This window comes from Triticum urartu, chromosome 3A (genome assembly GCF_056163025.1).
Source record: "Triticum urartu cultivar PI428250 chromosome 3A, HENAU_Tu73, whole genome shotgun sequence".
NCBI classification, from domain to species: Eukaryota; Viridiplantae; Streptophyta; class Magnoliopsida; order Poales; family Poaceae; genus Triticum; species Triticum urartu.
The window spans coordinates 25,211,170-25,349,917 of NC_141875.1; the positions used below are offsets into that span (position 1 = coordinate 25,211,170).

The 138,748-nt window shown below is 46.7% G+C and overlaps 5 protein-coding genes and 6 pseudogenes across 6 annotated transcripts; 10 read left to right on the top strand and 1 right to left on the bottom strand.

Annotated features, from left to right (window-relative positions):
• Positions 1-6,320: 6,320 nt before the first annotated feature.
• Positions 6,321-12,037, top strand: LOC125528497 (uncharacterized; annotated as a pseudogene). The gene is made up of 4 exons (XR_015618019.1): positions 6,321-7,395; positions 10,225-10,260; positions 10,587-11,645; positions 11,741-12,037. The product of XR_015618019.1 is annotated as an uncharacterized LOC125528497 (transcript).
• A 5,235-nt stretch (positions 12,038-17,272) lies between these two features.
• Positions 17,273-19,561, top strand: LOC147978053 (uncharacterized; annotated as a pseudogene).
• Positions 19,562-22,052: 2,491 nt separating this feature from the next.
• LOC147978054 (uncharacterized) lies at positions 22,053-28,329 on the bottom strand (annotated as a pseudogene).
• LOC147978055 (uncharacterized) lies at positions 25,696-26,631 on the top strand. Its single transcript, XM_087514628.1, has 2 exons — positions 25,696-25,800; positions 26,260-26,631. The coding sequence occupies exons 1-2, from the start codon at positions 25,696-25,698 to the stop codon at positions 26,629-26,631; spliced, it is 477 nt and encodes a 158-aa protein (XP_087370754.1).
• Positions 28,330-36,364: 8,035 nt separating the features above from the next.
• On the top strand, positions 36,365-39,609 carry LOC147978056 (LEAF RUST 10 DISEASE-RESISTANCE LOCUS RECEPTOR-LIKE PROTEIN KINASE-like 2.5). Its single transcript, XM_087546107.1, has 4 exons — positions 36,365-36,626; positions 37,645-37,680; positions 37,989-39,054; positions 39,149-39,609. Exons 1-4 carry the CDS (start codon positions 36,371-36,373, stop codon positions 39,252-39,254), a joined length of 1,464 nt encoding a protein of 487 aa, XP_087402233.1. The 5' UTR covers positions 36,365-36,370; the 3' UTR covers positions 39,255-39,609.
• A 6,060-nt stretch (positions 39,610-45,669) lies between these two features.
• Positions 45,670-46,551, top strand: LOC147978057 (LEAF RUST 10 DISEASE-RESISTANCE LOCUS RECEPTOR-LIKE PROTEIN KINASE-like 2.5; annotated as a pseudogene).
• Positions 46,552-47,594: 1,043 nt separating this feature from the next.
• LOC147978058 (uncharacterized) lies at positions 47,595-49,130 on the top strand. The gene is made up of 2 exons (XM_087546108.1): positions 47,595-48,375; positions 48,450-49,130. The coding sequence occupies exons 1-2, from the start codon at positions 47,602-47,604 to the stop codon at positions 49,128-49,130; spliced, it is 1,455 nt and encodes a 484-aa protein (XP_087402234.1). The 5' UTR covers positions 47,595-47,601.
• Positions 49,131-49,819: 689 nt separating this feature from the next.
• Positions 49,820-51,235, top strand: LOC147978059 (uncharacterized). The gene has a single exon (XM_087546109.1). It carries the CDS (start codon positions 49,820-49,822, stop codon positions 50,702-50,704), a length of 885 nt encoding a protein of 294 aa, XP_087402235.1. The 3' UTR covers positions 50,705-51,235.
• Positions 51,236-59,975: 8,740 nt separating this feature from the next.
• LOC147978060 (LEAF RUST 10 DISEASE-RESISTANCE LOCUS RECEPTOR-LIKE PROTEIN KINASE-like 1.2) lies at positions 59,976-62,668 on the top strand (annotated as a pseudogene).
• On the top strand, positions 62,382-65,194 carry LOC147978061 (LEAF RUST 10 DISEASE-RESISTANCE LOCUS RECEPTOR-LIKE PROTEIN KINASE-like 1.2; annotated as a pseudogene).
• A 505-nt stretch (positions 65,195-65,699) lies between these two features.
• On the top strand, positions 65,700-67,520 carry LOC125542546 (LEAF RUST 10 DISEASE-RESISTANCE LOCUS RECEPTOR-LIKE PROTEIN KINASE-like 2.5). The gene is made up of 3 exons (XM_087546111.1): positions 65,700-65,724; positions 65,980-67,045; positions 67,139-67,520. The coding sequence occupies exons 1-3, from the start codon at positions 65,709-65,711 to the stop codon at positions 67,242-67,244; spliced, it is 1,188 nt and encodes a 395-aa protein (XP_087402237.1). The 5' UTR covers positions 65,700-65,708; the 3' UTR covers positions 67,245-67,520.
• Positions 67,521-138,748: the final 71,228 nt, after the last annotated feature.

The following is a 138,748-nucleotide window of genomic DNA, read 5'->3' on the forward strand; positions in this document are numbered from 1 at the left end:
GCGGAACACTGGACCCTGTAATAGGGAAGTGCATTTGGACGAACGATCAAATGGACATACCAGTCAGTAAGCTTAAGCAGTATATCGAAGCAGCACAGGAAGGGACGTTCTTTCCAGACAGAGAGAACGACGAGCTCACAATGGCCCTCGGGAATCCCGAGCACCCTGGACGGACACGAGGCACGCCGGGCTCCATTCCGTGGAAGGTTGGGTTTCCGGACGCAGGCGGTTACAAATCCCATGAGAGGAGGAAAAAAGTGCAGCAGACCCAAATACAAGTGCTGCAAGCAAGGGTAGACGCGATAGAGGAACGAGAAGCAAATCGCAGCAAACGTACTGCCGAAGCCTCCCCCGAAGCTACCCCGCCATCTCAGCGCAGAAGCAGCGTGGCTTCGACCGAGCTGCTTCAGCTGGAGCATGCCTTGACGGCTCCTGCCAGCTATCCCATGGATGCTATAACGGAGTCTCAAAATTGCCACCTTATGACGCAATGGATGAATTTGAAGGTCAAGGCGGCTGTTGGCTCTGTTTATCCTACTGAACCCGGCGCAACTTTTCACTGTCGGCCGATTCCAGAAGGATATGCTAGGGTGATGGTGGATGAGATAACGGAGGGATTTGAGGACCTCCAGCTTGACCATCCTACCGGTGAAGGGGAGACTCGGCTGGGGTCTGCTTTGAAGACTCCATGCCTATGGCGGAAGGAGCTCATCAACCTTCCGAACTGGACGCCACCGCCTCCTCCTCCTCCTCCGGCGAGTCAGGGCACTCCGCCTCCACCGCCTCCTCCTCCGGCGAGTGACGATCAGGGCCCTCGGCCGGCTCCTTCTCCGGCGCGTGGCGGCACTCCGCCTCCTTCTCCGCCTGTGCCGACGCGCCCGAGCAGCCAGCCTCCTCCTTCTCCGCCTCGTCAGCAAGGGCGGAAGAGACCTGCTGCCGCTCCAGCTGCTCCGGCGCGTCGTAGTCCTTCTCCTCCGCCGCTTAAGCAAGTAAAGAAGACAACCGCTCCGTCTGCTCGGTCGGCGTCTAGCAGTACAACCAGAGGCGGGAGGACATACAGATTCGGTCCTTCTCTGAAGACTCCAGAGAAGTTACCATATGAGAGGACCCTGGAGGAGAACGCCGAGATCGCGCGAGAAGAAGTGAGGAACTTCTTTGAAGGGGTGAAAGCAAAGAAACATCCACCTCCGGAGGAGAAGGTAGATCGGGTGAAAGTGAAGCGCACTCTGGCTGCCCTGACAAAACCACCGAAGTCTGATCCGCCGAAAGGAAACTATGACCGCATTATTGGAAAGGAATTTGCCGAAGTGGAGCGGTCGGGAAGTACTGTCAGTGATCAAAGGCTGAAAGAACGACGAGCTAGGAAACAAATTGCCCAGCTCGGCGAACAAGCGAAGCAATCGTGCCCCCCGCTCAAGGTGCCTAGCCACAACGTCGATAATGATCCGAGGATGGTGCCCGGTTATAGCAATCTTGCAGATTACCTGCCCGACGAAGTACATTATGAACCCATGGAGGTGCAAATACAAAGATACGAGTACGGGAAGCCTCTCGTCAAATATGAAAGATCTCTATCAACGATGATGCGAAGATTGCATGATTGGTACTTGAAAATCTGCAGAGACTCTGGGGGGAGGAGTACTTTGTATGTGAAAGTTAAAAAGGAGCATGACCTCGTTGGAATTGATCTGTTGCCTGTTCCATTTGAGGAGTTCTATCAGTTTTTCAATCAATTGGCCCTCGATAAAACAACGGTCGCCTGCTACTGTCTGTAAGTAGTACTACTTCTGTCATTAAGCTTCTCTATATAGCTTAGCTCTTTCATTGCATGTATTTATAATCATCCTCACTATATTATGCAGATTGAAGATCGCCGAATTGAAGAAAAGACAAGTCGGTGATATTGGGTTCATTAACACATATCTCATAGATGCAACTCAGGTTAAACTTCATGCCGCAGCTACCGAGGCCAACTTGCTACGATCGTTCGTAATAAATCAAAACAAAGATATAATACTCTTTCCTTACAACTTCAGGTGAGTGTTACTGTCTTGTGCGTATTCGGTTTCCCTTATATATTAGTCAAGGTTATAGTAATGTAATTCATGAGTTATGCATGTGTGTGCAGTTTCCACTATATTCTCCTAGAGATTAAGCTTGAGCAGGGAGTAGTAACCGTTTTGGACTCTAAACGAAAAGATCCCAAGGAGTATGCGGACATGACTGAAATCCTCAAAAAGTAAGTTAAATCGATCATTATCCACCATATCAGCAACTTTGTTCATTTCCTGATATCAAGTAATTGTTTTCTTTGTCCGGCAGGGTTTGGAGAAAATTCACCAAAACAGTTCCGGGACTGCCGAAGGAGCTGGAATTTAGACACCCGAAAGTAAGTACTATAGTAGCATGTTCCGCGCATCTCCTAGTGATTCAAGCGCTAGTTTCATCAATACCATTTAGCATTCTTGCTTATCAGTTTGATTGACCTCTATTTCTTGTAAAGTGGTTGTGGCAGGAACAAGGGAATGATTTCTGTGGATACTACATCTGCGAGTCCATCCGCCACACGGCCTGTGAGCGGGGCGGGTACTCTAACGAACAATATGAAGTACGTAAATAACAAAATTCACAATTTTATTTTATTACCATCATTTGTGTTGAGTTTCATTCATTTATATATATATGTATTGACCCCCTTCTTCAAATTAGATGTTTCGGAAGCGGGATGAACTCCTAGCACCAGCTCGCATGCGAGCAATTCAAGAGGAATTGGCGGCATTCTTTCTTGACCACGTGATCCCTGAAGACGAAGAATTCTATGTGGACCCTGAGTCCGTATGATTATATTTGTAAGAGATAATTATTGTATATATGTAGCCGGTAGTGTCAGATAGATATACGAGAACTTGTTGTTCGACCAATCTCTCGGAGAAGGAGAGGTGGTCGATATCACTTCTCTCTGTATATATGCATATATGTTCATGACGATCTTCTGTTTCCTTCGTTTGCTTACTAGCTAGCTAGCGTGTCTAGTCCTCTCTATATACGTATGTATAGTACGTAGCGTCGACCAAGCACGGACATAACAGAGGACACTTCTCTCTATTAATTATAACTAGCTAACACAATATATGAAACACCTACATTAACCCCCCAAAACCCCCAACCCCCCCCTTTCAAAAAAAAACAAAAATTCCAGCCACAGAAGTGCTGACGCGTGGATGCCTATTGGTCCCGGTTGGTGCCACCAACCGGGACCAAAGGGTCTCCTGACTGGGCTCTGCGCACTGCCCACGTTGAGGGCCTTTAGTCCCGGTTCTGGATTGAACCGGGACTAAAGGGGGGAGGTATTAGTACCGACACTTTAGTCCCGGTTCCGGAACCGGGACTAAAGGCCCTTACGAACCGGGACTATAGGCCCTTTTTCTACCAGTGTCAGGTCGCCTCGTTGGCCAGCGCCCCTCCCGCCACTTTCAAAGCAGCCGGTCTATGTCTTCACTGTTGCAAATACTGTAGCAAAAGGGAGGGGAAAGGCCTAGCTTTGACCCCACAGAGTTCTCTTCCTGGCGCCGCTGTTGGCGGCACAGCGACCTTGCCACTAGGCTATTGCCTAGTCCTCACTACTGAGCCGAGACTTGTTCCCTAGGTGTCTTACTGAGCTCGTTACAGAACCTGTCAAAGTCTTTGTTTCTTTCATCGAGTAGTTTTAAATAGCCGGCTATAGCTTCGCTATAGCCTGCTATAGCCTTTTCAGCAGGGTGCCGCTAAATGACCACCTTCATAAATAGCCCGTTTTAGCCCGCTATAACTGATTTGGAAGCTCGTCGCTATTTTCCATGGCCTGTTATTTAAAATATTGGTTTTTTTAGAAGAGTCAAAGTCTTTTGGTCCTCCCAGGACATGTGGACTCAGTAGCATTGCCCATAGAATAGAGGCTACGTAAACCATTCATTCTTCAGCTAGTGTTCTTCACTGTTAGGTCAGTCTCCCCACAGCCTTCACCGAGACAAATTCCAAATCTTACTGGTGTTGCGATGCACGGCCGATTCTTGATCCTGGTCTGGGCCTGGTGTTTACCGCTGATGCTTGCGGTCATGGTGGCTGAGGAGCAGCAAGGGGAACGCTGCTCGACCAAGTGCGGCAGCGTCACCATCTCCGACCCATTCTGGCTCAGTGATTGGCAGACGGGAAGATTCTGTGGTTCGCCTGGGTCGCCGGACTTCGAGCTTACATGCTATAACGGCAGCTATCCACTTCTTCCGAGCTCTGTGCCCGGTAGCCCCGGCTTTGCAATCATTGACATCTCCTAAGGAGAACGCTTCTTGCGCGTCGTTGATCTACGCAAGCTGCAACTATTACACGACCCGCCCAACATCTTCAACAGCTGCTTGCCGATCTGGAACACCTCTGCCAAACCGGGTCGCCCCTTTAAGATCCACAAAGTTCCTTCCTAGCACGAGCTACATGGTACCCACTATCTACACCGTTGGTTTGCTTTGAGATTTGTGTGGTGAAGACACATCAGGAGCGGTGCAGCAGTGTACTCCCTCTGTTTTTTTTACTCTGCATATTAGAGTTGACTGAAGTCAAACTTCGTAAAGTTTGATCAAGTTTATAGAAAACAATATAGACATTTATCATAATAAGTATATATAATGTGAAAGTACATTCAATAATAAATCTAATATTGTTAATTTGTTATTGTATATATCAATATTTTTATTTATAAGCTTGGTCAAAGTTTTAAAGCTTGACTTTGATCAAAGCTAATATGCGAACTAAATAAAAACGGAGGAAGTAATTAGTAGGTGCGGTCATGTCCTTCTGAAAAGTAACCTCAAGCAGGCATAGGCCTGCAAGCTACTCCATGCAGCTCAGCCGGAGGTGGAGTATGAAGCTGCTCGAGTCAGCCCCACACATTTACTTCTGTACTGTCTTTTCAACCGCCCGACATGCATGCTGAAAAAAGATATTAGAATCATCATGCAGTGCATTTCATTGGACAGCACTGTCGTAGTTGCGTGGTGGATTCATTCTACCCATGGGTTTGGTCAACGAAAGATGTAAAGTTTGCTGTTAAACATAACAAGATTTTCTGCCCGCAAAAAAATATAACTAGACGTACCACTGTTCATATGAGGCATGTACTGTTGTGCATGCATGTGAATGTGTGACTGTTTGTAAGGAGAGAGAGAGCGTGTAGAGAGAGAGGCTAGAGAGCTGTGTTGTGCAGTCATGTGAGAAAGATCGAGGAAAAAGAGAGCGCCCTTTGATAAACTACAGCCTCTCGCATTAAAATATCTGACATGCATGGCGGGTCCTACGTGCTGTCAATCGTGCAACCTATGCCTGAGAGATTCCAAAAGAGGGAGATATAACCCATCATGTCAGGTGCAGTTCGCTAGTAGGCTCGCGCCAGAGGATTAAGAACTGAGCGCCTGACGTCTGCTGCTGTTTTTTTACACTGCTGCACACATCCACATGAATGAGAAACCAGAAAGAATGGCTGAGATAGTGGGTACCACGTAGGCGGAGCTAAAAAACCGTTCTCTTTAAGATCTCCCCCGTCAACCTGGAACTAATCTTGTACAACTGCACGGAGAAGGCCGCAGCGGCGGCACGCCGGGGAAAAGAACTGGTGTAGGCAAAGATGATGAGGTGCGTGAACACGAGCAACACGTTTGTTCGCGCGGGAGTGCCATAGGATCCCACCGGGAACTACTCCGGCTATGCTTTGGTGGGCTGCGTTCCAATCGTCTTGCCGGTGATGGGCTCTCCGGCTGGCGAAACGAACACGAGCCACTATGAGCTGCTCGTCAGCGATGGCTTCCTATTGACATGGAATGAACCTCCTTCCCCTGCACGTAAGTTCACCCCGTCAATTCATTTTTTAATCAAGTTCGGCTAGCCGCAGTACCTGATTTACTGGATTTCCCTAATCAAACCAAGCAATCAATCATGTTAGTACTTAGTGCTCTCAGTAGGTTCAGAACAAAGTCTTCTGACAGATGTGCTAGCAATCAATTCCATGCATTTGCTATTTCTAAGTTAGCTAATTAAGAAGTTACGTTCTTCTACCCTGGCCAAGTTGCACAACGCAGTGGCTAATGTTAGAATAAATAAAAAGGCGTGATTTGTGCATATAGAAATGTGCAAGGTTAGGTTAGAGGGTATTTTTTGTGTGTGTTAGTTACTGTTTATTTTTGTGTTGGATACCGTTAATTACATGCCAAGTATGAAGGCTGAACTGAGATTAGAATCTACTCTTAGCTTTCTAGCAGACAAGAGCACAAAGTAGCCAGAACCGAAATAATCGCGGTTCCAGTCACATCACGGGCTCACGGAGGTCATTGTCATGGCTTACCCCGTCAAAGCTGTTATACACTTATACTAGAAGCCATGGCTTACCAGTCAAGACTCCAGAGGTCAATTGGGGATTTTCGTGGAGGATGATCGCTTGGCCCAATTTTTCCAGTCAAATCTTTCGGCCAATCCCTTGCCGTCCGCATATATGGTTCAAGCTTCAACCACGCTGTTCTCTTTTATGTGTAGTCTGTGTCCCCATATCCCACGACCACCGCACCTATCGTGTGACCCCCTCCAGTGCTCACTGCAATCTTTCCTCTTTCCATATACCTTCTGCTCCGATGTCTCTGAGCTGCTGGTTCTGGTTCCTTGCCTTCGCCTCGGTTTGGTGGCTGCTACTGATGCTCGTGGCGGCCGAGGAGCAGCAAGGGTATGCCTGCTCGGCCATGTGCGGCAACTTCACCATCTCCCGCCCATTCTGGCTCACTGATTGGGACACAGGAAGATTATGTGGTTCGCCTGGACCGCAGGGCTTCGAGCTTACATGCTATAACAGCACATATCCACTTCTACCGAGCTCTGTGCCCAACAACGCCGGCTTTGCAATCATGGACATATCCTATGAGGAACGCAGCTTGCGCGTCGTTGATCTACGCACGCTGCAACTATTACACGACCCGCCCAACATCTTCAACAGCTGCTTGCCGATGTGGAACACCTCTGCCAAACTGGGCCGCCCGTTTAAGATCTCCCCCGTCAACCTGGAACTCATCTTGTACAACTGCACGGAGAAGGCCGCCGCGGCGGCACGCCTGGATAAAGAACTGGTGCAGGCGAAGACGATGAGGTGCGTGAACACAAGCAACACGTTTGTTCAAGCGGGGGTGCCATACGACCCCACCGGGACCTACTCCGGTTATGCTTTGGAGGGCTGCGTTCCAACCGTCTTACCGGTGCTGCGCTTGCCGTCCGGCGAGACGAACGCGAGCCACTACGAGCGGCTCATCCAAAGTGGCTTCCTCCTGAAATGGGAATTGCCCCCTCCTCTCCCTGCACCTGCACCTAGGAATGAACCACCTTCCCCTCCAGGTAAGTTCACCCCGTCAATTCATCTTTTAATCATGTTTTTCTTTTTTGGATCTTTTAATCATGTTATTACTACTTACTACTCACCGACCGAGGATAAGGCTTAAATTGATCGCATGGCGGATGTTGGCCGCAACCGGCCAGCGCGAGACTTGTCCATAGCCTACACTAGCCAAATGGACATGTGCTGACATTCTTGTTTTCAGTTAAATTTTCTCCGGATCACATAGTATTAGCCTTGCGCAGTTACATCTGTCCGGTAAACCTGTGGGCTTGTCTCCTTTCTCCCTCTAAGGCATAGTACTTAGCCCTCTCAGTACTTGTAGCGTTAGAAAATCATTAACAAATTGAACTGGGGTACGGTTCGGAGTTCAGAATAAAAGTCTTTTGACAGAACTTCTGCCTAGTCTCACTGAACTCTGGGCTCCACAAGTCTGCACCACGCAATATTGGCATCCTGGACTATAGCTGGCCAAATGGGCCATGCCAGCTGGGCCGGCCCGTTAGCACGCATGCACGGCACAACACGAGCTAAACGGGCCAAGCCCGGCACGCGGCACACCAGGGGCCGTATCTGGGCCTGGAGGCTGGGCACGCGCGCTGGTACGGCACGGCGCAATTAGCTTTATTTATTTATTTCCATATTTTTTAAATATTTATAGGCTATATAAAACAGCTCAAATAGGAAAAAATAGCCGAAATACAACCCATCAAGCCAAAACTACACGGGCCAAGCTCAGTTGCGTGAGCTTGTAACCCAAGTGGGGGCATTAAAGTGATATGGACACTGTTGTAGTGTTGCGGGCCTGGTTTGGGTGTACTACTGTTGGCCCGCCCGTTCCAAGTTGCCTAGTGAACTACTTGGGGCCTATGCGAAAGTTGGGCCTCACGGTCCATAATATGGCAGGCACAACGTGAGGCTGGCTTAACAGAGCAGCAACAACATCCTGCTTTCAAAAAAAAAAAAACCGTGCCTGGCGTGCCAATGGGAACTGCATGCCCCCAGTCTGCAACATTTCCATCGTGCCGGTTTATTGGGTTTCCGTCCGATTATGTCTCGATCATGAGGCAAGGATTATTGCTTGAAGTGGATAGTGTCGTCAGACGATTGCCCCAAATGCGTAGCCAGCAGTTGCTCCGATGGCGTGCACTCCATAAGGTACAGGGAGTCCAGAAAAAAAAAAACTCTGCAAATTGATCGAATTCCATTCCCTAGTCAATTCTTACACTTTTGAACATGCAAATAAACTATGGCATTTGTGTGAAAAAGTTGAAGTGCTGAAACGGTGGTAGTGAGGAGTGAGGACACAACACATCGCACCATTGGGTTCTGCCGAACTATGTCCTTTCGACAAATCATTCTTCAACCAGTCAAGTCTCTGGCCTCAGTCTCCCATCCCACCACCTCTATCTATTTGTTGCTATTCCAAATTTCCTGCCTCCAAATTCACATAGTACCTGTTGAACACACAGAATTAGACAACATGCTGCTAGTTGAAAACCTGAAGTGCATCTAATAGACCCGAAAGAAGCAGTGCACACCTTGCTTCAAAAAATGTATTGGACTGTACTGACACTCTGACAATGACAACGCTCCGTGCCTCGAGTTACTTGCTCTAAACATAACAATGCATTACTTGCTCTAAACATAACAATGCATTTTACGGTGGGAATAAGTTTCGCAATAAAACTGTGGAACACCGCACCAACTAAATATGGATCGAGACATTTGGATGTTGACTCTCTCTAGTGGGTATGGACAAGTCAATGCGTCCACTGAACCAGTGAAAGTAGTTGGGCTAGCACCGCGTATATTATCTTCTCCCTTCAATAGTATCTCTTCAAATCACTCAGTTCGCATGTATCCAACATCATTGTTTTCCATTTTTGGTCGTTCGTTCCGCATTTCCCTCCATTTATTTATCTTGGTATCATCCACGCAATTTCTCCCTCTTCATATCCCCTCCTCCTACTATGAATTATTCAGTTCAGGTTTTGGTTCATCCTCTTGCAAAAAAATTATCCTCCTCGTCATAGACCATTGTCTCACCGAAACCATTGACTGAAATTCTCCTCGTGTAATGTTCCCATGTCTCAGGCCATGCTGTTCTTCTTCCTCGTATTGTCTCTAGGATGCTGGCACCGGTGTTCACGACGGCAGACGGTGAGTGCTCGCCCGAGCCATGCGGCAACTTGACCATATCCTCCCCGTTTTGGATCGCGAGGTCCTGGGGAGAATAGGTGCGCGCACTTCAGTTTGCAGGTCCACTGCAGCACCGACGGCGTCCCCTACCTCGGGTACTACAACCGCGGATACAGGCTCCAGATCCACGAGATCTTCTACATCAACCACTCCCTGCTTGTCTCTGAAATCGACAAGCTCATATATCTTGCCAGAAGACATTGCTTTTTCTTCGTTTTTGGCACACTAGATCATGCTGGTACAGAGGTCATTTCCAGAATAAATTAACAGAGCACGCATGTTCCCACTAATTGTGCGCTATGCAGACTGATACCGTCCACTGTTTGCAATGTCAAAGAAACACATGTTTTTTTGTCGAATATGTATGGCTATTAAATCTACACATGCCTATAACTTTTTTGTTGTCAAACCTGTATTTGAGCGACATGGTAGCTCAATCAAAAGAAACTCACATATGAAGTCCATTCTATTGTTATTCACTATCTTTCATTGTATTTTTTTTGTATATATGATTGGCAGAATATTTAAGATTAATATATGATACTTGTCTTTTTCTTTTGGAAAAAACAACCAATGTGGTCCTATTGGACGACACTGCTTTTACTCATAAATGTTATGTTATATTCCAGGTAGTGAGAGGAGAGCGAAGAAGATTATACTAATAGGTATGCTAAATTTTTTGCCATCTTTTCATATACATATATAATGATTTAAATATTAGCCAATTACTATTTGCGATTTTCTATGACAAAATAGGAATTTCAAAATTTATCATGTCTGTGATCACGGAAAATTGAAATAAAAATCTGGGTCAAGCAACTCTAAGCTTGTGCATATTAACATGACTTATTAATTTATGGCAGTTAGCTTGTTGCTACTTTTACCACCATGTACTCTTCTAGAAAGATAAACGTGAACTACTGATGGTCTTGAAATAATGGTATTATAACTTCTGGTTTGCAAAAGGAAATAACATCTGCTTCCATCTCAGGTATAACATCAGCAGCTGCAACCTTTCTCTTTGCATGTCTTTATGTGCTCATATGGCATAGAAATGGGAAAGGACTATGGTTTTTCCTTTGCAAGACTAGCAGTAAAACTGAAAAAAAATACGAGGCCATGATAGTGTCATATGGATCCCTAGCTCCAAAAAGATACATGTACTCAGAGGTAATGAAGATAACGTCTTCTCGCAACAATCAGCTTGGAAAAGGTGGTTACGGTGTGGTTTTCAAAGGAAAACTACATGATGGTCGTCTGGTTGCAGTGAAATTCTTGCATGACTGCAAAGGAAATGGAGATGAGTTTGTGAATGAGGTTATGAGCATTGGCAGGACCTCTCATGTTAATGTTGTTAGCTTATTTGGGTTTTGTTTGGAGGGATCAGAGCTCTTATATATGAGTACATGCCCAATGGTTCCTTGGATAAGTACATTTACTCAGGGAGCCCCAAAGAAATTTTAGGATGGGAGAGGCTCTATGCGATAGCAATCGGGATTGCTCGTGGCCTCGAATACTTGCACTATAGCTGTAATACACGTATCATCCATTTCGACATCAAACCCCAAAATATACTTCTAGACAGGGATTTTAGCCCAAAGATTGCTGATTTTGGTCTAGCTAAATTGTGTCATACAAAGGAGAGCAAGCTTTCAATGACAGGAGCTAGAGGAACAATTGGATTCATTGCACCAGAAGTTCACTCTCGAACCTTCGGGGTGGTTTCAACAAAGTCAGATGTTTATAGTTATGGAATGATGCTGCTAGAGATGGTTGGAGGGAGGAGAAATGTAAGATTAATTGCTGCAAAATCCAGTGAAAAGTATTTCCCTGATTGGATCTATGACCACTTTGCGCAAGATGATGGATTAGAAGCATGTGAAGTCACCAATGAAATAGAGGAGATTGCGAGAAAGATGATCTTAATTGGCTTGTGGTGTATACAAGTAATACCCTTGCATCGTCCTACTATAACAAAGGTTTTAGAAATGTTTGAGAGAAGCTTAGATGATTTGGATATGCCGCCGAAGCAGAACTTCTGTGAACTACTGTAAGATATTTTCCGATATTTTTGTTCGTTTGTTTCTCTTTGTTTCATTATTATTTTTGCAACAACCTGACTTAAGTGATCATCTCTCATTCCAGTGAAAGTTCAGCTCACAATATGGATGTACAAAGTGGAAGTTCTACAAGATCGGAGGAGACAAGCCTCGCGAATTCCAAAATCCTGCAACAACTGTGAACTCTTTGAGCAGATAAGCCTTTTGAATCAAAAAAACCTACATTGACTCCCAACACTATGAGAAGGTGGCATGTAGTACAGTACATTCAGAAATTAAGCAAGCACGACGAATTTCGGCTTTGTAGTATAACACATTCCATGTATTCATGACCTTCGTCCTAAGTTACCGACCATGGAAGGAATACAAATTGGTGTGACGAGTTTTGTGTCCCAAGTTCCAACTGCTAGAAGGCATTGGATCTTATGCCAGAGGCAGACAGGTACCGAGACCTTGTTGACTGCAAATTTCCCCCAAAACTCAATAATCGCAATCTAGGTAGAAAGCAGAATTTCAGAATTCCCAACAATTTTAGGTGTATGTGCATCTAAATAAACTCAATAAATGCGATCTGAGCATTGGATGTAGGCTCTAACTACAGCCCCTAAAATCGTAGAATCCATCTGAATATTGTGACACACACGTGCCAATTAGCAGCAAGCAAATTAATCGTGTACACGGGAGGAGGATGGAGCATACTTACTTGCTCCTTCTCAGTAGGTGAGTGGTGACACTCTCCCTCCGGTGGCGAGCCGCGGCCCTTCTCGGCCTCTCAGGCAACACGGCTTCCGCGGCCCCTCATTTGCCGCCATTGCCACCGCCGATGCCGAGCGGGTCCGTGGGGTTGGACCAGACTAGCGGTCGGGCGGCGGGACGCCATGACCAGAGGCTAGTCTCTTCTCTGCTGGGATCACCAGTCAGGACGGCAGCCGCACGCTGTGGATGGGCCGGGGAATTGGGGGCACTACCGGACAGCCAGCGGCGGTGCGACCCCAATCCCCCACACTGATCAACGTTGGGCGATAGGCCTTCTCTTGCCTGAGTCTATGCAGGCCCAAACAAAGAAGACAGGCTTCTGCTTACCCCGAGTGGCAGGCCGGGTGCAACCTTGGCAGCCCATTTTGTTTGCTTTCCTCGTCGATCGATTGTGACGGAGATGCGCGCTCACCCCGTTGCCACTCCAAACTCCAAAGTAGGGATAAAAATAGAGCGGAAACGGACGGAACTGAGTGCTATCATATTTGTTATCATATTTTTTTGCAAAAGCGGAAACGAATACAGAAACCCCGGAAATGAATACGAAAACAGATACTACCGAAAACGGATACGGAGCGAGTACAAAGCGGATACGGAAACAGAAATAGACATTGATCGGAACTTAAAAACCCCTTGAATCATAGAGAAATACACACAAAAACAAACAAATTTAATGAGTTGTTAACATGGCTACAAAATAATATCATTATGTTAGCAACTTAGCATAGTATTATACAAGTACCGGACAATTGCGTATAGGGTCAAGCTGAGTACATATGTAGTAGTAAAAGTTGGGCCTTAGATCCATTCTACTAATTGTGTCATTGTGTTCTCTTTGATGGTTGAGCTACAAAGCAGCTATAGGTCTATAGTAAAAACAGAAATTCCATATTCACGGAAACAGAAAGTTCCATTTCCATGCATATTCCACCGGAAAACACCGTTTCGTTTTTGTTTTTGTTTCCGCATAAAAAATTCCATTTTACTTCCGTTTTGCAAATTTCCGTTTCCATTTTCATATTTCCTCTCCGTTTCCATTTTTCTTCCGAAAAAATAAAAAGTTTCCACTCCATTTTCATCCTTACTCCAAGGTCCAAATCCTCTGATGCCATCACGTAAAGCATGGCCCTGACCAGGACGCACGCACGAAATAACTCAATTTCGGAAAGAAAGTGGAAGGCAAGTCCAAGAAATAAAGTGGCAGCGTGACACCATCTTAGTGTAAGAAGTACTAGCCCCACTCTTATTATGAGAAAAGGTCTTGTGAAAACTGGCTTATGTGAAAACTTCGAAAACAATGTACAAATATATGTTTCAAAGAATTTCAAGAGGACTATTATTGGAATATTGTAGTTTTTTAAACATGTCAAATTTGAATTTAAACACAAATTCATTCAAAAAATGATGCATCATAGCTATCCGGAGGCTGGGTATGTGCTCATTGTGTTTATCTCCACTTTTTTTTTTAGAAAAGGAGGATGTACCCCCGGCCTCTACATCTGGACGATGCATGCAGTCATTTCATTAATTATTTACAAAGACTATACAAAGGTGATACATCAATAAGCCAGAAGCCATCATCTTGGCAACGTTGTTGCTACTCCTATCCCCTTGATGAAGGTGTGCCGAATGTCCGGGCCTAATACCAAACAGACATCGCACTAAAGCCTAACATCTAATGCCGGGTGTCCCGTCCAGGACACTACCTGGATTGGGTCCCACACCGGTCCGACACACTCCCAGTGAGCACCGCACGCTGCAAGGGCCGTCACCTCGATCTTCCATCAGTCCATCCTCAGAGCAGAACTGATGCACCGACCTTGTTAGGCCTCTCTGCCATCAACGCCGCCATGACACCGGACAACTTCCTCCTCATGTGCGAGTCCATCTCCGCGCATCACGCGCTGAGTCTTCACTGCGCCATGCCGCCGAGACCCACCGTTGACGATACGGTTGATGCCACACCACTCCACCTACATGCCATCTCGCGTCGACTCCGAACTACCAGCAACTCCACCACCCTGAGCAGTCCCCAGCCGATGCCTTCAGGAAGGAACACGACGCAAAAAGTGTCATCGTCTCCCAAACAGAGGAACAGAGGCTTTCGCCTGCGCTCATGGCAGAGGTGGGGAGCATAGGATCCACACCGAAGACTCCAGGAAGGGAATCGGCGCCGAGGACGTCGACTTTGGTGCGGCCGCCACGCTGGCCTAGAGTTTCCCCTGGATCCATGCCCACTCGCCACATCCGTCCAGGCATTATTGACGTCAACCGTAGTCTCTACCGTAGCCCGCACGAATCGGAGTAGATTGAGTCGGAGACGACGCCTCCCATGGAACTCCGGTCGGCCATCGAGGAGTCGCCGTAGCGCCGCCACCTCCACGTCACGCACGCAGCCGTAGAAGGCCCCCCATCTGCACCCGCGGGTGCCGCCTGCCAGGCAGGCCGCATCGCGCTCCACCGATCGAGGCCGCCGCCCCGAGATTCGATCTGCCAGCCGCCGTCGCCATGAGAGCCAGATCCCCATGCCTGCGTCCGCGCACCGCACGCGCTCCCGCGCACCGTACGCACATGCCGCGCAGCCCCAACGCAAGCTCGCCACGGCGACCACGCGCTCCCACGGCGGATACCCCGCAATGCCCGAGCATCGTTAGAGGGAGAACCGGAGTGCCCCGCTGCCGCCACCGCTGCGCGGGCTTTGCCCGGCGGCGCCTGCTGGCGGCGGCGAGGGGAGGGAGATCTGGCGAGGAGGGAGCTCGCCCGGCGGCTAGGGTTCCGCCCGGGTCACCCGCGAGGTGGGCGACACGGGGGACGAGGGGAGGGAGGCGAGGAGATAACTCCAAGTTGTACAACGTCCTTCTGGGAAGGGGGTTAGATGGTGGTGAAAACACCCCTGTCCTTCAAAATGGGAGAGAATTTCACTTCCCGGCCTCTACACCAACTAGGGATGCATACAGCCATTTTTTTGCGAGAAAACTTTCAATCTATTTATCTTCTATCATGGCAGTACAACGAACACTAGAAATAATAGAAATTACATCCAGATCCGTAGACCACCTAGCGGCGACTACAATCACTGAAGCGAGCCGAAGGCGCGCCGCCGTCATCACCCCTCCCTCGCCGGAGTCGGGCACAACTTGTTGTAGTAGACAGTCGGGAAGTCATCGTGCTAAGGCCCCGTAGGACCTATGCACCAGAACAGCAACCGTCACTGATAAAGAATAACGTAGATCGAAAGGATCCAACCTAAAGACACACGAACATAGATGAACCATAACCATATCCGAGCAAATCCACCGAGGATAGATCCGCCGGAGACACACCTCCACACGGCCACCAATGATGCTAGACGCACCACGGAACGGGCACTAGACGGGGAGACCTTTATTCCATCTTCAGGGAGCCGTCACGGTCTCATCTTCCTGAGTAGGACACAAACGCTAACAAATCTTGAAGGAACGACTAACAACGGAGCCCTCCCACCAGCCCTTGCCAGGATCCACCGCGCCCCCATGACCCTAGGGCCACCGGAGACGAGGCGGAGCTGCGGCGGAGCCGGCGAGAGGCACGGACCCTAGCTTTTCTTGGAGGAGGAGGCGGTGGCTGGAAGATGCAGGTGTTGCCCACCAGGCTTGTTTTCGTAAGGACTTGTTTGTTTTTCCATTTTAGTACGAGTACCAAGATAAATATGATCCTCAGAATTTTTTTAAATGAGTATCAAGATGCTTCATTGTGAGTTAAAAATTCCATCATTTCTCGAAAAACAACCTAGCCTCTCTCATGATGTTATCAAATACAATTATATGCAAAGATGTAAAATTGCGAAAAACTGTAGCATTTCTCTCGTCCCAAATCTCCAAAAACACATGCATAAGAAGTGAAACGAAGGCCTTGTTTGGTCGCATATTGGGGTTGACCGATACAGCCCACCTAGTGTGGACGTCGTTCAAAAGTTGCCAATATCTAGGGTCGGGGTCCTCTCAGTCAAGCCGACCAAATATAGCTTCCGTGGACCCTCAATCGCCGACCAAACGATCGACGATGCCGACCTGGTCCAAAGAGGTGGAGGGTAGTGAGTCTTCTCCGCTGCCGCCTGATGACTTTATCTATAAAGTCAGGAGCATGCATTTTCTCTAAAAAAAAGTGAGTCTTTCTCGGGTTACGATGGCAAACCACACGCTGCAGCCGCGCCGGCACGACGGGGGGTGTCCATGGGGAATGAGGGCATTACGGGTTGGCCTAACGCCAATTCATGCCAATCAACATCCATAGGCTTTGGCCGAAGGCCTCGCCAAGCCCCCCGCAAGCTTGGACTGATTTTGTAGACGACCGATCGAACCAAATCAGAGCAACATGATAGTCCCGGTTTACTTCTTCATACACACAAACACACAGACATGGGGTGTGCGTTCTTCCGGCTTCCGCGCAATGTATCCCCCGTTGGTACACGAACCTTTCCGTCCTAGCAACAACATGCTTATTCGTGCTGCTAGCCGTGGTGAACTGCGCCCAAGTGGTGCAGGAACGTCAGTATGTCACCCTCTAGTACCCATTTGGTATCGGCGGCCTACAGCCACATTATACCCGTGCCCGACAGCTTACGGCATGGCATCCGAGACTGAGACAATTCATGATCTTGTCTTGCAATAATTTCGACATAGCTGAAAAGTCCTGCACCCGCTTGATCTGCAGCCACTCATAGATTTGTCCAATGTCTTCCCTTGCCCAGTCAATTGGGTACTCGGGAATTTGTATTCGTATGTGTGGACGTGCGTTGACTGGCAAAGACTCCATTGCTCCATTTATGGTTCACTCTGCAGAACAGTACCGTCTTACTTGTGTACCTCCCCACCGCCCCTGATAGTCTTATACTCCGATGGCTCCAGCCTGCTGGTTCTTAGCCATCGTCTGGGTTTGGTGGCTGCCACTGATTCTAGCGGCTGAGGAGCAGCAACGAGAGGGCTGCTCGCGCTCGGCCAAGACATGCGGCAACCTGACCATCTCCGACCCATTCTGGCTCACTAACATGGAGACGGGAGGTCACTTGCTCTAGCAACGTTCCAGTTCTACGGAGCTCTACACCCATGGCCCTCGGCTTTGAAGTAATCAACATCTCTTACAAGGAATGCAGCTTGCGAGTCGCTGATGGAGGCAAGCTGTACTTACTGGAGGCCTACAACAGCTGCCCAAGAGAGGTGTGGAACACCTCCGTCAAAGTGGGCATGTCGTTTAGGATCGACCCCAGCAACCTGAACCTCATCTTGTACTATTGCACCGAAGAGGCTGCGGCAGCGAGCGGCCACAGCACGTCGTGATAGAGAGCTTGTGCAGACGAGGATGAAGTGCAGGAACAACAGCAAGGTGCTTGTCCGCACAGGAGTGCGTTACGACGAGGCGAGCGACTACGGCGGCTACGCTATGCAAGGTTGCATCACTGATGTCTTGTCGGTGCTGGGCACGTCCTCCGGTGAGGCGAACGCGAGCGACTACGAGCAGCTCATCAACTATGGATTCCTCTTGACATGGCCACATGGGATGGAACTCCTCACCCTACACCAGCACGTAAGTTCATGCGTCAGATCATCTTTTATTCAAGTACGTAGTTAGGTTTTCACTAATAGAACCAAGCAATCAATCATATTACTCAGTGACCGAGGATAAGACCGGGCCGCGCTGCAGTTCCTTCTTCCTGCTGCAGACATTCTTATATTTAGAAATATATAACATGACTTTATATTAAGAAGTAAAAATATTACGTAGCAGAGATTGCTTAAATGAAATGATATTCAGAAATTACTTTTAGAGGTCAAAACTGTTTCATATAATTCTAAAATTTGTTGGTATAGTTTGGGGAGATTTGTTGTGTATATATATATTGAATAAAAATCTTTGGTAGCGAAAAATGTTTGATATAATCACAGAAATTTGATGGCTTCCTTTAGAGGTCAAAACTGTTTCATATAATTCTAAAATTTGTTGGTATAGTTTGGGGAGATTTGTTGTGTATATATATATTGAATAAAAATATTTGGTAGCGAAAAATGTTTGATATAATCACAGAAATTTGATGGCTTCCTGCAGCAGCTGTTTGTTAGTGATAAGGTCACTCATCAACCAAACAAACAATTATTATTTATTGCGTTTATTGGATTTAGAACCCTGAACCTCTTAGTTGAAAGTTTATGCACCTAACTAGTTCACCAACCTGTCTGAACTAATGAAAAGAGCTAGGCAATCAACATATACACTTCAACGCTCCCTCTTACGTGTGAGACGAAAAGTCAACACGTGGATAGACTCAGAAGTATAGCTCAAGAGGCCTATACGTGGCCACTCGCGGGGGAGGGGGTGGGGGGCAGCAATTATTGGATAAATTGCAAAGCCGGGATTTGAACTCAAGACCTTAGCTCTGATACCATGTTAAGCTCCATGCACTAGCCAACACAATCAAATATCCAAACTATGGGAGATTGCCGGACATCATACTCCAACACTCCCCCTCACGTCTATGCTCAGGAGAGAGCGTCAGACATTATACTCCCCCCCCCCCTCCCCGACATCTTTGCTCCATTGGGGTCTATGACATGGGCAACGGAAGAGGGGGCAGGCCGCAATTATTATTTATTGTGTTTATTGGGTTTCGAATTCTGAACCTCATGATTGCAAGTTTATGCCGCTACCCAGACTAGACAATCCACATATACACTTCAATAATTTTATCTCATAAACTTATTTATGGCTTGATAGCAGCATCTTCGATGGATAAATTCTATGAGTTTTTTTTTGAAAGGGATAAATTCTATGAGTTAGTTCTAACGATCAGCATCTTCTTTCTCACCCCTTCTCTTTGCTTTGAAATGTTGATCTGATTATCCACGGTGATAGCTCAACCACGACTAAGTACTTAGAAGAATTTAGCATACAAGAAACTTGTAATACCAATTCTTCAAAGCAAAATGCTGACAGAAATATATAACATGGATGCGTACCAAGGCACTGCTCTGCAAGCACAAATAATCCATCGTATCTTTAATCCATAATCGGCAGTCACATCTCATTGGTCTCAATAATGGTCTAAGACTTGTCCCTTGATTCCACTGAACTATTGTTTTTTCTTCTGAAAAAACATCTCTCAAGTCTCAACCAGTCAATTCCGTCGGGAGAGTGGTTCTTCTACACCCACTCTCGGTGCACCCACGGTGCACCCACGCAGAAAAACATATTAAAACATTTCAAAAAAAATCTGAAACTTTATGGAAATGATCATCAACAAATGTTATGGGGGCTTGCAAAATTTGGTGGTCAAATAACATTCGATGAGCTCTCTACAAAAAAGACAAAATCACTGAAAATTAGTCAAAATGTACGTGCACTGGTGGAGCAGATTTTGCAATTTTGTCTTTTTTGTAGAGCACTTCTCGAATGTTATTTGACCATCAAACTTTGCAAGCCCTCATAACATTTGTTGATGATCATTTCCACGAAGTTTCAGATTTTTTTGAAATGTTTTGATATTTTTTTTTGCGTGGGTGCACCGTGGGTGCACCGAGAGTAGGTGTAGCCACTACTTTCCCTTCCGTCGGACTCTACTTGCCTTCCGTCCTCCCTGTATTTGTCTTAGCATACATCGTCCACACAATTCAATCACCATATCTTATCTTCTACCATGACAATGTATGTTTTCCCGGCAATTCAATTACCATATCTATCTCCTATCCTTCCGATGTGCCCAACTAGCTTGCCATTATCGCTGTTCCAAATTTCCTGCCATTATCCACGGAATTGACTGATATTTTGTGGATTATAAAAGAAAATAAAATTTCAAGAAAGACTGACGTGAGTTAGATTCCACGCAAAACAGCGAAGTTTCCAACAAGTAACGAATTCCCCTTTTCACACAGTCAAAGTTTAGTCGACCGGCAGCATACAGTCACATCGCATCGCACTCCCCTTTGGCTGAGAGACTCTTATACCTCCCTTTCGTTCTGCTGGACGATTTTTTTTTCTCTTCCGAAAGTTCCATCTTCTCGCTGCTTGCTGAATTATCAGCAGCCGTCAAAGTCCTTCATTTCCCCATTTATTTGTATTGGTATATCATATTATTATGATCTACACAATTCATCACCAGATCTCAGATATCTCCAAACAACTTGTTGCTGCCGTTGTGTGCATGTTTCGTTTGCATCGCGACCATTATACCAGCCGTGCAAGCAGAAGAAGTCTGCCAACCTGCGCGATGTGGCAACCTGACAATCTCATCTCTATTCGGACTCGTCTCTGGGTCAGAGCAGAACAGGTGATCTGGAGCATTTTGCAATTAAAAGTCATTTGTAAAGCAAGCATTTTGCGAGGAAATTGGTAGCTTCATCTGGAGCCGCTCATAACTCTTTCCTGGGTCTTCCCTTGCCCAGTCAACTTGCATGCTCTGGGAATTCACATGTTATTAACCGTACAACGACCGCCAAGGACTCCATTGCCCCCGTATAGCGTCATTTATTCTTGGCTGTAGTATTCTCCCCACTGCCGAGCCGCCCGGTGAGAATAATATCATCAACGTAAACAAGCAAGTAGGCGGTGGATGTACCGTGTTGGAGGATGAAGAGTAAGGAATCACTCTTGGATGCCCGAAACCCCAAGGAGAGGAGAAATGCCTGAAAGCGAAGAAACCAAGTGCATGGTGCTTGCTTGAGTCCATAGAGAGACTTGCGGAGAAGGCAAACGTGGTCCGGTTTGGAGCTATCCACAAATCCAGACGGTTGGCTGCAATACGCTGTTTCACTGAGGTCACCATGAAGAAAAGCATTTTTGACGTCAAGCTGGTGGATAGGCCAGGAGCGAGAAGTGGCAATGCTGAGAACCACGCGAATAGTAGCCGGCTTGACCACGGGACTGAATGTTTCACCAAATCCACGCCCTCTTGTTGTGTGAATCCACGAACAACCCACCGAGCTTTGTAACGAGCAAGAGATCCATCGGTGTTGAATTTATGCCGGAAAATCCATTTGCCCGTGACAATGTTAACACCTGCAGGTTTAGGCACCAACGACCAAGTGAAGTTGTTCATTAAAGCATGATATTCGTCTAGCATTGCTTGATGCCAATTGGGATCTTTGAGGGCGGACTTGTATGTAGGGGGGATGGGAGAAATAGTGGACGAAGAGGCATCAGCAAGGAAGAGCCGCTTGGGCATGAGGTAACCTGATTTTGCACGTGTAGACATTTTGTGTGCATTGTGGGGTGGCTGAACCGGAATGGCGTGGGGAGGCAGGCGTGGCGCACGGGGAGTGGTTGGAGCGGAAGACGAGGATGATCCGGTGGGGACAGGTGCAGGAGAAGCGGAGGGTCCAGCGATGGCAGGCGGGGGATCCGAGGCAGATTCGGCTGTTGGCTGGTGGGTGGGAACGGATCGCGAGGTGGATGTGGGGACCGGCTCACCGAGCGAGGGGGAGGGGACGCGGGCGTGCACGTGGCGGAGCGGGGAGTGGATGGGGTGGTGGGAGGGTACCGGCCAGGAAAGGACGGGGGGTGGGGCGCGTCCAAGGTAGTTTGGGGCGTAGGATCCAAGAGATCCGGTGGGTGGGAGGGGGGTTTTGCATGGGGATTTTCTATGGACGTGGGGGTGGTGTGCCATGGCTGTGGGGGTGTGTAGGGAAAAATGTGCTCGTCGAACATGACATGGCGAGACACAATGACGCGGCGCGTAGCGAGATCATAGCACCTGTAGCCTTTGTGCTCAAGTGGATAGCCGAGGAAAAGGCAGCGTGTGGACCATGGAGCAAGCTTATGGTCTGTCGTGGCATATAGGTTGGGGAAGCACAAACAACCAAATACACGAAGATGCGTATAGTCGGGGTGTGCGCCGTGGAGGAGAAAATAAGGTGTGTGAGGTGCAATGGCACGAGAGGGACGGCGGTTGAGTAAGTACGTGGCGGTGTGAAGTGCCTCGACCCAAAATGGTGGAGTGAGGTTTGCTTGGAGTAAGAGTGTGTGAATGACGTCGTTCGTAGTCCGGATGAGGCGTTCGGCTTTGCCATTTTGGGGGGAGGTGTGCGGGCAAGAGAAGTGATACACGATGCCATTATTGGAGAAGAAGGAACGGAGGGAGGAGTTAATAAACTCGCCGCCGTTGTCGCATTGCATGCTTTTGATGACGACGCGATATTGGGTATGAATGAACGTAAAGAAACGTTGGAGAATGGTCGATGTCTCGGACTTGTGGCGCATAGGGAAGGACCAGGAATAATGCGTCTAATCATCCAACACTATGAGATAATATTGAAAACCAGAGAAACTTACAACGGGGAGGTCCACAAATCACAATGAATTAAATCAAACGGAGCACAAGTTTTGCTAGAAGAGGAAGGAAAAGGGAGGCGAGGTTGACGCCCTAGTTGACAGGCACTACACAAGGAGTGCGGCTGTTTATTACATGAGCTAAGAAAGTCACGAGACAGTGTAGACATGGTGTGTGCGCCGGGGTGTCCGAGACGGCGGTGCCAGAGCTCCGATGAAGTGGTGAAGAAGGTGGCCGCCGGGGCTGGATTATTGCCGATGAAGGGGTAGAGATCGCCGGTGCTAGCGGAGATCATGAGAACCCTCCGAGTGCGAAGATCCTTCACAAGAAAACCACACGGATAAAATTCAATTGAGCAAGAGTTGTCCTTGGTAAATTTGCGCACAGAAATAAGGCTGGTAACGACATTTGGTGAGACAAGAATATCAGTGAGGCGAAAGTCATAGGGAGGAAGGGTAGTGGAACCAGTGGCGGTGACGGGGAGGGAGTGCCCATTGCCAACAAGAATGCTACGAGGAACATGCTTTAAAGAAGAACTAGACAGGGCGAGGTTACCTTCATTTCCTGTCACATGTGAAGAGGCACCGCTGTCAAGGTACCACTCATTGTCGGAGGTGTTGGGGAAGCCAGAGTTGCTGTAGGCAGCGTTAAGCATGGCAAGATGCTCCCATGATGGTGGCTGGGGCGGGTAGGACGGCGGAGGCGGTGCAGGCTGGTACATCGGGTAGGCGTGCGCATGGGAGCCGGGGCGCGGCCCAAGCACGCCGGCGGCGTTCGGGGGCACCCAACCAGGACGGGGCGAGGGGAGCGCCATGCCGTAGGGCGCAAAATACCCGGTGAACGGCGAGAACTGGAGCCGGGGTCCAGATCTGCGGCCCGAGTGGTCGCCCTTGCCACGCCCACGGCCGCGGCCACGTCCGCGGCCACGGTCACCACCATCAGATGAGCGATTGCCACGTCCACGACCAGGGGCGGGCTGCTGTTGGGGAAGAGTGCCCTGGGCACAGTCGTTGGTGCGGTCCCCGCCGGAGCCACGAGCACCACCGCCGGAGCCACTGCTCTGGCCGCGGTCACCGCCGGGGAGCGCAAACGCCGAAGCGCTCTCCTCAGCGGCGCGCTGCGCCTGGGACTCCTCGGCCAGGATGACCCGGGAGAGGACGGTGTCGAAGGGAAGCTCCTAGTCTCCGAGGACGACACGGATGGTGTTGAGGCGCTTGTCGAGGCCGTGGAGGAACTGGGTGCGAAGATCGACCTCGGTGACGGCATGCTTGATGTCGGCGAGGCTGTCAGTGAGGAGTTTCATGCGCCGCGCGTACTCAGCGACGGGAAGATCACCCTGCTTGAGGTTGCGATACTGCCGGTTGAGAATCATGAACCGGGTAGCACGATTGGTGAGGAAGAAATCCTTAATCATGTGCCAGAGCGCGTAGGTGTTTGTGGCGCCGACGACGTGATCCACCATGGAGTCGGAAAGCGTGGCGTAGATCCAGAGGACGACGTGAGCATCGAGCTCGAGGTAGGCGGCATCAGCGTTGGGGGAGGAGGATGCTCGATGAGGAACTTGACGCCGTGGCGGATAAGGACCATGAGGAAGAAGGACTTCCATTTGTGGTAGTTGTGATCCGCAGGGTTGAGAAGAAACTTGATGTGGTTAGAGATGTGATCTTGATAGATGGAGAGGCGGGGGGCAGAGGGTGGCGGCGCCGTAGGGGTGGAGGAGAAGAGGGGCGCAAAGTGGGATCCAGCAGGGGCGGAGGTGCTGCTGAAGAGAGAAGGTGTGGTGCCGAAGACGAATGGCGGAGAAGTAGTGGAGGAGGAGGCCGAGGCAGTGGTGGCGGCGGGCGCCGTGGAGGAGAGGGAGCCCGGCGAGGTGACAGAGTCCATGGCGGCGGCGGACGGGGAGGAGTCGGTGCCGGCCATGGAGGAGACCTGGAAGCAGCTGATACCAAGTTGGAAACTATATTTCCTTGATTGATGCAATGATTACAGAGTACATGGTTTATGAAGGGAAAGTGGAGCACCGGTCGCCCTACATTGTAGGCACGCAGGCCAGGCGAGGTGAGGTCCTACAATCCCGGACATAATACAACAAAGTACAACGGTACAATATACACAAGCTATACACAGATTCTAACATGGGCGACCGGGAGGCCCCAGATCCCATCGGCCGGACCTCCCCCACTCCTCCTCCTCCCTCGCCGCCGCACAAGGGCGGGGCCAGGCGAAGCCAGGCCGTCGCCGGCGGCGGCGGGGACTCGGGTCCTCTCGCTCGGGTGGGGCTGGCACGGGACAACGCCCCCGGGACGGAGCGTGGTGGGCGGGCCGGTCGCCACGGCGGGTGGTGGCGGCGCATCGGCGACCTCGCTTCCCCGCGGCAGGAGGTCTCGCGATCTGGTGCGTCGCGGCCGCCAAGGACGGCGGTGGCGTGACCAGATCGATTCGCGGCGGCGAGGCCGGATCTATGCTCATGCGTGGGCCTTGATCGCTGGTCTGCCGTCGGCACGGTGGTGGGTGCGACTCGTTGGCAGCTGGGCAGATCTGCGGGATTCTACCCTTGTCTGGTCCTTGACAGTGCGGGCAACTCTGGAGGAAACCCTAGATCTCCTTGGGATCGAACGATGGCGGCGCTTTTGCGTCGTAGTCCCTCTTTAGGGAATTGTTTTGGAGTTTGCTTCGGTTGAAGGGACCAGCGACGTCGGCGACGCACGTCTGGTGGAGCAACTGCCGATGAAAATCGCGCCGACTACGGTCGTGGCAGACAATGGCGGCGTCTTAGATGTCGTTCCTTTGTCGAGGCATCGTCATTGCAGTCTGCGTCATCAGGCTCGGGATGCTCCGGGGGAAACCCTAGATCTGGGTCTTCCGGATCGGACGATGATGGCGTTTTATCGCTTTCCCTCCTAGGGGCATCGTTTTGGAGTCAGTGTTGGCTGGGGGGATGGTGGAGCGGTGCTTCATCTCACACATTGATGGCAGCGGATTTCGGCGGCATGGCACTGTGGAGGCTCGGCGTCCGATGCACGGAGATGGACTCGCGCAGGAGGAGGTTGCTGTCCGGCGTCATGGTGATGTCGATGGCAGAGTGGCCAAACAAGGTAGAAGCATCAATATGATCTGAAGACGGACCGGTGGAAGATGGCGGCGACGATACACGAGTGCGTCTGACCAGATTGTGCCCCAGACCCGGTATGTCGCTCGGCTGGGGCTTCCGAATGAGTTTCGGCTTCCGGCTTTTGATGTTAGGCTTAGGTGAGTGGTTTGGGTAGTGGCCCAACTAGCACCCCTTCATCATTTTGGATAGGAGTAGTGGCATATGTTGCTAAGATGGTGGATTCAGATACATTATTGTAATACTTTGTAAGGTCCTTGAGAATAATCAATAAAGTGGCCGTATGCATCTTCCAGATGCAGGGCAGGGTTATCCTCCTTTTCTAAAAAAATATATTCTCCCCACAGCCCATGACCACCGGTTTTCAACTGGCTTCCCTTCTTCTTGTTGCTGCAACAAACTTCAAGGCTTTATTCTCTGATGCCTAGCGGCTGCTGGTTGTTAGTCTTCGTTTGGGTTTGGTGGCTGCAACTGGTGCTTGTGGTGGCTGAGGACTGAGGAGCAGCAAGGAGATATCTGCTCGGCAAAGATGTGCGGCGACCTCACCATCTTCCACCCATTCTGGCTCACTGACCTGGAGATGGGAAGATCGTGTGGTTCCTCGGATTTTGGGGTCAGTTGTGTAAACGAAAGCACTACAATTCTCAAGACCTCTGGATTCACCGGATCTACTGGCTTTGCAATCATGGACATCTCCTACAAGAAACACAGTTTGCGTGTCGTTGATGTATACAAAGAGGAAAACCTTAAAGTCTCCACCAGCTGTCGTTTTGCCAGATGGAACATCTCTGTCAAATTGGCATCCCCGTTTAGGTGAACCCAGCCAACTGAACCTCATCTTCTACAACTGCACGAAAGAGGCGGTGTTGGAATTTTGCTAGTAGGCCTTTGGCCCAAAGCCAGCTAAAATTCTAAAATTCTCTTGGCCCATTCGTGCACACATGTGAGTGGAGTGAGTGAGGCTAAAGTTTAGTCCCATCCCGAAAGTTGAGAAAGAGTTGCACCTCCTTATAAGGTGAGCTCTTCTACCACTTGTATGAGCATGAGAGGAGGAGACCTACACGCGCGCTCCTCCTCCTCGCCACGCCACGCCTCGCCTCGTCACGCCGCGCCGCGCCGCGGGTTGCGGGATTGAGCCGAGCCGAGGACGGAGTAGCGGACGTGTTAATTACTGAACCGTTTCGTATAGTCAGGTAGACGTCTACCCTAGCCGCCGCCGCTTCATATGGTTTCTCACCACCGTTCCAGATCATTGCACCGCCAAACAAGTCTTCTCCATCCCTCCTTTCGACGTGCACTGGGAGAAGGGACAGCAGGCCTCCGGAACCCCGCCTCTCGTGATCCTATATGGGAGAGGGGCGATCAGGTTTTTGGGGAGCGCACTCGCGCGACTGCTGGCAGCGACGACTTCGCGAACGACAACTTCTTCCCCGACCTCGGCAACCTCATCCTCGACGACATGGGCGACAACGTCAACGCCGGCGGTGCTGCTCCTGCTGCACCGTATGCTAGTTCGCATGATTAGTTTCATCTCTGCTATTGTTGTCATGATCTGTTTCCTATTTATTCTGATTAAATCTCGTAGTAATTTGCTCATTTTTTCAACAATCCAAAAACATGATTATAGGCAATTTACTCCGAGTGGTTTTGCTGCGCATCTGAAGCCGTCTGCCTTTAAGGGGGCGCAATATAAGAGGTGGCACACGAGAGCAGTCTACTGGTTTCAGACCATGGGCTGCTATGACGCCACCAAGGGCAAGCCTGAGGGCGATCTTAATCCAGAACAGCTGGAAGCTTTCGAGAAGATCGATACCCTCTTTAAAGGCGCTCTTCTGAGTGTTCTTGATGACTCCATTGTGGATTCGTATATGTCGTTTGACAACGGTAAGGACATGTGGGCTGCGCTCGAGGCCAAGTTTGGTGCCTCGGACGCCAGCAGCGAGTTGTACGTCATGGGGCAATTCTATGACTACAAGATGACTGATGAGCGCCCTGTTGTACAACAGGCTCATGAGATACAGTCGCTCGCAAAAGAAGTTGAGTACTTCAAGTGTGTGTTGCCGGACAAATTTGTTGCCGGAGGCATCATTGCCAAGCTTCCACCTTCGTGGAACAATTTTGCTACTTCCCTGAAACACAAGAGACGGGAGTTTTCCGTTGCGGATCTCATTGGTACTCTTGATGTTGAAGAGAAGGCGAGAGCAAAGGACACACATACTCGAGTTGCTGAGGGAGGTTCTAGTGCCCACATGGTACAGAAGAAGAGCTCCCAGCCCAACAAGTTCAAAAACAATAAGAACAAAACTCAGGGCAAAGGCAAGTTTGATACAAAGAACAAGCCATCACATTCTACCAACTTTAAGAAGAATTCTCATAAGAAGGGAAAAGGGACTTTGCCATGTCTGCGGTGATCCTAATCACTGGGCTCCGAAGTGTCCTAACCGCTTTGAGGAGCACGAACATGAGAAGAGCGGCAAGTCCGCTAATGTTGTCATCGGTGATATTGATATGAAGGAATCAGGGTACGGTATTTTTCCTACCATCCTTTCAGTATTTCAATCTCCTGATTGGTTAATTGACACCGGTGCCAATGTACATGTTTGTGCTAACGCCTCCATGTTTTCTTCTTACCAGGCAACATGGACTTCACCGGTGCTGATGGGGAACCGGTCACATGCCATCGTTCGAGGTGTTGGTACGGTCGATCTGAAGGTTACTTTGGGGAAGACTGTGCGTCCGAAGAACGTTCATCATGTGCCGTCCATCAATAAAAATCTCGTTAGCGGTTCCCGTTTATGTCGAGATGGTTTTAAGTTGGTTTTTGAATCCAATAAAGTTGTAATTTCTAAGTATGGACAATTTGTTGGAAAAGGCTATGAGAGCGGAGGCTTGTGCCGCCTATCTTTGTCAGATATTTGCACTAAAGTTATTAATAATGTTTGCCACAACAATGAGTCTGATATTTGGCATTCACGACTTTGTCACATTAACTTTGGTTGCATGATGCGACTAGCCAATATGAATTTAATTCTGAAAATCTCTACTGTCAAAGGCTCTAAGTGCCAAGTATGTGTGCAAGCTAAGAAACCTCGCAAGTCCCATAAGACTGCAGAGGCAAGAGACTTGGCGCCGCTAGAGCTTATACATTCTGATCTTTGTGAGATGAATGGCGTGTTGACAAAAGGTGGAAGGAGATACTTCATGACGTTGATTGATGACTCCACTAGATATTGTTATGTGTATCTCCTGAAATCAAAAGATGAGCCTTTAACTTTCTTCAAAAACTATAAAGCTGAGGCAGAGAACCAACTTGATCGAAAAATTAAACGGCTTAGGTCCGATCGTGGTGGAGAGTATTTTTCCAATGAATTTGATCTGTTTTGTGCGAAATATGGTATACTCCATGAGAGGACGCCTCCCTACTCACCTCAGTCAAATGGGGTAGTCGAAAGAAAGAACCAAACTCTAACTGATATGGTTAACACCATGTTAGACACATCGGGTCTTTCCAAGAAATGGTGGGGGGAGGCGCTAATGACTGCGTGTCATGTCCTAAACCAAGTTCCCACAAAGCATAAGACCATGACTCCGTTTGAGGAATGGGAAAGGAAAAGATTGAAACTCTCTTACCTACGTACTTGGGGTTGTTTGGCGAAAGTCAATATACCAATTCCCAAGAAGTGCAAGCTTGGACCAAAAACTGTGGATTGTGTTCTTCTGGGCTATGCTTTTCATAGCATCGGCTATAGATTTTTGATAAGAAAATCCGAGGTATCCGACATGCATGTTGGTACAATTATGGAGTCGAATGATGCAACTTTCTTTGAGGACATATTTCCTATGAAGGATATGTCGAGTTCATCAAATCAGGAGATACCTACTCCATCTAGTGAGGAATTCACTGTAATTCCTGCACCCACCATTGCGATGTAACACGTTGAGAATCCTGTTGAGGGTGACAATGGAACTCCTATGAGGAGTAAGAGAAAGAGGACTGCAAAGTCCTTTGGTGATGATTTCATTGTGTACCTCGTGGATGACACACCCAGGACTATTTCAGAAGCCTATGCATCTCCTGATGCTGACTACTGGAAGGAAGCTGTACGTAGCGAGATGGATTCCATCTTAGCTAACGGTACCTGGAAGATCACTGACCGTCCTTATGGGTGCAAACCTGTAGGATGTAAGTGGGTGTTCAAGAAGAAACTTAGACCTGATGGTACGATTGAAAAGTACAAGGCACGGCTTGTGGCCAAGGGTTATACCCAGAAAGAAGGTGAAGACTTCTTTGACACTTACTCACTCGTGGCTAGACTGACCACAATTCGGGTGCTACTATCACTGGCTGCCTCACATGGTCTTCTCGTTCATCAAATGGACGTTAAGACAGCTTTCCTCAATGGAGAGTTGAAGGAGGAAATTTACATGGATCAGCCAGATGGTTTTGTAGTACCTGGTCAGGAAGGAAATGTGTGCAAGTTATTAAAGTCTTTATATGGCCTTAAACAAGTTCCTAAGGAGTGGCATGAGAAGTTCGAAAGAACATTAACTGCTGCCGGCTTTGTAGTAAACGATGGTGACAAGTGCGTGTACTATCGCTATGGTGGGGGCGAAAGAGTTATTCTTTGTCTGTATGTCGACGACATACTGATCTTTGGAACCAAACTTGATTTATTCAAGGAGGTTAAGGATTTCTTATCTCGCTGTTTTGAGATGAACGATCTAGGAGTAGCTAATGTTATCTTAAACATCAAGCTGTTGAGAGATGAGAATGGTGGGATCACACTACTTCAGTCTCACTATGTGAAAAAGGTCTTGAGTCGTTTTGGGTATAGCGACTGCACGCCTTCTCGAACTCCATATGATGCTAGTGTGTTGCTTCGAAAGAACCGACGGATTGCTAGAGATCAATTGAGGTATTCTCAGATTATTGGCTCGCTTATGTATTTGGCGAGTGCCACGAAGCCTGACATCTGTTTTGCTGTGAGCAAGTTGAGTCGAATTGTGTCCAAACCGGGAGATGATCATTAGCATGCGCTTGAAAGAGTTATGCGCTATTTGAAAGGCACCGCGAGCTATGGGATTCACTACACCGGGTATCCAAGGGTACTGGAGGGTTATAGTGACTCAAACTGGATATATGATACTGATGAGATTAAGGCCACAAGTGGTTATGATTTCACACTTGGTGGTGGCGCTGTTTCCTGGAAGTCTTGCAAGCAGACCATCGTAACGAGGTCAACTATGAAAGCAGAACTCACAGCATTAGACACTGCCACTGTTGAAGCAGAGTGGCTTTATGAACTCTTGATGGACTTACCTATGGTTGAAAAACCAATACCCCCTATCCTGATGAACTGTGATAATCAAACTGTGATCGTCAAAATAAACAGTTCAAAGGACAAAACAAAGTCCTCAAGACATGTGAAGAGGAGACTGAAATCTGTCAGAAAATTTAGAAACTTCGGAGTTATTACGTTGGATTATATCCAAACGTCGAAAAATTTGGTAGATCCCTTCACAAAGGGTCTATCACGTAATGTGATAGATAATGCATCGATGGAGATGGGTCTGAGACCCACCGCATGAGTTGTTCATAGTGGTAACCCACTCTATGTGATCGGAGATCCCGTGAAGTAGAAGTGGGAGACAAGTTGTTGGTCAGCTAGAAGAAGAGTATCCCTATATTACCTATCCCACTCCATGAAGATGCAATACACTCCTGATCTGCATGGCAGGTTGATACTTATCTTAATGTGTTTCAAGTGGCTTATTCGGGTAAGCAGAGATGTTGTCCTGTAGAACATCTTCTGAGGAACACACCTATATGAATTTGACTGTTAACGTCGCAGTCTGTGAGAATTGGGTGTTCTCTAATAAATTCATGAAAAGGCCCTGGAGTATGATGTATACGCTCCACCCGTGGGGAAGCCTTGCGGCAGCCCGGTATCGGTCAAGAATTTGCGTGAAACTAGTCTTGCAGAAAACTTGTAGTTCAAGGCATAGTCCACTATTCAAGCTGTGATCTAGTGTAGCATAAATCTCTAAGTGGAAATTCAACTTCACAGTCTCCACTAAGCACCGGTATATAAACAATGTTTTGGAACTAAATGATGAGATGTGCCAATGAGACTTTGTGGGGGATTGTTGAAATTTTGCTAGCAGGCCTTTGGCCCAAAGCCCAACTAAAATTCTGAAATTCTCTTGGCCCATTCATGCACAAATGTGAGTGGAGTGAGTGAGGCTAAAGTTTAGTTCCACCCCGTAAGTTAAGAGAGAGTTGCACCTCTTCATAAGGTGAGCTCTTCTACCACTTGTATGAGCATGAGAAGAGGAGACCTACACGCGCGCTCCTCCTCTTCGCTCGCCTCGCCACGCCATGCCTCGTCATGACGCGCCGCGCCGCGCCGCGGGTTGCGGGATTGAGCCGAGCCGAGGACAGAGTAGCGGACGCGTTAATTACTGAACCGTTTCCGATTTTTTTGGATTGTGACGATTCGGACGTGGGGTTTACTCCCACGACCTACCCGGCCCGCACTATATAGTCAGGCAGACGTCTACCCTAGCCGCCGCTGCTTCGTATGGTTTCTCACCACCGTTCCAGATCATTGCGCCGCCAAGCAAGTCTTCTCCATCCCTTCTTTTGGCGTGCACCGGGAGAAGGGACAGCAGACCTCCGGAACCCCGTCTCTCGTGATCCTATACGGGAGAGGGGCGATCAGGTTTTTGGGGAGCGCACTCGTGCGACTGCTGGCAGCGACGACTTCGCGAACGACGACTTCTTCCCCGACATCGGCAACCTCATCCTCGACGACATGGGCGACAACGTCAATGCCGGCGGTGCTGCTCCTGCTGCACCATATGTGATTATATCCTTCCTTTTCGTTATCGTGGTAGAATTCATGTTTCTAATATGTGTCCTTCATGTGATCTGTTCGTCTGCTATGCTAGTCCGCATGATTAGTTTAATCTCTACTACTGTAGTCATGATTTATTTTTTAATTATTCGGATTAAATCTTATAGTAACTTGTTCATATTTTCAACAGGCAGTACGTCCAGACAAGGTGGAGATGAGATGCTTGGACGCGAGCAACGCATTTGTTCACGCAGGAGTGCCTTACGACGCGACCAGGAACTACGCTGGCTACGCTTTGAAGGGCTGCGATGCTATTTGTCGTGCTGGTGCTGGGCTCGTCGGATTCAGTGCCTAATTAAATTGCTGGATTTGCCGCATGATCGAATCAAGCAATCAACCATGTTTACCAGCTACTAGTACTCACTAACCGAGGATAAGGCTGAAGTTGATCGTGTGGTGGATGTTCGCCGTAGCCGGCCAGCCGTGGGGCAACTTGGCTACTAGCTGATACTCCATGGCATCTCCGCATCAGGGAATATATCTTCGCAGCATGGTGGCATGCATATTGGCCTTGCGATAATTAGTGTTGTCCTTCCGATCTTCCAGACACTGTTACTAGTCAAGTAGACCCAACTAACTCAACCATGGTCGAGAAAGCGTGCATTAACCGGCACTGATTGACACGATGAGCCTTATTGATACCGGGGATGGAATTTGCGTGTGTTGCCCAGCCACAAAGCAGTCAAATGTTCCTGCAAACACGATTTGCTCACTAACACCCCCCCCCCCCCCCCCCCCTCATGTACATGTGCGGCTTCATGGACTTGGTGCCAAAAAATTGTCCACCAAAGTCCTGCTCGATATTCCCATGGCTTGGGCGTTGCCTCTTCCTATCCTTCGTCATCATCTCCATGATGCCGACACCATTGCTTGCCGCGGCCTGCGAACGTGAGCATCTCAGCCCCGTTCGTTGTCGTTTCGGGTTCTGAGGAGAACAGGTGCGCCCAACTCGGGTTCTAGGTCCACTGCTCTGACGGAGTCCCGTACCTCGGCTACTACGTACGAGCCCGAGCACGGGCTACAGATTCTGGACATCTTCTACATCAACGGTTCCTTGCTAGTCTCTGATGTCCACAAACTAAGAAGCTTCAATCTCTCTTAGGGCCAGTTCTCTTGGGCGATTCTATCAGAATCGCTCCCCTCCCCAGCTTCTCCCATAATCACCACTTCATATGTTTTTTACAATCCTAGCTAATTAGACCTTAACTAGATAGGATTGTAAAAAATAATATGAAGTGGCGATTCTGGGAGAAGCTGGGGAGGGGGGCGATTCTGGGAAAATCACCAAAAAGAACTGGCCCTTAGTCTCTTACGAGAAAGGCTGCCATGTCCCAGAGGCCAACATGGCCACCAAAATCGGGCATCCGTTTTCAATAAGCCCCCTGAATCAGAACCTCGTCTTCTACAACTGCACCACGGCGCGGGTGGCCCGAGCAGGGCTGGTGGACACCGTGGACCAGAACAACACGTTTGTCCGCGCGGTATGACGTTATAACGCGCCGGGCGTGATAGACGGCAGCTACGCTTTAGAGGGATGGAGCGACACCACTGTGTCGGTGCTGGGGGCGTCTGTAGAGGTGAACGCCAGCGACTACGAGGAACTCATCATCGATAGCTTTCTTCTGACATGGCAGCCGCCGAGTGCCGGTAGTGATAAGCTCACTCACCCTGGTCAGTCGTGAAATACTTCTTAGCAGCAAATAGGCGCTGGGCAGTACATAAATGCCCACGATTGGACGCTTCGACGCGACAATTTTGACCACTTAGATGATCAAAATCGTCTGTCATAGGCGTATAATCCTGAGTTTCAAACAAGCTGGAGCATAGTTGAAGATTTGATTAGGAATGACAATTACATTACAAATGACTAGTGAGATATGGATTCCTCTAACGAAAAGATGAGAGATGTGAGCCCTGTCACAGTCTGTCTTTGCGAGTGGCAATATGGCACCGTATGTGCACCGTCCTGGATTGGGCAGGCACTGGCATTGGGGACTGCCCCACCTGTGTCTCTAGCAGCGGCCAGTGCCGGTAGAGTAACGCGACCTCGGAGTTCACGTGCCTCTGCCCCGATGGCATGCTGCGGTCACATATGCCAGTAAGCCTCCAAATTAATTTTCATTATCATAATAGATTCTAGGACATGGAAATATAATGAAAATGTGATAGTTATCTTCAAAGATCAATAATACACCTGGTCACGCTTTAGTCCATGGGGAGCAGTCACATCGCGTCACCCCCTGTGGCTGAGAGACTCTTATACCTCATTTTCGTTCGGCTGGACAATTTACTCTTTTGAAAACTCCATCTGCTGCTGAATAATCAACCTGCTGATTTACACAAGAATTTTGCTCACTTAGATGATCGAAATCGCCTGACGCTCAAGTCCCTTGTTTCAACCAAGCAGGAGTATGACCCTCAAGTCCCCAGTTCACCAGTCTGTGCTTTCGAGGATAAGATAAGGCTATGTCGAAGATGTGCCACGAAGGAAGTTTATCAGTTTGTGCTTTCTGTTCACTGGCCGATTCACGCATGTACTATCATGCCCGACACGTTATAACGCCCTGCCGCGCGGACAAACACTACGAGGAACTCATCAGCGATGGCTTCCTCCTGACATGGCAGCCGCCAAGTGCCGGTAGTGGTAAGCTCACTCACTCTCGCCACTCGTCAAATACTTAGCAGCAAATAGGCGACGGGCAGTACTACCACCATACTGGTGCATAAGTCATCTTACGAAAATCAAATAATTTTAGAACACTTAGACGCGGTGCATTAACTCTCATCTTGTTTCTTGACATGAATAAAGGAATCAACCAATAAGTCTGGTCATAGTGGGAGTAACTTAGCAAGTAACATAGCGCATTCCAAGACAAGTTTGCTTATGTGGCATCTAGTTAATGAGGAGAGATGTGTTTGGAGTAACATAATATATTACTGTAACATAACGCAAATCAAAGCAAAATGAGTCTATAATGTAATAAATGCAATCATCTATGATACTACTTGCACTATGAAGGTAGTAACAAAGACTAGTGTCATATGCATGACACTAGTCTAAGTTACTCCCCACTATGAGCAGCCTAAGACACGTGTAACGTATATGTTTTTAATGATTTGAGTACCTATAGCATGGCGTGCAGTGGTCAGTTCATTGCATGCAATGATATTGATTAGCAAATAAATATTAAGGTTTCTCGTTGTTTCCCCCGCCTTGGTCACGATACATAACATAAGATAAGGTAGTACATAAAATCGCCTGATGCTCAAGTCCCCAGTTTCAACCAAGCTGGAGTATCACTTGAAAACATCGTTTGAAATGATATACATTTAAAATGATAAGTGATAAATAAATTCCTGCAAAGAAGAGAAGTGAGAGATGCCAGATCTGTCGCCGTCTGTCATTGCTAGTGGCAAAATGGCACGATCCTTCCGATCTGTGCACTCCACACACAAATATTCGACCAATCAAGATTTTGAAGTCATGAGAAAGTAGAAGATAATGATACTTTGACCGTGGAAGGTCCAGCAATTGTTAGGCCATGTTTGACCGTGGAAGGTCCAGGAATTGTTGACCGACTCCTTATTACCCTCTCACAACTCATTTAGTTTGCAAGAGCAAGCACCCCGCAAAAAAAAATGGTTTGCAAGAGCAAGCAGATGGATCAGTTTCAAGTCTCTGTAGCTGCCTTGTTCTGCTCAGCCATGCTTCTGCTCACTCTCCTCTGTGGCACCACCATAAGCTCCGAAAAGACCACAACACCGTCGTTAGCCTCAACGTCCTGCGAGCCGGCGGCGTGCGGTGGCCTCCGCATCGCGTACCTGTTCTGGCTCGGCGGCACACACCCGCCGGAGTGCACCTACCGGGCCTTTCGGGTCACCTGCGACACCACTGGTAAGGCTTTCCTTGAAAACTAAGTACCGGATCCTGGATATCTCCTACGAGGAAAGATCATTCCGGGTCACCAACGACATCGAGCTCTCAAACGGCACCTGCGACATCGAGCTCCGAGTGAATGCCTCCTCCGTTTGCTTTATATATAAAGCGGGGCAAAAGCCTTTTTCGGTGAATGCCTCCTCCGACCTTGGCCTTGTGCCATTCAGCATCAGTCCCACCAACCAGGAGCTCTTCTTCCTCCACGACTGCACCGACCTGCAGGCGCGGCCGCCGTTGCCTATGTGGGCGACAGTGAACTGGAAGAATGATGGAACCAATATGTCAACCACATTCAACACATTTGCGTAGCTCGCCGGAGGGTTTAAGCCCGAGAACAAATGGGCACTGGGGCAGGGAACTGCACGGTGTCGCTGATGTCAGTGCTGGGGTTAGGTACCCCGGGGCGGCCGGGGCAAACCACCAGCGGCTGATGAAGGGTGGGTTTCTTCTTAATTACACGGCCAGCGACTGTGCAGCATGCGAGGAGAGCAGTAGACGTTGCCGGATTAGCACCGACTACGATATCTCCGAGTGCCACTGTGCCAACGTTGTGTAAGATCAGCTGTGGTGAGCTTCACATGTATCATAGTCGTTACTCGTATCATAGTGGTTTATAGCGAAAGAGAACACATCATGTGTCTAACTGCTATTTACTTCCTCCGTGCCAAAATAACTGACGTGGTTTTAGTTCAAATACACTATGAGAACTGTTTTGTACGATTTCAACATAATGCATGTCACTGGTCTAGTTTTGTACCGTAAGTACTCTTCGGTTTTGGTGCAGTGAGGATCATGCTGGTATAACGGACATTTGCAGAAAATAACAAAGCACTCACACGTTCCTGCTTGAATGTTGCAATGTTCTTTTAATATTGAATATCGATATGTAATGATTATCACTTCTTTTCGACAAAAGACCAACGTAGTACTATTGGGTGACACTGTTTTTATACATAAATGTTATGTTATATTCCAGGTAGCAAGAAGCGATGGCACAAGATTATGCTAATAGGTATGCTAATTTTTGGCCATTTATATATCAGTAGCTCCCTAATAGTGATTATCTATAATAAATAGGAACTTGAAAAGTTATCTGTCTATAGTCATTGAAAATTGATTGTAAAAAAAACTTGAAACAAGCAGCTCTAAGCTTGTGCATAATAACGAGACCGGTCAATTTATGGTATTTAGCTTGTTGCTACTTTTGCCACCATGTACTCTTGCAGAAAGAGATATGTAAACTATTGATGGCCTAGAAATCATTATGACTGTATTATAACTTCGGGTTTACAGAAGAAATAACATATGCTTCCATCTCAGGTATGACATCAGCAGCTGCAACCTTTCTCTTTGCATGTCTTTATGCGCTGATATGGTATAGAAAGGGGAAGAGGTTATGGTTTCTCCTTTCCGAGACGACTAAAAGCAACACTGAAAAGAATTACGAGGCCATGATAGCGTCCTATGGATCCCTAGCTCCGAAAAGATACATGTACTCAGAGATAATGAAGATAATGTCTTCTCACGATGACCAGCTTGGAAAAGGAGGTTTTGGTGTCGTTTTCAAAGGAAGACTACACGATGGTCGTCTGGTTGCTGTTAAATTCTTGCATGACTGCAAAGGAAAAGGGGATGAGTTTGTGAATGAAGTTATGAGCATTGGAAGGACCTCTCATGTTAATGTTGTTAGTCTATTTGGGTTTTGTTTGGAGGGATCAAAACATGCTCTTATATATGAGTACATGCCCAACGGTTCCTTGGATAAGTACATTTATTCAGAGAAGCCCAAAGAAATTTTAGGATGGGAGAGGCTCTATGCGATAGCAATCGGGATTGCTTGTGGCCTCGAATACTTGCATCATAGTTGTAATACACGTATCGTCCATTTTGATATCAAGCCCCAAAATATCCTTCTAGACAAAGATTTTAGCCCGAAGATTGCTGATTTTGGTCTAGCTAAATTGTGTCATACAAAGGAGAGCAAGCTTTCAATGACTGGAGCTAGAGGAACAATTGGATTTATCGCTCCAGAAGTTCACTATCGGACCTTCGGGGTGGTTTCAACAAAGTCGGATGTTTATAGTTATGGAATGATGCTGCTGGAGATGGTTGGAGGTAGGAGAAACGTAAAATCAATTGTTGCAAAATCCAGTGAAAAGTATTTTCCAGATTGGATTTATGACCACTTTGCGCAAGATGAGGGATTACAAGCATGTGAAGTTACAAGAGAAATTGAGGAGATCGCGAGAAAGATGATCATAATAGGTTTGTGGTGCATACAAGTGTTACCTATGTATCGACCTACTATAACAGAAGTTCTAGAAATGTTTGAGAGAAGGTTAGATGATCTGGACATGCCGCCGAAGCAGAACTTCTGTGAACTACTGTAAGATATTTCTCCCATATCTTTATTCCTTCGTTTTCCTAGGTGATTAGTTTCTGCAATAATAACTTGACTACCCGCTTATGTCTCATTACAGTGAAAGCTCAGCTCAGAATTTGGATGTAAAAAGTTCATGTTCTACCAAACCTGAAGAGATCAGCCTTGTGAATTCAAAAATCCTACAACAATCGCCAACTCTTTGAGCAGATAGGCCTTGTGAATCAAAGAACCTACGTTCATCTCCAACACTGTGAGAAGTTGGCCTGTACTACTGTACATTCAGAAATTGAATTCGGCATTGTACTTATAGTAGGATATATTCCATATATGCATGACCTAGAGTCAAGAGCAGCCGCATGATAGCATCCTAAGTTACCAACCACGGAAGGAATACAATTTATTCTGATGACTTTTGTGTTACAACTGCTAAAAGGCATCGGATGTAGAAATCTACCAAGACCTTTTTGGCTGTAAATTTCCCCCAAAACTTAATACTCGCGATTTGGGCTCAAACTACAGCCCCAAAATTTCAATATTCCGATGTATATCCATCTAAACATTGTTACAATATAAGTCAATTCATACTTTCATAGCAAGCAGATTAATCATTGAAGAGGAAGGCACATACTTACTTGGTCCTCTCCGTAGATTGTAAATAGCGCCGTGCTTTTTCTTGAAGTGCACACAACCTATCCGGCTACTACCTCCCAACTCTGCGACCGTATTCCTCTCTCCATCTGCCGGCGAGCTGTGGGTTTGCGCCGCTTCTCAGGCAACATCGCTTCAATGGCCCCTAGTTTGCCGCCGTAGCCACCTTTGATGCTGAGTGGGTCAGTGGGGGTGGGCTAGGCTAGCGGTTGGTTGCCGATTCACCCGTGGCGGTCGCCGACTCGCCGCTCACACAATAGGAGACGTCGGGGTGAAAGGGCAGGCTCTTCACGGCGCGGGTCATGACAGCAGTCGCACGCCGCAGCTGCGCCGACAAGCGGATGAGCACAGCCAGGATGACGCGAGGAATCAATAGGGGGCACATACCGCCGGCCAGTGGCGGTGCAAGTTCCTGTAGCCCAAACCAACTCATCGGACGAAGGTAGAAATGGTGAGTGATTTCTGACAGCGACATGGCAAGTTGCGTACGACTCAGGAAGCAACCAGGTGGCACAGTCTGTTTTCGCAGCTCAATTCTACCTTTTCCTTTATTGTTTTTTGGGAGATCATTTTCCTCTCTAATTTTGATAATTTTTCCTTTCAAAAAGAAATGTTCAACGGCCAAAACTCTTGTCTGCAGATGCACAAATTCATGCCATAAAACTTGATGCAAAGTAACGATAGTAGAATCATGAGATGGATAACGATACTAGAATCATGTCAAGATATGAAATAAACATCTACAAGTATGTTGCCCTCTATAACCCTCCTTCAAAATAGATAATAGTGGTTTTATCATCCTGTCCAGCTTGAGACGACGGGATACCAATTTCATCCGTGACAACAAGGTCCAACCAATGGAAGTTGGGACAACTGTACAAAGACAACTCGTCCAACAAGTTAACAATGCAAGTTTACTGCTACATGTCTGGCTAGAAAAAACAAGATCACAAATTTGTCACCCCCGTCATGAAGTGGTGTTCTAGTTACCATATTTGCGATGGGTCTTCCAAAGGCGAGTCACCTTGTACTCTAACAACTGAAGCCTAGATCAAAGATCAGACTCAATTGGTAATCCTCCACTTCACGAGAGAAGCCTCCACTCATCAGTAAAATGGGAGGGACCGTGATCCACTGATCTAGATGTTATTATGGGCAGACCATTGACATGACTACAGACAATAGTGCTTGAGCCTCATCGACGCATCAGCACTACACGACCACTCATGTCTGATGGAGCCAACTAGTTGACCGCTTCACAAGGAGGGAACGGTGCCACAAGAAGTTATGATGGGTTGTCTTCCGCCCTAAACTGCCGCCACGTTATCGGGAAGATCATCACACCACACATCTAGTTGTCTCCACCAGAGCTCGAGTCAGCAATGGCTAGGGCAGCAATCATCTCCGTCCAGACACTTAACAAAATTCCATCATAACACGCCATAGTGCAAACATGTCGAGCCGGACATGCGATCCAGCATCGAGGTAGCAGTTGCCACCACACCTCCTTGCCAGGGACCTCGTCGGCCTGCAACGCCAACTTGTCCGTGTGTTGGAATCCGCCATGACTATCTAGAAACCAAGGTCTCCATCATTGTCATAACCACATAGGCTTGGCCCTTTTGTGCATCGACAACAACAAGAGGAGGAGACAACTATCTGTGGCCTGGATTGCTACACGAGTCACCCTAGAGCAATGCGGCCATTCAAGGCCGTTAGGTGGTGTTTAATTAGATGGCTGCGCGATAAACCAAATGTCCCCGAAACTCTCCAGTTTTGATTTAAGTCAATCGTAACCAAGTTGCGCACCCACCTACCAAATTTCCATTCTCGATCTCGCAACGCAACACAAGCATCACATAGAGCAAGGCGCTAGCCAAAAATGCTAGGCATACATACATATTTTTTACGTATTGAGGTCACGTGCTGACTTTTCATGTTTTTACTCGTCTAATTAATCGTCCTCTCCTATTTAACTCCCCGCCCCCCGCCCCTCCAATTTAATTGGGTGTCCTAGTTGCTAGTATGTAAAATTTGCATAACTTTCCTGTAGGTGTATCATTACTTTGGCGGTAGCTAACCAACTGTCGAGACCCGGGGTCTATGCACGTAGATCTAGCATGTAACAGACCATAAGTGCACGCGACTCACGCACGGAAACAACAACAATGGCTGCTGCCTTACCTAGGCCGGTTCGTTTGAATCTTTTGGTTGAAACTTATATGCATCGTTTGCTCTTTTCTTTCTGTTGTTGTATGCTGGATGTGGTGCTTTATAATATAAAGCGGGGGGAACTCCTTTTTCTTAAACCTATATGCATTTCGAATAATGGTTCTTAAAATAACACTCATATTTGTACGAGAAAGAACCCACATTGCCCTTGGAGGACTAGTCAGGATACACATTGTATGGCCCACAACCATACGAGGACTTCTAACTTTGAGCATGAGAAGTTTTCTTCCCGAGTTGGTGGTTATCACCCTGTGGGGTAAAAAAACATTTACATGATTTTTAACAATAAGCTTCCTTAGTACCTAGATTTTCTTCTCTAGAGGTCCATTCTCGCACTTAGTTCCAATGTAACGAGGAAATACTTCATCATGTTGATTCTTGAACAATTTATGGTTATAGTCGACTCATCAGTAGCAAAATAATATTTGCAATCATAACCAAATAGTAGTGTGGGATCAACATCCTTCCATCTTCTGAGCACCTATGTGGTCTTGGGATATTGCTCTAAGTTTCCAATAGGTACCATCAGCGTTGATGTTCCTCATAAAGTCAATCCCTTCCTTGGTCATAGGGTTCTTGTTCAGGATTTGTTTCTTGAGAACATCACAGAGGGTTTGATGTCTTTTAATACTTTTGAATATTTCTGTCTCAAGCAAATTCTTCAACCTGACATTCTTATTCACAACATTTCTGCAGGTTCCTTTGGGTGGTGGTGGTGTGTGTGTGTGGGGGGGGGGGGGGGGGGGGGGGAGGGGGGGGGGTTAGTAACCACAGTAGCATTTGAAGAACTTGGGATACCAATATCATAAGAATTTGGTGGTTCAGACGATGATTTTTGAACAGTTTATAGTTATAGTTATAGTCACTCGTCAGTGGCAAAATAATATTTGCAATCATAACCATAAACATCCTTCCATCTTCCAAGCACCCATGTGGTCTTGGGATATTACTCAAGTTTCCAATAGGTACCATCAACCTTGATTTTCCTCGTATAGCCAATCCCTTCCTCCGTAGGCTTCCTTTCTAGGATTTGTTTTTTGAGAACATCACGGAGGGTTTGATGTCTTCTAGTGCTTTTGAACATTTCTGCTCAAGGAAAAATTTCAACCTGACATTCTTATTCGCGAAATTTGTGCTTTCCTTGGATGAGGGGTTAGTAACCAGAGTAGCATTTGAAGAACTTGAGATAGTAATATCAGAAGCATTTGGTGATTCACACAATGAATTAGCATTCAAGTTCAACGCACTTTGAGCACAGAGGAACAAATTTATCTTGAGAGACACTAATTTGCCGAGCGAGAAAGGAGTGATTCTCAATCCTTAAATCATCAGGAGGCAGTATCATATTTTCGAGATCTTGCTTTCTTTTGAGGAATTCAAAATCAAGCTTCTCATGATCAAATTAAAAGAGCCTCATGACGAGAGAAGAGTTCTTCAAACTTTGATAGTAGAAGCTTATGTTTGTTAGTCAAGGTTTGTTTTTTTGGACCATATAACAATGTCGCCCGTTTCAAAAGCAACAGGCATGGGATATGTGAGTCAGTGCGATTTGCAGGACGGTGAACTGGTGCAGCAGTGCAGGGCTGCAGGCCACATTTTTTTTGAACACTTCTTTTCAATTGCACAATTCAGCGCGTCTCGGAGTCAGTGTATGAAAGGGTAATATTAGATGGCCAATGGGAGTAATTTAGTGAGGAAGCTTGACGTTTGAGAAAGTCGTTATCTAAAGTGCTGACCAACGTTTCCAATCTGACAGTGGAGTCAGACAAAACAATGAAAGAAAACTGTCCTACATGTGATGTGTGTCCCCTTTCGTGGCTCTCGGCAAAACCAGTTGCTGTCGCTGGCATCTTCTTAGGACTGGCCAGTCGTATAATCTTCACGCCATGCCTGTCTATCCCCGTTGAAAAAGAAAGTAAAGGGACACAAGCCTTTCGTTTGGAAGGTCATACCCGCGCGTCGACCTCCAAAGAGGCAGAGGGAGCGCGTAGGTTTAGGGTTAGTCACTGTCTTCCTCTTGTGAGGCGAGCCCCCGCTCTCTAGGGTTTCCCCGCCGCCGCCGCCGGCTCCCCCGCGCGGAGCCGCCGCCGCGGCGGCCGGAGCCCGCCGGAGCCGCCAGCCCCCTCCTCCCCCCGTTCCCCTTCTCCTCCCCCCCTGTACCCCCGCGCCGCCTCCCCGAGCGAGGCGGCCGGGGGCCCTACCTCCGCGCGCCTCCAGCTCCTTCCCGCGCGCATCCCTCCTCCCGCCGCCGTCAGCCTGCGCCGCCGGCCCTCGGCCGCGTGATGCTGGCAGCGGTGGGCTTGCCCTTCCCCGCACGCGGTCCTCCCCTGCTCGGGCGGTGATGGCCGGCGGCGGTGCGCTTCGGCCGGTGGCGATCCGGTGTCCTGGTGTGGAGGCCGGCGGTGCTCGCCTTGATGGTGCCGCCTCTTGGCGGCGGGGTGGTCTGGTGGTGCTGGCCGGCCGGGGGCGCGTCCCCGGCCCAGATCTGGGCCCGTAGGGTTCCTTCTAGGCCCTTGCGGGTCGGCTCCGGCGCGACCGCGACGCTCTTTGTATGGGGAGGCTGGGGAGCGGCTTGGACTGGGACAATGACGCCGGCGGTGTACCAGCTGCTGCGGGGAGGCGGGAGCTGTCCGGGCCTTTGAGGGCCCGGCCGGGCCTATGGGGCCACGGGCCCGGTAGGCTCCTGCCATGGCGTCCGGTCGGCTACCATCGTGGACGGTGGAGGTGGGGCCCTCCCGTATGCCGATGGTGCTGTTGCCCTAGTCCCGGTTCCTCTTCTCCGTTGTGTAGACCATCTTCGCGGTGCTGTGGTGAGACAGCGTGGGAAGCTTCGTGTTCGTGTTGGCGCAGGGTGGTGGTCGGTCTGGTGGCGAGCTCCGGAGTGCCTGAGGTAGAGGCTGGGATCCGGAGAAATCTTTGCTGGCTTGGCCGACACCGACGCGGTGGCGCCTGAGGGTGCCGCCGGACCTTCTTGGCGGGCGTCGGGGCTACCCTTCCTCTCTCCTCGCCGTGTACCGGGGGAAACCCTTGGCAGCAGCGTCGTCATCGTCGCGTCCCTTCTTGAAGGTGTTGTTGGGTACCTGCACTTCGAAGTCTCGGAGCTTGGTGGGTGATCTCCGGTGGACGCAGCGGTCATGAGGCTTCGTCGTTTTTGTCGATCCGCCGTTATCGGCATTTGTTTCTTTTCTTTTTTCTCTTTCCTTTCTTTTGGGCGTGTTTGTGCTGCTTCCGCCCCAGCCCCTATCGTGGGTTGTATCGGTTGGTTGCTTTGTAATACAAAGCGGAGGAAACCCTTTTTCGTCGAAAAAGAAAGTAAAATAAACTGCGTACCTAAATAAAATGTGTAGCCTAAGAAAAATCTTCATAAAATATGCTCGCTAAAAAGGTCTGAATAAAATGTGTGACCTCAAGGCTTGAACTGGAATTCTCCCTTGCAAACAAAGAGATTTACACGCAATTTCTAAAAAACCGACTCGCCTGCCAAATGCCAAGTGTGAAGGTTGTTCTAAGATTAGAATCTAGCTAGATAGAAGACAAGAGCACAAAGATTGCTCGAACAGAAATGATCAGGCTAAGCATCTTGGTTCCGGTCACATCATGAGGCCATGGAGGTCATCGTCATGGCTTACCCCGTCAAAGGGGAACCCTGCAATTTTTATAAGTCGTGGCTTACCAGTCAAAGGGGTCACTTGGACGATGATCCTTTGCCCCAGTTTTCCAGTCAAATTTGAACCGCTCACTCTGTCGTCCGTCCCCATATATCCTTCGTTCTTAGACCACCGTATTATCTCATACCTGTAGGCTGTAGCCAATCCCCCTTTGCTGTTTCACTGCGATATTTTCAAATCTTCAGCTCATATGGTTCCGAGCTGCTGGTTCTTCTGGGCGTTGTGGCTACCACTGATGCTCTCCGTCGCTGCGGCCGAGGAACAAGTGGAATCCTGCTCGGCCAAGAAGTGCGGCAACACCACCATCTCCGACCCATTCTGGCTCACTGACTGGGAGACCGCAAGATCATGTGGTTCCCCAGACTTCGAGGTCAATTGCCATAACGGCACTTCTCCCGTTCTACTGAGCCCTATACGCATCGGCCTCGATTTTGAAATCATCAATATTTCTTACGAGGGGCGCATCTTGCGCGTGGTTGATAGAGACAAGCTGAACTTGCTGCAAGCCTCCAACAGCTGCCAAGTAGCCATGTGGAACACCTCCGTCAAAGTGGATCTCCCCGTTCAGATTCTCCCCCGTTAACCTGAACCTCATGCTGTACAATTGCACGGAGGAGGCGGCGGCCGCGGCACGTCGTCAGGGCAGCGAGCTGGTGCGGACGAGGATGAGAGCGGGGTGTTCGTCCGCGTGGCGGGGCGCTAGGATGGGCCTAGCGGGTACGGCAGGTATGCTGTGCAAGGCTTCGTGGCTGCTGCTGTACCGGTGATTGGGCGTGGCTCGTCGTCGGGCTGGGCGGCGAACGCGAGCGACTACGAGCGGCTCATCAACAATGGCTTCTTCATGACGTGGGATCCAACCCCTACACGTAAGTTCACCCGTCAAATCCTGTCTTTAATCCACTTCCTGGCTAGCTATCTGACCAAGCTATCAATAATGGCACTCACTTATTGAGGATAAACGTTAGGCTGGTCGTAATGGCAAGTACCATAGACTAGTATCATGTAGTATACTACATCCATAATGCATAGTATCATAAATGATTTCATTTATTGTCATGCATAACACATAGTAGCATAACATTTAATATGATATGGTATCATAATATGATACTCAACCCTCTTTTTTTTCATTTAATTCTATGTCACCTATGATATTCCCATTACAACCAGCCTTAGCCGCAGCGGGCCCGGCCAGCGCGACAACTCCACCTTCCTCTTCGGCCAGGACGTAGTGCGCCCACTTGACCATAGCCTGGCTAGCATATGCTTGTTTTAGCTTGATTTTCTCCGGTTCATTGCATCTATCTTTGGTTCATTAGTGTCATGCGATTGGTCTTTCGTTGGTTTAGGGCATCTCTAGCATTGCCCCCAACAGGCCCTCCCCAAGCGATTTTGCTGCGCCGGCGTAAAAAAAAGGCCCTAGTCGCGCTTCCAGAAGCCCGTTTTTCGCCGGCTCGGGCCAAAACTGGTGCCGGCGGACCCAGGCCGAACCCAGCGCTCTGGGGGCGCTTGGGGAGCCGGCACAAACGAAAAAGGCGTGTGGGCCCACCCTGGAGGTGACCCGAGGGCCTTTTTCCGCCGTTTCTTGACGCTTTTCTCTCGCATATCTCCCGCTCGCTCGCCTTCCTCCAGCCATTCTCTCCCTTTCTCCCGCCAAACCCCCTCCCGCTCGCCTTCCAGTCGCCGCCATGCCGTCGAAGAAGTACGCCATGCCGCGCGCGGCGGCAACCGCGACTGGCGCCGTAGCCCAGCTGAAGCAGAGGAAGTCGAGGGCGCCGCCATCGAAGCCACTGGGCCTGTTGAACGCCGAGTGGAGGGTGGAAGTTCAGTGGCGCGAAGCAGTCACCGCCGACAGGCGGAACAGGGCCATAGCCAAGAAGGCCCGCGACAACGCGGCGCGCGCGGCGGCGTCTTCCTCATCGGTCGACCAGGCGGGGATGAATCCACCCGTCGTCAGCCACGCCCAGTACGCGCCCTGGGGACAGCAAGGCGTCGGATCTCCATGGGGTTCGTCGTCGCCCGACTACGCCGACGACGACGCGCACGGTGGGTTCAACCCAAACGTGACCTTTCCTCATGGTCACCCCGCTACGCGCACGCCCTCGCCCGCCTTCGTCGGCGTGCAGTACCCTCCAACAACTACTCGCCGCCCGCCGCCTACGCGTCCACGCCAACGCCCCATCTCTACCGTGGACCGCTGCACTTCTCGCACCTCGGCGACGCCGACGACACGGGAGCCGACATGGACGACATCATCGTGATAGGATCGACCGCGGCCGCCGCGTCTCCCGGGTTCGACACCCAGGACGAGGTAGTGGATCTCAGCGGCGACATGGAGGCCGAGCTCGGCTACGTCTACGGCGAGGACGCGCAGGAACCCGAGGAGGAGGAGGAGGACGAGGAGGAGGAGGAGGAGCCAGCTCCTGTTCCGACGAAGGGGCGCCAGAAGAAGAGGAAGCGGGCGGCTAGGTCAGGCGAACCGCACATCAAGTGGACGTCCAAGGAGGAGGAATACCTCGCCGAAGCATGGAAAGTCGTCTGCCTCGACCCGACCACCGGCGCGAACCAGAGCTTGGAGACGTACTGGGACCGCATCAAGGCCGAGTTCGACGAGCTTCCGCTTGTTGACCCCTACTTCAAAGGCGTCTACATGCAGCGCGGCTCCAAGGCGATGGCGAACCATTGGGGGCGTATCCAGTTGGCGTGCAACAAATGGCATGGAATCGTCGAGGAGGTCGCGGCTCGCCCGGAGAGCGGCGCCAACGTTGAGGATCAGGTACGCACGCCGTTCGCCCGCATATCTTCGTCGTCTACGCCCGCCGCCCGCCAACTGTTTGTCCCTCCACGCAGCTGCTGCGTATGTTCGCCATGTATCGGGGCGACAACCAAGACGCCGACTTCAAGCACCTCCACGTCTACAAGCGCATTGACAAGTGCGAGAAGTGGGCGGAAGTCCGACGTGCCCTCGACAAGGCCAAAGAGACATACAAGCCGGACACGACGACTCCGTGCGCGTCAGAGGGGCGGCCGGACGGCCACAAATTGGCAAAGAAGGGGAAAAATGCCGACGCGGCAACCGCGCGAGTGCAGGAGTCCATCGAGCATTGCCTCGCCAACGCCCAGACCCGGGCCGTCCTACGCGAAGAGAAGACCGAGGCGCGGTGGTCGTCGCTAATGAAGAACAACGCCATCAAGCTCGACCTGCTCCGGACGAACGTCGCCGCGAAGAAGAGGAACACCGACATGGCTTTTCTGATGGGCGGGGCGGACATGCTCCAGAGCAACGACGAGAAGCTCAAGGCGTGGTACCTGGTGCAGCGCGGCCTCATCCTGAGTGAGCTGCCGACGGCAACGCCGATGACGCCGACGACGCTCACGACAACACGGACGCCAAGCCCGAAGGACACCTCTACATCGCCGCCCAGCAGTGCCGAAGTCGCGCCGACACAGCCCAGCACCGAAGCAGCTCCGGCACCGCCGAGCCCGCGCACGCCGACTACGCCAACGCCTGGAGCCGACCCCGCCGAGTGAATCATTGCACACATGAACTTGCGGCAGCGGCGCTCTATTTTTTGTAACGCCAGACTACGTCCGATCGCCGGATTTGCGGCGTCTTTTTGAGAGCGGGAACGACCAAGTTTAAATTTCCCGCATCCTGGCGCCGGCGCATGGGGGCGTGACTGGGAGCTAGATCGCCCCCAGGGACCGAACTAGCGCCGGCACGCCCCCAGGCCGCTCTATTTAGGCGCCCTGGAGGGCCGAATGGCTGGAGATGCCCTGCCATCCTTTCCATCATCTTCCGTAGGTCCCGTATGCATTTCGCTTATCTGTTATCTCCTTATCTGGGGCTCATGTTTCAACGTGCGGCTAGATGCATGAATGCATGGTTGTGTTGGGTTACCGGTTACGGTCTGGTAAATGTGTACCGTCTTGGCTTCCAAGGCAGAGTACTCCCGCCTCTGTTATTGCTGCTAGTTTCTGAGCTGGGTGGGGTGTAGTAGAAGACGCCTGGTCGTGGTAAGCTCAATCGTCAAATTATTTCTGTTGTCATCAAGCTTATTTTTGGATTTGAGAAGAGCTTCTTCATTTATCAACCTCTATAAGCTACTTCATAGCTTTAGAAATCAGTCATCATCTTGGATTTTTGGAAGTATGCACCAGATCGAGAGCTCACGGCATCTCAGATGGGGACTATTCACATCCTTCCATGAGTTGCATATATGTCCATCCGAAAAGTCCTCTCGAAAGGTTTTTCCAAGGAAATTGTCTGCTTGATCCTGGGTCTTCCCTTGCCCAGTCAATGGTATACTCTGGGAATTCACATGTTAGACGTACAACTACTGCCAAAGGACTCCACTGCTCCACCATATATGATTCCACTGTATTCCCCCTTGTTTCTCCCCACATCCCATGATCAACGATTCATCTTGCTTCCCTTTCGTTTTGTTGCTGCAATAAATTTCAAGGCTTATTCGCCGATGACTACGAGCTGCTGGTTCTTAGTCTTCATCAGGGTTTGTTGGCTGCCACTGGTGCTTGTGGCGGCCAAAGAGCAGCAAGGATATGGCTGCACAGCGGAGAGGTGCGGCAACCTCACCATCTCCTCCCCACTCTGGCTTTCCGACTTGGAGACGGGGAGACCATGCGGTCCCAGGGACTTCGAGGTCGCTTGCTCGAACAACACTCCAGTTCTCCGGAGCTCTCAATCCACTACATTTGCAATCATGAACATCTCCTATGAGGAACGCAGTTTGCATGTCGTTGATCTACACAAAGAGGAAGACTTCAACTGCCATTTTCCGAGATGGAACACCTCTGGCGAACTGGGACTCCCGTTTAAGGTCAGCCCTACTAACATGAACCTCATCTTCTACAACTTCACCAAAACGGCAACACATCTGCAAAGGGCGCTGGTGGAGATGAGTTGTGGGAATGGGAGCAATGCATTTGTTCACGCGGGAGTACCTTACGACCCAACCAGGGTCTACGGCGGCTATGCCTTGGAGGGCTGTGATGCTATCATCATGCCGGTGCTGGGCTCGTTGAGCGAGGCGAATGCGAGCGAGTACAAGAAGCTCATCAGCGACGGTTTCCTCTTGACATGAGCTTCACTCCCTCTCCCTGCACCTGCACGTAAGTTTACCCACGAAATCATCTTTTAATCAAATTTGTAATAAGCTTACTCGACAAATCCTTTTGACATGGGACGAGTAGTGGATGCCTGGTAATCATCAAACTTATTTATTGATTTGAGAAGAGCGTCTTTAATGACCAACTTTTCTTAGCTTTAGAAATCAGTCATCAAACGTGGACCAAAAGTGGGCTACAATTTAATTGCACCAGCCGGGTCTTGAACTCAAGACCTTTTGGCTTTGATATCATGTAGAAGTGCATGCTCTAGCCAATGTAACCAAAAGACCAATCTGATGAAAGAGATTAGGCAGCACATTATGCGTCAACACCTCTGATACTCTTAGAAAAAGGACACGGATTTAGGTGCATTTTGTTGTTACGAGTTTGGGATCAGGGATGAGCTTCTCTCTTTGATCATGTGTCTTTGAGTTTCCACGGAACATGTGTTCTTGATTTATTGTACTTTGGTGCAATGTACCGATGGGTGTAATTATCCTGCCTAAAAAAATCACGGCATACAAATAGATAAGATAAGAAAAAAAGAGTACAAACCTCGACCATCACTGCGCGGGAGCTCAAGGCATCCAAGTTCCATGTATCTGAAAAGTCCTGACAGTGTACAATTTTCCGTGGAAATTTTGTCCCAGGTCTTCCCTTGTCCGGTCAATTGGGATATACTTTTTCGACATACGAGGACTGCCAAAGGAAGGACTCTATTGCCCACCATATATCATTCATCCTTAGCGACAGTATTTTCTCTTGTATCTCTCCACAGCCCATGCATGATCAATTCAGCTTGCCCGCCTTGTCTTTGTTATTGACACAAATTACGAGTCCTGCATTCCGATGGCTCCTACCTGCTACTGAGGCTTCTCGGAGCTGAAGAGCAGCAGGGGGAAGACTGCTCGGGCTCGGCCATGAGGTGCGGTAACCTCACCATCGCTGGCCCATTCTGGCTCGCTGACACCAGGGCGGGAAGATCGTGTGGTATCTTGGACATGGAGGCCACTTGTGATTGTTATAATACCAACAGTGCATTTCTACAGAGCTCTGTACCCTTCAGCCCTGTCGTTGCAATCAAAGGAGTATATCTTACGTACCATGAAGGCAATCAGAAACTAATGGAAGCTCCCATCACCAGCCCTGGGAGCATAAGGCGTGCATAAGTTGGACATGTCTGAATGTCTTGACAGTTGATACTCGGGGAATTCGCAAGTCGAATTTGACTTCATTGCCCGTCATTATGCCATTCATTATTAGTCACGCTATTATATCTTGTATCTGCCCACAGATCACAGCCCATGCATGATCACAGTATACACAAGAGTAATGCTACACATACATAAATATACGAGGGTTTTACAGACAGATGAGTTTTGATTGGAGATTAAGTGGGGCAAGGGCCCACCCCTCTTAAAATCAGAGGAGGGGGGGCTACTTATACAAGACTTATGTACTTATGTTCGGATGGCTCCCACCTGCTGGTTTCCATTGTTGTCTGTACTCAGCACAGCACACACACCCGGTCCATCTTTAGTCCAGTCCGTAGCCACATCGTAGTGCACCTTCTCATTATTCAAAGACTTGTCCGTGGGGTTCTGATGAACCAATTATATTCTTTTGAAAAATCATTGCTCAACCACTCAATTTTTCAGACTCTGGCTGTCTACCATCTCCATCTATTTGCCTTTGCCTTTTCAAAAATTATCTCCCGCACAAATGATCGCCAGATCTATCTCCAACAGTTCCAATGTCCACAACCAGCATGTTGTCGTTACTGTTCCAAATTTCTTGCCTCAAAATCACATGCCTGTTGAACACACAAAATCAGACAACATGCTGCTGGATGAAAACCTGAAGTGCTCCACTTGCGCTTCAAAAAATGTTTGGGACCCTGCGTTAACGTTCTTTGCTCTAAACATACTTGCTCTAAACATAACAACGCATTCTATGGTGGGAATATAAAACTTTGGAACACTGCGCCAACTAAATATGGATTGAAACATTTGGATGTGGATTCTCTCTAGTGGGTATGGAAAAGTAAATGGGTCCTTCCATATCACTTGTATTATCTTCTATCGAAAAATGTTTTCTCCCCGCTTTACATATAAAGCACCGAACGACAAGACACACGATACAAACTCACACCATCACCGCACACGACACACACACCCAAGGCAAGATACAAAGGTGCCGGGCACCGTCACACCATCCCAAACTACTACCAAGCCTCTACATATGCGCGATGACGAAGTGCTTGGAGCCACCGGAGACCCCCAATCCTCCGAGGGGAGGTGAGACGGAACTAGGACTCCAAGATGGTGCCTCCAAGAAGGGAACGACCATAGGTAGCCGCCACCATCTGATCCCAAAGATCGGATTTTCACCCGGAGCAACTCGAAGGAGAAAGGCCACCGCGACAGAGCCTATAAGAAGGATACGATGTCCATGAACGCCGTCGCCGTCAGCCAATACAAGATTGGGCAGGTCCACTCCCTCGATGCAACCTAGCTCCACCAGTGACCACCCACCCGCGTGGCCATGGCCGCTTGCCCGCACCCGAGGCACAAGTCCCGCCCACGAACGTCATGCCTCCCGCCGCCAGGGCCACTGCCCTGTATCCATACACCCCCAAGACCGACCAAAGTGATCGGCTTTGGGCCAAAGGACGCACCCGACCGAACGAACTGCGACATACGTCCCACCCCGAACAACGTCGGAGCTACGTCAACCCACACTAGGCCAAGGAGCGGGGGAGGAGGGGAGCAGACACATCTGGGCCAGCATACCCCTGTGTCAGCGACGGGTGGCCCGAGCTCGTCGGCGCCTTCACATCCCTCCAGTGTGCCTCCCCATCGGATACCTCCTGTATCGCCCCACCTCGGCGGCAACCACAGCTCCACGCGAGGCCACCAACATACACCCGCCCGCCGGCAAGGAGAGATCCTAAGGGCCGCCTGATGAAGCTATGTACCTAGGGTAGGGTCATGGACATGTCCGACATACCCTCCCCAAGGACATCTTTGCAAAGAATCAGAAGCAGTCGAAGAGAAACCATCGTCCACTCGACCATGAAGATGCGCTCACTCGACCCCCTTGAAGACACTCGACCACCAGAAGATGAGAAACTCTCCACTCTGCAACGGTCAAGACTTAAACCATAGCTTTATGGGCATTTATAACACTTTACTGCAGGCGTTACTAGTAACGCCCCTCCTTTATGAACATTGAACCCTGTGTAACGGAGGGGAGCTGGGGTCCTGGCGCACTCTATATAAGCCACCCTCCTCCTCTGGGACAAGGGTTCGCACTTTTGTAAACACACACTCATATAATTCAGTCGACCGCCTCAGGGCACCGAGACGTAGGGCTGATACTTCCTCCGAGAAGGGCATGAACTCGTAAAACTCGTGCGTACAACTCCTCCATAGCTAGGATCTTGCCTCCTCATACTTACCCCCCATTCTACTGTCAGTCTTAGATCCACGACAGTTGGCGCCCACCTTGGGGCAGGTGTCTTAGCGACTTATTGGAGAAGTTGCAATTTTTCCGATCCCCTTCATCATGGTTCCAGGCAGAGGTTTGGCCGACGGCCGCGAGATTCGTCTCGGCACGCTCGTGTTTGTCGCCGACGACTCCGCTTGGCTCCAGGAGGCACCACTCGACGCTGACGCGCTCCCCGCCCGCGGGGCGGTGCACTTTCGCGCGTGCGTCCGCGGTGTCCTCCTGTGGCAACCATCGACCCAGTACCAGTCGACTCCAGCAGCTTTCCCCCTCCCTGCGACCCGCCGGAGCAAGCGCACCGGTCGGTCGAGACTTCAGCGGTGGGTGAAGCATGCGGTGGCCCGTCAATGGGCCACCCCTCAAGTCGCGGCGATCGAGCCCGACGAATCTCTCTACGGCCTGTTCGATCTGTCGATTGGCTCCGTAGAGACCGCATCCGAGTGCGGCAGCAGTGACTCGGCGGTGGAAGTCCTAATGGTCAATGGACCACGCAGTCCTCCTGGCTTCAATCGTGAAGACGGAGGTGACGGGAACGGCGATCCGTCGCGCGTTCATGAGGAGTACCACCCCGAACCTCTCTCCTCGCAGCAGAGGGAAGAACTTCGTCGCCGGAACATGGATGCCCTGCACACTCCTATAGTTGGAGAAACCCCTGAGGCCCAGGCCTTGGAGCAGGCGCGCTTGGCCAATCTGGCTGAGCGCACTCGACTGGAGAACCTCCAGCGCGCACTCGACGATCGCGCTCGACAACGTGCTCCTGAATCCAGTCGGCGCCAACTTTTTCCACCTCCAACTCAGGTATACCGAACCCCGATCCAGAATCTAGCTGCTGCTGCCCGAATAGCGGAGTCGATCCAACCCTCCTAGTCAGAAGCTGGTCGAGGTCTGGTGCAGATCCGAGCCTTGCTTCGGGCGGCGGGAGAGCAGAATATAGTTGTATCTCAGTCGCGGGATAGGATCCACAGCAGATCCATGATGGCAGACACAGTTCAGTCGGCCCATAGCCGAAGATCGCCTCCGAGGCGTGAGGGACGTGGGGATCGACGAGATCAGTACAGAAACCGAGAGCAATATGATCGCCGAGTCGATCATGATGATTGTCGTCGAGTGCCCACGCCTCCCTCGTGGAGCGGGTCGTACGCGCCTCGGCAGCATGAAGACAGACGTCCTCACAGTGTTGGGCGAGGTATTCCAATCGACCCCAGGGAGCCAGGCTTTGATGCGAGATCTATTCTCGTGCAGGCTTGGTCGACAGAAACAGAGCTCACCGGGAGGGCCATGATGGAGGTCCACAAACCAGCAACAGGGTGAATGTCTCTGGTCCAGAGTGCTTTAGCAGAGCTATCAGAGCTGCGGTGATTCCCCCAACTTCAGGTTGGCGTCTGGAGTTAGTAAGTTCACCGGGGAGTCCAAGCCTGACACTTGGCTTGAAGACTACCGAGTGGCTGTCCAGATTGGTGGCGGTAATGATGAAGTAGCCATGAAAGACCTTCCTCTGATGTTAGAGGGCTCGGCTAGAGCGTGGCTGAATCAGTTAGCACCCGGCAACATCTATACTTGGGAAGATCTCGCCCGAGTGTTTGTCAGAACATTCGACGGCACGTGCAAACGGGCGGCAGGTTTGATAGAGTTGCAGTGTTGTGTTTAGAAACCGAATGAAACTTTGAGGAATTATATCCAGAGATGGATCACCCTACACCACACAGTAGAAGATGTGTCAGATCATCAGGCAATTTGTGCCTTTAAGGAAGGCGTCAGGTATTGAGAGTTGAACATGAAATTCGGCCGGACAGGGAATATGACTCTGGCTCGGATGATGGAAATTGCCACCAAGTATGCCAATGGTGAAGAAGAAGAGCGGCTCCGGAGCGGCAAGAACAAAGCAGTCGCCCGCGAAGCTGGAGGAGGAAACTCTGGTCGGAAACAGAAGCGCAAGGCCGAGCCAGCAGCGCCGGTTGAAGCCTTGGCTGTGGTTCAAGGAAAGTTCAAGGGGAAGCCCAAAGGGCCGTGGAACCCCAAGAAAGTAAAAGATCAAGATGGAAATGACGTGTTGGATCTGCCGTGCCATATCCACACCAACAAAGATGAAGAAGGTAATTTCATTTACCCGAAGCACACCACTCGGCAGTTTCGGCTCCTAATCCAGCAGTTTCGAGAAAAACAACCCAAGGAAAAAGAGAAGGAGACAGACAAGGCTGAGGATGAGGAAGAGGATGACGATGGTTATCCCCACGTGAATTCCACTCTAATGATTTTTGCTGATGTCAAGAGCAAAAGTCGATTGAAAGTTATCAACAGGGAAGTGAACATGGTCGCTCCGGCGACACCCAGTTACTTGAAGTGGTCACAGACTGCCATTACATTCGACCAGTCTGATCATCCAGCGCACATCGCCACCCCTGGGAGGCAAGCACTGGTGGTCGACCCAGTGGTCGAAGGCACTCGACTGACAAAGGTCCTGATGGACGGTGGCAGTGGTCTGAACATACTGTATGCAGAAACGTTGAAAGGAATGGGCATTCCGATGTCCAGGCTCAGTGAAAGCCATATGAGTTTTCATGGGGTCATTCCAGGCAAGAAGGCAACATCCCTCGGTCAGATTGCACTCGACGTGGTTTTCGGTGATTCCAAAAATTACCGCAAAGAAAAGTTGACCTTTGAAGTTGTGGATTTCCAGAGTGCTTATCATGCAATTCTACGCAGGCTAGCTTATGCACGATTTATGGCTCGACCATGTTACGTGTACCTCAAACTGAAGATGCCAGGTCACAGAGGAGTGATTACTATCTCTGGTAATCGGAAGAAGGCAGAAGAGTGCTTCCAGAAGGGCTCAAAGATCGCCGATGCCGAGATGGCCGTAGTAGAATTGCAAGAATACCAGAAAAATGCAGATCCGAGTGACTTGCTGCGAGCCAAGAAGCCAGCCACAGATTCAGTATTCCGGTCGTCTGGTGAAACAACGTCAATTCATATTCACCCGACAGATCCCAGTGCTGCTCCGACTCACATTTCAACCTCACTCGACTCCAAATAGGAAGAAGCGCTTATCCAGTTCCTCCGTGAGAACTGGGACATCTTTGCATGGAAGCTTTCTGACATGCCGGGTGTTCCCAGGGAACTGGCTGAGCATCGTTTGTGAGTCGACCCGAAGGTGAAGCCAGACAAAGAACATCTTCGACGGTCCGCCGTCCAGAAAAGAAAGGCAATCGGGGAAGAGGTGGCTCGGCTTTTGGCAGCTGAGTTTATCCGAGAGATTTACCACTCCGAGTGGTTAGCCAATGTTGTCATGGTCCCAAAGAAAGATGACTCACTTCGCATGTGCATCGATTTCAAGCATATCAATCGGGCCTGCCCGAAAGATCACTTTCCTCTCCCTCGCATCGACTAGATAGTCAACTCGACTGCAGGGTGCGAGCGTTTGTCCTTTTTGGACGCCTACTCCGGGTACCACTAGATCTGTCTGTATGGACCCGACGAAATAAAGACAGCGTTTATCACCCTGTTTGGGTGCTTCTGTTATGTCACAATGCCATTCGGTTTGAAAAACGCTGGAGCCACATTCATGCGGATGATTCCAAAGTGCCTGCTCACTCAGATCAGTCGGAATGTGGAAGCATACATGGATGACATTATGGTCAAGTTACGTAAAGGTTCCGACCTACTGACTGACCTTGATGAAACCTTTGCCAACCTCAGAAGGTATGATATCAAGCTCAATCCATCAAAGTGCATGTTTGGAGTTTCAAGCGGAAAGTTACTCGGTTTTCTTGTTTCCGAACGAGGAATCGATGCTAACCCAGAGAAAGTAGGCGCTATACTCCGAATGAAGTGCCCTGTGCGTGTGCACGATGTCCATAATCTTACTGGTTGCTTGGCCGCCCTAAGTCGATTCATTTCTCGCCTCGGTGAAAAGGCGCTGTCTCTTTACCGACTGATGAAGAAATCAGACAAGTTCGAGTGGACCCCAGAAGCTGATCCAGCGTTTGCAGAGCTAAAAGCCCTGCTTCCCACCCAGCCGGTGCTTGCTACTCCAATCAGCAAAGAGCCTCTACTGCTTTATATAGCAGCCACTGGGCAAGTCGTCAGTACAGTACTTACGGTCGAGCGGGAAGAAGAAGGAAAAGCTTATAAGGTTCAACGCCCAGTTTATTATATTTCTGAAGTCTTGACCCCGTCAGAGCAGAGATATCCTCATTATCAGAAGCTTGTCTATGGGATTTACATGACCACGAAGAAGGTTGCACACTATTTCTCAGATCACTCTGTTACAGTCGTCAGCGACGCTCCATTGTCAGAGATTCTGCACAACAGAGATGCAACTGGTCGTGTGGCCAAATGGGCGATTGAACTCCTTCCCCTAGATATCAAGTTTGAGGCAAAGAAAGCTGTCAAGTCCCAAGCAATAGCAGATTCCCTCGCCGAGTGGATCGAACAGCAACTGCCGACTCAAGTTCACTCCGAACACTGGACCATGTTCTTTGATGGATCCAAGATGCTGAACGGTTCTGGTGCTGGAGTAGTTCTGGTATCCCCCCGAGGAGACATGCTCAGATATGTCCTCCAGATTCACTTTGATTCCTCCAACAACGAAGCAGAATATGAAGCATTCCTGTATGGGTTGCGCATGGCCATTTCACTCGGCGTCCGTCGCCTCATGGTCTATGGCGACTCAGATTTGGTAGTTAATCAAGTGATGAAGGAGTGGGACGTCAGAAGCCCAGCCATGACTGGTTACTGCAACGCAGTGAGAAAGCTCGAGAAGAAGTTTGAGGGATTAGAACTCCACCACAAACCCCGACTGAAAAATCAAGCAGCCGATGATTTGGCAAAGATAGGTTCCAAGAGAGAAGCCATTCCCAGCAATGTATTTTTGGAGCATATCCACTCGCCGACTGTTTAGGAAGATCCTTTTACTGTAGAGCCCCCGCAACCTAAGAGCGCCACAGATCCAACTGAAGTCGAGGTCCCAGCCGTGGTTGACCTGATCATGGAGGTGATGGCCATTACTCCCGACTGGACGGTGTCCTACATTGCGTACATCCTCAGGAAAGAACTCTCAGAGGATGAAGAAGAGGCTCGACAGATCGTCCGTCGATCCAAGGCCTTTACTGTGATAAGAGGGCAGCTATTCAGGGAAAACGTGACTGGAGTCGGTCAGAAATGCATAAAACCAGAAGAAGGTCGAATGATCCTCAATGACATCCACTCAGGGACCTGTGGTCATCATGCGTCCTCCCGGGCCATCGTGGCTAAAGCATACCGAGCTGGATTCTATTGGTCACGAGCAAATGAAATGGCGAAAGATATAGTCGACAGATGTGAAGGCTGCCAGTTTTACTCCGACATGTCCCACAAGCCAGCGTCTGCTCTGAAGACCATCCCCCTCATCTGGCCCTTTGTTGTTTGGGGACTGGATATGGTTGGACCACTGAGAACTGACAGGAGCGGCTTCACTCATGTGCCCGTTGCAGTCGACAAGTTTACCAAATGGATCGAAGCTAAACCTATCAAGAACCTTGATGCTAGCACCGCTGTCAGTTTTATCAAAGAATTGACGTTCAGATATGGAGTCCCACACAGCATCATCACGGACAACGAGTCGAACTTCGACTCCGATGAATTCAGAGCTTTCTGCACCTCTTAGGGCACTCGAGTCGACTATGCTTCGGTCGCTCACCCGCAATCAAACGGACAAGCAGATAGAGCCAATGGCCTAATTCTCAAAGGATTGAAACCCCGACTGATGCGTGATCTCAAACACGCAGCAGGCGCTTGGGTTGATGAACTTCCGTCAGTTCTGTGGGTCTTGAGGACAACTCCTAATCGGTCGACCGGACGAACTCCTTTCTTTTTGCCAAGTGACCTGCTCCACAACGCACCCCGAGTCGAGCACTTCTCCGAAGAGGAAGCAGAGCAGGCCCGGCAAGATTCAGTCGATCTCTTGGAGGAGGAAAGAGAGATGGCCTTTATCCGGTCGACCATCTACCAGCAAGACTTGCGTCGATTCCACGCCAAAAATGTGAGGGGTCGAGCCTTTCAAGAAGGAGACCTAGTTCTTCTAGTGGATCAACAGAAACCACACAAGCTTGCCCCGACTTGGGAGGGCCCCTTCATCATCACCAAAGTTCTCCACAACGGAGCATACCATCTTTACAGTATTGAGCATCAGAAAGATGAGCCACGGGCTTGGAACGCGGAGCTGCTCCGCCCCTTTTATACTTAAGCACTCGTTCGAATAAAATGTAATGAGAAACACCTTTTGTAATTCGTTTATCAAAGACAAGAGCTTACAGTTCTCTCATTCGATTGTGTTGTTTTTATTTACTTCTGAAATCCCCTAGTGGGTGGGCTTAGTCGCGAATCCGTTTCGCCTAAGTTCAAAAAAATACTACCGAGTGGAGAGCAACCCTCCCACTCGGGGGCTTAGCTGCAGTCCAGCACTCGCCTAAGTTCTCTCACTAGGAGACTTAGCTGCAGTCTGGTACTTGCCTAAGTTTGAAAAAAATCCTATCGAGTGGAGAGCAATCCTCCCACTCGGGGGCTTAGCTGCAGTCCAGCACTCGCCTAAGTTCTATCACTAGGAGACTTACCTGCAATCCGGTACTCGACTAAGTTTGAAAAAAATCCTACCGAGTGGAGAGCAATCCTCTCACTCGGGGGCTTAGCTGCAGTTCAACACTCGCCTAAGTTCTCTCACTAGGAGGCTTAGCTGCAGTCCGATACTAGCCTAAGTTTGAAAAAATCCTACCGAGTGGAGAGCGACCCTCCCACTCGGGGGCTTAGCTGCAGTCCAGCACTCGCCTAAGTCCTCCCACTAGGAGACTTAGCTGCAGTCCGGTACTCGCCCAAGTTTGAAAAAATCCTACCGAGTGGAGAGTAATCCTCCCACTCGGGGGCTTAGCTGCAGTCCAGCACTCCCTAAGTTCTCTCACTAGGAGACTTAGCTACAGTCCGGTACTCGTTTGAAAAAATCCTACCGAGTGGAGAACAATCCTCCCACTCGGGGGCTTAGCTGCAGTCCAACACCCGCCTAAATTCTCTCACTAGGAGGCTTAGCTGCAGTCCGGTACTAGCCTAAGTTTGAAAAAATCCTACCGAGTGGAGAGCGACCCTCCCACACGGGGGTTTAGCTGTAGTCCAGCACTCGCCTATGTCCTCCCACTAGGAGACTCAGCTGCAGTCCAGTACTCGCCTAAATTTGAAAAAATCCTACCGAGTGGAGAGCAACCCTCCCACTCGGGGCCTTAGCTGCAGTCCAGCACTCGCCTAAGTTATCTCACTAAGAGGCTTAGCTACAGTCCATCACTCGCCTAAGTTTGAAATAATATCCCTATCCCCAAGGATGACGAGGTGCAGGTCGACTGCAATCTTCTCCTTCGGAGCTGCGGCACAAATACAACATACGGTCCATCCCTATCCGCAAGGATGACGAGGTGCAGGTCGACTGCAACCTTCTCCTTCGGAGCTGCGGCACAAATACAACTAGGGAGAGGAGGAGGGGAGGCCCGCCGCCGGTGCTAGGGTTTCTCCAGTGACGTGCGTGCGGGGCGCGTCGCCGGAGCGGGAGGAGGGGGACGTCATCTTCGTCCTTCCATATTATCTATTGAGTTTGCGCCATCCTTCCCCGTTAGCAGACCAGCCTACTCAATTCAGACTGCTGGCATGTATCAAACCTCACTGCTCTCCATCTTGGTCTCACTGCTCCTCTTCCATCAACGCGCGCAAGCCATGTGTGAGCCTGTGCCATGCGGGAACTTCACCATCGAGTACCCGTTCTGGCTCGGCGCGCCCAGGCGCTCCGTGCCGGAGGCCGCCTGCGGCCACCCGGACTTCGAGCTCTGGTGCATGAGCGGCAACACCACGGCCATGAGCGGCTCCCCAATCCACGTACTCAGCATCCGCCACCCCACCAACTCATTGGTCGTCGTCCACAACAGGGTCGCCTCAGGCACCGACGGCATGTGCCGCGCCGATTTCAATGTCTCGCCCACCTTAGCTCTCGCCCCGTTCAGTATCAGCAGCGGCAATCAGGCCCTGTGCTTCCTCTCCAACTGCAACGGGACGGAACCACGAGGGCGCGACTAGGTGAACGCCACCGGCGTGCCCGGCTGTAGCAGGAACATCTACGCATACCTCAGCGGGAGCTACGACCGGGACACGCCACCAGCGATCCCGACTGGGAACTGCACGTACACGTTCCTGCTGGTGCTCGGGTTAGAGGCGGCGTTCTCAACGGCGGCCGACTACGGCCGTCTCCTGAAGACAGGGTTCCTTCTGGATTGGGAGGGCACCGGCATAGGGGACTGCGACGCCTGCGTTGCGAGCGGGGGGCAGTGCAGTGCAGGTACAGCAATGCCGCCGGGGAGTTCGCATGTCTCTGCCCCGACGGCAAGTTGCTCGGGTCGACATGTGCCGGTAAGCCTCCAAATTAGTTTACATAATTCTAATACTCAAAATTACACTAGGAAGAGCTACTAGCTGATGAAAACTTGAAATACATAGCCAATTTCCAGAACATGGAGATAAACTGCAGTTAGAAATGCGATTGTTGTCTTGGTTGAGCGATTATCTGGTTCGGTAGAGCGTGGAGTGGAATAGGCGGCACTCCGTCAGGCTTTAGTCCACGGCAGATGACACATCGCAAGAATAGATAGATAGACTAATCAAAGATTTTGATGTCACCGGAACCGGAAAATTGACGAGTGGACGACAACGATACTTTGACCAAGTAGATGGACCCGTTTCAGGCCGTTAGTATAGTAACGACCAAAGAAAAGAATGGAGGATGAGGAATGGTTGGTGTTGTTTTCACCCAGCAGTATGCAAGGAGGCGTTCAAACCAAAAGGACCTTCCTCCGGTCACTGGCAATCGGGCCCTGAGCACCCACACCCCCGGCGAGTGCCGCTGTGATGTCCATTTCAGTGAACACCTCCGTGACGACGAACAGTCAACACATCCGGCAATCATGCATACTTCTTCAATCTTCGTCTCAATTTTCATCATCATCAACTGCCGGTCTTCGCTGCAGGCCTCCCTCTCTCCAGGGCCGGTCCTAAGAATTTAGGAACCCGGGGCGAAACTAAAATGCAGGCCCCTCAATGCTAATAGAGGTACATACTTTGCACGTATAAAATTATATACGATCACATCACCACATTAATTCATAAGTAAATTTCTAAAAGAAGTATAATTTTTCTTTTTTTTTTCTTTTGAAAGGATGGATTCTAGTAGAATGCACGAAAATATTTAACACCATGGCTTTCTTAATTTCATAATAATCCAAAGAAATTGAATTTGTAATGATGTGCGTGAGCACGAATATAATAAACATAATGAAAATTTGTAAGAGCTCTAAACTCAAATCAAATGAAAATAAATGTGTAGCAATGTTCTACAAAAATCATACGAAACTATATCCTTTTTTTGTGGGACATATGAAAATATCTCAATCAAATCTGAAACCTTCAGCTTTAAAAATCTACAGGTACTATAAACTGAAAGATAGTCACTCCATAATTGGTCTAATTAATTATGTCTAGCATAAGTGGTTTGATTTTTTTGTGCGATAACCAGCATGTATACTCGGAAGTGGTTGAATTTCAAAACAGTAGTATACCTCGGACTGGCATCGGTCGGTCGGTGATCGGGCTTTTGGCGATGAACCGATGTGGAGTAGACTGGCAACTAGCAGGATGTGCTCGGCGATGTAGTCTAGCCAGCACGCATGTACATCCAGCGGTTGGAGATCGGAGTTCGTAGGCGTCGTCGCGTTGCGGCTGCCGCTCGCGATTCGTAATTGGAGCGACGGGGCCAGGTAGAATTAGGGATCATAGCCATGGAAGGAAAAGAAGGCAGGGCGATATCCTGGGCTCGTGGCGTCCTGAGATCGTGGGCAATCTGCATGCCATATTTCTTTCCTTTTGAGCAAGCGTCTACGCGTGCACCGTGTCTACCTGGAAATGCCCACTGTTTCCCAGAACTTGGCCTTAACTATCCTGTTGAATACCTGGGCCATGGGCTAGTGTGAACCTGAGGAGAGGCCCCTGCATCTTGGGGGCCCGGGGCGGCCGCCCCCGCTGCCCCCCCTCAGGGCCGGCCCTGCCTCTCTCCGCCTTCGGAAGCCGTTAGCCTCTTCAATCTTCCATTCTGTTGTATCAGCATCGACCGATGCATCCGTTTCGTGTCCCGATGGCCGCCGCCGTGCTCTGCGCAGCCACAGTGCTGCTAAGTGCCGTCCTCACTACCCACGCCCGAAACACCACCTCCTGCGAGCCGGCGACGTGCGGGGGGCTGCGCATCGAGTACCCGTTCTGGCTCGGCGGCATGCACCCGCCAGAGTGCGGCTACCGGGCCTTCCAGGTCAGGTGTGACAGCAACGGCACCGCCTCCCTCAAAGACAACATACGGACGTACAAGATCCTCGACATCTCCTACCAGGATAGCTCGTTCCGGGTCACCAACGTCGAGCTCTCAGACAGCACCTGCGACTTCAAGCTCCAAGTCAACGTCTCCTCCGACCTCGGCCTCGCGCCCTTCACCATCAGCGCCGCCAACCGGGAGCTCTTCTTCCTCTACGACTGCCACGACCTGCAGCCGGCGCCACAGCCACCTACATGGGCGCCCTTGAACTGCGACAGCAACTCGTTCGCGTGGCTTGCCGGGGGTTACAAGCCCGACGACAAATAGCCGCCGGTGCCGGGAAACTGCTCGGTGTTGATGGTGCCGGTGCTGGGGTACCCGGCCGGGGGCGACCGGGGCGAACTACCACAGGCTGATGGAGGGCGGGTTTCGTCTCGAGTACACGGCCCGCGAGTGCACAGCGTGCAGGGACACCGGTGGGCTTTGCCGGATCAACCCCACCTACGACATCTTCGATTGCCAATGTCCCAGCGGATCGTCTGACGGCCCCTTAAACTGCGGTGATCAATTTATCACCCCTGCAGAAAAAGGTAATTAATTCACCTCGTTTTTACGTCATATATAGATGCCAGTACTACTACTACCTCAAAAGAGTTTTAACTCATATACAACAGCCATGCCAGGTAGTTCAAACCCACGTTTAAAAAATAATCTAATTTAGTACTGCTACATAGACTTATTACTGGTGAGTTCTGTCTTCTGTGTGACCCGGTCACTTAACCACTTTAGTCGAAACTCACTGGTCACTTAACCGCTTTGTCCATCATCTGTGGGCAGGGTTTACATATGTAATAGTACTCTTTGATTTTGACACACTAAGTTGAGGGAATTTACAAGAAAAATGAACACAACATGCGCGTACCTACTAGCTGTAAATGGTTTCCTTTTATCTCCTACTAGTATAGCTGGTGTTCTGTCCAGTTTACTCTGTTTTTTAGTTAATGATATTCTTTTGCTTTTGAAAAATAACCAATGCAGTACTGTTGGACAACATTGCTTTTACTCATAAATGTTATATGTGTTATGTTCCAGGTAGCAAGGGGACTAGTAAGATGAGTATGCTAATAGGTATGCTCAAACTTTTGCCATTTTCTCAAATGTAATGATTTAAATATTGGTAGTCCACTACAGTGATTTCTATGTTGAAATAGTAACATAAAATAGTCATATCTGTAATCACTGCGAATTGATTCTACAATAAAAAATTGAATCAAGCAACTCTCACTTGAGAAATTTAAATTATTGATGGTATTGGAAACCAAATGACTGTATTATAAGTCCTGGTTTAGAAAAGAAAGTAACATCGATCTGCTTCAATCTCAGCTATGACATCAGCAGCTGGAGTCTTGCTCTTTACATGTATTTATGTCCTGTTATGGCATAGAAAGGGGAAAAGACTATGGTTTCTCCTTTGCAAGAAGACTAGCAGCAACACTGAAAAGAATTACGAGGCCATGATAGTATCATATGGATCCCTAGCTCCAAAAAGATACATGTATTCGGAGGTAATGAAGATAACATCTTCTCGCAACAATCAGCTTGGGAAAGGTGGTTATGGTGAGGTTTCCAAAGGAAGGCTACACGATGATCGTCTGGTTGCTGTGAAATTCTTGCATGACTGCAAAGGAAATGGGGACGAGTTTGTGAATGAGGTTATGAGCATTGGGAGGAACTCTCATGTTAATATTGTTAGCTTATTTGGATTTTGTCTGGAGGGATCAAAAGGAGCTCTTATATATGAGTACATGCCCAACGGTTCCTTGGATAAGTTCATTTACTCAGAGAACCCCAAAGAAATTTTAGGATGGGAGAGGCTCTATGCGATAGCAGTGGGGATTGCTCGTGGCCTCGAGTACTTGCATCATGGCTGTAATATACGCATCGTCCATTTTGACATTAAGCCCCAAAATATCCTTCTAGACAAGGATTTTAACCCAAAGATTGCTGATTTTGGTCTAGCTAAATTGTGTCATACAAAAGAAAGCAAGCTTTCAATGACTGGAGCTAGAGGAACAATTGGGTTCATCGCTCCAGAAGTTCACTCTCGAAGCTTCGGAGTGGTCTCAACAAAGTCAGATGTTTATAGTTACGGAATGATGCTGCTGGAGATGGTTGGAGGCAGGAGAAACGTAAAATCAATTGTTGCAAAATCCAGCGAAAAGTATTTTCCAGACTGGATTTACGACCACTTTGCGCAAGATGATGGATTACAAGCATGTGAAGTCACATCAAAAATTGAGGAAATCGCAAGAAAGATGACCTTAATTGGCTTGTGGTGCGTACAAATATTGCCTGCATATCGCCCTACCATAACCAAAGTTCTAGAAATGTTCGACAGAAGCTCAGATGACATGGACATGCCACCAAAGCAAAACTTCTCAGGATTGCTGTAAGATATTCTCCCATATTTTTTGTTCCTTTGTTTTTCTGTGCAACAATGATTATGCAATAACTTGACCTACACGCATATCTTTCATTACAGTGAAAGTTCAGCTCACAATATGGATGTACAAAGTTCAAGTTCTAACAAATCTGAGGAGATAAGCCTTGTGAATTCAAAAATCCTACAAAAATCGCCAGCTCTTTGAGCAGATATGCTATGTGAATCAAAGAACCTACATTAATTTCCAACACTGTGAGAAGATGGCCTGTACTAGAGTACATTGAGAAATTGAACAAGCGCAGCGAAATTCTGCATTGTAGTAGAACATATTCCATGTATGCATGACCTAGAGTCAAGAGCATCCACATGCCAGCGTCCTAATTCTGATGAGTGTTGTGTTCCAACTGCTAAAAGGCATCGGAGGCAGACAGCTACCAATGACTTGTTGACTGTAATTTTCCCCCAAAACTGAATACACACGATTTGGGCTCTAACTACAACCCCTAAAATTTCAGAACCCGGATGCATATACCAGTCTAAACATTGTGATGTTATATATGCCAATTCATAGCAAGCAGATTAAATCGTGGAAGCGGAAGGCGCATACTTACTTGGTCCGCTCCGTAGATTGTATCCACTCAATCAAGTAGCGCCGTGCTTTTCCTTCACGTGCGCGCAACCTCGCCGGCGACCACCGCCCAACTGCGCGCACGTACTACTCTCCCTCCGCTGGCGAGCCGAGGGTTTGCACATCGCTTCCGTGGCCCCTCGCTCGCCGCCGCCAATGCCGAGCGGGTCCGCAACGGTTGGTCGGAGATCCACGCGCCAGAAGACGCCGCGACGAGAGGCCAGGCTCTTCTCTGCGCGGGTCACGACGGTAGCCGCACGCACTCTGCAGCGTGCGCCGGCAAGGGAGCGACCGCGGCGACCAGCGGCGGCGCAACGCCGATCCACGTCGGAGGTTTTGGGTTATAGACTACCTATTTTTTTGCGAAATAAAACAAACCATAGCGTCTTAGAAGCAGGAAGCATAACGGGCCGGCCACACAACCCATACTTTATATTTTCCTATGGAAATATGAAAACAATTAAGATAATAAATTTTAAACATAGTTTAAAAATACTTCATAATATAAACAAGAGTAAATGTTAATTTATTTTTAAAGTGTTCATCTCATATTAAAAAAATTGGAGCATAAAACTTTTTCCGTATAATTTACAAAATTGTTCAGATGTGTTGGAATATATCTTCATGTAATTTGTAAAGGTTTTACATATTTCGGCGAAAATATAAAAAATATGATATAAATAATAAAATCAAAACACATGAAAATAGGATAACAGTTATAAAAACACGGAACTGAGTTTCCCAACGTTAAAGCGACATAGGATCTTCAATCATTGGGCCTGGGCCCATCTCTTCGTGTGGCTCATTTTATTGCAGCCTTGCTCGCACCCTACCCCTAATACTCACTTCTCGCATTCTCAAAAAAAGAAATAGTCACTTCTCGCCCACAGCGTCCCTACTGGGGTCTAACCCTGCTATTTTATTATTATTTATCCCTCAAAAACGTTAGATTTTTTTCACTTTATTTTTTTGTTTTAATTCTTTTGATTTTTTTCATATTTCAAATGATTATACGAGTGCCTGACATACAAATACGAGCCACTTATTTAAAATATTTCTAGGTTAAAAAATATTCACACATTTTGCATAATCATCCGTGCAATTAAAAAAATGCTCATTGAAATCAACAAAGTTATACATCTAACTAGTTTTTTTAATATATGTAAAAAATAAACATTAAGTTTTCCTTATTTAAAAATAGTGTCAGTTCAATATTCTCTAATTTTGAGAAACAATTCTTTGCATTAAAAATGTTGTTCGCATATTTTTCAAAAGTTCATGCAATAAGAAAATCTTACATCAATAATAATATTCATTGTACTATGAAAAAATATCATTATGTAATCCTATATTTATAAAAGCATCATCCCATAACTAAAAACTATTTATCATATATTTATAATTGTAATATATATAAATATTAATAAATTGAAATAAAAGTAAAAAGAAAAGAAAAAGGATAAAACACGATGGAAACTAGAAAAAAATTGAAAAATCCATGGAAGGAAACTGGAAAAGAAAATATGAAAATGGAGAAGAAAAATAAAAGCGTAAAATGTGAAAAAAAAACAGAAAGACGAAAAACGAAATTGCAAGAAAAGTGTAAATAAAAATAAAAAAACTGGACACACAAAATTAAGGGAACAAAAATTGAAAGAGAAACCACATCATTACCTGACCCGGAAAGAAATCCGCCTAGTCTCCTGGTGCTACTGGGCCACGAACCACATCATGCACAAGCATTCTTTACCGTTCGCGCTGTGGCGATACGTATCATTTGTTGTATTCCTCTACAAATTTGAAGCCGGTCAAAAAGCCATGGGTTGGCCGGCCTTTTTGAACTGCCCATGGCTGGCACAAAGGTACTCCCTCCTTCCTATATTATGGGACGGAGGGAGTAGTTCTCAATTCGGTGACAAATAGGATTTCCGCTTTTGGATGATCATTCTCCTCCTTGCTTTCTTATGACATGCATGTATTTACGTTTAGAGAAACTAGTCAATGTGTAATTAAAATATATTAAGTGCACACGGATATTAAGTAGTATATTATTTGCATATTATTATGTGATTAGCACTATATTTGGTATGAAATTAACTGCACGGTAAATGTGTTGAGCGCTCGATATTGAAGCAGTCTAGGTCATTAGATTGACATGATTTGATGGCCAAGATTAATTGGATTTGCCCCTTTGGGTCTTTTTATATTGGTATAGATATAGATTAATGGAATAAGTTATACAATGGGTCATTTTTTAATAGATAGGTTACCATTTAGTATGTTTTTATTGAACTAGTTATCTCTTTTTTTTAACGCGAAGTAGTTATCTCTTAGTACTATCTCTAAGAATAAATATGTGCATGCTCCTAATTTTGTGGGGTCACTAAAGTTTACACTAGAACATATAGCTAAGAGATTTGCTTCCCACACGGTGTTTCCTCCCGACCTCCGCGCGCGCTCCCATGGGCAACATGTGGGAAACCATCCCTCGCAGCAGCCACGAGCCCCCTATTCTCCTCCACCACCTCTCGCAGAACCTAACAGTGTGACTCCAGTCTTTGCGAGATTCTAGATCTAATTCCCAGATCTGTAGGTTGCGGGCTCTAGAGTTGGTGGGCTACCATTGGGCACCGTCTGGCAGAGCATAAAACATCGAGGGGTGCCAGGTGGACCAATCAACCATGGGTCGGGTAAACGGGGTTCCAAATGAAATCTAGGTTGGCTGCAGCGAAGCGGCGCCCACTAGCATTTTCATGACCATGTTGAGGGTGTCGTTGCAGCAACTTGTGTCTCCTTACCCAAGTGCTCTGAGAGGAACCCTAGATTCGAATCCTCGGCTCAGACTATTTGTAAGTGCATATAGTGCCCCTTAGTGATTTTGGTGTATTGAATACTTATAGGTTAAGGGACTGATGCATTTGTGAGTGTACGCAGGTCTATAAGTCTATGAGGAGTTTGATATTTACAGAGACAGTCGACCCCTAAAACTGAATGTCTTCAACTAAAGACTTTGGATTTCTGAAGACTTTGAAAGGGAAGAAATTGGTGTGATCGTGAAGAATTGGATTTCATGTGAGGAACATGAAGCGTGAAGACTTTTGTTTTCGTAGTTTCATTTTCTCTTTCTTGAGTCATAGGAAACACCGTACTGTTAAAGGGGGTCGAGGAAAAACTAAGGAAAAGTTTTCAAGTGATGCTAATCTCAAAATCCTACACCTACCAATCCTTTCGAGTGAAGCCATTGGAAATCTCATGTAGTTCAGTCAATTTCTTTAGTGACAGAGACGAAGTTTTTCTGGTCTCTGAGGAATTTGTTCTGACTAAGGCGTTAGGAATTCGCCAGTGCGGATTGCCTACAAGTGAGGATCATGATAGCCCTGAGAAATTATATAGTCAATTTTCCAACCGTTGCTGTGCTTTGCGCCAACTGTCCCAAAATATCTACCCACCTAACGGTCATATCATCAAAGGGCATTTATGTCTTATCATGTCGGACTGTTCCCTAGGCTATAAATAGCCGCCCCCTACAACCACTAGCTGGTTGGCTGCTCTGAGAGAAACTAACACTTGTCATTGAGAGCATCCCATCCTCCAAGGACTTTGAGCGAAAATCATCAAGTGAGGAAAACCCAAACCCAAACACCTACAAACCCAAAGTGATTGAGCATCACTGAAGAAATTGTTCCTGTGTGGATCCGATGCTTGTTACCTTTTAAGACTGTGCATCTTCCAGACGGTTAGGCGTCATGGTCTAGAGCATCCAAGAGGAAATTGTGGATCGCCGAGTGACCGAGTTTGTGAAGGTTTGAAAGTCACCTGAAAACTTACCACGAGTGATTGGGCGAGGTCTGTGTGACCTTAGCTCAAGGAGAATACGGTGAGAACTGTGTGTCCGGGACTATGTGTCCTCAGATTTAAATACCTAGCCGCTCCAACCAGATGTACAACTGTCACAGCAGTTGGAACTGGTCTACCAAATCACTGTCTTCATCATGCCTACTGGTTCTATTTCCTGAACCCTTCCATTTCATCATTACTGTGTTGTGTGCTTGTTCATATCTGTTTGAAGACTTTGACTGAAGACATCAATTTCTTCAGTCCAATTTCTTCAGTCTGTTTGTCTTCATCATGTTTATCATGTGCTTATGCTTTTTTTACTCTGTGTTTGTTTTCATTTCATCATGATGTCTATGCTTATGTTATGTTATGACTGCATCTGAGTACTTATTCCGCTGCAAGTAGTTCTTCACTAAGGAATTTGCTCACCCTGAAATTCCTCAGTGAAGAATTCATAAAAATCGCCTATTCACCCCCCCTCTAGTTGACTTAACGCACTTTCAATTGGTATCAGAGCAAGGTACTCCTTTGTTCTGTGTGATTTTGGTTCAACCGCCTGAAGTTTTAGTTATGTCGACCGCAGGAATGAAGACTGTGTCATGCCCATCATTGTCGGTCATGATTATCCCAAGTGCAAGGCCATGATAAAGAAGCGACTCATGGCGATGAACAACGAGTTGTGGTCCGTCATTGAGATTGGTCTTACCGATCTATGCAAGATGGCGGAGGCTGATGACATTCGCAAGTACACACTTCTCAACCTCACGGGGAAGGACATCATCTGCTCTTGTCTGTCTCAAAATCAGTTCAGGAACATTATGCATCTCAGCCATGTGAAGCTTATCTGGGACCGACTCTCTGAGGTCTATGAAGGTCATAGATCTGACCGTGATCCCTGGTTTGAGGATTTTATGGTATCGCGCAAGGCTATGACTTTCGAGTCAGAATCATCATCCTCTGCACTATGCCTTATAGCAAAAAGTGCCAAGGTAACTGAATGCTACATGTCTGAGTCAAGTGATGATGAATCAGGTGATGAATTTGGACCCAGCTACACCAAACTTGCTTCCCTTGCCACTAAACAACAAAGAGTTTTGAAAAAGGTTCAAAATATGCTTAATAAGAGTGATGATATGTTGGGTGAAGAAATGGTTCGCACCAAAACTTTGACTGAAAAAGGGCATCAGGCTCTTTGTGATGTGCTTAAAAAGCAGATCATCAACAGGAGCCCTAGGAAAGAGGGTATTGCCTTTGAGAGGAAACTCAATGCTGATGGAACATACTGGAATCCTGAGCAGTACCCCAAAACGTCATGGGTTGCTGCAAAGGGACCTCCAGCAGACCCATCTACTCTATCTGACTTTACATGTGAATCTCCTCATTCTTCTGATGAGTCATTTGACTCAAACTATAAGCTGTTCAAAAATTAGAATGGTGAAGTATTTGCTAGATATGTTGACACTAACTGCAGGAACGGTTGCCCTATGAAGAAAATCTGGGTTCCCAAAAGGTGCCTTGAAAGTCTTCAGGTGAATGTCCTCATGACACCACCCATGAAGAATGGGAACCCCAGATCAAAATCTTCATACGGACCAAATTCTTCATATGGATCCAAGTCCTCACGTGGATCAAATTCCTCAAAAGGATCAGAATCCTCATATGAACATCATCGTGCTAACACTTCTGTTTCGCAGGGAAGATCTAAGGGCTATGAATATAAGCTTTATTCTTCTAACCATTATGTTCATAAGTCCTTAAAGAATTTCTTTGCTTATTCATATGCTTACCCTAACTCCTCTTATGTGAAACGAAGTGGACTAGTTTCTATGCCACCTTTCTCTTATGGATCTCATAGAATGATGAACTCTTTGCCACCACTTCAGATGTGGGTGGTGAAGAAAAAGAACTAATCTCTTATGCAGGATCAGGTCTCCAGACGTACTTAAACGTCTGAAGAATTTGCTGGAGACCTCAAAATGCTTGAAAGGACGCAAGCTAATCCTGAAGAAATGAACTTTCATTTCTCACGTCCTCATACTGCTTTATCCGTTCTATTGCTTGATGAAATTGATCTGATGAAATTGATGTCATATTCTTCACTGATGAAGTATATGAGTTCGTAAGTGTTCGCACACGAACACGTCAGCGTGTACCCTCGACACCGGGGGTGATGCACCGCAGCTCACGTTGAAGGAGACCTGTCCGGAAGCGCGGTACTACGCTAGCAATCTGGTGGGCACTTTGGTAGACCTGAAACCCCACGCGCCCGGGAGGGACCCCGTCTGGACGCGCGACGACTATGGGCTGCCCTAGGTCGGCCTGACCGCCCCTAGGGCCTCGAGGTTCGCCACCCTGCAACAAGAAGAACGAACAAAGAACTAGGAAGAAGAAGAACTAGGGCTAAGGAGAAAAGATAAAAGATAAAAAGTGGTAGATGAATTGATCGATTGTGTGTTGTTCAATCGACCGTAACCTCTCATCTATTTATGAGGCGGCTGGACTTCCCGTACAAGAAAAGGACTAAAAATTCCATCCAAAACATCAAAAACCCTAACCTAACTCGGACGGGAATCTTTGGTAATTTCCCAGATCAAATCGGTCCCACCGATTGGTTCGTTTCGGTCCCACCGAGTGAACGTTGCCAACTCTCTGTATCCTTCTATAATTTCTCGAATCAACTCGGTCCCACCGATTGGTTTGCTTCGGTCCTACCGAATGAATATTTCCAACTCTTTGGTAAATTTTTGGACCAACTCGGTCTCACCGATCAAATCAACTCGGTTTGTCCGAAATGACTCTGTAGCTTTTGTTTCTGACCTTGTTTTGCCCCCCACATGTTGCATACAGCCTCGGATTAAGACGATTTTTATACGAAAATCAACCATTTCGACGAGACGCACAACTTTCGTGTTGAAACGTTTTCCATTAGAGACAATCTAAATTGAGTTTCATGCCATTCTTTAATCTGGTGTCAACATGAGCATCTCTGAACTTGTCACAACTATTGTTTTCGAGCTCCGTTTTAAACCATCTTCATATCCATCTTGATCTTTGATTAACGAGCTAGTCAAGTAGAGGCATACCAGTGACACTCTATTTGTCTATGTATTCACACATGTATTATGTTTCCGGTTAATACAATTCTAGCATGAATAATAAACTTTTATCATGATATAAGGAAATAAATAATAACTTTATTATTGCCTCTAGGGCATCTTTCCTAAACGGCAGTGCCACAGATAAGTTGCACTATCATTATCAACTCTGCATCTTTTGGCTTCAACATTATGAATATGTGTATCACTACTATCGAGATTCATCAAAAATAGACCACTCTTCAAGGGTGCATGACCATAGAAGATATTACTCATATAAGTAGAACAACCATTATTCTCTGATTTAAATGAATAACCGTATCGCATCAAACAAGATCCAGATATAATGTTCATGCTCAACGCTGGCACCAAATATAATACTAATCCCGAAGGTAGATGTAGAGGTAGCGTGCCGACCGTGATCACATCGACTTTGGAACCATTTCCCACACGCATCGTTACCTCGTCCTTTGCTAGTGTTCGCTTAATCTGTAGTCCCTGTTTTGAGTTGCAAATATTAGCAACAGAACCAGTATCAAATACCCAGGTGCCACTGCGAGCATTAGTAAGGTACACATCAATAACATGTATATCACATATACCTTTGTTCACCTTGCCATCCTTCTTATCCGCCAAATACTTGGGGCAGTTCCGCTTCCAGTCACCAGTCTGCTTGCAGTAGAAGAACTCAGTTTCAGGCTTAGGTCCAGACTTGGGTTTCTTCTCTTGAGCAGCAACTTGCTTGCCGTTTTTCTTGAAGTTCCCCTTCTTCTTTCCTTTGCCATTTTTCTTGAAACTAGTGGTCTTGTTGACCATCAACACTTGATGCTCCTTTTTGATTTCTACCTCCGCAGCTTTCAGCATTACGAAGAGCTCGGGAATAGTCTTGTTCATCCCTTGCATATTATAGTTCATCACGAAGCTCTTGTAGCTTGGTGGTAGTGATTGGAGAATTCTGTCAATGACGCAATCATCTGGAAGATTAACTCCCATCTAAATCAAGTGATTATTATACCCAGACATTTTGAGTATATGCTCACTGACAGAACTGTTCTCCTCCATCTTGCAGCTATAGAACTTATTGGAGACTTTATATCTCTCAATTCGGGCATTTGCTTGAAATATTAACTTCAACTCCTGGAACATCTCATATGCTCCATGACGTTCAAAACGTCGTTGAAGTCCCAATTCTAAGCCGTAAAGCATGGCACACTGAACTATCGAGTAGTCTTCAGCTTTGCTCTGCCAGACGTTCATAACATCTGGTGTTGCTCCAGCAGCAGGCCTGGCACCCAGCGGTGCTTCCAGGACGTAATTCTTCTGTGCAGCAATGAGGATAATCCTCAAGTTACGGACCCAGTCCGTGTAATTGCTGCCATCATCTTTCAACTTTGCTTTCTCAAGGAATGCATTAAAATTCAACGGAACAACAGCACGGGCCATCTATCTACAATCAAACATACATAAGCAAGATACTATCAGGTACTAAGTTCATGATAAATTTAAGTTCAATTAATCAAATTACTTAAGAACTCCCACTTAGACAGACATCCCTCTAATCCTCTAAGTGATCACGTGATCCAAATCAACTAAACCATGTCCGATCATCACGTGAGATGGAGTAGTTTCATTGGTGAACATCACTATGTTGATCATATCTACTATATGATTCACGCTCGACCTTTCGGTCTCCGTGTTCTGAGGCCATATCTGTATATGCTTGGCTCGTCAAGTATAACCTGAGTATTCCGCGTGTGCAACTGTTTTGCACCCGTTGTATTTGAACGTAGAGCCTATCACACCCGATCATCACGTGGTGTCTCAGCACGAAGAACTTTCGCAACGGTGCATACTCAGGAAGAACACTTCTTGATAATTTTAGTGAGAGATCATCTTATAATGCTACCGTCAATCAAAGCAAGATAAGATGCATAAAAGATAAACATCACATGCAATCAATATAAGTGATATGATATGGCCATCATCATCTTGTGCCTGTGATCTCCATCTCCGAAGCACCGTTATGATCACCATCGTCACCGGCGCGACACCTTGATCTCCATCGTAGCATCATTGTCGTCTCGCCAATCTTATGCTTCCACGACTATCGCTACCATTTAGTGATAAAGTAAAGCATTACTGCGCGATTGCATTGCATACAATAAAGCGACAACCATATGGCTCCTGCCAGTTGCCGATAACTCGGTTACAAAACATGGTCATCTCATACAATAAAATCAGCATCATGTCTTGACCATATCACATCACAACATGCCCTGCAAAAACAAGTTAGACGTCCTCTACTTTGTTGTTGCAAGTTTTACGTGGCTACTACGGGCTTAAGCAAGAACCAATCTTACCTACGCATCAAAACCACAATGATAGTTTGTCAAGTTGGTGCTGTTTTAACCTTCGCAAGGACCGGGCGTAGCCACACTCGGTTCAACTAAAGTTGGAGAAACTGTCACCCGCAAGCCACCTATGTGCAAAGCACGTCGGGAGAACCGGTCTCGCGTAAGCGTACGCGTAATGTCGGTCCGGGCCGCTTCGTCCAACAATACCGCCGAACCAAAGTATGACATGATGGTAAGCAGTATGACTTATATCGCCCACAACTCACTTGTGTTCTACTCGTGCATATAACATCAACACATAAAACCTAGGCTCGGATGCCACTGTTGGGGAACTTAGTAATTTCAAAAAAATTCCTACGCACACGCAAGATCATGGTGATGCATAGCAACGAGAGGGGAGAGTGTGATCTACGTACCCTTGTAGATCGACAGCGGAAGCGTTATGACAACGCGGTTGATGTAGTCGTACGTCTTCACGGCCTGACCGATCAAGCACCGAAACTACGACACCTCCGAGTTTTAGCACACGTTCAGCTCGATGACGATCCCCGGACTCCGATCCAGCAAAGTGTCGGGGAAGAGTTCAGTCAGCACGACGGCGTGGTGACGATCTTGATGTACTACTGTCGCAGGGCTTCGCCTAAGCACCACTACAATATTATCGAGGACTATGGTGGCAGGGGGCGCCGCACACGGCTAGGAATATGATCACGTGGATCAACTTGTGTGTTTCTGGGGTGCCCCTGCCTCCGTATATAAAGGTTCAAGAGAGGAGGAGGCCGGCCGGCCCGTATGGCGCGCCAAGGAGGAGTCCTCCTCCTAGTAGGAGTAGGACTCCTACTAGGAGGGGGAAAGAAGTGGGGAGGGAGAAGGAAAGGGGGGCGCCGCCCCCCCTCTCCTAGTCCAATTCGGACCAGGGGGGAGGAGGCGCGCGGCCCACCTTTGGCTTCCCCTCTCTCTCTCCACTAAAGCCCATATAGCCCATTACTTCTCCCGGGGGGGGGGGGGGGGTTCCGGTAACCCTCCGGCTTTCCGGTTTTCTCCGAAATCACCCGGAACACTTCCGGTGTCCGAATATAGCCATCCAATATATCGATCTTTATGTCTCGACCATTTCGAGACTCCTCGTCATGTCCGTGATCACATCCGAGACTCCGAACAACCTTCAGTACATCAAAACGTATAAACTCATAATATAACTGTCATCGAAACCTTAACCGTGCGTACCCTACGGGTTCGAGAACAATGTAGACATGACCGAGACATGTCTCCGGTCAATAACCAATAGCGGGACCTGGATGCCCATATTGGCTCCTACATATTCTACGAAGATCTTTATCAGTCAGACCACATAACAACATACGTTGTTCCCTTTTTCATCGGTATGTTACTTGCCCGAGATTCGATCGTCGGTATCCAATACCTAGTTCAATCTCGTTACCGGCAAGTCTCTTTACTCGTTCTGTAATACATCATCTCGCAACTAACTCATTAGTTGCATTGCTTGCAAGGCTTAAGTGATGTGCATTACCGAGAGGGCCCAGAGATACCTCTCCGACGATCGGAGTGACAAATCCTAATCTCGAAATACGTCAACCCAACATGTACCTTTGGAGACACCTGTAGAGTACCTTTATAATCACCCAGTTACGTTGTGACGTTTGGTAGCACACAAAGTGTTCCTCTGGCACACGGGAGTTACATAATCTCATAGTCATAGGAACATGTATAAGTCATGAAGAAAGCAATAGCAACATACTAAACGATCGGATGCTAAGCTAATGGAAGGGGTCACGTCAATCAGATCATTCAACTAATGATGTGATCCCGTTAATCAAATGACAACTCTTTGTCAATGGTTAGGAAACATAACCATCTTTGATTAACGCGCTAGTCAAGTAGAGGCATACTAGTGACACTCTGTTTGTCTATGTATTCACACATGTATTATGTTTCCGGTTAATACAATTCTAGCATGAATAATAAACTTTTATCATGATATAAGGAAATAAATAATAACTTTATTATTGCCTCTAGGGAATATTTCCTTCAATCACAGCCCTAGAATACCCGAGTGAAATAGTTGCTTCCGCACTCATGCATCATGTCTAAAATTTCTGAAATTTGATTTGACGTTTGTTGAAACCCTCAGAAATTAGTTCAAAAATAATCAACATTTAATTCTCATCAAATGAGCCCAAGGAAATGTTCCTGTTACTCTGTAAAAATATTGGTAAGAGATAAAATTCAAACCAATATTTTTGGAATCACAAAAATATTTATTTGGGGCGTTTGAATTAAATCAATGACATATTTGAGTTGGATTTATTTTTGTTAAATAAGAAATAAAGTTCAAATATTTTTGTAAGTTGCCTGTGATCTTGGACTAGTTTTTCAGCTGACATAACAATTTACAGAAAGTTTAAAAAATGATCTGATGTTTTAAATCAAATCAAAACAAAATACAGAGAAATAGAAATGAGAAATAAAAGACAGAAAGTAGAGAGAGAGAGAGAGAGAAACCCACCTGGACCTTACCTAGCACTCACCTGGCCTGGCCCAGCATGGCCTAGCCCAGCTGGCCGACGCCAGTCGTTGTCTCCACTGCGCTAGAAGGATGTCGAGCGCGTGCTCGCCGTGCGCACACACGCGCCCATGCCACCTCCTGCCTGCTAGCTTGCGTGGCGCCACGGATAGACCGCGGGAGCCTTCTAGATCGCGCTGACCGCCCCGCTACTCTCCCCCTCGCCTCCCTCTCGCCCTCTCCGCCATGGCCGAGACGCCAGCGAGCTCGCTGCCGCCATAGCCGCGGCCACCGTGCTCCCCTTGCCTCCCCACCTCGTGTGCAAGCTCCGCCATCGTCCGCCGCTTCGCCCCACCCTGGCCCCGAGCGCTGGGATGGCCTGCTGAAGGAAATATGCCCTAGATGCAATAATAAAGTTATTATTTATTTCCTTATATCATGATAAATGTTTATTATTCATGCTAGAATTGTATTAACCGGAAACATAATACATGTGTGAATACATAGACAAACAGAGTGTCACTAGTATGCCTCTACTTGACTAGCTCGTTAATCAAAGATGGTTATGTTTCCTAACCATGGACAAAGAGTTGTTATTTGATTAACAGGATCACATCATTAGATGAATGATTTGATTGACATGACCCATTCCATTAGCTTAGCACCTGATCGTTTAGTATGTTGCTATTGCTTTCTTCATGACTTATACATGTTCCTATGACTATGAGATTATGCAACTCCCGTTTGCCGGAGGAACACTTTGTGTGCTACCAAACGTCACAACATAACTGGGTGATTATAAAGGAGCTCTACAGGTGTCTCCAAAGGTACATGTTGGGTTCGCGTATTTCGAGATTAGGATTTGTCACTCCGAATGTCAGAGAGGTATCTCTGGGCCCTCTCAGTAATGCACATCACTTAAGCCTTGCAAGCATTGCAACTAATGAGTTAGTTGCGGGATGATGTATTACGGAACGAGTAAAGAGACTTGCCGGCAACGAGATTGAACTAGGTATTGGATACCGACGATCGAATCTCGGGCAAGTAACATACCGATGACAAAGGGAACAACGTATGTTGTTATGCGGTCTGACCGATAAAGATCTTCGTAGAATATGTAGGAGCCAATATGGGCATCCAGGTCCCGCTATTGGTTATTGATCGGAGACGTGTCTCGGTCATGTCTACATTGTTCTCGAACCCGTAGGGTCCGCACACTTAAGGTTTCGATGACAGTTATATTATGAGTTTATGAGTTTTAATGTACCGAAGGAGTTCGGAGTCCCGGATGAGATTGGGGACATGACGAGGAGTCTCGAAATGGTCGAGACGTAAAGATCGATATATTGGATGACTATATTCGGACATCGGAAAGGTTCCGAGTGATTCGGGTATTTTTCAGAGTACCGGTGAGTTACGGGAATACGGGGGGAGAAGTATTGGGCCTTATTGGGCCATACGGGAAAGAGAGAGGGGCTGCCTAGGGCAGGCCACGCGCCCCCCAAGGCCTAGTCCGAGTTGGACTAGGGGGAGGGGCTGCGCCCCCTCCTTCCTTCCCTTCTCCTTTCCCCTTCCTTGTCTCCTATTCCTACTACATGGAAGGAATCCTAGTTGGACTAGGAAAGGGGGAATCCTACTCCCGATGGGAGTAGGACTCCCTAGGGCGCGCCATAGAGAGGGCCGGCCCTCCCCTCCTCCACTCCTTTATATACGGGGGCAGGGGGCACCCCATAGACACACAAGTTGATCCACGTGATCATATTCTTAGCCGTGTGCGGCGCCCCCTGCCACCATAGTCCTCGATAATATTGTAGCGGTGCTTAGGAGAAGCCCTGCGACAGTAGTACATCAAGATCGTCACCACGCCGTCGTGCTGACGAAACTCTTCCCCGACACTTTGCTGGATCGGAGTCCGGGGATCGTCATCGAGCTGAACGTGTGCTAAAACTCGGAGGTGCCGTAGTTTCGGTGCTTGATCGGTCGGGCCGTGGAGACGTACGACTACATCAACCAAAAGCTTCCGTTGTAGATCTACAAGGGTACGTAGATCACACTCTCCCCTCTCGTTGCTATGCATCACCATGATCTTGCGTGTGCGTAGGAATTTTTTTGAAATTACTACGTTCCCCAACAGTGGCATCCGAGCCTAGGTTTTATGTGTTGATGTTATATGCACGAGTAGAACACAAGTGAGTTGTGGGCGATATAAGTCATACTGCTTACCAGCATGTCATACTTTGGTTCGGCGGTATTGTTGGACGAAGCGGCACGGACCGACATTACGCGTACGCTTACGCGAGACCGGTTCTCCCGACGTGCTTTGCACACAGGTGGCTGGCGGGTGTCAGTTTCTCCAACTTTAGTTGAACCGAGTGTGGCCACGCCCGGTCCTTGCGAAGGTTAAAACAACACCAACTTGACAAACTATCGTCGTGGTTTTGATGCGTAGGTAAGATTGGTTCTTGCTTAAGTCCGTAGCAGCCACGTAAAACTTGCAACAACAAAGTAGAGGACGTCTAACTTGTTTTTGTAGGGCATGTTGTGATGTGATATGGTCAAGACATGATGCTGAATTTTATTGTATGAGATGATCATGTTTTGTAACCGAGTTATCGGCAACTGGCAGGAGCCATATGGTTGTCACTTTATTGTATGCAATGCAATCACGCTGTAATGCTTTACTTTATCACTAAGCAGTAGCGATAGTCGTGGAAGCATAAGATTTGCGAGACGACAACGATGCTATGATGGAGATCAAGGTGTCGCGTCGGTGACGATGGTGATCATGACGGTGCTTTGGAGATGGAGATCACAGGCACAAGATGATGATGGCCATATCATATCACTTATATTGATTGCATGTGATGTTTATCTTTTATGCATCTTATCTTGCTTTGATTGATGGTAGCATTATATGATGATCTCTCACTAAAATTATCAAGAAGTGTTCTCCCTGAGTATGCACCATTGCGAAAGTTCTTCGTGCTGAGACACCACATGATGATCGGGTGTGATAGGCTCTACGTTCAAATACAACGGGTGCAAAACAGTTGCACACGCGGAATACTCAGGTTATACTTGACGAGCCAAGCATATACAGATTTGGCCTCAGAACACGGAGACCGAAAGGTCGAGCGTGAATCATATAGTAGATATGATCAACATAGTGATGTTCACCAATGAAACTACTCCATCTCACGTGATGATCGGACATGGTTTAGCTGATTTGGATCACGTGATCACTTAGAGGATTAGAGGGATGTCTATCTAAGTGGGAGTTCTTAAGTAATATGATTAAATTGAACTTAAATTTATCATGAACTTAGTCCTGGTAGTATTTTGCAAATTATGTTGTAGATCAATAGCTCGCGTTGTTGCTTCCCTGTGTTTATTTTGATATGTTCCTAGAGAAAATTGTGTTGAAAGATGTTAGTAGCAATGATGCGGATTGGATCCGTGATCTGAGGTTTATCCTCATTGCTGCACAGAAGAATTATGTCCTTGATGCACCGCTAGGTGACAGACCTATTGCAGGAGCAGATGCAGACGTTATGAACGTTTGGCTAGCTCAATATGATGACTACTTGATAGTTTAGTGCACCATGCTTAATGGCTTAGAATCGGGACTTCAAAGACGTTTTGAACGTCATGGACCATATGAGATGTTCCAGGATTTAAAGTTAATATTTCAAGCAAATACCCGAGTTGAGAGATATGAAGTCTCCAACAAGTTCTATAGCTAAAAGATGAAGGAGAATCGCTCAACTAGTGAGCATGTGCTCAGATTGTCTGGGTACTACAATCGCTTGAATCAAGTGGGAGTTAATCTTCCAGATAAGATAGTGATTGACAGAATTCTCTAGTCACCATCACCAAGTTAGTAGAACTTCGTGATGAACTATAATATGCAAGGGATAAGGGAAACAACTCCCAAGCTCTTCGTGATGCTGAAATCAACGAAGGTAGAAATCAAGAAAAACATCAAGTGTTGATGGTTGACAAGACCACTAGTTTCAAGAAAAGGGCAAAGGGAAGAAGGGGAACTTCAAGAAGAACGGCAAGCAAGTTGCTGCTCAAGTGAAGAAGCCCAAGTCTGATCCTAAGCCTGAGACTAAGTGCTTCTACTGCAAAGGGACTGGTCACTGGAAGCAGAACTACCCCAAGTGATTGGCGGATAAAAAGGATGGTAAAGTGAACATAAGTATATTTGATATACATGTTATTGATGTGTACTTTACTAGTGTTTATAGCAACCCCTCAGTATTTGATACTAGTTCAGTTGCTAAGATTAGTAACTCGAAACGGGAGTTGTAGAATAAACAGAGACTAGTTAAGGGTGAAGTAACGATGTGTGTTGGAAGTGGTTCCAAAATTGATATGATCATCATAGCACACTCCCTATACTTTCAGGATTAGTGTTGAACCTAAATAAGTGTTATTTGGTGTTTGCGTTGAGCATGAATATGATTTGATCATGTTTATTGTAATACGATTATTCATTTAAATAAGAGAATAAATTGTTGTTCTGTTTACATGAATAAAACCTTATATGGTTACACACCCAATGAAAATAGTTCGTTGGATCTCGATCGTAGTGATACACATAAACATAATATTGAAACCAAAAGATGCAAAGTTAATAATGATAGTGCAAACTTATTTGTGGCACTGTCGTTTAGGTCATATTGGTGTAAAGCGCATGAAGAAACTCCATGCTGATGGGCTTTTGGAATCACTTGATTATGAATCAGTTGATGCTTGCGAACCATGCCTCATGGGCAAGATGACTAAGACTCTGTTCTTCAGAACAATGGAGCGAGCAACATATTTGTTGGAAATCATACATACTGATGTATGTGGTCCGATGAATATTGAGGCTCGCGACAGGTATCATTATTTTTTGATCTTCACAGATGATTTGAGCAGATATGAGTATATCTACTTGATGAAACATAATTCTGAAACATTTGAAAAGTTCAAAGAATTTCAGAGTGAAGTGAAAAATCATTGAAACAAGAAAATAAAGTTTCTACGATCTGATCGTAGAGAAGAGTATTTGAGTTACGAGTTTGGCCTTCAGTTAAAAACAATGTGAAATAGTTTCACTACTCCACTACAGGAATCAGCTACTTTGCCATCTGCCACGGCGGACGGCAAAGGCATGAACGGCGGACGGCAAAGGCCTTTGCCGTCAGCCGCGGACGGAAAAGGCTCCGGCAAAGTAGGCTTTGGTAAACAGCTACTTTGCCGTCTGCTACTGATGGCAAAGTCTTTGCCGTCCGCCGCAGACGGCAAAGAGAGCGCGGCAGACGGCAAAGAAGGCGGACGGCAATAATTGCGCTGTCAGTCCGTTAAGTGGCTAACGGCAGGCCTTTGCCGTCCGCCGCTGACGGCAAACTTTCTAGTGTCTTTGCTGTCCGCCGTATGATGTCATCTACACGTCACTATATGGCAGGTTCTTTGCCATCTGCCACTGATGGCAAAGTCTTTGCCGTCTGCCACTGTAGGCAAACTGACCAAACGGGTCAGCTCCCAGGAAGCACAGCTGGATGCCACGTGCCTTCTTTGCCGTCTGCGGCAGACGGCAAAGAGCCCGTTGCCGTCGGTGGCAGACGGCAAAGAGCCTGCATATTGGCTCTTTTATCTGTTTTTTATTAAATCCAACAATTTTCATCACAAATATAGATGACATATATAGATATATTTCAAAAGGCCATTACAGAGCAAACATATAAGATATCCAACACATAACTTCATCATCCAACCATATATATTACATGCATAGTTCCATCATACATAACAAGTTCAACATAGAGGCATCGAACCATATATATTACAATAGTTTCATCCAACGATACATGCATAGTTCAACGATACAAAAGAAACAGAGAAAGGGATAAGGAGCACTCCATCTATGCAAGCTTTCGTCAAGTGAATGAACTCTGCAAAATGAAAAATAAGAAAGTTAGAACAAGAAGAGTAGAACAAGAAGAAGACTAGAACAAGAAGAAGACTAGAACAAGAAGAAGACTAGAACAAGAAGAGTATGTCATTTATGAGCTAACTTACGTGAAATGGATCATATATGAGCTAACTAAGTTGAAATGGGTCGTTTATGAGCTAGCTAAGGTGAAATGGATCATTTATGAGCTAACTTAGTTGAAATGGGTCGTTTATGAGCTAACTAAGGTCAAATGGATCGTTTTTCAGGTAACTAAGGTGAAATGGATCTTTTTTAGCTAACTTAGATGAAATGGATCATTTATGAGCTAACTTAGTTGAAATGGATCGTTTTTGAGCTAACTTAGGTGAAATGGATCATTTATGAGCTAATTTAGTTGAAATGGATCGTTTTTTAGGTAACCTAGGTGAAATGGATCGTTTATGAGCTAAATTAGTTGAAATGGATCGTTTATGAGATAACCTAGGTAAGATTGGTCATTTTGGAGTTAACCTAGGTGAAATGGGTCATTTTAAAGCTAACGTAGGTAAAATGGATCATTTAGGAGCTAATCTAGGTAAAATGGGTCATTTTTGAGCTAACTTGGATGAACTGGATCATTTATAAGCTAACCTAGGTAAAATGGGTCATTTTAGAGCTAACTTAGGTAAAATGGATCGTCTATAAGCTAACTAAGCTAATTATGCAATTTTTGACATAAGTAAGCTAAGTACAGATCGTTTTAGAGCTAACTTAGGTAAAATGGATGGTTTTGGAGGTCAGTAAGCTTATTAAGTCATTTTGGAGGTGAAGAAGCTAAGTCTAGGTCATTATGGTAAGCATTGGAGGAAATAAAGCTAAGTCTAGGTCTTTATGCATGTGTTAAGCAAAACACTAGATAAACTTACCAAGATGTAGGAGGTGTAGGAGCGGGGTGGCTCGTGTCGGTAGCTGGAGAAGGATCGCGCGATGCTTGTCTGGAGTTACGCTGCACGAAAGATCATTTCCAATGTCTTGTTAGCATGATGACACTCAAATGTTAAGACTAGCAAGTAATGTCCATTCAAATAAAACTCACCGTGGTCCCAGGAGCAATCACTGGCATCGGCGGAGCGGTCTGACCTGTCTTCTTGCACACAGACTGCACATTTGGTTTTGACAACTCAGTCATACTAGTTAGTAATGAGACAAACACTACATGAATGTTTTGGCTAATCTGCAGAAGAAACTTACCACAAGGAGCTCGTACATGGCCCTTGCTTGCATGTCATTCTGTGCCCTCTCCTCCTCCATCATCTTTGTCGTCCTCTCCTCCAACTCCCGCTGCCTCTCCGCCACCTCCGCCAGAAGTTTCTCTGTTCTATCTCTCTCACTCTGTATAGCAGCCTGCAACACCACTCACATGACCATTTGTAATCATTGATGGAAGCGCACACAATGTAATGGAGAAAGATAACTGAGTACGTATCACTAACCTTGATGGCGAGTTGCACTGGCCGTTCACGAGGCCTTATCTCAGGAGCGGAGCTCGACTGGCGCGCCTTGATCTCTGGGAGAGTGCTAGGACAACGGATAAGTCCATCTCCAAAGGCTATGGAGCCATGGGACCTCCCGCCACCAGATATCATCAACAGCTCTGGATCAATGGGACCCTGGCTCGGGTTAAAGTCCTCCCCTTTCCTCGCCTTCCCCTCATCTCTATATCTCACGAGCTTGTTGTGGGAGGAGATGTTGGTGAAGTTGTTTGCATCATCGAGGTCAGACTGAGAGAAAGCCTTGACTTTCTTGAAAGAGGCAGTGTGGGCCATGGCATACAGGTCGTACACCTCTGGCACCTTATCCGCCTTATTGTAGCGTGCCTGAAAGAGAGAAACAATGAAAATTAGTAATTAAAGGGCTCAAGCTAGCATGATGAATGAATTGCATGAATCATGAAGCAAACCACATACCCAGTTGCGCCCGAACTAATATAAGTTGGAGCTACCTTGATGGTGTGGCACACCTTCCATTTGGGCACGTTTGTCCTTGGCCTCGTTGTGGAGGGCTAGCCATCGTTGTGAGCACCACTCATCGACCAACACCTCCCAACAATCCATCCGATCCGCACACCATCTCGGAGGCGCCTAAGTTAGCAAATAGAAACTTGAGCGCTACGGCTAAGAATTACTAAATGAAGGAACTTAAGTAGAGAAGGCCTTAAGAATTACCTTCATGTACTGCTTCTTACTCAGGAACTTATCGCGGCACGCCGGCTTGGTCTTCTTGATACCACGCAAGGCGTAGTAGTCTCGAACAGCCTGCACCCGAGCCTCGTGCCGTAAGTTCTGGAGTAGGCGCTTGCAGACGTTCTCGATAACATGTGCCGCGTCCTCCTCGTATCCCTCCTCACACCTGTAGAATGTCTGCAATCAAATGAGACAATATTGATTAGTACAATTAATAACTAGCTAGTTGAAGATTTTTAAATGTGTAAAGGAGAAATTACCCAGAACTTTCTGATCACCATGTCTGCCCTCGTGTTGCACACGACACCGTCGATAATCTCATCCGGCGGGGCCGGGGCAGCCACGTAGTGCTCCCAGCTCAATCCAAGCTCTGGAAGCCGACCCTCACCAGGCAACGTGACAAACCCCGGGAAGTTTTGCCGGCAAAGAACTCCAAGGACGGAGTTGGGCCGGCGGACACTATGATGGTGGTCCCAACCCCTGCAGCATGACAAGGCCAACGCATTAGTTATTTGAAAAAACGTGGATGCACAAGGTACAAAAATATTAAATGCACTTACGTACCTCTCCCCATCAGGGAAAATCAACCACCTCTGCTCGCGGGTCACCGGCACGGACGGGAGCCGTGTAGCACCACGCTGGTAGACGGTGCCCCCCTCCTCCTCAAGATCAGTCGGCTCCCCTCCATCATCAGCATGGCCACTCGGCTCCTCGGGCTGATCCGGCCAGGTACCCCATCCAGACGTGTGCTCCTCCGGGGTCACGTGGGCCGAACTCTCGTGGGGCGAAGGCCAGTCGACCCGAGGCTCATGGGCCCAAGACCCGTGGACCGGAGGCTCGTGGACCGGAGTCCGTGTAGCCTCCTCCTCGGACGAGTCCACCCTAGCAGTCACGTGCTCGGGTGAAACGGCTGGGGGTGGCGGCGAGGAAGGCGCCGTAGCAGTCACCCTACCTCCTCTCCCACGACCACGTGCCCCACCTCCTCTCTTCCTACCTCGTCCCCTGCTGGGCACCGCGGTCGACGAAGAAGGGCCCGGCGGTGTGGCCATACTGTCCAGCAACGCTCGGCGGAGAGGTGCGTCTGGAATGGAAGACCTCAAACCACGCTCCCGACCAGCGCCCACCATCTTTCAACACCTGCCATGACAAACAGTAAACGAAATTAGTACAACATAAAAAAAGACCGACATGAATAATAATATGTGTATCACTTAAGTGTATCATCATCAAGTACAACATAAAAAAATGTAATACCTGACACTACTAATAATCTCGATCAGTATCATCAATAAATGCATAATCATCATCATCACTATAATCAATGACGGGCTCATAGGGTTCATTGGCATCAACATGTGCAAGGCCACCTTGACGTAATCGGTCAAGCATTGACAGGTCATCCACAGCAGTAACCTCTTCTTGTTCCGGCTCTTCTTGTTCCTCCTCTGGGGTGATGTCGGATTCATTGTCGCTGTCTACTTCAATGTTTTGGGGTGAAGTATAGCGGTTCTTGAAACGCTTTTTGGAAAGACGTGTCTCTTGGAAGAATTCTCCTTCATATGTGTCTGGATTAATGTGAGGTTCATAATCCTCTTCCTTTGGGGGAGAAAGTCTAGCACGTGGCGGCACTTCATAAACGACATCCCAACCTTTCAGATTTGGATTAGTTTGGCAGGCCCCCGGTAGATAGAATACTTGGGTCGCCCGTTGAGCCATAATATAGACATCAGGAACATCTAAATGAGTGCTTTGGTTGATTTCAACTAGCCCTACATGTTCATGAGTCCTTCTAGTCTCCTTCGGCTGAAACCAATAACATTTGAAGACTATGACATTCGGTGGATTTTCACCATAGAACAGAAGTTCATAAATTGCTTCAACTCTCCCATAATACTCGGTACCTCCTTCGCCGATAGCAGATACACAACAATTTGTTGACTTTCGGTCGGCCATAGATAGCTCTTTGCCATAGGTACGAAAGCGATACCCGTTGATGTCGTACTTGTCAAATGAACGGACCTTATAGTCAAAACCATTAGCGACTTGTCTCAATTCGGCGTCCATAGACTCTGAATTAGCCTACAAGTTTAATATGAAAGGATTGTTGCATTATGCACAAAGTAGCGAATGATATGAAATTGTCTAATAGAAATTACCGTTTGTTTGAACCAAGAGATGAAACCGGGATAGCCACCTCCTTGCTTTGCGAGAAGCTCATACTCTTCGATGGAATCCTTTTGGATCTCCGCTCCATACGAGAATATGGTGACGTATCGACTGTATGACATATCCAGGAATAAGAGTAGTTCAAAGGAAATAGAAGTTGTGAAACAATGTACCGAGAACTTACTCGATGTATGGCCGCACTTCTATTAGGTTGTTGAAGATATACAACGAAATGGTCCGCCATTCTTCGTTATCCAAAGATACTGGATGTGAAACACTAGCTGGTGCGAGATTACCTTTGAATAGGCTGAGGTTGGATCCACCCTTTTTAGGCTCGTCAGCATTGTACCGAGGCTTCGGATTATGCAAATGACGATTTTTGGCTTCGTAGTGCGCTGTTACGAAGTTTGCCGCCTCCTCTGTGATGAATGCCTTAGCCATCGATGCTTCAATTCTACGTTTATTTTTACATTTTTCTCGAAGCGTCTTCTGCATCCTCTCAGTTGGGTAGCACCAACGATTTTGCACGGCCCCCCCAATCTTGCCTCGGTCGGGAGATGCAAAATCAAATGCTGCATTGGATTAAAGAAGCCCGGTGGAAAGATCTTCTCTAACTTGTAGATCAACTTCGGCGCCAACTCTTCCATTTCTTCTAGCACGCCAGGCGATAGTTCTTTCGCACAAAGAACACGGAAGAAATAGCTGAGTTCTGCCAGTACTAGCCATTCATCCTCAGGGATGAAGCCACGCAACATCACCGGCATTACCCGCTCAATCCATATGACTCTTGAGACCAAATATCTTCAGTTTATCAAGATTCGCTCCCCTCTTTAGATTCGCTGCATACCCATCGGGGAACATCAACTGCTGTTGCACCCACAAGAGAATTTCCCTCATAGCTGGCCTTCCAAGATTGAACCATGCCTTTGGCTTCATCCAGTTCTGCTTTCCTTTCGGTTCTTTCATGTTTTGTAACGGCCTATCACATAGCGCCTCCAGATCGACTCTAGCCTTAGTATTATCCTTTGACTTCCCATCTATGCCGAACAATGTACCAAAAAGTGCCTCGGCGATATTCTTCTCAGTGTGCATCACGTCGATGTTGTGTGGGCAAAGGAGGTCTTTCAAGTAAGGCAGATCCCATAAGCATGTTTTGTGAGTCCACGCGTGCTTAGTATTATACCCCTTGAAGTACCGTGGACGTTGTGGATCTGGCTCGAGAGCGTTTAACTGATCCAGGGTCTGTTGGCCTGTCAATGCAGGTGGTGCAGAGTTTTTGACAACTCTACCCCTGATGAAGTTCTTCTTGTCTTTCCTGAACTTATGGCGAGGATCCAGGAACTGTCTATGCATGTCAAAGCAAGAAAACTTGCGACCGGCCTGAAGCCAACGAAACTCAAGAGCTCCCTTGCATGTGGGGAACGGGAACCTTCCATGCACACACCAGCCAACGAATAGCGCATACGCCGGCAAGTCATGCGTCGAGTACATGTACCAGACACGCATTATGAAGTTCCGTTTGCTAAAGGCGACGTATGTCTTGAACCCATTATCCCAGGCTTCTTGCAATTCGTCCTTAAGCGGCTGCATGTACACATTCATATTTTTGCCTGGATAGTTGGGTCCTGGAATTATCAACGTCAGGAAAATGTTCTTTCTTTGCATAATCTGTCCGGGGGGGAGATTGAGTGGAAAGACAAATACGGGCCAACAACTGTATTGGGCTGCCGTCATACCAAACACACTGAACCCATCCGTGCTGATGCCGACTCGAGGATGCCTCGGATCTGCCGCTTTGTCAGCATGTAATTCATCAAACTTTTTCCACGCAACACCATCCGATGTGTGTACCATCATCAGATTCCCATCTACATCTAGTTTGGTTCTTTTGCCTGTTTTGTGCCATGTCATCTGTCTGGCCGTCTCTTCCACCATGAAAATACGTTGAAGTCTTGTTACGATTGGCATATACCGAAGAACACTAACGAGGATTTTGGTCTGTGTCTTCTCACCCATACCGTTGTCTACCACAACATACCTAGAAGACTTGCAAATGGGACAATAGTTCAAGTCCGCATAGTCAAGCCCAAATAAGGCACATACTTTCTCACAGGCATGTATCTTCTCATAGGGCATCTTCAGTGCACGGAGGATTTTGTCTGACTGGTACAGGTTTGCAGGCATTACATGGCCTTTGGGTAGAAAGCGTCCAAATACTGTCATCATTGCGTCATAGCATTCTCTGCCCAGGTTGAACTGAGCCTTCAGAGCCATTACTTGTGAGATGGCATCCAACTGACAAAGCTCAGTGTGCTCGTGGAGCGGACGTTTTGAAGACTCCAACATTTCATTGAAGGCCTTTGCAGATTCCTCCATCTCCTTGTCCGAATCCCGAGCATCATCATAGCCTTGCACCATGTTTTCCATCCCGGTACCATGCTCGTCGGTGCGACGATGATCCACCTCAGCTCGGTCATGTTGGGCAGACTCACCATGAAATGTCCACACCGTATAATCGGGCGTAAAACCACTCTTCTGCAGGTGTTTGCCCATTTCAGCCTCTGTCTTCTTTTCCCAATTGCCGCACCGGAAATAGGGGCACCAGGTTTTCTTTTGGCCATTTGCAAATGCGGCTTGCACAAACCCCTTAGTTTTTGTGAACCATTCAGCGCTCCATTTGTTCTGACCAGTGTGACCAGTATACATCCAAGCACGGTCACTCATCTTGACTTTCAGAGCTACTGGACACACAACAATTATATATGTAATTCACCATGTATATATTCATCAGTTGATCTACTTTGTCAATTTTATTACGTCCATGCAACCTACACTCTAATAGGTAATGATAGGTCCTAATCCCACCCGTGTATGTGTAGATTGGGTTCATTTTCCCATGCTATGCTCCGGATCCGACGCAAAATTTCGGCAGCACCTCCCCGCTGTTCTCCTGATACACGTCTCTGCAATAAACAGAGAGGATGTGTACCCGGAGAACAACAGGGGAGGCACCGACGAAATATATGCGTCGGATCCGGAGCAAAGCATATGGGAAAACGAACCCAATCTACACATACTCGGGCTGTCCATGGATAGCGTTGGACAATTCGAAAGAATCAAGGTTATAAATATGCAAATGCATGCATATTTATAACTATGACGCTTTCGAACGGGAGACACATATTGGTTACGCATACTGATGATTCAAGACACATATATAGCTAGCTATCAAGTTTCATCGGAATAGATCAAATAATTAATGGGGGAGGAGGACTTGTGATTTGTGCTCACCCACGAACGAAGGGGCAGAGCTCGTCAAACGCACGGCGAGGTCGTCGAACACCAAACCTCGCAGCGATGAAACAACTGCACATTTAAAACTACACGATCAACACAATTATATATGATGTTTTTCATAACAAAATCGAAAAATATATGACCTAACTAATAATTCACAAATATATGACCCCGTCGGCCTCTGGAAGGCCAAAGAACACCTTTTCGGGAGGTGTCGGTGGTCGGGGTGTCCTGTCGGTGTCGGGGTGCCGTGTCGGGGTCGGGGTGCTGTTTCGGGGTCGGGGGGTCGTGTCGATGTCGGGGTAGTGCCGTGCCGGTGTCGGGGTGTTGTTTTGGGGTCGGGGTGTGGTGTCGGGGTCAGGGTGTCGGGTCAGGCTCGGGGTCGGGGTGTCGGGTCAGGCTCGGGGGGTCGGGGTGTCGGGGTCGGGGTTGGGGTGTCGGGGTCGGGGTGTCGGGGTCAGGGTCGGGCTCGGGGTGTCGGGGTCGGGGTCTCAGGGTCGGGGTGTCGTGTCGGGGTGCCGGGTCGGGGTCGGGGTGTCGGGTCAGGCTCGGGGGGTCGGGGTGTCGGGGTCGGGGTTGGGGTGTCGGGGTCGGGGTCGGGCTCGGGGTGTTGGGGTCGGGGTGTCGGGGTCGGGGTGTCGTGTCGGGGTGCTGGGTCGGGGTCTTTTTTCCTTTTCTTCTTCTTCCTCTTCTTCCTTTTCTTCCATTTCTTCCTTTTTTTCCTTCTTCTTCTTCTTCTTCTTCTTCTTCTTCTTCTTCTTCTTCTTCTTCTTCTTCTTCTTCTTCTTCTTCTTCCTCTTCTTCTTCTCCTCCTCTCCTGTTTTTTTCTTCTTCTTCTTCTTCTTCTTCTTCTTCTTCCTCTTCTTCTTCTTTCTTCTCCTCCTCCTCTTCTTCTTCTCCTCCTCTCCTGTTTTTTTCTTCTTCTTCTTCCTCTTCTTCATTTTTCTTCTCCTCCTCCTCTTCTTCTTCCTCCTTTCCTTTTTCCTCTTCTTCTTCTCCTCCTCTCCTGTTTTTTTCTTCTTCTTCTTTTTCTTTCCTAAAACTGAACTAAACCTAAAACTAAACCTAAATCTAATCTAAACATAAACCTAAAACTAAAAAAACAGAAAAAAGGAAAAAACTAAATCTAAACCTAAAACTAAACTAAGACTAAACCTAAACCTAAAACTAAACCTAAAACTAAAACTGAAACTAAATCTAAACTAAACATAAACCTAAAACTAAAAAAACAGAAAAAAGGAAAAATAGAGGAGAGGTAGAGATCACCTGGGCCGGTGGAGGAGGTGGCCGGTGGAGGAGGGGGGCGGGGCGGCCTGGGGCGGCGGCGCCGGGCCCAGGGCGGTGGGGCGCGGGGGGGGGGGGGGGGGGCGGGGGGCCGGGGCGCGGCGGCGCTGAGACGGGGGGCCGGTGGAGGAGGGGGGGCGGGGCGGCGGCAGTGGCGACGAGGCGGGGGGCGGTGGAGGAGGGGGGGCGGGGCGGCGGCGCCGGGCCCGGGGCGGTGGGGCGCGGGGGGGGGGGGGGGCGGCGAGTGGTGGTGGCGGCGGCGCGCGTATGGGAGGAGAGAAACAGAGAGAGAGGGCGCGGGGTGGGGGGCGGGCCATTAGATATGTTAAATCTTTGCCGTCCGCCCCCCTTTGCCGTCCGCTTATTTGCTCTTTGCCGTCTGCTAGCAGACGACAAAGAGGGGGGCCCGTTAAGTTTTTTTTAACCAGCTCCTCAGTGGGGCCCCCTCCCTCTTTGCCGTCTGCTAGCGGACGGCAAAGAATCTTTGCCGTTAGCTAGCGGACGGCAAAGAACTGGCTGATGGCAAAGGCTTTCTTTGCCATCAACCAGTTCTTTGCCGTCTGCTTTCGGGTAGCTGATGGCAAAGGGCTTCTTTGCCGTCTGCTAACAGACGGCAAAGAGCTGGCAGATGGCAAAGTAGCTGATTCCAGTAGTGCTCACGCCACCTGGAACACCACAATGTAATGGTGTGTCCGAACGTCATAACCGTACTTTATTAGATATGGTGCGACCTATGATGTTTCTTACCGATTTACCACTATCGTTTTGGGGTTATGCATTAAAGACAGCTGCATTCACGTTTAAAAGGGCACCATCTAAGTCCGTTGAGACGACACAATCTGAACTGTGGTTTGGCAAGAAACCAAAGTTGTCGTTTCTTAAAGTTTGGGATTGTGATGCTTATATGAAAAGGTTTCATCCTGATAAGCTCAGAACCAAATCGGAGAAATATGTCTTCATAGGATACCCAAAGGAAACTTTTGGGTACACCTTCTATCACAGATCCGAAGGCAAGACATTCGTTGCTAAGAATGGATCCTTTCCAGAGAAGGAGTTTCTCTTGAAAGAAGTGAATGGGAGGAAAGTAGAAAACTTGATAAGGTAATTGTACCTTCTCCCTTATTGGAAAGTAGTTCATCACAAAAATCTGTTCTTGTGACTACTACACCAATTAGTGAGGAAGCTAATGATGATGATCATGTAACTTCAGATCAAGTTACTACCGAATATCGTAGGTAAACCAGAGTGAGATCCGCACCAGAGTGGTACGGTAATCCTGTTCTGGATGTCTTGTTACTTGACCATGACGAACCTACGAACTATGAGGAAGCGATGATGAGCCCAGATTCCGCGAAATGGTTTGAGGCCATGAAATCTGAGATATGATCCATGTATGAGAACAAAGTTTGGACTTTGGTTGACTTGCCCGATGATCGGCAAGCAATTGAGAATAAATGGATCTTCAAAAGGAAGACGGACGCTGATAGTAGTGTTACTATCTACAAAGCTAGAATTGTCGCAAAAGGTTTTCGACAAGTTCAAGGTGTTGACTACGATGAGAGCTTCTCAGTCGTATCTATGCTTGAGTCTGTCCGAATCATGTTAGTAATTGCCGCATTTTATGAAATCTGGCAAATGGATAAACAAAACTGCATTCCTTAATGGATTTATTAAAGAAGAGTTGTATATGATGCAACCAGAAGGTTTTGTCAATCCTAAAGATGCTAACAAAATATGCAAGCTCCAGCGATCCATCTATGGACTGGTGCAAGCATCTCGGAGTCGGGATATACGCTTTGATAAGTTGATCAAAGGATATAGTTTTATACAGACTTGTGGTGAAGCCTGTATTTACAAGAAAGTGAGTGGGAGCACTACAGCATTTCTGATAAGTATATGTGAATGACATATTGTTGATCGGAAATAATGTAGAATTATTCTGCAAAGCATAAAGGAGTGTTTGAAAGGAGTTTTTCAAAGAAAGACCTCGGTGAAGCTGCTTACATATTGAGTATCAAGATCTATAGAGATAGATCAAGACGCTTGATAAGTTTTTTCAATGAGTACATACCTTGACAAGATTTTGAAGTAGTTCAAAATGGAACAGTCAAAGAAAGAGTTCTTGTCTGTGTCATAAGGTGTGAAATTGAGTAAGACTCAAAGCCCGACCACGACAGAAGATAGAAAGAGAATGAAAGTCATTCCCTATGCCTCAGCGATAGGTTCTATAAAGTATGCCATGCTGTGTACCAGATCTATTGTATACCCTACACTGATTGGCATGGGAGTACAATAGTGATCTAGGAGTAGATCACTGGATAGCGGTCAAAATTATCCTTAGTGGAATAAGGATATGTTTCTTGATTATGGAGGTGACGAAAAGGTTTGCCGTAAAGGGTTACGTCGATGCAAGTTTTGACACTGATCTAGATGACTCTAAGTCTCGATCTAGATACATATTGAAAGTGGGAGCAATTAGCTAGAGTAGCTCCATGCAGAGCATTGTAGACATAGAAAATTGCAAAATACATAACGGATCTGAATGTGAAAGACCGTTGACTAAGATTCTCTCACAAGCAAAACATGATCACACCTTAGTACTCTTTGGGTGTTAATCACATAGCGATGTGAACTAGATTACCGAATCTAGTAAACCCTTTGGGTGTTGGTCACATGGCGATGTGAACTATGGGTGTTAATCACATGATGATGTGAACTATCGATGTTAATCACATGGTGATGTGATCTAGATTATTGACTCTAGTGCAAGTGGGAGACTGAAGGAAATATGCCCTAGAGGCAATAATAAAGTTATTATTTATTTCCTTATATCATGATAAATGTTTATTATTCATGCTAGAATTGTATTAACCGGAAACATAATACATGTGTGAATACATAGACAAATAGAGTGTCACTAGTATGCCTCTACTTGACTATCTCGTTAATCAAAGATGGTTATGTTTCCTAACCATGGACAAAGAGTTGTTATTTGATTAACGGGATCACATCATTAGATGAATGATCTGATTGACATGACCCATTCCATTAGCTTAGCACCCGATCGTTTAGTATGTTGCTATTGCTTTCTTCATGACTTATACATGTTCCTATGACTATGAGATTATGCAACTCCCGTTTGCCGGAGGAACACTTCGTGTGCTACCAAACGTCACAATGTAACTGGGTGATTATAAAGGAGCTCTACAGGTGTCTCCAAAGGTACATGTTGGGTTGGCCTATTTCGAGATTAGGATTTGTCACTCCGAATGTCGGAGAGGTATCTCTGGGCCCTCTCGGTAATGCACATCACTTAAGCCTTGCAAGCATTGCAAATAATGAGTTAGTTGCGGGATGATGTATTAGGGAACGAGTAAATAGACTTGCCGGCAACGAGATTGAACTAGGTATTGGATATCGACGATCGAATCTCGGGCAAGTAACATACCGATGACAAAGGGAACAACGTATGTTGTTATGCGGTCTGACCGATAAAGATCTTCGTAGAATATGTAGGAGCCAATATGGGCATCCAGGTCCCGCTATTGGCTATTGACCGGAGACGTGTCTCGGTCATGTCTACATTGTTCTCGAACCCATAGGGTCCGCACGCTTAAGGTTTCGATGACAGTTATATTATGAGTTTATGAGTTTTGATGTACCGAAGGAGTTCGGAGTCCCGGATGAGATCGGGGACATGACGAGGAGTCTCGAAATGGTCGAGACGTAGAGATCGATATATTGGACGACTATATTCGGACATCGGAAAGGTTCCGATTGATTCGGGTATTTTTCGGAGTACCGGGGAGTTACAGGAATACGGGGGGAGAAGTATTGGGCTTTATTGGGCCATACGGGAAAGAGAGAGGGGCTGCCAAGGGCAGGCCACGCGCCCCCCAAGGCCTAGTCCGAATTGGACTAGGGGGAGGGGCTGCGCCCCCTCCTTCCTTCCCTTCTCCTTTCCCCTTCCTTGTCTCCTATTCCTACTACATGGAAGGAATCCTAGTTGGACTAGGAAAGGGGGAATCCTACTCCCGGTGGGAGTAGGACTCCCTAGGGCGCGCCATAGAGAGGGCCGGCCCTCCCCTCCTCCACTCCTTTATATACGGGGGCAGGGGGCACCCCATAGACACACAAGTTGATCCACGTGATCATATTCTTAGCCGTGTGCGGCGCCCCCTGCCACCATAGTCCTCGATAATATTGTAGCGGTGCTTAGGCGAAGCCCTGCGACAGTAGTACATCAAGATCGTCACCACGCCGTCGTGCTGACGGAACTCTTCCCCGACACTTTGCTGGATCGGAGTCCGGGGATCGTCATCGAGCTGAACGTGTGCTAAAACTCGGAGGTGCCGTAGTTTCGGTGCTTGATCGGTCGGGCCGTGGAGACGTACGACTACATCAACCAAACGCTTCCGTTGTAGATCTACAAGGGTACGTAGATCACACTCTCCCCTCTTGTTGCTATGCATCACCATGATCTTGCGTGTGCGTAGGAATTTTTTTGAAATTACTACGTTCCCCAACACCTGCATCACCGACGGCTTCATCTTCTTCCTCCTCGGTGTCCCGAAGCCGTACGCGTTGATTCGCCGCCGTCTCCGCCTCCCCGAGCTCGCCGTCTGGCTCATCTGAACCGCTGTTAGCTCCCGCGTCGAAACCCCATATCGTCGTGCGCTATTGCTCGCCATAGCCCTTGCTGACCGTAGCACACCGCCACCCAAGCTCGCCGTTGACGCAGCTCCGGTGACCATTTGGTCACCCGGGCGATTCCTACACGCTCGTAGCACCACGTAGAGCAACCCTAGCGCTTTAGTTCGCTAGTTTGCGAGCTTCAAACGCGTTCCCATGCATGACCAAACTCCGGCGGCCGCAACCGAGCTCGCTGCCGTCGACACCGGCTACCCCAGGCCCAGGCACGGCCACCACTCGACGCACCATCAAGCTCTCCAACGCACCTAGCCGCGCGTCATTTGGAGCACCACAGAGGAAACCCGAGGCACAAGAGCGCCGCTGTCTTCGCCGGCAGCTAACTGCCGGCGGGATTAGCCAGTTTGACCAGGGGTTTGACTCCCCCTGACCCACTGACATGTGGGCCCAGGGCCTAATTAACTTAGGTTAGTTCTCCACTTAGCACTAATTAACTCTGTTAATCAATTGTGACACTGACAGGCGGGTCCCGCAGGTCAGGTTTGACTTGGACCGGGTCAGTTGACCGCTGACGTCACACGGACGCTAGGCTGACGCAGTGTATCCTTTTTTGGATTTATTCTAATTCGAAATAACCAGGAAATTCCAGAAATTAGTTAAAACTTCAGAAAATCATAGAAAATAATCTATAACTCAGAATGAAATAAGTTATATATGAAAAATGATCAAAAAAATCTATTTTATCCATCTGTACTGGTTTCATGCAAGTTTAAACAACTTAAACTTGTTGTTTAGATCAAAACATGTTAATGCACTTTGGAAATTCATAGTTTGAATTTGAATTTGAATCTTTGGTTCAAATCAACTCAAACCCTTCTGTTGCTAGGTGCATTAGCTCAAATCACATCACATTGCCATGTCACATTCAAACATCATATTGTCGCATTGCATTGATTGTGTTCCTTCTCTGTTTGTCGGTGTTGTTCCCTCTCAGTAGACGTGTTCCGACGATGAGTTCGATGACATCGATGAAGAGCTATACTATCATCAGAAGTGCCAGGCAAGCAGAAACCCCTTGTTCATTCTGATATAATCCCACTCTCTGGCTCCTACTCTCTTTTACTCCATTAGGACAACAACAATTCAACTGTTACATGCTGCGGTAGTTGAACTTGTTTCCTTTGCATAACCTGTCATTGCCACAGTAAATAGATGAAACCCACTAGCATGAGTAGGAGTTGTTTGAGCCCTGATGTGCCTAATCATTCATAGTTGTTGTCATGCCTGCTACTGCTTAGAGTTGAGTCAGGTCCGATTCATCGGGGATGAATTGGAATGTGGTGAACATGTCTTACTGTTGAGAGCTAAGTGTGTGAACACGATTTGGTAAAGGTAGCAGTGAGAGGCCATGTAGGAGTACATGGTGGGTTATCTCATTGAAGCCATCCTCAGGAATTGAGTTCTATCTTTGTGATCCATGAACAGCTACTACCACTCATTGGGATCCTTAATTGACCCTCTCGACTTATTAACCGCCCCTGTCCTCTATCCGGGAGTTGCAAGTAGTTTCTGGTGTTTGTAGTATGCTGGAGGCCGTGCGCAGCGCTGACCCGAGGGGTGGGCTGTGATGCGGTAGGCACGTGGCCCGGTGTACCGAGTCGCCCGTTTGGTGACCCGGGAACCCTGAACACATCGTTCGGGGCCGTATGTGGAAACATCGGCCGGACTCCCTTCGGATGGAACCTAAATAGGCGATAAACCTGGACTAGGGACTTGTGTGGTTAGTCAGGTCGTGCCCGACACCCTCGCCAGGTTTCCGCTTGAAGGTTGCCGAGATACATAACGTGTACATGGCGGTAAGTGGCGAGAGCGTGTGTGAAGAAGTACACCCCTACAGGGTTAACATCATCTATTCGAATAGCCGCATCCGCGGTAAAGGACTTCTAGGTTGCCTGTACAATTCATAGACAAGTGAAAGTGGATACTCTAAAATGCGCAAGATAAGCGTGAGTGCTATGGATGGCGTTCTCGTAGGGAGACGGGAGCGGATCCATAGTGGTGTATTGATTGGTGAATATGTGGACTCGTGTGCGCCACCTCAAAAGAGTTACTTGCAGTCGTAGTTCAGGATAGCCACCGAGTCAAAGCTAGCTCGCTGCAGTTAAAATCCACCACCCCCTTTGTTGATACTGATGCATATGTAGATAGTTCTGATGTAAGTCTTGCTGGGTACATTTGTACTCACGTTTGCTTAATTTATGTTTTGCAGAGAGACTTCAGTCTCACTAGTAGTTCCGCGTGGACTTCGATGTTTAGGTTGTTACCTCAGCTACAATCTTGTGCCCTCGGCGTGGTCTTGTAGATAGTCAGGCTTCTCAGCCTTTTTCATTTGTAGTTGTCTGTACTCAGACAAGTTAAGCTTCCGCATGTGCTTGTTTCTTGTATGCTCTCTATGTTGGGTCATGAGACCCATGATTGTAATACTTGCCTCCTCGGAGCCTAATGAATAAATACTTTGAGTTGTAGATTTTTGTTGTGATGCCATGTTGTATTTGCACATATCGAGCATATTGTGTATATGATTTGAAATGCTTGGTATGTGTGGGACCCGACAAACTAGTTGTTTATCCCTGGTAGCCTCTCTTACCGGGAAATGTCTCCTAGTGCTTCCACTGAGCCATGGTAGCTTACTACTGCTCCGGAACACTTAGGCTGGCCGGCATGTGTCCTTCTTCGTTCCTGTGTCTGTCCCTTCGGGAAAATGTCACGCGGTATCTACCGGAGTCCTGTTAGCCTTCTACAGCCCGGATTCTCCGGAGTCCTGTTAGCCCAGCTGCTACAGCCCGGATTCACTCGCTGATGACCGACACGTTCGTTGCTGGGTCATGTATGCATGTCCCTGTAAGTTAGTGCCACTTGGGTTTAGGACTAGTCATGTCGGCCTGGGTTTTTGTCATATGGATGCTAGCGACACTACCATATACGTGAGCCAAAAAGGCGCAAACGGTCCAGGGCCAGGTAAGGTGGCACCCGTGGGAATACCGTGCGTGAGGCCGCAAAGTGATACTATGTGTTACATGATAGATCGGTGTGACTTAGGATCAGGTCCTGACAACTTTGGTATCAGAGCCTGACTGCCTGTAGGTTTACCAAGCCAAACTGGTCAAAGTTGAGTCTAGAAATGCTTTAATTATATAAGGGAATTGATTGTGGAAGGGAAAATAAGGCTGTTTTTACTCCTTTACCTTATGCCCTTCTAATATAAGTCAACCTCTTCTTTTCTACGGGGATTAAGAACTAGGCTTCTCATCTTTCTATCAGGATCACGTGTTACTAATCCGTGAACTTATAGGATTGTTGGAATCAAGCCTCAGTTCAGTTCCTGATACCTCCGTGTGTTGACAGTTGCTCTCGGAACATTGATATTGTGATGTTGAGTGGTTATGCCATCATTTTGCAGGATGTCTCAAATATTTTTGACCATTTACAGTTGTTATGTTGTCCGAATCGTCCTAGGTTTCCAAATAGTCTGATGCATTTGCAAATCCCTTCTTTCCGTTCCTGATGTTTCTTTGGGCCAGTTTAACCACACTAATCGGTGAGTTGGGGTACTCCATTACCTCGACATATATGTTTGAGCTATTATTATGACCCTATGTGTCTTAGAGAACCACCCACTAATCTAGCAATGCTTTATATCCCCAGTGTGATAATTCTGGCCACCATTCTCGAAAGAATCTCGTGATGTTATTTAGTTAGTAGGCATTCTTTTTCTGGGTCCTTGAACCCAAGATTCACTCTACTCATTCATGTTGATAGTGTTGCTCGTTCCTTTAGCAAATTAGTAACCTTGTGATAGTCTTCGAGGTTCGTGGTATATCATTTTTCCAAATACCACGAACCATCCTTGGCAGAAATTTGTTTGAACCAAAAGATCACAACTAGAGTGCTCTTGATGAGCTCTCCATTATACTTGTGAATCCGCCAGTCCCTCCTCTTCTGCATGGGTTACCCGGAAGAGATATGTTGAACTTGTTCCACATACTAATCTATGCGTGCACAACTCAGAAAATTATATGTTCCTTTGAGTTGTTCCTCTTTAGTTGTGTTCTGATCTCCATCTAACAAGTGATAGTCAGGAGTAGTAGTGCAGTCGTGTTCATAGATGCCTATTATTCCTGTGGTCCGTTAGACCGTTCTATTTCGGAATGACTAGGAGAAACAAACTCCAGAACCTCATACATATCTAGGATTGGGTCAAAGCAATTGTATTCCGTAGATCAAATTGCCAATCCAGCCTTTGTTCTATTCTACCTTGGGATATTACCATCTTTATGTCAAGAATGTCATGGGAATTGCACCACCTCCTATGAACTCTTGATGCAGTGATACTTCTCGCCATCATTATTCATTCCTCGGTCCCGTGTTGTTGTACCCGGAATGCCGACAAGTGAATCGTGATGTGTGAAATCAATACCCCTAGCAACTGTGTTGCTTGGTACCTAATGGACGATAATTCCATTCTTGGTGTGTTGGTTACTGAACCATCATTCTAAGATTGATCGTGCTACCTAGTCCATTTTTCCTGGTGCACTCCTCGATCAATGAGATAGGGTTGTGTCAATCCATCACTCTCTTGATCACATTGTCTTGTCCTGAAAAGCAAGATTGTTCTCGAGCTTAGTAACATATCGGTGGTTCGTGATTTTCCAAATATCTTCTCGGAAGTGTTACCAGGTTGTCACCTGACCGCTATGTTGAGTTCGTGATCAAGTTGGTTTCTTGTAGCCACCCCTTTCTCCAAGAATCTGTGTTGGATACCCCTGAACTAGTTGGTTAAGCTAAACAACAACTTGGAGAGTTGGAAGATAAAAGTTTGCCTAACTTAGTTCGTTCCAAAGGGATATACTTGTGTTTGTGTGTTAGTTGAAAAAAGATGATATCTTCATTGATTGGTCAGTGTGATCAGTTGTTGGTCGTATTGTCTTATCAAAACTTTGATTTGAGTATGGGCTATCACCAAATCAAATCAGTACCAACGATGTTCATAATGTTGTCTTACTCATGGTTGATCCCTCCAGCATACATCATTACATCTTTTGGTCTGATCAGCTATCATCTTGTTCACATAACAATGTAACCCCATCTTATGTAAATCTTGATAAATTGTTGTTGAGCCCATCGACAACGTCTTTATCTCCTCCATGATTCATGTTGAACATTAAGCTAGTGTTGGAAACTTTTGAAAGCATTTCTTCATGCTAGCTCATGAAGCATATGTTTGGATGAAAGAAGTGACTTCCTCGAATTCATGTGCATTTGGTGCAAGTTGCCGCCGTGAGTTCGAGACAGATTGTTTTTGCTTCCTCTGGAATCATCCCAAGTCAGTCATGCATATGTGCAAAATATTCTGTGGTCTGGAGACTTGCAACCTTCATTCTATATGTATACCTAACACACCAAGCCACTGATTTATTTGTTCAAGGAGAAGAAGTTCCTTATTAGGATCTGGATTTATGCAAGGGCTTCGATATCCTCGATGATGGTTCCCAACCAGAACTCGATCGGTAGTGTTTTGTTGTAAGACTACTATGTGGTCATGCTTGTCTAGAACAGCGTGTTCACATGTATGTAGCAGAACCAACTCATGTTTTGGAGCTTGCTATCGTAGTTCATTTCCCGAGAATCTCGCAACGTCATCTCGTCGGTTTGTGTTGCAAACTTTCATTTTTCTTCAGACATGAGGAGTCTGGAGTATCCTGTTACCAACCAGATCTGAATCTGAGGCAGATATGATGGTTGGGCTTTTCCAAGATCTAGGATGTAGATTCCGACAAGGTCGATGTTCTGGCCGACACACCTAGTTGGAAGATCTACTATTGTAGTATCATGATTGAGCAATTTGACCATCTTCTCCATGAGGATTTCGTATGATCTATACTAAAAGTTGATCCTTATGGATGTTTGTGCTCCCGAAGTCAGACCTTTATTTAATGTTCCAGATACCGAATGGTATTGAGTTAAGCTGGTACATCAAGGAGAACATTAGAAGCGGAGTGCTAAATATCTCTCGGTCAATCATCCAGATTTCGTTTCCTTGCCTCGCCAAGGTAAAATCTGAGAAAGTGTTGTCTTCCTTTGCACCTGCATCCTCCATCGTTATTCATCATGGTAGTATGAGGTGTCACCATGATCTTGGCACAGATTTTAGTAAAACCTTGATGAACATGGAGATACTCAAGTTCTTGAAAGCACGCTCAGCCACTGGGTTATACCCTCGGTATGTATTGGAATGTGCCTTCCGTTTGGCGAGTTGTCTTATAACTCTAGTTTCCTTCCCAAACTGAGTATGCCATTCATCTGAATTCCTTCAAATGATCAATTGTGAATTGCCTCGGGCTAGTATAAAGAGTTTCAATGATCTATGGATCAAAAGTAATTCTTTTTGCCACTTGAGGGAATAATTCTACGAGTCACCTTCCCTGAGGTGCCTCATTATGGAATTAGGGCAATTAGCTCCTCGCTACCTTAACCCCGTCCACCATCTTCTTAAGCATGAAATGGTTGCCTACCAATTTGAACCCTTGTCATCTACTTCTTCCATTGCTCCTGGTGTGTGTTTGGTGTATCAACTCAAGAGGTGTTCTTACGTCTCACTCCATGAGTTGATCCTGAGTTGCTCGATCTTTGAGAAGATCGATTCTTCTAGGGTTTTTCCTTTCCTCCAGTTGTCATGTTGGATGGAGCTCTCAGAGCAAGACGTCGAGACAAAGATGATGATCGAATCAACGTTCTTATGAAGTGCAACCTGGACCGTGAAGATTGTGCTAGCTTTGTGTCCCCTCTGTCTTCTTACCTCACGTCTTGAATCTCGGGATGAGATTCTTGTTTAGTGGGGGTGAGTTGTCACAGCCCTAGAATACCTGAGTGAAATAGTTGCTTCCGCACTCATGCATCATCTCTAAAATTTCTGAAATTTGAATTGAGGTTTGTTGAAACCCTCAGAAATCATTTCAAAAATAATCAACATTTAATTCTCATCAAATGAGCCCAAGGAAATGTTCCTGTTACTTTGTGAAAATATTGGTAAGAGGTAAAATTCAAACCAATATTTTTGGAATCACAGAAATATTTATTTGGGGCCTTTGAATTAAATCAATGACATATTTGAGTTGGATTTATTTCTGTTATATAAGAAATAAAGTTCAAATATTTTTGTAAGTTTCCTGTGACCTTGGACTAGTTTCTGAGCTGACATAACAATTTACAGAAAGTTTAAAAAATGATTTGATGTTTTAAATCAAATCAAAACAAAATATAGAGAAATAGAAAAGAGAAATAAAAGACAGAAAGCAGAGAGAGAGAGAAACCCACCTGGACCTTACATGGCGCTCACCTGGCCGGGCCCAGCACGGCCTAGCCCAGCTGGCCGACGCGCTAGAAGTATGCGAGCGCGTGCTCGCCGTGCGCACACATGCGCCCGTGCCACCTCCTGCCTGCTAGTTTGCGTGGCTCCGCGGATAGACTGCGGGAGCCTTCTGGATCGCACTAACCGCCCTGCTACTCTCCCCCTCGCCTCCCTCTTGCCCTCTCCGCCATGGCCGAGACGCCCACGGGCTCGCTGCCGCCATAGCCGCGGCCACCGTGCTCCCCTTGCCTCCCCACCTCGTCTGTAAGCTCCGCCATCGTCTGCCGCTTCGCCCCACCCTGGCCCCGAGCGCTGGGACGGCCTGCATTGCCGGCTCCTTCATCTTCTTCCTCCTCGGTGTCCCGAAGCCGTACACATCGATTCGCCGCCATCTCCGCCTCCCCGAGTGTAACACCTCGGATGTAACTTTCCCTATTTGTACTCCAACTCTTGCCGTTTCCGGCGTTAAGTTATATTTATTTCCTCGGGTTCGGGTTTTTTTCTCCATGTGTTGTTGTCGTTGTCATGCATCTCATATCATGTCTTCATGTGCATTGCATTTGCATATGTGTTCGTCTCATGCATTCGAGCATTTTCCCCGTTGTCCGTTTTGCATTCCGGCGCTTCGTTCTCCTCCAGTGGTCATTTCTAGCTTTCTTTTGTGTGTGGGGATTAAACATTTCCGGATTGGACCGAGACTCATCAAGCGGCCTTGGTTTACTACCGGTAGACGGCCTGTCAAGTTTCATACCATTTGGACTTCGTTTGATACCTCAACGGTTAACCGAGGGACCGAAAAGGCCTCGTGTGTGTTGCAGCCCAACACCCCTCCAATTTGGCCCAAAACCCCCCAAACTCTGCTACATCTCCTAGAGTGTTCGATCACGATCGCGTGGCCGAAAACCGCACCTCATTTGGACTCTCCTAGCTCCACTTATGCCTATAAATAGACCCCCCCCCGAAATTCGGATCTCTCCCCCTCTCCGAAACCATAGATCCATTCCCCACGCCGCCGCCGGACAAAATTGGCCGGGCCGGACGTGTCCGACCCGACCTCCGCCGCCGCCCGCAGCCAGTGGCAAGCCGCCACGTGGCCGCCGCGTCCCTCACCCACCGCCGGCCCGGGAGGCCCAGGAGGGGCCCCCGCGAGCCCATCGCCGCGCCGCCGCCCGAGGCTGCCATCCCCGCCGCCTCTTCCAACTCCGGCGGCCGGAGCCGCCATCGCCGCCGCCTCGCCTAGCCGCCACCTCGCCCGCCGCCCGCCGCCGCCTCCCGGCCGCGCCGCCCGCCGCCGGCGACCACCCCGACCGCCTCCTCCATGCCAGCCCGCGAGATCCGATCCGGTTCGCAGCTACAGTAACCCTAGATCTAGGTCATTTTTTTTGCTAAGTCCTGAAATTCTTGATCCAAGTTGCTCTGTTCGAGGCCCCGTAACTTTGCATCCGTAGCTCTGTTTTGGACATATAGCATATGAAAATGTTCGTCTCGATGAGTACATCATTTCATTCCATTGCATCATTTTCATTTGAGTGCATCTTGTTGCCCGAAATGCTGTTAGAAGGAGGCTTCGTGAGTTAATTGTCAGATCTGCTAGTTCATCTTAGACTTTTGTCATTTTTGCAATGATTATTGTGTGCATGATATGCCTGTGAGTCCTACATATGTTTTGTTAAGGATTTTGTTATCTTTCCAGAGGTGCAACCCATGCATTTTTTGTGATGTGTGTGGTGACTTGTGCAAGCTTGCAAAGTGAGGCACCCGGTAAATCTGTTTTCAGGGACTTCGTAGTTTTCACTAAGTCTGGGATTATTTAGTTCATGATGCCATATGTTCTTGCTGTTTCCTAGTGATCCGTGCCTCTTTTGAGGATGATCAGTAAAGGAGTTTTGTTAATCTTGTTATGCTCTATCCATCCATGTCTTTACTTGCAATTATGGAGTACCCTAGCTTGAGTCAATCGAGCTCTACTTTTGCTTCGTTGTGAATCTGGGCAGATCGTCAACTCGTTTGCGATTTTGCCGATGCTATTGTAGTTGATCCGTGCATGCTATGCCATTGTTCTTGCCATGTCTAGCTTATATTTTGTGCCTTCTTTATGGGTGTATGCTTGTCTTGCCATGACTTGCACCGTAGTGAGTGCATCGAGTTCGTAAACATGCCTTCGTGAGTTATGTTTCAGCAAGTCCCAGTTTTCACAAAGTCTGAAAACAGATTATGTTTTTGCTATGTTCGTGTGCTTGTTAGTATATTTTGTGATCCCTTTTGGCTCAAGGTCACTAAGGGACTTTTGATAAGCTTGTTGAGTATCTCCATGCCATGTCTTTCTTTGTCATGTTCAGGTCCTGTAGCATGTTGTTTTGTTGCTCCGAAGTGGGCTATATGATCTGAATTTCAGACAAGTGTTAATTTCACTAAGTCTGAAATCTGTTTTGCATTTGCGTTTTTGCCATGCTTGTTTGAACCTGTTAATGGATGATTTGGCCGTAGCTCAGTGCTAGACTTTTGTTAAGAATCTTGTGTGCATCCCTGCCATGTATTTTGTTGTCTTGTTTGGTGGCTGTAGCATGTTCATGTCATTGCATTTAGATGCGTACTTGCTGTAAATCGCAGACCGGTGTCATTTTTGAATCGCTTGCCATTTCCAAACCGTAACTCCGATTCCAGCGTTCTTTATATCATTTTCAAGCGATTTCATCTCATCTTTCCAGTGGCACCCTTGGAATTCCAAGTTGAGGCCAGGTTCATGCATTTCTTGTCATATCTTGCATTTTGCATCCCGCATCGCATCCCGCATAGCCTATCGTCATTTCATCATATTGCTTGGTCTTGTACGTGGTTGATTGTATCCTTGCTGCTTGTTTGTCTTGTTTGGGTAGAGCCGGGAGACGAGTTCTCTAACGAGGAGCCCGTTGAGTTTGCTGTTGAGGATCCAGTCAACTCTGACAACTGTGCAGGCAAGATGATCATACCCTCGAAATCACTACTATCTTTGCTATGCTAGTTTGCTCGCTCTTTGCTATGCCAATGCTACGATGCCTACCACTTGCTTGAAAGCCTCCCAAATTGCCATGTCAAACCTCTAACCCACCATTGTCCTAGCAAACCGTTGATTGGCTATGTTACCGCTTTGCTCAGCCCCTCTTATAGCGTTGCTAGTTGCAGGTGAAGATTGGAGGCCGTTCCTTGTTGGAACATCTTTTATTTACTTGTTGGGATATCATTATATTGCTATGTTATCTTAATGCATCTATATACTTGGTAGAAGGCTCGGCCTCTCACCTAGTGTTTTGTTCCACTCTTGCCGCCCTAGTTTCCGTCATATCGGTGTTATGTTCCCGGATTGTTGCGTTCCTTACGCGGTTGGGTTATAATGGGAACCCCTTGATAGTTCGCCTTGATTAAAGCTTTTCCAGCAATGCCCAACCTTGGTTTTACCATTTGCCACCTAGCCTTTTCCTTCCCTTGGGTTCTGCAGACTCAAGGGTCATCTTATTTTAACCCCCCCGGGCCAGTGCTCCTCTGAGTGTTGGTCCAAACCGTCAGCCGCCGGTGGCTACCAGGGGCAACTCTGGGCTGGCCTACCGGAAGTTTGGACATCTGAGTGTGCCCTGAGAAAGAGATATGTGCAGCTCCTATCGGGATTTGTCGGCACATTCGGGCGGTGTTGCTGGACTTGTTTTAACCCGTCGAAGTGTCTTGAGTTACCGAGATACCGAGTCTGATCGGAACGTCTTGGGAGGAGGTCTATTCCTTCGTTGACCGTGAGAGCTTGTCATGGGCTAAGTTGGGACTCCCCTGCAGGGATTGAGCTTTCGAAAGCCGTGCCCGCGGTTATGGGCAGATGGGAATTTGTTAATGTCCGGTTGTAGATAACTTGAACCTTAATTAATTAAAATGAATCAACCGAGTGTGTTACCGTGATGGCCTCTTCTCGGCGGAGTCCGGGAAGTGGACACGGTGTTGGAGTAATGTTTGCGCAGGTTGCTCTCTAGTTTCTCGCTCGCGCTTTGCCTCCTCTTCTCGCTCTCCTTTGCGAATAAGTTAGCCACCATGATTGCTAGTCGCTTGCTGCAGCTCCACTCATACAATACCTTGCCATACCTATAAGCTTAAATAGTCTTGAATGCGAGGGTGTGAGATTGCTGAGTCCCTGTGGCTCACATATACTATAACTCCAGATGCAGGTCCAGGTGTTTCCGCTCCAGGTGACGCGTATGAGCTCAAGTGGGAGTTCGACGAAGACTCTCAACGATACTATGTTTCCTTTCCCGATGATCAGTAGTGGTGCCCAGTTGGGGGTGAATGGGACCGTGTCGCATGTTGGGTTCTCTTTTATTTTGGCGCCGTAGTCGGGCCATGAGTGTTTGGTTGATGTAATGTTATTTATGTTCTTGATTGAAGTGGCGAGTGTAAGCCAACTATGTATCCCCCTTTTATTCTATATGTTACATGGGATGTTGTGATGATTGCCTAACTTGCGACATTTCTTTCAATGCGGTTATGTCTCTAAGTCGTGCCTCGACACGTGGGAGCTATAGCCGCATCGAGGGCGTTATAAGTTGGTAATCAGAGCCTTCCCCGACCTTAGGAGCCCCATTGCTTGATCGTTTTTAGCGGCCGAGTTGTGTCTAAAAAATGTTTTGAGTCTTTTAGGAATTATATATCGGAGAGTTTAGGAATTCTTTTTACTTCCCAGTCCCCTCATCGCTCTGGTAAGGCATCCTGACGTAGAGTTTTGACTCTTCTCTTCTCAAATTTCACCAAATTTTTTTAGGATCACGCGAGTATCTTGGAATCGTTCCGATGGCTTATGATGAGAACATTGTCTTGGTGCCTCCTGTCAGGGGTTTAGTGGAAGTGTCCCGGGGAGTTGAGCTCTGAGGTGTTGTCATCATAATTTTATCGTTGCAATTCTGGAATACTTGAGATATTTTCGCCGACATCGAAAATCTCTTTTATGCAGTTCGTTGGTGAGATAACCTCGACGCCACCCAGTACTGGGGCGGGAGTTCGGGAGTATCGCCATAACTTGTATAACGGATGCTTTTCAAAGGTTGAGGTAGATGGTTTCCGAAGGTTTCTTGGTTATGTGTTGAAGGATGGATACAGCTGAATGTAGGATTTGCTAGTTTGGGTGAGATATTATGCTTCCCCTGTATCCCCAACACCTGATTGCATAACCGGAAAGGTTGGGGAGTTTCATAGGTGGGAATTCTAGTAGCTCTAGTTTTTTCTTCCACGGATATTGGTTTGAGATTGGGATTTCTTACCGATTATTCGTTCTTGATCCGTACCTTGTTGATTTATTTCTCTACCTTAATTCTACGTGGCTTATCAATTTATGGATATGTGACCATTTGAAGAGGAATGCATTCGTTCATTTTGTTCGGATGTGAAGACTATATGTTGCAATTTTCATTCCGTTGGATTCAGCTTCAATATTTATCTGTCAATGTGCTAATGGTGGTCAACCTCTTCAGGATGGCTCCTCCAACGCGCACGACTCCGAATCCTGATCGGCCACCACCTCCACCTCCTCCAGAGGCGTGGCAAGTTGTGATGGCCGCAACCAATGCAAACACACAGCTGATCATGCAAATTCTCCAAGAGTGCAATCAAGGCAGTCAAGGGAATCAAGGCAGCAATCAGAGTCACTTTGCTACACTCAACCAGTTCCTTGCTAACGGGCCAAAGACTTTCAGCAATTGTGTTGAGGCAACCGATGCTCACAATTGGCTTGTGGATCTGTGTAAGCATTTCGAGTGCAGTAATGTCAGGCCTGAGGACTTTGTTAAGTTTGCTTCCTTCCAACTCAAAGATCAAGCTGCAGAATGGTTCCAGCAGTACAAGGATTCCAGAGGTGGACGTGTTATCACTTGGGATGATTTCCATCGAGATTTCCGAGCTCATCATATTCCGCAGAGCGTGGTTGAAAGCAAGCGTGAGGAATTCCGCAATCTGAAGCAAGGCTCTTTGTCTGTCTATGACTACAACAAGTTGTTCCAGAAGCTCGCCTGCTTTGCCAAGCAGGACGTGCCTGATGAGAAGAGCATGATATATCAGTTCTGGGGTGGTCTCAGAGAAGATATTCAGCTCGCTCTTGTTCTCTTTGAGCCCTTGAGGTACTATGAGTTCTACAACATGGCACTGAAGCAAGAGGCTGCTCAGTTGAGGTGTGATGCTTCCAGGAAGCGAGTCAGAGATGTTACTCCTTCTTCCTCTACTCAAGTGGCCAAGCAGCAGAAGTTTTGGCTTCCTCCTCCTCCGTTCCGTCAGCCGTATCAGCAGAAGAGCAAAGGTGGCAGTGGTTCTTCCCACCCACCCAACCCTGGCTTTCAGAATAAGACTTCGTCTCAACCTCCAAGATCGAGTGCTCCGTATCACCGTCCGCTTTCAGAGGTCACGTGCATCAAGTGCCAACAGAAGGGTCACTATGCCAACAAGTGTCTCAACCAGAGGCGTCTTCCTCCTGTCAGATCGGCAAGTACAGCTGTGGTCAAGCATAACCCCAAGCATGCCAAGGTCAATTTGATGAATGCAGCTCAGGCAGAGGACTTGTAAGATGTGATCATGGGTAACCTTCCTGTTAATGATATGCCGCCATCTCCGCCTCCCCGAGCTTGCCGTTGGCTGACGCAGTGTATCCTTTTTTGGATTTATTCTAATTGGAAATAACCAGGAAATTCCAGAAATTAGTTAAAACTTCAGAAAATCATAGAAAATAATCTATAACTTAGAATGAAATAAGTTATATATGAAAAATGATCAGAAAAAATCTAATCTATCCATCTGTACTGGTTTCATGCATGTTTAAACAACTTAACCTTGCTGTTTAGATCAAAAAATGTTAACGGACTTTAGAAATTCATAGTTTGAATTTGAATTTGAACCTTTGGCTCAAATCAACTCAAACCCTTCTGTTGCTAGCTGCATTAGCTCAAATCACATCATATTACCATGTCACATTCATGCATCATATTGTCGCATTGCATTGATTGTGTTCCTTCTCTGTTTGCCGGTGTTGTTCCCTCTCAGTAGACGTGTTCCGACGATGAGTTCGATGACATCGATGAAGAGCTATACTATCTTCAGAAGTGTCAGGCAAGCAAAACCCACTTGTTCATTCTGATACAATCCCACTCTCTCGCTCCTGCTCTCTTTTACTGCATTAGGAAAATAACGATTCAACTATTACATGCTGCGGTAGTTGAACCCGTTTCCTTTGCATGACCTGTCATTGCCACAGTAAATAGATGAAACCCACTAGCATGAGTAGGAGTTGTTTGAGCCCTGATGTGCCTAATCATTCATGCTTGTTGTCATGCCTGTTACTGCTTAGAGTGGAGTGGTGAACATGTCTTACTGTTGAGAGCTAAGTGTGTGAACACGATTTGGTAAAGATAGCGGTGAGATGCCATGTAGGAGTACATGGTGGGTTGTCTCGTTGAAGCCGTCCTCGGAAACTGAGTTCTGTGTTTGTGATCCATGAACAACTACTACCACTCATTGGGATACTTAATTGACCCTCTCGACTTATTAACCGCCCCTGTCCTCTGTACGGGAGTTGCAAGTAGTTTCTGGTGTTTGTAGTATGCTAGAGGCCATGCGCAGCACTGACCCGAGGGGTGGGTTGTGATGCAGTAGGCACGTGGCCCGGTGTACCGAGTCACCCGTTTGGTGACCCGGGAACCCTGAACACATCGTTCGGGGCCGTATGTGGAAACCTCGACCGGACCCTCTGCGGATGGAACCTGAATAGGCGATAAACTTGGACTAGGGACTTGTGTGGTTAGTCAGGTCGTGGCCGACACCCTCGCCAGGCTTGCGCTTGAAGGTTGCCGAGATACATAACGTGTACATGGCGGTAAGTGGCGAGAGCGTGTGTGAAGTACACCCCTGCAGGGTTAACATCATATATTCGAATAGCCGCGTCCACGGTAAAGGACTTCTGGGTTGCCTGTACAGTTCATAGACAAGTGAAAATGGATACTATAAAATGCGCAAGATAAGCGTGAGTGCTATGGATGACGTTCTCATAGGAAGACGAGAGCGGATCCATAATGCTGTATTGATTGGTGAATATGTGGACTCGTGTACGCCACCTCAATAAAATAGTTACTTGCAGTCGTAGTTCAGGATAGCCACCGAGTCAAAGCTGGCTTGCTGCAGTTAAACTCCACCACCCTCTTTGTTGATACTGATGCATATGTAGATAGTTCTGATGTAATTCTGCTGGGTACATTTGTACTCACGTTTGCTTAATTTATGTTTTGCAGAGAGACTTCAGTCTCACTAGTAGTTCCACGTGGACTTCGTCGTTTAGGTTGTTACCTTAGCTATGATCTTGTGCACTCGGCATGGTCTTGTAGATAGCCAGGCTTCTCAGCCTTTTTCATTTGTAGTTGTCTGTACTCAGACAAGTTAAACTTCCGCATGTGCTTGTTGCTTGCATGCTCTGTATGTTAGGTCATGAGACCCATGATTGTAATACTTGGCTCCTCGGAGCCTAATAATGAATAAATAATTTGAATTGTAAAGTTCTGTTGTGATGCAGTGTTGTATGATTTGAAATGCTTGGTATGTGTGGGATCCGACAACCTAGTTGTTTATCCTTGGTAGCCTCTTTTACCGGGAAATGTCTCCTAGTGCTTCCACTGAGCCATGGTAGCTTGCTACTGCTCTGGAACACTTAGGCTGGTCGGTATGTGTCCTTTGTTCCTGTGTCCATCAAGGGAAATGTCACGCGGTGTCTACCGGAGTCCTGTTAGCCTTCTATAGCCCGGATTCTCCGGAGTCCTGTTAGCCCATCTGCTACAGCCCGGATTCACTTGCTGATGACCGACACGTTCGTTGCTGGGTCATGTATGCCTGTCCTTATAAGTTAGTGTCACTTTGGGTTTACGACTAGTCATGTCGGCCCGGGTTCTTTGTCGATCATATGGATGCTAGCGACACTACCATATACGTGAGCCAAAAGGTGCAAACGATCCCGGGCCAGATAAGGTGGCACCCGTGGGAATACCGTGCGTGAGGCCGCGAAGTGATATGATGTGTTACATGCTAGATCGGTGTGACTTAGAATCGGGTCCTGACATATTGTGTGGAGAAAAAAGAGCGGGTGATGAAATACAAGTGGGTGAGAGGATGAAACGGGGCAGTTCCTCCATTGAACAATCCACTCACTTAGTTGGGCTGTCAAAACATTCGTTGTGGACAAACAGAACACAGCCCACTCAGCCAATAAAGCGAAAAAACGACAACGGCCCACCACACTCGTAAGGAGCAGTACGCGGCCGGCCACACGCGACAACTAGGAGCGAGCAAGCGCACGAACGAAACAAAACGGTTTGCGCTAATTTTAAAGACAATAAGGATCCAATGGTCTAGGATTTAGATATGAAATAGCTATTTTCCATCTAGGTGTGAAATAACAAAACTGAATTCTAAAATCAAACTAACCCTTTTCCCTTCGTTTGTTCGCTCATCGGTGCGGCCGGCCGGCCAGATTGCGCCGGTAGATCGACACGGCGGCCCCTTGGTGTCCCCTTCCTTCTCGTCAGGGAGATTCGATAGATCGCCATCTAGCAGGCGGCCCCTTCGTGTCCCCTTCCTTCTCGTTAGAGAGATTCGATAGATCACCATCTAGCAGGCGGCTGGCAACAGGTTCGACCGCAGGACCAGATTGGAAACGAAGCGGTTGGACGAGATCTGAACTACGTATGTGCGTAGTTCTAGGCTGGCCTGCTTCCATATAGTGGGCTGCTTTCCTATGTAATTTTCCTGAAAGTTGGACCTTTTGTGTCCAATCGCATGTAAAAGAGTACACGGGCCTAGCTAACGGAAGCACTGTGTCAAAAAAAAGCAAACCATAGGTAGTTACAGAGCAGAAAAAATTAGCGAGCAGCTAATCGCTATTACTGTGCGACACAGTGTGGGCAGTGTTAATGTTAGCACACATAGGATGGTGTGAGCTGGCTCCTGGGTATGACCGGACGAATCGTGTGATCGGATGTTCATTGTGCCACACGTCGGATGAATATTAGTGTCCTAAAACTATATAAATGCGATTTTGGTTACGGCCATGGTCCTAAAATTTCAGAATTGGGATGTATAGTGTATACCCATCTAAAAATTATGACTATATATGCAATGCGTAGGAACCAGATTGATTAATCATGGAAACGAGAGGCGCATAGGGATACTTATTACCTGGTCCTCTCAAGCAAATAGCGCCCCGCTTTGGCTTCACGCAGGCACAAACCTAGCCGATGACCACCGCTGTTCCAACTTTGAATCACCCTCCGCTGTCGAGCCGAGGGCTTCCCGGGCAACATCACTTCGGCGAAGAGCGGAGGCTAGTGACTCTTCTCTGTGCAGGTCAGGTCAGGACGGCAGCCGCACGCTGCAGCAGCAGCAGCGCGGCGGCTGGTGCGGGAAATCGGGGTCGTTGCCGGCCGGCAGGCGGCGGCGGCGTAACACCCAATCCACCGAGGGTGTTAGGCTAGTCTTCCCCAAGGCCCGAGTCCTCTCAAGCACTAGCACAAAAGTAACATGGCCTGAGGCGGTTTGTTTTCCCTGAAAAGGGGTTTCCCCACTTTGTATAGCAACCAACCGATACAACCAACGATAGATATTGGGGCGAAAGCAGCAGTCATGCCCAAAAGAAACAAAAGAATAAATACAAAAGAAAAGAATGACAACATAGTCGGATCAACGGAAACGACGATGATCCGCAACCGCTGTGCCCTCCGGAGATAACCACCACACTCCTAGCGCTTCGGACCCACGCATACCGAGCAACACCTTTAAGAAGGAACACGACGACGACAACGTCGTTGCCCGCACAGGTCCTAGGGTTTCCCCCGGTACGCGAGAGGGGGTGGGTGAGGGGGGTACCCGACGCCTTTAGGAAGGAACGACGGCACCCACGGGCGTCGCGCGTCAGTGTCGGCCAAGCCAACAGGGATTTCTCCCGTCCACCACACACCCATCACCCTGACCGACCCGTCACGCTCCACCAAACTCGTCGCCCATCGAACACGCGCCACCACAGTCTTGGAGCCACCACCGCCGTCTCTCCATGGGGATCGAAGCGGGACCAACGGGTCGAGAGGAAGCAGCCGGGAACAAGAAGCAGCAGAGTCCACTGCCACGCGGGAGGGAACCACCTCCACCGCCATCGGCGGTCACCGACCGAATGCAGCAAGAGGAGCACACCAGGCACGTAGGCCCGACAGAGCTTGAAATGGCTCGTGAAGCTCCCGTCGTCGCGCTGCAGTGGGCGTGCCACCGTCTCCGCACCCCCCTGCACGAGCCGCATCTCCGTCCGTTGTTGCCATCACAGGCGAGGGCCGAGTCAGGCTCGCCCAGACCTAGATGGGCCGGGAGGGCGCCGCCGCGCCAGCCCGCTACCAAGCGGTCGCGCCACCGCTCCCTCACCACCTGGAGCGATTCGGGCCGGCGGCGAGGGAGGGAGAGGCCGAAGAGGAGGGTAGGGGCCTGCGGCTAGGGATCCGCCCGATGGCGCTCGTGGGAGCGTCTCGGGGAAGGGGAGGGAAAAGGGCCGTATGGATTGCGCTTTCAGGCGGTTTGTTTTGAAAGCACAGTCCTGCCCATCACTTTCCCTTTTCTTGTTTTCGTCTCCAATTTTGATTGAAGGCGCGCACTCACCTTCAGTCCTCTATGCGAGCATCAGGTAAAGCATGATGTTGCCTAAAAAAGGAGGTAAAACATATGGAAGTAGCCTTCTGAGCTCGATCGAGCTCATTTGAGCCTGGATGAACTGTAAATTCAAAAAAATTCAAAAAAATCTGAATTTTTTCTGGTATGCTTTAACAAGTGTTGTAAGTGTTTGCAAATTTTCATCATGACATCGTATTCGTGGAAAGCATGGGAAAAAAATACAAAATCAGTGCTCCCAAATGCTTCTGAAAGTAGCATTTTCAGAGCATCGATTTTGTTGTCACGCCTTCCACGAATGTGATCTCATGATAGTGAAGGAAATATGCCCTAGAGGCAATAATAAAGTTATTATTTATTTCCTTATATCATGATAAATGTTTATTATTCATGCTAGAATTGTATTAACCGAAAACATGATACATGTGTGAATACATAGACAAGCAGAGTGTTACTAGTATGCCTCTACTTGACTAGCTCGTTGATCAAAGATGGTTATGTTTCCTAGCCATAGACATGAGTTGTCATTTGATTAACGAGATCACATCATTAGGAGAATGATGTGATTGACATGACCCATTCCGTTAGCTTAGCACATGATCGTTTAGTATGTTGCTATTGCTTTCTTCATGACTTATACATGTTCCTATGACTATGAGATTATGCAACTCCCGTTTACTAGAGGAACACTTTGTGTGCTACCAAACGACACAACGTAACTGGGTGATTATAAAGGTGCTCTACAGGTGTCTCCGAAGGTACTTGTTGGGTTGGCGTATTTCGAGATTAGGATTTGTCACTCCGATTGTCGGAGAGGTATCTCTGGGCCCTCTCGGTAATGCACATCACTTAAGCCTTGCAAGCATTGCAACTAATGAGTTAGTTGCGGGATGATGTATTACGGAACGAGTAAAGAGACTTGCCGGTAACGAGATTGAACTAGGTATTGAGATACCGACGATCGAATCCCGGGCAAGTAACATACCGATGACAAAGGGAACAACGTATGTTGTTATGCGGTCTGACCGATAAAGATCTTCGTAGAATATGTGGGAGCCAATATGAGCATCCAGGTTCCGCTATTGGTTATTGACCGGAGACGTGTCTCGGTCATGTCTACATAGTTCTCAAACCCGTAGGGTCCGCACGCTTAACGTTACGATGACAGTTTTATTATGAGTTTATATGTTTTGATGTACCGAAGGTTGTTCGGAGTCCCGGATATGATCACGGATATGAAGAGGAGTCTCGAAATGGTCGAGACATGAAGATTGATATATTGGAAGCCTATGTATGGGTATCAGAAGTGTTCCGGGTGAAATCGGGAATTTACCGGAGTACCGGGAGGTTACCGGAACCCCCCGGGAGGTAAATGGGCCTTAGTGGGCCTTTACGGAGAAGAGGAGAGGCGGCCAGGGATGGGCCGCGCGCCCCTCCCCCGTAGTCCGAATAGGACAAGGAGAGGGGGGCGGCGCCCCCCTTCCTTCTCTCTCTCCTCTTTCCCCCTCCCGAATCCTATTCCAACTAGGAAAGGGGGGAGTCCTACTCCCGGTGGGAGTAGGACTCCTCCAGCGCGCCTCTTCCCTAGGCTGGCCGCACCCCCCTTGCTCCTTTATATACGGGGGCTGGGGGCACCCCGTAGACACAACAATTGATCGTTTGATCTTTTAGCCGTGTGCGGTGCCCCCCTCCACCATAGTCCACCTCGATAATACTGTAGCGGTGCTTGATACATCTCCGTCGTATCTATAATTTTTTATTGTTCCATGCCAATATTCTACAACTTCCATATACTTTTTGGCAACTTTTTATACTATTTTTGGGACTAACATATTGATCCAGTGCCCAGTGCCAGTTCCTATCTGTTGCATGTTTTTGGTTTCGCAGAATATCCATATCAAACGGAGTCCAAACGGGATAAAAACGGACGGAGTTTATTTTCAGAATATTTGGAAAATCTGGAGGAAAAATCAACGCGAACCCGTGTCCGAGGTGGGGGGGCGCCCCCCCTAGGGCGCGCCCCTGACCCTCGTGACCCACCTTTAAGGCGGTTGACGCTCTTCTTTTGCCGCAAAAAAGCTAATTTTCAGAAAAAAAATCACAGCGAAGGTTTCAGGCCAGTCGGAGATACGGATCTCCATATATACACGAAACGGTGAAACAGAGCTAGAACAGAACGTAGAACCAGAGAGAGACAAAGAGATAGATCCAATCTCGGAGGGGCTCTCGCCCCTCCCACGCCATGGGAGCCAAGGACCAGAGGGGAAACCCTTCTCCCATCTAGGGAGGAGGTCAAGGAAGAAGAAGAAGAAGGGGGGCCCTCTCCCCCTTGCTTCCGGTGGCGTCGGAGCGCTGCCGGGGCCATCATCATCACCGCCATCTTCACCAACAACTTCACCGCCATCATCACCAACTCTTCCCCCCTCTATGCAGCGGTGTAACCTCTCTCTTACCTGCTGTAATCTCTACTTAAACATGGTGCTCAATGCTATATATTATTTCCCAATGATGTATGGCTATCCTATGATGTTCGAGTAGATGCGTTTTGTCCTAATGGCTATTTGATGATCAAGATTGGTTTGAGTTGCATGTTTTATTATTGGTGCTGTCCTATGGTGCTCTCCGTGTCGTGCAAGCGTGAGGGATTCCCATTGTAGGGTTTGCAATATGTTCATGATTCGCTTATGGTTGGTGGCGTGAGTGATAGAAGCACAGACCCGAGTAAGTAGGTTGTTTGCGTATTGGATAAAGGGGACTTGATACTTTAATTCTATGGTTGGGTTTTACCTTAATTATCTTTAGTAGTTGCGGATGCTTGCTAGAGTTCCAATCATAAGTGCATATGATCCAAGTAGAGAAAGTATGTTAGCTTATGCCTCTCCCTCAAATAAAATTGCAATAATTATTACCGGTCTAGTTATTGATTCCCTAGGGACAAATAACTTTCTCGTAACAGAAGCTCTTTACTAATTTAGTTGTGTCTTTATCTTAGCAGCCCCTAGCTTTTATTTACGTGCTCTTTACTTTCTTGCAAGCCTATCCAAAAACACCTACAAAGTACTTGTAGTTTCATACTTGTCCTAGGTAAAGCGAACGTCAAGCGTGCGTAGAGTTGTATCGGTGGTCGATATAACTTGAGGGAATATGTGTTCTACCTTTAGCTCCTCATTGGGTTCGACACTCTTACTTATCAAAAGAGGCTACAATTGATCCCCTATACTTGTGGGTTATCAAGACCTTTTTCTGGCCCGTTGCCGGGGAGCAATAGCGTGGGGTGAATATTCTCGTGTGTGCTTGTTTGCTTTATTACTATGTAATTTTTATTTGCTGTTCTTAGTTGTTCTTTATCTTTAGTTATGGATATGGAACACGAAATACCAAAAAAATTAGGTGTAGTTGTTGCTCATGGAGATGGGGAACTTCCTAAAACCCTCGATGCTGGTTATGTGAAAATTATTATGTACTACTTTAATAATCCTGTGAAAACCCCATTCAATTATGTAATGGGAGTAACGTTGGATCAACGTGAATACTTTAGGGATTACCACTTGGCACAAAAAGGGAAACTATTATGGGATCAAATTCATATATTGAAGTGGTATGCTTGGCAACTATGCGTGAGTTATGATTATACTTGTTGCTCTAGAATGAAGGCTCCACACCTTCCCTTTTCATGCAAATTTAATGATAATAAAACCTTAGCTTCTTATGCTAATGGTATATATGATTACTATGATGTGGAACAAATAGAAGAATTTGTTGCTTTTATGGGTGCTTATGAAATTGAATCTATGTGTAAAGAGTTTGAAGATTTTGATGATGCTGTTTATAGATCTGAAAATTTAGCTATCCTCAAATATTGCTATGAGAATTATGAATACAATTAAGAAATTAATGCACTTATTGAGAAAGTCTCCGCTGTCCAAGAAGAGACTAATATTTTTCAGGAGTCTATGGAAGAAGAAATTGATGAAACTGTGAGCTCATTGGATGAAAAAGATGAGGAGGAGAGCGAAGAACAAAAGGAGGAAGAGCGGATTGATCACCCGTGCCCACCTTCTAATGAGAGTAACTCTTCAACTCATACATTGTTTAATTCCCCTTCGTGCTTACCGAAGGATGATTGCTATGATGACTTTTATGATCCCGTTGATTCTTTTGAAATATCCCTTTTTGATGATGCTTGCTATGCTTGTGGCCAAGATGCCAATATGAATTATGCTTATAGAGATGAACTTGCTATAGTTCCATATGTTAAACATGAAATTGTTGCTATTGCACCCACGCATGATAGTCCTATTATCTTTTTGAATTCTCCAAATATACTATATCGGAGAAGTTTGCCCTTATTAAGGATTATATTGATGGGTTGCCTTTTACCGTTGCACATGATGATTTTGATAAGTATAATATGCATGTGCTTGCTGCTCCTACTTGCAATTATTATGAGAGAGGAACTATATCTCCACCTCTCTATGTTTCCAGCATGATAAAATTGCAAGAAACTGTTTATACTATGCATTGGCCTTTACTAGGTGTGCATGAATTGTTCTTTTATGACATACCGATGCATAGGAAGAGAGTTAGACTTCGTCATTGCATGATATATGTTACTTTTTGCTCACTACTAAATGCCAAATCATTGTTAATTAAAATTGGCTTTGATATACCTTGGGATCCGGGTGGATTCACTACTTGAGCACTATATGCCTAGCTTAATGGCTTTAAAGAAAGCGCTGCCAGGGAGACAACCCGGAAGTTTTAGAGAGTCATTTATTTCTGTTGAGTGCTTTCATATAGATTAAAAACAACAAAAATAAAGAGGGGAACCCAAAACTTTTTCAAAAAGAAAAGCGAAAGTGAGAAAGACGAGCATTGTTGAAGTGGGAGCTAGCCTTGAACTTTGTTCATGCTCACGGAAACTTTGTGAATCTTGATTATAGAAACGTTTCAACAAAAATAATTATCCCCTTGTACAATTCCATTGTATTATAAAAATAATGTGCCAAGGTTTGCCTTTAGGATGTTTACAATACTTGTTGGTTTGTACGGTGCATGACAGAAACTTTGGCTGTGGTGCGCGAATTTTAATTTTTTACTGGAACGTGAAATGGTTCTGATTATTTTTGAAATGCCTTGCTGTACAAATTGTTTATTTTTCCTAATTTGGGAAGAATTTTTCAAGTACCAGAAGTATGGTGAATGTTCATATTATTACAGACTGTTCTGTTTTAGACAGATTCTGTTTTTGATGCATAGTTTGCTTGTTTTGATGAAACTATCAATTATATCAGTGGATTAAGCCATGAAAAAGTTATGTTACTGTAGAGACAATGCAAAAACAAAATATGAATTGGTTTGCAACAGTACTCAGAGTAGTGATTTGCTTTATTATACTAACGGATCTTACCGAGTTTTCTGTTGAAGTTTTGTGTGGATGAAGTGTTCGATGATTGAGAAGGTTTCGATGTGAGAAGAAGGAAGAGAGGCAAGAGCTCAAGCTTGGGGATGCCCGAGGCACCCCAAGTAAATATTCAAGGAGACTCAAGCGTCTAAGCTTGGGGATGCTGGGAAGGCATCCTCTCTTTCTTCAACAAATATCGGTATGTTTTCGGATTCATTTCGTTCATGCGATATGTGCAATCTTGGAGCATCTTTTGCATTTAGTTTTCACTTTTTCTTTTATGCACCATGCTGGTATGAGATAGTCCTTGGTTTATTTATAGAATGCTCTTTTCACTTCACTTATATCTTTTGAGTATGGCTTTATAGAATGCTTCATGTGCATCACTTATATCATTTGAAGTTTGGATTGCCTGTTTCTCTTCACATAGACAACCGCCATTTGTAGAATGCTCTTTTGCTTCACTTATATTTGTTAGAGCGTGGGCATATCTTTTGTAGAAATTATTAAACTCTCTTGCTTCACTTATATCTATTTAGAGAGATGACAGGAACTGGTCATTCACATGGTTAGTCATAAAATCCTACATAAAACTTGTAGATCACTGAATATGATATGTTTGATTCCTTGCAATAGTTTTGCAATATAAAGGTGGTGATATTAGAGTCGTGCTAGTTGAGTAATTGTGAAATTGAGAAATACTTGTGTTGAGGTTTGCAAGTCCCGTAGCATGCACGTATGGTGAACCGTTATGTAACAAAGTCGGAGCATGAGGTGTTTATTGATTGTCTTCCTTATGAGTGGCGGTCGGGGACAAGCGATGGTCTTTTCCTACCAATCTATCCCCCTAGGAGCATGCGCGTAGTACTTTGTTTGGATGACTAATAGATTTTTGCAATAAGTATGTGAGTTCTTGATGACTAATGTTGAGTCCATGGATTATAACGCACTCTCACCCTTCCATCATTGCTTGCCTCTTCGGTACCGTGCATTGCCCTTTCTCACCTCGAGAGTTGGTGCAAACTTCGCCAGTGCATCCAAACCCCGTGATACGATACGCTCTATCACACATAAACCTCCTTATATCTTCCTCAAAACAACCACCATACCTACCTATCATGGCATTTCCATAGCCATTCCGAGATATATTGCCATGCAACTTCCATCATCATCATATACATGACTTGAGCAGTTATTGTCATATTGCTTTGCATGATCGTAAGATAGCTAGCATGATGTTTTCATGGCTTGTCCGTTTTTTGATGTCATTGCTACGCTAGATCATTGCACATCCCGGTACACCGCCGGAGGCATTCATATAGAGTCATATCTTTGTTCTAGATATCGAGTTGTAATATTGAGTTGTAAGTAAATAAAAGTGTGATAATCATCATTATTAGAGCATTGCCCAAGTGAGGAAAGGATGATGGAGACTATGATTCCCCCACAAGTCGGGATGAGACTCCGGACGAAAAAAATAAAAAAATAAAAAAAAAGAGAAAGGCCAAAAAAGATAGAAGGCCCAAAAAAAGAGAAAAAAATGAGAGAAAAAGAGAGAAGGGGCAATGTTACTATCCTTTTACCACATTTGTGCTTCAAAGTAGCACCATGCTCTTCATATAGAGAGTCTCTTGAGTTTTCACTTTCATATACTAGTGGGAATTTTCATTATATAACTTGGTTTGTATATTCCAACGATGGGCTTCCTCAAATGCCCTAGGTCTTCATGAGCAAGCAAGTTGGATGCACACCCACTTACTTTTAGTTTGAGCTTTCATACACTTATAGCTCTAGTGCATCCGTTGCATGGCAATCCCTACTCCTCACATTGATATATATTAATGGGCATCTCCATAGCCCGTTGATATGCCTAGTTGATGTGAGACTTTCTCCTTTTTTGTCTTCTCCACACAACCTCCACCATCATATTCTATTCCACCTATAGTGATATGTCCATGGCTCAAGCTCATGTATTGCGTGAAAGTTTAAAAGGTTTGAGAAACGTCAAAAGTATGAAACAATTGCTTGGCTTGTCATCGGGGTTGTGCATGATGTGAATGCTTTGTGTGGTGAATATGGAGCATAGCCAGACTATATAATTTTGTAGGGATGAGCTTTCTTTGGCTATGTTATTTCAATAAGACATAATTGCTTGGTTGGTATGCTTGAAGTATTATTGTCTTAATGGCAAATGATAGACTATTGCTTTGAATCACTCGTGTCTTAATATTCATGCCATGATTAGAGATATGATCAAGATTGTGCTAGCTAGCATTCCACATCAAAAATTATCCTTTTTATCATTTACCTACTCGACGACGAGGAGGAATTAAGCTTGGGGATGCTGATACGTCTCCGTCGTATCCATAATTTTTGATTGTTCCATGCCAATATTCTACAACTTCCATATATTTTTTGGCAAGTTTTTATACTATTTTTGGGACTAACATATTGATCAAGTGCCCAGTGCCAGTTCCTGTCAGCATACCCATATCAAACAGAGTCCAAACGGGATAAAAACGGACGGAGTTTATTTTCAAAATATTTGGAAAATATGGAGGAAAAATCAATGTGAACGGGCGCCCCCCCTAGGGCGTGCCCCTGACCCTCGTGACCCACCTGTAAGGCGGTTGACGCTCTTCTTTTGCCGCAAGAAAGCTAATTTTCGGGAAAAAATCACGGCGAAGGTTTCAGGCCAGTGGGAGTTACGGATCTCCATATATACATGAAACGGTGAAACAGAGCCAGAACAGAACGCATAACCAGAAAGAGACAGAGAGATAGATCCAATCTCGGAGGGGCTCTCGCCCCTCCCACGCCATGGGAGCCAAGGACCAAAGGGGAAACCCTTCTCCCATCTAGGGAGGAGGTCAAGGAAGAAGAAGAAGAAGGGGGCCCTCTCCCCCTTGCTTCCGGTGGCACCGGAGCGCTGCCGGGGCCATCATCATCACCGCCATCTTCACCAACAACTTCACCGCCATCATCATCAACTCTTCCCCCCTCTATGCAGCGGGGTAACCTCTCTCTTACCCGCTGTAATATCTACTTAAACATGGTGCTCAACGCTATATATTATTTCCCAATGATGTATGGCTACCCTATGATGTTTGAGTAGATTCGTTTTGTCCTAATGGCTATTTGATGACCAAGATTGGTTTGAGTTGCATGTTTTATTATTGGTGCTGTCCTATGGTGCTCTCCGTGTTGTGCAAGCGTGAGGGATTCCCGCTGTAGGGTTTGCAATATGTTCATGATTTGCTTATGGTGGGTGGCGTGAGTGACAGAAGCACAGACCCGAGTAAGTAGGTTGTTTGCGTATAGGATAAAGGGGACATGATACTTTAATGCCATGGTTGGGTTTTACCTTAATGAATCGTTAGTAGTTGCGGATGCTTGCTAGAGTTCCAATCATAAGTGCATATGATCCAAGTAGAGAAAATATGTTAGCTTATGCCTCTCCCTCAAATAAAATTGCAATAATTATTACCGGTCTAGTTATCGATTGCCTAGGGACAAATAACTTTCTCGTAACAAAGCTCTTTACTAATTTAGTTGTGTCTTTATCTTAGCAGCCCCTAGCTTTTATTTACGTGCTCTTTACTTTCTTGCAAGCCTATCCAAAAACACCTACAAAGTACTTCTAGTTTCATACTTGTTCTAGGTAAAGCGAACGTCAAGCGTGCGTAGAGTTGTATCGGTGGTCGATAGAACTTGAGGGAATATTTGTTCTACCTTTAGCTCCTCGTTGGGTTCGACACTCTTACTTATTGAAAGAGGCTACAATTGATCCCCTATACTTGTGGGTTATCAGTGCTTAGGCGAAGCCCTACGTCGGTAGAACATCATCATCGCCACCACGCCGTCGTGCTAACGAAACTTTCCCTCAACACTCGGCTGGATCGGAGTTCGAGGGACGTCATCGGATTGAACGTGTGTTGAAATCGGAGGTACCGTGCATTCGGTACTTGATCGGTCGGATCGTGAAGACGTACGACTACATCAACCGCATTGTGCTAACGCTTCCGCTTTCGGTCTATGAGGGTACGTGGACAACACTCTCCCCTCTCGTTGCTATGCATCACCATGATCTTGCGTGTACATAGGAATTTTTTTGAAATTACTACGTTCCCCAATAGTGGTATCAGAGCCAGGTTTTATGCGTTGATGTTATATGCACGAGTAGAACACAAGTGAGTTGTGGGCGATATAAGTCATACTGCTTACCAGCATGTCATACTTTGGTTCGGCGGTATTGTTGGATGAAGCGGCCCGGACCGACATTACGTGTATGCTTACGGGAGACTGGTTCTAGCGACGTGCTTTGCACACAGGTGGCTGGCAGGTGTCAGTTTCTCCAACTTTAGTTGAACCGAGTGTGGCTACGCCCGGTCCTTGCGAAGGTTGAAACAACACCAACTTGACAAACTATCATTGTGGTTTTGATGCATAGGTAAGAACGGTTCTTGCTAAGCCCGTAGCAGCCATGTAAAACTTGCAACAACAAAGTAGAGGACGTCTAACTTGTTTTTGCAGGGCATGTTGTGATGTGATATGGTCAAGACGTGATGCTATATTTTATTGCATGAGATGATCATGTTTTTTAACCGAGTTATCGGCAACTGGCAGGAGCCATATGGTTGTCGCTTTATTGTATGCAATGCAATCGCCCTGTAATGCTTTACTTTATCACTAAGCGGTAGCGATAGTCGTAGAAGCATAAGATTGGCGAGACGACAACGATGCTATGATGGAGATCAAGGTGTCGCACCAGTGACGATGGTGATCATGACGATGCTTCGGAGATGGAGATCACAAGCACAAGATGATGATGGCCATATCATATCACTTATATTGATTGCATGTGATGTTTATCCTTTATGCATCTTATCTTGCTTTGATTGACGGTAGCATTATAAGATGATCTCTCACTAAATGTCAAGATAAAAGTGTTCTCCCTAAGTATGCACCGTTGCCAAAGTTCGTCGTGCCCAGACACCACGTGATGATCGGGTGTGATAAGCTCTACGTCCATCTACAACGGGTGCAAGCCAGTTTTGCACACGCAGAATACTCAGGTTAAACTTGACGAGCCTAGCATATGCAGATATGGCCTCGAAACAGTGAGACCGAAAGGTCGAGCGTGAATCATATAGTAGATATGATCAACATAGTGATGTTCACCATTGAAAGCTACTCCATTTCACGTGATGATCGGTTATGGTTTAGTTGATTTGGATCACGTGATCACTTAGAGGATTATAGGGATGTCTTTCTAAGTGGGAGTTCTTAAGTAATATGATTAATTGAACTTAAATTTATCATGAACTTAGTACCTAATAGTATCTTGCTTGTCTATGTTTGATTGTAGATAGATGGCCCGTGCTGTTGTTCCGTTGAATTTTAATGCGTTCCTTGAGAAAGCAAAGTTGAAAGATGATGGTAGCAATTACACGGACTGGGTCCGTAACTTGAGGATTATCCTCATTGCTGCACAGAAGAATTACGTCCTGGAAGCATCGCTGGGTGCCAGGCCTGCTGCTGATGGAACTGACAACGTTAAGAACATCTGGCAGAGCAAAGCTGATGACTACTCGATAGTTCAATGTGCCATGCTTTACGGCTTAGAACCGGGACTTCAACGACGTTTTGAACGTCATGGAGCATATGAGATGTTCCAGGAGTTGAAGTTAATATTTCAAGAAAATGCCCGGATTGAGAGATATGAAGTCTCCAATAAGTTCTACAGCTGCAAGATGGAGGAGAATAGTTCTGTCAGTGAGCATATACTCAAGATGTCTGGGTATAATAATCACTAAATTCAACTGGTAGTTAATCTTCCAGATGATAGCGTCATTGACAGAATTCTCCAATCACTTCCACCAAGCTACAAGATCTTCATGATGAACTATAATATGCAAGGGATGGATAAGACAATTCCCGAGCTCTTCGCAATGCTAAAGGCTGCAGAGGTAGAAATCAAGAAGGAGCATCAAGTGTTGATGGTCAATAAGACCACTAGTTTCAAGAAGAAGGGCAAAGGGAGGAAGAAGGAGAACTTCAAGAAGAACAGCAAGCAAGTTGCTGCTCAGGAGAAGAAACCTAAGTCTGGACCTAAGCCTGAAACTGAGTGCTTCTACTGCAAGCAGACTGGTCACTAGAAGCGGAACTGCCCCAAGTATTTGGCGGATAAGAAGGATGGCAAGGTGAACAAAGGTATGTGATATACATATTATTGATGTGTACCTTATTAGAGCTCGAAGTAGTACCTGGGTATTTGATACTGGTTCTGTTGCTAATATTTGCAACTCGAAACAGGGACTACGGATTAAGCGAACACTGGCAAAGGACGAGGTAACGATGCGTGTGGGAAATGGTTCCAAAGTCGATGTGATCACGGTCGGCACGCTACCTCTACATCTACCTTCGGGATTAGTATTATATTTGGTGCCAGCGTTGAGCATGAACATTATATCTGGATCTTGTTTGATGCGATACGGTTATTCATTTAAATCAGAGAATAATGGTTGTTCTATTTATATGAGTAATATCTTCTATGGTCATGCACCCTTGAAGAGTTGTCTATTTTTGATGAATCTCGATAGTAGTGATACACATATTCATAATGTTGAAGCCAAAAGATGTGGAGTTGATAATGATAGTGCAACTTATTTGTGGCACTGCCGTTTAGGTCATATCAGTATAAAGCGCATGAAGAAACTCCATACTGATTGACTTTTGGAACCACTTGATTATGAATCACTTGGTACTTGCGAACCGTGCCTCATGGGCAAGATGACTAAAACGCCGTTCTCAGGAACTATGGAGAGAGCAACAGATTTGTTGGAAATCATACATACAGATGTATGTGGTCCGATAAATGTTGAGGCTCGTGGCGGATATCGTTATTTTCTCACCTTCACAGATGATTTAAGCAGATATGGGTATATCTACTTAATGAAGCATAAGTCTGAAACATTTGAAAAGTTCAAAGAATTTTAGAGTGAAGTTGAAAATCATCGTAACAAGAAAATAAAGTTTCTACGATCTGATCGTGGAGGAGAATATTTGAGTTACGAGTTTGGTCTACATTTGAAACAATGCGGAATAGTTTCACAACTCACGCCACCCAGAACACCACAGCGTAATGGTGTGTCCGAACGTCGTAATCGTACTTTACTTGATATGGTGCGATCTATGATGTCTCTTACTGATTTACCGCTATCGTTTTGGGGTTATGCTTTAGAGACGACCGCATTCACGTTAAATAGGGCACCATCGAAATCCGTAGAGACAACGCCTTATGAACTATGGTTTGGCAAGAAACCAAAGTTGTCGTTTCTGAAAGTTTGTGGCTGCGATGCTTATGTGAAACAGCTTCAACCTGATAAGCTCGAACCCAAATCGGAGAAATGTGTCTTCATAGGATACCCAAAGGAGACTGTTGGGTACACCTTCTATCACAGATCCGAAGGCAAGACATTCGTTGCTAAGAATGGATCCTTTCTAAAGAAGGAGTTTCTCTCGAAAGAAGTGAGTGGGAGGAAAGTAGAACTTGATGAGGTAACTATACCTGCTCCTCTATTGGAAAGTAGTTCATCACAGAAACCGGTTTCTGTGATGCCTACACCAATTAGTGAGGAAATTAATGATAATGATCATGGAACTTCAGATCAAGTTGCTGTTGAACCTCGTGGATCAACCAGAGTAAGATCCGCACCAGAGTGGTACGGTAATCCTGTTCTGGAAGTCATGCTACTAGATCATGATGAACCTACGAACTATGAAGAAGGGATGGTGAGCCCAGATTCCGAAAAATGGTTTGAGGCCATTGATACGTCACCAACGTATCTATAATTTTTGATTGCTCCATGCTATATTATCTACTGTTTTGGACTATATTGGGCTTTATTTTCCACTTTTATATTATTTTTGGGACTAACCTATTAACCGGAGGCCCAGCCCAGAATTGCAGTTTTTTTGCCTATTTCAGTGTTTCGAAGAAACAGAATATCAAACAGAGTCCAAACGGAATCAAACCTTCGGGAACGTGATTTTCTCACCGAACGTGATCCAGGAGGCTTGGACCCTACTCCAAGGAAGCAAAGAGGCGGTCACGAGGGTGGGGGCGCCCCCTGCCTCGTGGGCCCCTCGGAGCTCCACCGATGTACTTCTTCCTCCTATATATACCTACGTACCCCCAAATGATCAGTGAAGGAGCCAAAAACCTAATTCCACCGCCGCAACTTTCCGTATCCACGAGATCCCATCTTGGGGCCTGTTCCGGAGCTCCGCCGGAGAGGGCCATCATCACGGAGGGCTTCTACATCATCATAGCCTCTCCGATGAAGTGTGAGTAGTTTACCTCAGACCTTCGGGTCCATAGTTATTAGCTAGATGGCTTCTTCTCTCTTTTTGGATCTCAATACAATGTTCATCCCCTCTCTCGTGGAGATCTATTCGATGTAATCTTCTTTTTGCGGTGTGTTTGTTGAGACCAATGAATTGTGGGTTTATGATCAAGTCTATCTATGAATAATATTTGGATCTTCTCTCAATTCTTTTATGTATGATTGGTTACCTTTGCAAGTCTCTTCAAATTATCAGTTTGGTTTGGCCTACTAGATTGGTTTTTCTTGCCATGGGAGAAGTGCTTTCCTAGTGACAGAAGGGGCAGCAAGGCACGTATTGTATTGTTGCCATCTAGGATAACAAGATGGGGTTTTTATCATATTGCATGAATTTATACCTGTACATCATGCCATCTTGCTTAAGGCGTTACTCTGTTTTTAACTTAATACTCTAGATGCATGCTGGATAGCGGTCGATGAGTGGAGTAATAGTTGTAGATGCAGGCAGGAGTCGGTCTACTTGTCTCGGACATGATGCCTATATACATGATCATACCTAGATATTGTCATAACTATGCTCAATTCTGTCAATTGCTCAACAGTAATTTGTTCACCCACCGTAGAAATACTTATGCTCTTAAGAGAAGCCACTAGTGAAACCTATGGCCGCCGGGTCTATTCTGATCATATCAATCTCCATCACTTTATATTTTCTTTGCTTTTTTACTTTGCATCTCTATACCAAAAATATCAAAAATATTATCTATCATCTCTATCAGATCTCACTCCCATAAGTGACCAGAAGGGATTGACAACCCCTAATCGCGTTGGTTGCGTTGAGCTATCGTTTTGTGTAGGTACGAGGGACTTGCGCGTGGCCTCCTACTGGATTGATACCTTGGTTCTCAAAAACTGAGGGAAATACTTACGCTACTTTGCTGCATCATCCTCTCCTCTTCGGGGAAATCCAACGCAGTGCTCAAGAGGTAGCAAGAAGAATTTCTGGCGCCGTTGCGGGGGAGTCTACACAAAAGTCAACATACCAAGTACCCATCACAGTCCCTATCTCCCGCATTACATTAGTTGCCATTTGCCTCTCGTTTTCCTCTCCCCCACTTCACCCTTGCCGTTTTATTCGCCCTCTCTTTCCTGTTTGCCTTTTTCTCGCTTGCCTTGTCGTCATGGCTAGTCCCTTATCCACTCCGTTGTCCCCTGAGTTTGAAGTATTTCATTTCAAACAAAGACAAGGAGAAAACTTAAAAGATGCCTGGTTGAGAATAATGGAGTCTTATCGTAATTGTACCTTTGAAGTAAATCTGAGAATACTGCTTCACAATTTTTATGTTGGATTAAATATGTCTCATAGACAACTTTTGGATTGTGTTGCCAAAGGCAATTTTATTGAAATTGATCCCCATATTGCACTTGAAATTATAGAAGGTATAGTGGGAACACTACCTCAACAAAAGGGGCCTCATCCTACTCAGGAAGAGACATAAGTTCTTGAAAAAATTTGTGAAGTTACTAAGAATTTGCAAAAATCTCTTGAACCTCTTAAGAATGTTAGCGGAAATATTCACCGCATGAATATGTTGATCACTCTTTGCAATAAGCGGTTGGGCTCTTTAGATCTAAAAATTTCGGAATATGAAGGGAAACGTAAAGAACCTCCCGGATTCGAGCTTGATCCCGCTAAAAAGTTGAAAATCAAAGATGGCACTACCTAGATCTATCCTCGCTTTTATGCCTAGCTACGGGCGTTAAACGATAGCGCTTGTTGGGAGGCAACCCAATTTTATTTTTAGTTTTTAGTTTTTTCTTATGTTTAGGAATAAATAATCCATCTACCTTCTGTTTAGATGTGGTTTTATGTTTTAATCAGTGTTTGTGCGAAGTTAGACCTATAGGATCTTCTTGGATGATAGTTATTTGATCTTGCTGTAATTTTCAGAAACTTTGCGCTCAGTGCCCGAATTGTTAAAAATCACCAGGACGTGATAAAATACTGATTTCAATTGCTGCTGATCAACAAACAAATTTTCTAGGTCGTCCTATTTTGGTAGATTTTTTGGAGTTCCAAAAGTTAGCGTTAGTTACAGATTACTACAGACTGTTCTGTTTTTGACAGATTCTGTTTTTCGTGTGTTGTTTGCTTATTTTGATGAATCTATGGCTAGTAAAATAGTTTATAATCCATAGAGAAGTTGAAATACAATAGGTTTAACACCAATATAAATAAATAATGAGTTCATTACAGTACCTTGAAGTGGTCTTTTGTTTTCTTTCGCTAACGGAGCTCACGAGATTTCTGTTGAGTTTTGTGTTGGGAGGTTTTCAAGTTTTGAGTGAAATATTTTGATGGATTATGGAACAAGGAGTGGCAAGAGCCTAAGCTTGGGGATGCCCATGGCACCCCCAAGATAATATAAGGACACCAAAAAGTCAAAGCTTGGGGATGCCCCGGAAGGCATCCCCTCTTTCGTCTACTTCCATCGGTAATTTTACTTGGAGCTATATTTTTATTCACCACATGATATGTGTTTTTCTTGGAGCGTCCTGTATTATTTGAGTCTTTGTTTGTTAGTGTGCCACAATCATCCTTGCTGTACACACCTTTTGAGAGATCCATACATAATTTGAAATTTGATAGAATACTCTATGTGCTTCACTTATATCTTTTGAGCTTTATAGTTTTGCTCTAGTGCTTCACTTATATCTTTTAGAGCACGGTGGTGGAATTGTTTTATAGAAACTATTGATCTCTCATGCTTCACTTAGATTATTTTGATAGTCTTTAATAGCATGGTAATTTGCTTAATAATAATAATATGCTTGGTATTCAAGATTTGTGAAACTTTCTTTTGAAAGCATTGAATACTAAGAAAAGTTTGATGCTTGATAATTGTTTTGAGATATGGAGGTGATAATATCAAAGTCGTGCTAGTTGAGTAGTTGTGAATTTTAGAAATGCTTGTGTTGAAGTTTACAAGTCCCGTAGCATGCACGTATGGTAAACGTTATGTAACAACTTTGAAACATGAGGTGTTATTTGATTGTCCTCCTTATGAGTGGCAGTCGGGGACGAGCTATGGTATTTTCCTACCAATCTATCCCCCTAGGAGCATGCGCGTAGTGCTTTGGTTTTTGATGGCTTGTAGATTTTTGCAGTAAGTATATGAGTTCTTTATGACTAATGTTGAGTCCATGGATTATACGCACTCTCACCCTTCCATCATTGCTAGCCTCTTCGGTACCGTGCATTGCCCTTTCTCACATTGAGAGTTGGTGCAAACTTCGTGGGTGCATCCAAACCCCGTGATATGATACGCTCTTTCACACATAAACCTCCTTATATCTTCCTCAAAACAGCCACCATACCTACCTATTATGGCATTTCCATAGCCATTCCGAGATATATTGCCATGCAACTTTCCACCATACCGTTCTTCATGACACATGCATCATTGTCATATTGCTTAGCATGATCATGTAGTTGACATAGTATTTGTGGCAAAGCCACTGTTCATAATTCTTTCATACATGTCACTCTTGATTCACTGCATATCCCGGTACACCGCCGGAGGCATTCATATAGAGTCATACTTTGTTCTAGTATCGAGTTGTAATCATTGAGTTGTAAATAAATAGAAGTGTGATGATCATCATTTTCTAGAGCATTGTCCCAAGTGAGGTAAAAAAAGAGGCCATAAAAAAGGAAAAGGCCCAAATAAAAAATGAGAGAAAAAGAGAGAAGGGACAATGTTACTATCCTTTTCCATACTTGTGCTTCAAAGTAGCACCATAATCTTCAGAATAGAGAGTCTCTTGTTTTGTCATTTTCATATACTAGTGGGAATCTTTCATTATAGAACTTGGCTTGTATATTCCAACAATGGGCCTCCTCAAGTGCCCTAGGTCTTCGTGAGCAAGCAAGTTGGATGCACACCCACTTAGTTTCTTTTGTTGAGCTTTCATGCATTTATAGCTCTAGTGCATCCGTTGCATGGCAATCCGTACTCCTTGCATTAACATCAATCGATGGGCATCTCCATAGCTCATCGATTAGCCTCGTTGATGTGAGATCTTCTCCTTTTTGGTCTTATCCACATAACCCCCATCATCATATTCTATTACACCCATAGTGCTATATCCATGGCTCATGCTCATGTATTGCGTGAAGGTTTATAAGTTTGAGATTACTAAAGTATGAAACAATTGCTTGGCTTGTCATCGGGGTTGTGCATGATGAGAGCATTCTTGTGTGACAAAAATGGAGCATGACTAAACTATATGATTTTGTAGGGATGAGCTTTCTTTGGCCATGTTATTTTGAGAGGACATAATTGCTTAGTTAGTATGCTTGAAGTATTATTATTTTTATGTCAATATGAACTTTTGTCTTGAATCTTTCGGATCTGAATATTCATACCACAATTAAGAAGATTTACATTGAAATTATGCCAAGTAGCACTCCGCATCAAAAGTTCTCTTTTATCATTTACCTACTCGAGGATGAGCAGGAATTAAGCTTGGGGATGCCTGATACGTCTCCAACGTATCTATAATTTTTGATTGCTCCATGCTATATTATCTACTGTTTTGGACTATATTGGGCTTTATTTTCCACTTTTATATTATTTTTGGGACTAACCTATTAACCGGAGGCCCAGCCCAGAATTGCTGTTTTTTTTTCCTATTTCAGTGTTTCGAAGAAAAGGAATATCAAACGGAGTCCAGACGGAATGAAACCTTCGGGAACGTGATTTTCTCACCGAACATGATCTAGGAGACTTGGACCCTACTCCAAGGAAGCAAAGAGGCGGTCATGAGGGTGGGGGCGCCCCCCCCTAGGGCACACCCCCTGCCTCGTGGGCCCCTCGGAGCTCCACCGACATACTTCTTCCTCCTATATATACCTACGTACCCCCAAACGATCAGTGAAGGAGCCAAAAACCTAATTCCACCATCGCAACTTTCTGTATCCACGAGATCCCATCTTGGGGCCTGTTCCGGAGCTCCGCCGGAGAGGGCCATCATCACGGAGGGCTTCTACATCATCATAGCCTCTCCGATGAAGTGTGAGTAGTTTACCTCAGACCTTCGGGTCCATAGTTATTAGCTAGATGGCTTCTTCTCTCTTTTTGGATCTCAATACAATGTTCTCCCCCTCTCTCATGGAGATCTATTCGATGTAATCTTATTTTTGCGGTGTGTTTGTTGAGACCGATGAATTGTGGGTTTATGATCAAGTCTATCTATGAATAATATTTGAATCTTCTCTGAATTATTTTATGTATGATTGGTTATCTTTGCAAGTCTCTTCAAATTATCAGTTTGGTTTGGCCTACTAGATTGGTTTTTCTTGCCATGGGAGAAGTCCTTAGCTTTGGGTTCAATCTTGCGGTGTCCTTTCCCAGTGACAGAAGGGGCAGCAAGGCACGTATTGTATTGTTGCCATCGAGGACAACAAGATGGGTTTTTTTATCATATTGCATGAATTTATCCCTCTACATCATGTCATCTTGCTTAAGGCGTTACTCTGTTTTTAACTTAATACTCTAGATGCATGCTGGATAGCGGTCGATGAGTGGAGTAATAGTAGTAGATGCAGGCAGGAGTCGGTCTACTTGTCTCGGACGTGATGCCTATATACATGATCATACCTAGATATTCTCATAACTATGCTCAATTCTGTCAATTGCTCAACAGTAATTTGTTCACCCACCGTTGAAATACTTATGCTCTTGAGAGAAGCCACTAGTGAAACCTATGGCCCCCGGGTTTATTCTCATCATATCAATCTCCATCACTTTATATTTGCTTTGCTTTTTTACTTTGCCTTTTACTTTTTACTTTGCATCTCTATATCAAAAATACCAAAAATATTATCTATCATCTCTATCAGATCTCACTCCCGTAAGTGACCAGAAGGGATTGACAACCCCTAATCGCGTTGGTTGCGTTGAGCTATCGTTTTGTGTAGGTACGAGGGACTTGCGCATGGCCTCCTACTGGATTGATACCTTGGTTCTCAAAAACTGAGGGAAATACTTACGCTACTTTGCTGCATCATCCTCTCCTCTTCGGGGAAATCCAACGCAGTGCTCAAGAGGTAGCAGCCATGAAATCTGAGATGGGATCCATGTATGAGAACAAAGTGTGGACTTTGGTTGACTTGCCCGATGATCGGCAAGCAATTGATAATAAATGGATCTTCAAGAAGAAGACTGACGATGACGGTAATGTTACTGTCTACAAAGCTCGACTTGTTGCAAAAGATTTTCAACAAGTTCAAGGGATTGACTACGATGAGACCTTCTCACCCGTAGCGATGCTTAAGTCTGTCCGAATCATGTTAGCGATTGCCGCATTTTATGATTATGAAATTTGGAAGATGGATGTCAAAACTGCATTCCTGAATGGATTTCTGGAAGAAGAGTTGTATATGATGCAACTGGAAGGTTTTGTCGATCCAAAGGGAGCTAACAAAGTGTGAAAGCTCCAGCTATCCATTTATGGACCGGTGCAAGCCTCTCGGAGTTGGAATAAACGCTTTGATAGTGTGATCAAAGCATTTGGTTTTGTACAGACGTTTGGAGAAGCCTGTATTTACAAGAAAGTGAGTGGGAGCGCTGTAGCATTTCTAATATTATATGTGGAAGACATATTGTTGATTGGAAATGATATAGAATTTCTGGATAGCATAAAGGGATACTTGAATAAGAGTTTTTCAATGAAAGACCTCGGTGAAGCTGCTTACATATTGGGCATTAAGATCTATAGAGATAGATCAAGACGCTTAATTGGACTTTCACAAAGCACATACCTTGACAAAGTTTTGAAGAAGTTCAAAATGGATCAAGCAAAGA

What these genes read in the sequence shown, in the direction of transcription:
- LOC147978055 (XM_087514628.1), top strand. Translation starts at nt 25,696, where the DNA reads ATGGCACTGTGGAGGCTCGGCGTCCGATGCACGGAGATGGACTCGCGC. An exon ending in TGGCAGAGTGGCCAAACAAG is followed by an intron (nt 25,801 to 26,259) that starts GTAGAAGCATCA and finishes GCTGGTTGTTAG; the next exon opens with TCTTCGTTTGGGTTTGGTGG.
- LOC147978056 (XM_087546107.1), top strand. Translation starts at nt 36,371, where the DNA reads ATGGTTTGCAAGAGCAAGCAGATGGATCAGTTTCAAGTCTCTGTAGCT. An exon ending in GGTCACCTGCGACACCACTG is followed by an intron (nt 36,627 to 37,644) that starts GTAAGGCTTTCC and finishes GTTATATTCCAG; the next exon opens with GTAGCAAGAAGCGATGGCAC. An exon ending in GCACAAGATTATGCTAATAG is followed by an intron (nt 37,681 to 37,988) that starts GTATGCTAATTT and finishes CTTCCATCTCAG; the next exon opens with GTATGACATCAGCAGCTGCA.
- LOC147978058 (XM_087546108.1), top strand. Translation starts at nt 47,602, where the DNA reads ATGGGGTTCGTCGTCGCCCGACTACGCCGACGACGACGCGCACGGTGG. An exon ending in GCGCCAACGTTGAGGATCAG is followed by an intron (nt 48,376 to 48,449) that starts GTACGCACGCCG and finishes CCCTCCACGCAG; the next exon opens with CTGCTGCGTATGTTCGCCAT.
- LOC147978059 (XM_087546109.1), top strand. Translation starts at nt 49,820, where the DNA reads ATGTCCATCCGAAAAGTCCTCTCGAAAGGTTTTTCCAAGGAAATTGTC.
- LOC125542546 (XM_087546111.1), top strand. An exon ending in CAAAACTTCTCAGGATTGCT is followed by an intron (nt 67,046 to 67,138) that starts GTAAGATATTCT and finishes CTTTCATTACAG; the next exon opens with TGAAAGTTCAGCTCACAATA.